At 35.6% G+C, this 136,045-nt stretch overlaps 2 protein-coding genes and 1 long non-coding RNA gene across 4 annotated transcripts; all 3 read right to left on the bottom strand.

Moving 5' to 3' along the window:
* Positions 1-4,886: 4,886 nt before the first annotated feature.
* LOC135154773 (uncharacterized) lies at positions 4,887-20,161 on the bottom strand. 2 transcript variants are annotated; one of them, XR_010294213.1, is made up of 5 exons: positions 19,923-20,161; positions 11,670-11,799; positions 10,768-11,018; positions 10,345-10,516; positions 4,887-7,104 (listed from the first exon to the last, which is right to left on the bottom strand). It is a non-coding gene; the product is annotated as an uncharacterized LOC135154773 (long non-coding RNA). The 2 variants fall into 2 exon arrangements; XR_010294214.1 differs by having other exon boundaries at positions 19,908-20,142.
* Positions 20,162-25,019: 4,858 nt separating this feature from the next.
* On the bottom strand, positions 25,020-102,749 carry LOC129264449 (bestrophin-1-like). Its single transcript, XM_064102603.1, has 9 exons — positions 101,583-102,749; positions 54,572-54,819; positions 49,412-49,617; positions 43,503-43,657; positions 35,049-35,126; positions 33,013-33,165; positions 32,533-32,613; positions 29,158-29,309; positions 25,020-28,339 (listed from the first exon to the last, which is right to left on the bottom strand). Exons 1-9 carry the CDS (start codon positions 101,856-101,858, stop codon positions 27,457-27,459), a joined length of 2,232 nt encoding a protein of 743 aa, XP_063958673.1. The 5' UTR covers positions 101,859-102,749; the 3' UTR covers positions 25,020-27,456.
* A 3,119-nt stretch (positions 102,750-105,868) lies between these two features.
* Positions 105,869-128,300, bottom strand: LOC129264446 (WD repeat-containing protein 74-like). Its single transcript, XM_064102602.1, has 9 exons — positions 128,197-128,300; positions 127,115-127,312; positions 125,647-125,790; positions 123,710-123,811; positions 121,915-122,015; positions 119,351-119,406; positions 116,287-116,429; positions 108,814-108,870; positions 105,869-107,403 (listed from the first exon to the last, which is right to left on the bottom strand). Exons 2-9 carry the CDS (start codon positions 127,259-127,261, stop codon positions 107,188-107,190), a joined length of 966 nt encoding a protein of 321 aa, XP_063958672.1. The 5' UTR covers positions 127,262-127,312; positions 128,197-128,300; the 3' UTR covers positions 105,869-107,187.
* Between the last annotated feature and the right edge of the window lie 7,745 nt (positions 128,301-136,045).

The following is a 136,045-nucleotide window of genomic DNA, read 5'->3' as shown; positions in this document are numbered from 1 at the left end:
ATTGTGGAAATGCACCCCTTAGCAAGTATTTGCATGTGAAACCCTACACTTAACAAGTATTGGAAATAAGACGATACTCTTGGCAAGTTTTCCCTGAATTGAACCCCTAAACAAGTATGTGATATTTTAATTGTCTCGGACGTCGGTTTTACCTTTACCTACATGTACATGTACATCATTGGGTTGAGTACGGCCACACCTCGTGCAATCGGGCTCTAAACACGTAGTGTTGACTGTTGGGGCAAAAAGTACATCCCTTATAAAAACATTTTAAGTCTTTTTTATACCCTCGCAAATTTAACCCTAAACAGCTTTCCTAGCGAAATAGATACCTTTTTTTCATTATTTTAGTGTTTTTGACACCCTTATTACGTTACGTATGTAACGTGCCCTATATTGAAAAAGACATCCTTTTTACCTTTTTTTTTGTTGTGCATGGTATCCACTCATCAATGTAAGTGCCCCCCCCCCCCCCCTATATCCAGCATGGAACAAATTTGGGAAATTTTTTGGGTGCTGTCTGTCAGATTTGACATTGCATGTTTTGGTAGATTCTTCCAACTTCCAACAATCTGTGACCCTTTGGCTAAAGAAGTGGTTTCCTTCATCCAGTCCGGAACAAGTTTAGGCAATTTTATTTGGTGCTGTCTGTGAGAGTTGTCATTGGTTCTTGATGACCATTCGGCTGAAGAAATGGTTTCTTATATTCATGGAAAGATTTTTTTTTTGAAATTTTTTTGAGTGCCGTCTCTGAAATTTGACATTTTGCTTCACTACTATGGTTCATGCATTGTATTGTACTGATTGTTGGGGGATTATAAACCAGTGTGGGATGTGAAGTGTACTCCCTCAGGACAAGCCTATGTTGAGGTCCTAACTTATTAGATCTATCTTTCATTGTCGGTGCCTCGCCTGATCTCTCAGAGTTCATGGTTATGTGATGGATACAGTATGCAAACAAACAATTGGTTCTTGTATGATGGTGAATAAATAAATTAGCTTGACAGGAAAACAAATTATTTTCCTTGTTGGTTTCTATTTTGATCAGAATGCAGTGTTCACCCATATTCTTAGAAATTTTGATTGTATCATGTGCACAAAAAGGTATATATATTTGCAAAATCGTAATATATTCCATTTGCTCTTTTGAAATGAAAAGCTCCCCCCCCCAAAAAAAAAAATCTAGCCAATGATTTTTTTTTAATGTAATATAAATTTTAATTAATAAAACTATATATGATGATTAGTAATAATACTCAAAAATATTAATTTGAAAATAAGAACATTGTAGTGTCAGTCATGGATAGTGAATGTTAGGATGTGAAATAATCGAAAATGGGCAAATACAGGGAGCGTTTCATGACAAGTTTTGTTAAAATCGAGTGATCATCACTAACGTGCTCTGTTCAAGGATTTGGTGGTGAAAATCACCGACCAAAATCTTCATGAAATGCTTCCCTGGATGGATAGAATAGGGAGGTACGGGAAGAGAGCACAATCAGTGGATTAACTGCTATTCGTGTAGAAGGGGTAGAGGGGAGGGGGAGATGGTTGTAAGGAAGGGAGCAGATTAAAGGAAATGATGTGGTTTTGTTCAAGGATGAATGAAGACTACAAAGGAGATTAATATATTTTTATTCTTATGGCAGGAAGAGAGAAGGGGAGTAGCTGGGGAAAGAGGAAGGGAGGGGGTAAAAGGAAATTTCTCTTTGAGGCAAAATTTAGATGAATGTGAGTAAATAAGTTCCCCCTAAAATGTAACTGTTGTCCCCAGCAACATAATCACCTGGAAAGTTGATGCATTGTCTTTCATACTCTTGGCTACACAAAAGATCATTGAAATCATTAATAAAGCACTCTCATTGTGGCAAGTTTTGTATACCATGCACAGCAGTATCGAGAGCCCGTCTCTGTACACTGAAAAATAGGTCTCAATGTAGTGATGTCACATATTGTGGGATTTTGTCAAGGAGACCCCAGCTCAGACTAGGCTGCTTGTCATTTTGTGAGGGGTGGGGTTTGCCCCATTGAATCAAGAGGTCATGGTATGGTATCTTGTATACTTGAATGAATCTTCTTGGCTGCTGGTCATTTTTTTTTGTTCACTTTTCTTTGAATAAATTTGATAATCCCTTGAAAAATTGCTTTTCAGTTTTGCTTATTTGTGTACATCCAGTATTCTGTGAAACTTGGCATACCCCCCTTTTTTTCCACTGACCCCCTGACCACCCCTTCTTTATCCATGAATACCCCCTTTTTATATTCATTGATACCCCCTTTTCATATCCATTGTTACCCCCTGACCAATCCTTTTATCAATTTGGACCTCCCGAGTGCCCTTTTTATGTATTAATCTATTTTATTATTCAATGGGAAGTTCACCCTTACGAAAACATTGTAAAAAGAGCAGAAAAAATGACAAATATTGGTGAAGGTTTAAAGAAATCCATTAAAGATTAAGACAGTTTTTCAAGTTTTTGATTTGTGATGTCATAAACAAGCAGCTGCTAATGGTTCGTGATGACTTATTTTTTAGGAATAATTTGTGAATTTAAATACTGAAGGTACAATAAAAACAATTTTCTGAAAAAATGTTTCATTTATTTTTTACCATATGATATGTAGGAAAGCTGCTCGCATACAATGTCACAAATCAAATAATTAAAATTCTTATAGCTCGTTTTATTCTTTGGATTTTCCTCAAACCTTTACCAATTTTTTTTAATTCTTTACAATAAACTCTTTGTCAGGGTGAACTGAGAGAATCCATCTTATCAAAAAGAATAAATTCATCAAACTCGGTTATGGAATCATACATGGAAGTTTGAAGTCTTGTACTCCTCAAATTGGCAAACATAATGGCTGATTTCCTGGACATTGCTCCATTTGTGTTATACACAAATTTTACATATTTCACATCATCTCCTTCTGACCTGTCATACTTGGTGTGAATTATACTTTTCCATGACATATGTTATGCTCAGGAGGATGCAGTTTGAAAGATAATGGGGAAATACAGTTGTCCAAAAATCTGTGATTTTGAAGCATGGTGGCCAATTTGAGGATTCCCAAAGAAAATATAACAAGACTTTTAAAACATTCATAACCAATTTTGATGAAAATAATTGTTTTAAATTGTTCCTCTTGTTTTACTCTTTCCAATAGGATTGCTTCTCTTCTTGAGTTCTCATGGTTTCCTTTAAGATTTGAAAGCTAAAATAATAGCAACGGTTCAACTTAAACCAGAGTTCAGAATGGGTAAATGACCCTGGCGTAGAGAGGGGGGGGGGGGGTACCTGATCATCAGAAGTTCCATGACCCAGAAAAGAAGTGGAAGGGGAAATTGTTGAAATCTGATTTCCTGAAATTTTTGGATATAATAATACGCAACATACAGTATGTAGGTGTTGGATAAAATTAGCACGGCTACCTTGACTGGGCGCTCAAGCATTCAGGGAATAATTTCCTACCGGGTACCCATTTACTACACCTGGGTAGAGAGTGGCAAATGTAGATAAAAGGCCTTGCCAAAGGACACGGTGGGATTTGAGACCCAGATTTGTGGTTCAAAGTAAGGAGATTAATCAACTGAGCCACAATATCTCTAATATTTGCCCATATGCCATAATATTCAGAAAATTATATCAAATTTCACAATTTCTTTTCCAACTTCTTTTTCTAATGATCGTGGAATTTAAATGTTTTACTAGTGCATGGTGTGGATATGACTATGTGATTGGCGAGAGGGATGCAAGAGAGTTTACAGTGTCTGTTAGTGGGGTGGGACGGCTATAGGGAGATAACGGAGCAAAAAATAGTGTATGTTAAAAATCTTTGTAGTAAAATAATATGGGAAGGGTAAAGTGGTTATTATGAAAGATGGGTTTAAGAATGGAAAGGAATCCTTACTGTTAACAGGATTGTGTAGAAATTAGTTGTACAGATGGATGCTGAAGAGAGTGGCCTATGAGAAAGGCAGGTTTCAATGACAGAGTGATAGGGATGATGACAAATGGAGAATAAAGATAGAGGAATGGAGAGAGATGCTTACCAGAAGGAATATGATCCTGAATACAGAGCATTTTCTGTTACAAATACAGAATAATCATAATATTTTGTGCTATTCTTTTACACATTTTAAAAATAACAATATTTTAACACTTTTGTACAGTACCGGTATATACATTTATATGAATTCTTAATCAAATCTGAGATTTGGGACTGTTAAAAGAATCAAAGCATTTTCAATGCTGTCAAAACAAAAATATAATTTTAAAGATATATATGTTATAATTTAAAATGAAAATCACATGTATAATGATAAAAAAAGAAAAACATAGTGGATAATTCTAAATACAATCTCAAAGCACATTCAATTACAAGTTATTGTAGGGCAATATATACTAGTTGAATACATATGGCACTTTATCAATAAATCATTATCATTATTAATTGGAAACCTATATTCATGTAAATAACAAATAGCAAAAGAGTTTTCACAGAAAGTCACTTATATGTTTCTATCTTGTCCTAACTCTGAACTTTTTTTTATATATGAATAGATAACAACCAAACTCATGTTTGGAACACTTTAGCGATACCCTGAATACAACTAAACATAACAGTCAATGTGAATAAATCACATATTTATATACTTGGCTCCAGAATCTAGATTTTTTTTTAAGTCTAAGATTAACTGAACAAGGATAGGAAGATGGTGTTTGTAACTAATTATCAAAGAGAAAATGACAAATTATTGAACGTGTAGTTAAAGATGAGCAAGATGATGATGAATGGAAAGTAACAACATGGGATATAGAAAACTGAGAGGAGTTTGACAAGGAGAATATTTAGACAATAAACAACAAATAAATACACCCGAGAAAAAATCAGACAGTGTCATTTATTTAACAAAAAGTCCAGTCAAAAGTTTGGATCAGCTTTATGAAACGGACCCCAGCCATGTCATAAATAGAGAATCTGAATACCGTGCAACTCTTAAAAGTCCACCCCAACCAGAAGTTGGTTTGAATTAAAAGAGAAAGTCAAATCAAAGTGTAACGTTGAAAATTTCATTCAAAACGGATCTAAAATGAGAAAGGTATGAAATTGTAAGTTTTTATTAATTTCACACGAGAGTTATATTGCAAATCCTGGTTGGGATACGAATGAGGGAATCGATGACATCATACAATCACTATTTCTTTTGTATGTTAATATTTGAAATATGAAATATCTTCATTTTATCTTCAATATAAAGTGAAACACAGTGAGATTCCTCGCTTATTGTATTATTCATACAATTCAAATCAACTCTTTATTGGGATGGACTTTCACAGTAGTATTTAGTCTTTAAAACAGCCATATGGTCTAGGGTGGTTTCATGAAACATCAAATTTGCTCTGAGCCAATCAGATGCAATGATTTCAGTAACTTTTAATACGCAGTCATAAAAAAAATCACTGGCTATTTGTTTCAGGAATGTTTATGAAAAGTAGACCAGCAATAAAGATGGTCCAAGTGAGCAGCAGCATATTTTGAATATTAACAATCTTCATTTTGTTTTATTTTGACTGGACTTAAAAATACATCATGAAAATATAAACATTTTAATTTACGAAGGCAAATTGGTGGAATTTAAATATTCTGAACACACACAAAATAATTGGTATTTAAAAAAAATATTTTTGTAGAATAATGCACATTGAGAAAGAGAATTCAACTTCAAAAACACTGTAACCTATATGGCAGCCATAAGGGGCTGGGGGATTAAGAGAATAAGATGTGCTACGTCATGAGCTGGGTGTATTACTATGTCAGTCCATGAATTGTCTTCTGTTAGGCATACTTGAAGTCCCAGTTGGATATTAACACTAAGAATAGTACTCAAACCGATTGTTCTCGAGGCTTGGAGCAGTGAAAGAGCTTTTTTTTTTGTATACAAGTACAACATTTAGATTTCAAAATCAATTTGCAACCAGTGTCAAAGAGAAAATAAATCATAAAGAGTAATATTCAGGAGTGACACTATGGTAATTTTTTTTTTTTTTTGGGGGGGTATGATTTAAAAGATGATGTCATGCTTCTTTTTTCTCTCTTGGATAATTCATAGCGTGCCACCAATGGATATTATTGTACCATCTGTATAACAGATTAATTATTTCACACCCGCTTCTGAAAGATTTTTTAAAGTCATAAAATTGAAATTCATGCATTTTATATGGGCCATATATAAACATGTATATGACGTCACAAATTAAAAAAAAATTCAAATAACTTTTTTAATCTTTGAAGGATTTTCCTTTTTCTTTAATATGATATATGCGTTGGTCTTACACCCCCAACCAAAATGTCAAGCAACACCCCAAAATGTGATATACTTTCAAGCCCTCACTATTAAAAGTCTATAAAATCAATCATTAATGAGTTTATTCAAATAGCTTGAGAAAATCAAACAAATATAACACTGACAATATTATCAAAATTGGAGGTAAATTTTTTGACATTTCGAGGTACAGTTAAATCTCTCATAGTGGCCACCTATCTTCATGTATAATAAAAAACCTGACTTAAGTGGCAACAAAAATTGTCTCTGATTAGAAAGGAATTTGTGATATAACCTGTCTGTAAGACCACCTGACTTTAGTGGCCACCTTTCTCCTGCTCCTCTTGGGTGGACTTAATAGAAGATTTGACAGTATTGCTTTGGGGTGTTGCAAGAAATTACTGACAATAAATCAATTGCAAAGTTCAGATGCATATTGACAATCGATAGATCAATTTTAAGTAAAGCAAATCAATTTTGTTGATACAAGGAGGAAACCATCAATCAATTGCAAAATTGCAATGAAATGCGTGTCAAATGATTTTGGGACCTGAAAATGACTTGCAATCAATTGGAAGTTTCTTGCAACACCCTTTTACAAAATAGATATATGCCTCCTTCATCATTTCTGTATCCATCGCTAATCTGGCTGCCTGGGTGTGTGATGAGTTCCATGGTAATCGATGTGGTCGTCGTTGTCATACTCAACCGCCATAAATTTATTTCCCATTATAGTGGCATCGAAGGTTGGGTTGATATTTGAGGGAAGACATCAGAATCTGGGGCACCAGGGGAAGAAGACAGAGAAATGGCTCTTAGGAAAATGATCAGTATATCATGACATGTCATTACATTATCTTTTATGTACTACTACACTATGTCAAAACAAACATTTTGTATATTGCTAGAAGAGTTAGGGCTTTTTTCTGTAGCAATCTTGTTGAGATGGAGAGAAGTAAAACAAAAAAAACAAAAAAAATATTTGATAATATACCCCATCCCCTGGCGTGCACCCTCCTCCAAATTAGAATAAATGAATAGAGACCTTAATATAATTTCATAAGATGTGGCAGTATGACGACTTTGGCAATTGTGTTTTATTCTTGTGAAGAATATTTATCAAACATTATTTCCCATGTTTAATGTAATTCAGGAACAGGATAATAACATATTCCGGGGAAAGGGGGGGCACTTGGATTACAAAATGATACCTATGCGCCACACCAAAGACAAAAATAGGGGGCTCTTGAACTAAACCTTGGTATTAAAATGGTGGTCTCCTGACTACCCTAGGATCAACAATTGCTAATAATGCAATGCTCTGGAACTGACCGCATCAGATAATGAGGGTCTTTGGAACTAATTACCTTTAGATAATAGCAGCCAATACATATCTCTACTTAGCAGCCGTGTGAAGTGCATGCGCATCATGTTATTCTTAATATCCATTCTTTCGATCGAGCTAGTGCTACCTAGCTTCGAGCTATTAATGCGCTAGGTTCGGAGCGCGGCACGGGGAGCTTCAGCGGCCCGACCCAACGCCTATCAAGCTCACCATGCCGACCGGCTGAGTAGTTCATGATGGAATGAACCAGGAACCACAAATTTGAGGTTCTCCAAAATGGAAAAAAATAGCTATTTCTATGACTTTCTAAATTGGTGATGCTTTGGAACAGAAATTCAGGTTGAAAATGGGGGTCTCGACATGTGGCACATACCTATCATATATCCCAGGACAAATTCCAATTGAAACCTCTTGAATTTTCAATTGGTTTCATTTTGGATTCAATTGGTATCAATGGGTTTCAACTGGTCCCATTAGAATTCAATGTGGAGACCAATTGAAGACCCGACACCCATTGAATTTTCAATTGGTTTCAATCTGGATTCAATTGGTATCAGTGGGTTTCAAAAGGTCCAATGGGTCCAATTAGATACCAATTGAGGTCTTTTTGTAGGGTCAACTGGTCTCAATTGGGACAACTGGTTATCCTAACTTCCTAGGTACCACCCGCAAGCATATTCCTTCTTTTTCTTATTTTATTGTTGGGAGGGAGCAAGGCCTGCATCTCTTTGCTACCAATTCACTGGCATTGGAATACAAATTTGTTATCAATAATACTGTTCAATATAATGAGCCCGATTTATTTAATCATGTTACTGGCCTGGTTTCTTTATGTCATGAACCAGGCCAATAACTATGTATTCATGGGTTATATCTTGGGCCCCCCATGGACCGATTCCCATCAAACAAGGGTTCTCTGCTTTTATCATGCCCAGCTGAAGTATGGTATTAAAAAAACTGAAATGCAAAAAAAAATAATAATTTGTGACGGCATAATTTCCGTATTCTATTAAGAATTTATTTTCATTATTAAAGAGATTCATGATTCTCTATTTCATTGGTACAATTGGTACATTCTATGAAATTTTAAACTGTTTGACTTCCTTAACAATGTCAACTAATATTGAGAGCTTTATCAACAATAACATAAAAAAGTAATTACAAGTTTTAGTATTACAATTGCTTAAGAGAATACAATTGCCGACACAGATGATATATCCTCAAGAAATTATAATGAAAACAAAGACATCTATATTGAAGAGAATAAAATAAATCCTTATTAATATAGGGTGTTTTAACAATGCATTCAAATGCATATTTTGATGTCTGCATGATTTGCATGTGCAGTATGAGATGAATCTGATGAATATCTAGTAGGCTACTGTAAAATTCTTGCTGTTCTATATACAGTGTGTATCAAAAAAAAGTTTACACTTTGAAAAAGCCCTAGGAATTAAAGAATATACAACATGTGGGTAATTTTTTCACATATAATCTTTGGTTTGGGTCTCTTCTATCCAATGAAAGTAAAAGTTTTGACAGAATGTTACACTTGAGTGAGCACTGTCCATTTTTGTAAAGCTCGCAGAAATCTGGTTGCGCAGAAATGCTCGTTTGTACGATGTGTCAAGGGGAAAGGGCGAAATCAAACTTACCCTGCGAAACATTTCTCATACATTTCCCTTGCACTTTTAGTAAATTGTGAAATAAAACGGATACATTTAAGCATTTTCTAACAATTTTGCCACCAAAATTGAAATTTCAACACTTAGTAAACACAACCTTTACCTTTTTGTGCCAGCTGGATCTGAGGACATAACTGAATCTGAACAAAAGTTTATATCAGACAGTTTTTATCATTTAAAGTGGGTTTACATTTCATTTTTCATTTAATACTTGTTTGTCCACACTTTTCCCAAGCTTGACAATGATTAACAAAATGAAAATCAAGCCTAAGCCATTTTATGTAAATCACAGCTCAGTGTAAAGCAAATATCGTCACGATGGCCTCGGTGTGTGGGGGAGTGGGGTGGGGTGCAATGCACTCCTCGAAGTGGTTTGGGCAAGGAAACAAGTTAAAAAAGGTAAAAGATATCTTCAAATCAATTTTACTAGCTAAATTCCACGTGTTCTTCATGATTAAGGTCAACTTTTATTTGCATACCTATTTCAAAGTTCTGCGCAAATAATTTTTCACTATTCAAAAGTAAGTGGTGCTCACTCAAGCGGAAATATTTTTCGACAGTTATATCATCATTTGCTTAAATGGATCTGTACCAATGTTAAAATGTGGAAAAATCTTCAGGATATTACAAATGTGTAATTTTACAGGATTTTTTCTAAGTGTAAACTTTTTTTTGATACGCACTGTATAGTACCTTATTAAATATTCTTCTGCGCATGTGCAAATTATACGAGCACAACAATGCAAAAGCAATGCACAATGATACTCAATAACCTCAATTTAGGTCAGTCATAATTTCTAAGATCAAATCTTATAAAGTGAGGCCATATTAACTTGTGATAAGTGACATGGTTTGTTCAATAACTTTTTTCAGGGGGAGGGGTGGATAAATAATAGTAGTTTTATTGGATGGTTTTATTTCATGGAATACCATAAATAGGGCCAGGTATTCCATTCTGAGCCATCCAATAAAAGAAAATGATTACGTACCTTGATAAGAATTAGGTCATCTGTTACTGTTATATGCAATTCCTTAACCTTTCTATCCAAGAGTTGACAAGCTCCACATGGTATGAGCTGCATGGTGGGGGTATTATAGTATGCAACAAGGACAGCAGCCACTAACACGTTGCCAACAACAACAGCAATCTCTGTTGAATTCCTATGAAAATAAAAATCAATGCAGTGTGAATTCCCTTTTGAAAGAAAGAATTGAATGCATGAAACAGCAGTCTTACATGCATGTTAATGTCAATATTTGTCATCTGTAAAATTTACAATGGTTTACATGAAAATAATTTTTGTATGCTGTGTATATATGTTTGTTTTGTGTTTATTACAGACTTGGTGAAAAGCAGTCTTTTGGACTGATCTGAGTTGTCTGTGAATGATAAAATTAATCAATCAGTTTACCAGAGCTCTCTCTTCAATCTTGCAGCTGACTGTCCTATGTTCTGGGCAAGTGCTTCTTCCTCATTCACACCGTGGTCATAGGAGGCTTCCAGTTCTGCTGCAAGACTTTCCAGCACAATCTCCTCTAGGACAGCATTGTGGGAGAGTACTTCTTCAAAGACTAACTGGGGTGCAACATTGGCCAGCTTCTCCTGCTTCTCTGCTTTAAGACGGACATGGAAGCTGCCAATTTTGACTCCTCTTCAGCCAGTCTGTAAAGACAAGCAATGAATCTAGGAAAACGGAAAATCCATTTTGATTCTTTATTTTACACATGGAAATTCCTTTGATTTTCCTTTGTGAAACAGAATTCATGTTTCTGCTGTGTACATTTTGACTATGACAAAATCGATTTCAGACCAGGGTTTTAATGGAATTAGTGAATAAGAACAGAAAAGAACATTTTTTTTAAACAGAGAATCACTGTCCCAACAAATTGCAATATATACACAACAATGAATTGCCTTTGATGGACAGATAAATAACAAAAAAATTGGTTAGCCATGCTAGTGATGGTACAAACTATTTGTTTATGATACATTCTGTGAAAACTATGCTAAAGAAAACACCTGATCCATCAATAAATTTGATAAAAGGGACAATTTAAGTCAATGCAATATTACGGTAATCTAAAAGTTGTACATATGTGACATAACACATAATGCTCACAATGTCAATGGAAAATCTCCATATCAATAGTGATCTCAACACCAGAAGAACAAGTGATGTGCTTCTTTGATATCAACTTTTTAATCATTAAAAAATAATGATTTTACTGGTTTTTACAGAAAATTTTACTGTTGTTTCTTAGTGCTTTGTTCCCTTTTATGTAGCTATTCAAGAGTATATCTTTGTGAGCTTACCCTTCAGCAGTTTACTCCTTCCATGACTCTTGTCAATAAAGATTCCTGGCCCTTCTGATTATCACTACCTCCATGTAGATGAAGGCCAAGACCAGATGCATTACTCACTATGTTGTAAAGAACATCTCTCCTGAAATCAATCAAAATATTTCATTAAGTCTTTGATTAAAACATTTCTCATGCATAATTGTCGTCACTTTCATAATCTGCAGTTCTGCACCTTAGCCAAGTTCAGGGTGCAAAACTATTTGAGCTAAATGAGATACACTAATTTTCTGTGTCTTAATTAATGGGAGTGGATTGATACCCTGATAATCCCCATGTCAAGATCATCAGTGTGGCTTGACACCAGACAAGAGGGCCTTGGGGCCAGCAGCCTTTATAATCACCTTCACAAGCCAAAAAGGTTCATGAGAAAAAAAGGAAGGAGCGATCAACATCATGGCAGTGCTTCATCATGCCACCAAATCATATAAGAACATGTGCTGGGCACCATAACTTATCCCCAAAGCATTGAAAACAAGAAAAAAACAGACTGAGAAAAATCTTGACTGACCCAGACAAGACTGATTCTTGGAACATGAAACAAATGAGGACTAAATAATGAAGAGGATTGGACACCCTAAACCGTGCCCCACAAAGACCCAAAGAAAAGGTTCCTTTGGAAGTGCATCAAAGAGACATTGTATGATGTAATATGCCCTATACATGTCCATAGTACAAGAATTGAATATAAATTGTGGAAATAAAACTTACTCCTCAAAAATGGATATTAAGCAAAGACCAGGGAACCCCATGAAGAGGTCAAACAACTGAAGAAATGACGGGTGAGGATGGAGAAACTGTGAGGGAGGCTGAGACACAAGAAGTAATCAGCAGTCTCCTACACTTTCAAAACCAGAGGAACTACAGACAACAAAAAAAGCATACCAGTAAAACACAAAATTCCCTCAATGACAGGAATAAACAACCAGGGCTCAAGCCCCAAAACTCTTGATAGATTGCAATATTAGCAAAGGTAGAGCCAGGAAGGAGGCCATAAGATCGGACAGCCAAAGATTCCTTTCATGGTACTGGCATATCCCCAATACAATATTCATCACACTCCAATGATGAACTTCACAGTGGTGTAGTGGCAATTGAGAAAAAGAATAAAGCTTCTGTGCAAGAAGAGTACAATTGGCTTATTAAGATAGTGACAAAATCTTGTTTGCTTTTTTACATGAGAGATAGAAAAGAGGATACAATTAAATGACACAAGACAAAGAGAAGATAACATATTGTCATATTGATTGTTATATTACATTTCATTGTATAATTGTTATTGTTGCTAAAAATCATGATTGTAATTTTTCCATCAATCTTTGTGTCGTGCTTTGGATTTGTAAATAAAATCCTCGATTAGGAGGGTAAAAAACAAAGATAGTGACAAATACTCTATAGAAGAAATCCATAGACTAATGGGTACCATGGTCTGCCTACCATGCTAACACCCAGAATGCAGTGATTCCACCTGCCGCCATTAATTCACTCTTGCCTCTAGTCGTTGATAGCGCACATTCGGTGGCGACGATAAGACATTCAATGACCATAGTCAAGGCTGCAAGTCAACCCTGGACAAGTACCTGTACTTGGTGCTGATCAGCGACTCCAAGCCCTTGGACAAGGAATTCCTCCTGTCGCAAATAATGCACTCTTGCCTCTATTTGTGGACAGCGTACACTCAGTGGCGATGGCCTCTATTTGTGGACAGCGCACACTCAGTGGCGACGATAAGACATTCAATGACCATGTATTCAAGGCTGCGATTTAGCAGCTCAACCCTGGAAAAGTCAAGTAACTGTACTTGCTGCTGATCCGCCATGCTTTAGTGGACCTGGCCAGCCACACGATAAAGATCACTTTGTGATCAGGTTAAACAGTCTGCACATTGAGATGGCAGTGTTAAAAGTAAATCAACAGCAACTTAGAAGATACTCTATAGAAGAAATCCATAGATGAATGGGTACCATGGTCTGCCTACCATGCCAACATCCAGAAGGCAGTGATTCCACCTGCTTCCATAATCACTCTTGCCTCTATGTGTGGACAGCGTACACTCAGTGGCAATGGCCTCTATTTGTGGACAGCGCACACTCAGTGGCGAAGATAAGACATTCAATGAACACAGTCAAGGCTGCAATTCAGCAGCTCAACCCTGGACAAGTCAAGTAACTGTGCTTGGTGCTGATCAGTGACTCTTCTCCCTTGCCACAGAAATTCAGTGGACCTGGTTAGCCACACATGGAGAGGATCACTTTGTGATCATGTTCGGAGGTCTGCACATAGAGATGGCAGTGTTAACGGTAAATTGGAAATAAGAGCAACTTAAAAATTATTACTATAAATCATGATTGAGTCATGTCTTTATTATTATCATATATATGTACAGTAAATCAAAACAAGTAATTGTCAACCCAATATAAAGTAAAATGGTAAATTTAGTGTTGTTTTCTAATTCCATTGAATATATTTTGTTCCCTTTCTTATTTTGCATTTTGGTTGTAAATGGGCTGCTGGTTTGAAAATAATGATTTGGGTAAAATGAAAATAAGAACAGCCACTATTCAATAAACTATATGTTCAGAAGAATCTACATTATTCATGGTTTGATGTCAGCTTACACCATATGCTGCCCAAGATGCTGGCAGACATACAGTATTCCTTTTTAGAAAAGAAATGTAGATAACGAAATATGATATACCGTACATGTAAGGTTAATGTGTATTATCAGTTTGTTATTGTCTTACTAATTTCCATGAGCTACATGTATGATTCATTTTACATGTATTACTTTGGATAAAAACTTTGGTTGTTTCGTCTTTACATGTTACAGAAAAACATAAAAATTAGGCATTTTATCAGGAAACGGCTGGAAGTGAGCCGAGCAAGTAAATGGGCAGTAAATTATATTAAAACCGATTGGCCCTTAAGTCGTTTGGGTCAGTATTATTGGGAAAGTCATAGCCAAACATATATATGCAAAATGTATCGGTTAAAAAGCCACTCATGCCATCTACATTGTACTTTCTTAATGTAGTTTGTGACATTTTTGTCAATGAAAACTGTATCTCTGGTATTAATGGCGTTGATTTTAAATTTAAATAACATACCTCCCCCAGCTGTGAAGTAACACATGTTGCCATAGGCACTAGCTGCTCTATATGTACACAATAATAATAATGAACAAATAATGAAACTTTCTTATAGAGCGATATATCAGAAGTGCTCTAGAGTATCAGTAATGCATTGGCTTTAGCAGTGCAGCTGTTACGCACACTTCTTTCAAGGAATAAATTTCTACCAGGTACCCATTCACCTCACCTGTGTTGAATGCAGCAAAATGTTGGTAAATTTCTTGCTGAAGGACAACACACCATGGCTTGGAATAGAACCCATGTCCCTCTAATTGAAAGATGAGAGTCGTAACCACTAGACCACAATGTCCCCACAAGCAGGCACGCACGTACACACACTACGTTCATATCTACTGCTGATAACAAACCTTTTCTTTACAAAGTAGGTTTCACAGATGATTTCAATTAAGAAAGTTTTTCAAATATGTAATATTTCATCATGAGCTACCCTTTTAATGTTTTGGGGGTCTGATTGTACTATATATTTTTGTTTGTAGGTGGTGTTGCACTAGTTCAAGCTTTTTTAAGTAATGGGTTGTTGTGATCTGATGATTTAGCCCCTATCAGAGGAGATATTGCTTTTTGCTCATCCGTTTGCCTGAAATCCCAGCTGGAGTCATCTTAGGCTTTTATAAGAAAAATAAAATTAAGCTGGTGTGCAGGTTTGGTAAGAAATAGCATGCATTTTTGCACAGTGTACTAGCCCTTAATAAACCATGCACAAGTACAGTACTTGACCTTTTCAGGGTTAGGTTGTTAAATGTGAAAATTTATCTCAAATGAACAAAAGCTAGAGTTGGTGCAACACCATTTCTTTAACAAATATTTCCCTGATCCACCAAACAACTATTTTGTTTAGCCTGAGCTAGTGCAGCACCGCCTTTAGTATTCTACTCATGAGAAAAATGGAAATGCCTGCATATTCTCACATAAATGTGTTAAAATCATGAAATCCAGGACAAAACAGCATCCTGTGCAGTAACATACTATTACTGGGCAAAGGCCAAAATGGTGAACTTACTGTCCCTTAAAATCCAGGATGTCTTGTCATCAGGATGTGGACAGCTTACTCTAGGCCAAATTTTTTTTTCTTTTTTTTTCCGGAACTACTTTTCGAAATCTTCTGCCTAAAGATGATTCATTGGATAAGCTTTACCATTGCAGTGAATGGGGACATTCTGGGGCTCTTTTTCCATTTTCAGGTCTCTTTTGAGCATTTCGGGGGCAAAATTGCCCCTAGTCCCTGTGAAAGCTTTTCGCTTATGTACCGGTATACAAATAGACATTTTGTGAAAATCTGCGATAGCACCGTCTATTGCATTGACTATGGCAATTACCGGTATACAAATGTACATGTAATAATAATATAGGGTATTTATATTGCGCACATATCCACCTTGTTAGGTGCTCAAGGCGCTCCTATATTACCCGGCTAAGCTAGACGTTCATAGCGCACACAGCTTTTTAAGGAATTACTTCCTACCGGTACCCATTTACCTCACCTGGGTTGAGTGCAGCACACTGTGGATCAGTTATCATGTATGATGTAGACCAAAATTTATAATTATTATAATTTGTTTCAATCATAAATGAGATAGCTACATGTCGCATAGTCAGCTACTGTACTGTGCAAACCGTGGACACAAACTCTGGCAGCACATGACACTGCACTGTAAGCAGAGCTATCATAGACAAAAACAAGCTAAATTTGACTGGAAAACTCCTGAAGAAAAAAAAATCATCAAATATGACATCAACAAATCTCCTGAAACATAAATCAAGAAGTTTTTATTCCAAAATACATATCAACAAATTCTTCTAAAACATAAATCAAGTCCTTATATCAAGATAATGCTCATTATCATTTTTTTTTTTTTTTACGGTTTATTACAACAAGGGTATCTATAGCAGCTAAAAAGTCGAATTGCATAACCCTTTACAATCATTTACATAAATATACATTCAACATCAAATAAAAAAAGCTCAATTTACAAGAATTCTACATCATAACAAACATTAAAACACATAGGAAGGCTGTTTATCATGTTGATGTTGGGGATGCATACATGTATTAAATTATGACATGCATCCCAATCATGATAGATCTTGATACCTAGGCTAAAGAATTCTTGATTTATGATTCAGGAGAATTTGTTGATGTTATGTCATATTCTTTGTGATAGTTTTATTTATCTCATAAGTTATTAGTCACAGGTATTGAAAAACACAAATTATGCAATTCCAAAATAACAAAAGTAAGAATAATCCCAATGTTGATTGCCAGATCATGTACAACTGATACCGTAATTGGAATGAATCAAAGAGGAAATGAGGGTAGAAGGTAAAGCTGTCAGGAACATGGGAACTGTGTTTAGGATCCGATATAAAATTAAATAAGAGGTGAATGGTTAGGAGACAAGTACAGCAAGGAAAGAATGAGATAAAGTGGGAAAGACATGGGAATGACAGGGTTACTCAAAACATCCAGATCTGTTTTAAGTTGTAGTTAAATTTCCACATGACATGCTTTATTGTCAAATTTCAACAAGAAAATTTATTTGTATTACAAAACAAATTATCAAATAAACAATACAGTGCAGAGATTAGATAACTAGAAGGAAAAAAATAGTTGAAGAATAACGTACAAGGAGAAGAAAAAGTAGGAGAAAATAAGAAGGGGGAGTGAAGAGGAAGGAGCAGAAGAGGAGCAGCTTGAAGTATAAGAAGCAAAAGCATATGAAGCAGAAGAACAATAAGACGAAGAATGAGGAGAAGAAACAGAGGCAGAAGTAGTAGAAGAAGCACAACAAGAAGAAGCACAAGAGACAGAAGAAGCAGTAGAAGAAAAAGAGGAAGGAGCAGAAGCAGAACTAAAAGCAGAAGTAGAAGCAGAAGAATAATAAATAATACAACACCAAAGAAGAAGAAAAAAAATACTAAATCACTAAAGAGAAGGAGGAGCAGAAGAAGAAACAAGAAGCAGAAGAAAAAGAAGAAGCAGAAGAATGATAAGACACCAAAGAAGGAGAAGTAGTAGTATTAGAAGAAGTAGAAGAAAAAAAGAAGTAGTAGAAGAAGAAACAAGAAGCAGAAATAAAAAAGCAGAAAAAGAAGAAGTAGAAGAAGAAACAAAAGATGCAGAAGAAGAAAAAAACAGAAGCAGAAGATTCATAAGAAAAAGGAGGGGGAGGAAGAGAAAAAACAAAAAAGCAGATGTAGAAGAAAAAGAAGATGCACAAGAAACAGAAGCAGGACGATGAAGACGGGAAAACAGAAGAAAAAGAGGAAGAAGAGAAGGAGAAGAAAAGGGATGCAGGAAATAAAAGACTAAATCACTAAGAGAAAAAAAATGGGTGAAAATGGAAAGAGGGTGTTGTTGTTAAGGGGAAAAGGCAAACGCAAATCACATGCATAAATTATGGGATAGACAAGTCTACCGGGCAAGTCTTTAAGAGAAGGAAGGTAGGTATAGAGTAGCTGAATGGGAAAGCTTCTGTCTCTGGCACTGCAAGCTAAAGTGCAATCGTGGTTGAAACGAACGCAGGTCGCAGACACAGAGTCAGAGACAAAAATCAATTTTTTAAAGACTAAAGAGTGATATCATTCAACGTTCTTACATTTAGAGTTATATCTAACGAGTAACGTTAGATCTAACTTATATAAGAATAAAAATAGGCCTGACGTGTTAGAATCTAGATCAAACGTACGCGACAACCAGATGCTGGTGATTGTACGTCAACAGATAGTACAGAAACGTTACTTGTTAGACCGGCCTAAATAATTTTGTTTGTACAAATCACCTTTTTCATACTCATAGTCATACTAGACATACTACACATAGACACCAATGATTGAAAGATTGGTGTTGGGCTGAAGTTCTTCTTCTTCTCTTCTTCAAGCTACACTGCCTCCTTCAATCCTGAAGATTCTTGCAGTATTGTAGTACCGGGGACCGGCAGGTGCAATACACCGGGTGAACACCCTACTCTTTGACGAATAGTGTATTGGTTTTAACGTGCATAGGTTGTGACTCTCCTATACACGGGACCAACATTTGCGTCCTTTCCGATGGACGGAGTGTTTTCCAACTGCATTCACACCCACACTGAACACAGCGGTGAGGCACGTTAACACACAACGCTAGCATCAGTTTTTTTTGTTAGACGTCTTCCGGCATGCTGCGGGACTCGAACCCACGCACGTTGAGATCTACGATCTTATCCGGAACAGGCGCTCTAACCGACTGAGCTACACTGCCTCCCTTGAGTCACTTGACTCCTGTCTAGTTTCATTGACCATGCTTTCGGAACATTTCTCCAAAATCCAGCTCTTCTGCAACTTCCATCACTGCAATGCTCTAGCTTGCAAAGTGAGGCTATAATTTATAACGAATGTAATTTTCAAGCCTGGTATTTCCGGTCACCTGACGAAGATGCAACTCCCTCAGACTTAACCCAGAGAGCTCCAGCCCGCGTAGCGGGCTGGAGCCCAGACGCTCAGTGTGCAAACGGGCATTCAGGTGAGAGTACCGTGAAGTTTGGTCAAAATAATTTTGATAATACATAATTAAAACAGAAATTAAGCACTTACCACGATTGTATGGATGATAGTCTAACGAGTGGCAGTTTCCTGACATCGAGGCACAGACTGGAACCTCAAAAAACGATCAGTTCTGTCGCGGTGGCTCTCCTTCTTTCAAAATTCATAGCAAAATGGCCGTTCGAGAGGGTGTAGGGCGCATGCGCGAATTTGACAAAGTCTATATGCGCTAGTGCTATACTAGCCTCGGTCTCGATCGGCCATTTTGTGTTGAATTCTGAAAGAGAGCTACCGCGACAGAACTGATCGTTTTTTGAGGTTCCAGTCTGTGCCTCGATGTCAGGAAACTGCCACTCGTTAGACTATCATCCATACAATCGTGGTAAGTGCTTAATTTCTGTTTTAATTATGTATTATCAAAATTATTTTGACCAAACTTCACGGTACTCTCACCTGAATGCCCGTTTGCACACTGAGCGTCTGGGCTCCAGCCCGCTACGCGGGCTGGAGCTCTCTGGGTTACCTCAGACTCAGTCACCCTCACTGCCTCAGCCTCAGGAATCTTCGCTTGCTAATAATTCTTCATATTTGCCATCACGAATTGCACAACAAACAGCCACTTTCACTTCTGACACAATAAAATATGCTCGGAACTGTAATAATCAAATAATACTTCACATAAACATGATGAACGCGGTCAGGATGGGTGTTTATTAAAATCAGCGCCCTTCTTTTTTAAATCTATTTTAGTGTCACACGATACCAACAGGTGGCGCTGTTGACTTTTTCAGTTTTAGTTTCAGTTTACTGGTGCCAGAAAGGCCTAATAACGAACGACAGTAAATAGCAAGTTAAAGAAAAAAAAAATCAAATAGATTCTAATGAATTAACTTTAATATTCAAACTGATAAGATGAACATTTGAAGCGGAACTGGGGGGGGGGGCTTCAACCCCTACTCTTTTCCACAACCTTGTACAAAAAAAATTATAAATAACCATCTGATTGTGATTTTTTTTTTGCACGGATCAGCCCCCCCCCCCCCCACTTTCAAAACCGTTCCGTTAGCTGTACTGAATGGTGGGGGAACGGGTAGGGAACGGATTGGCGTGTTGACTTTTATGTTACCCGATAGATGAGATGATAATTATGCTTCCCTTTGATATAGAATACATTCCTTTGTATTTTAATCAGAATTACTTTTGTCAAAATCATTGAAACAAAACACGTTACAGAAATCAATCTCAAAAGAAACCATATTCTATCCCTATGAATATATAAATAAATTCTATTGTACTTAAATCGGTATTATTCCTTTTGCAAAAGCTTTTCCTTTAGCTGCTTGTTTGGCTGCTGTAGTCACATATATGTTTAATAGGGGTTATTATTTAATTATTTTTCATATTCATGTCCTGTCAAAATACAACAAGAAAGTATCAGAATTTATGTAATCCCGTTTCTCGGAAATAAAAAAAATAGGTCATAATCTTTGGGGGTATTGTGAACAATGATTCAATGAACACATAAAGATCTGAAAATATAATGATTCTTAATCACTGATTGCATATCTGATCACAATTTGCAACCAGCATGGGTAAATTGTGAAAAACGAGGGCTATATATTTTTTTTCATTCTTATGATATAAAATTCATTAGATAACCATGCAGGTTCATTATCATTACTTGAGTATTTCTTTGGGACACTTTAATAGACACGAGGAAGCCAACAATGCCATTCGATTTTTTTTTGTCAATAAATCCACATAGAAACAGAGATAACTGAATATCCGTACCAAAAATAACAGAGGTCTTGTGTTAGTTATAGATAATATAACACACACACACACACATATATATATATATATATATATATATATATATATATATATATATATATATATATATTTATATATATATATATATATATATATATAAATATATATGTATATATATATATTTATATATACAGAGATAACTAAATATGACCATTCCGAAAATATCAGAGGTCTTGTGTCAGTTAAATAAAATAATATATTTATTTTTTAACGGGAATATGTCATGCAAGTGAAGACTTTTTTGTCAAATTTCTCCCTTACAAAAATGCCCCCCCCCTGGAAAAATCCTGGATCCGCCCCTGATGTATTAAATAGCCTACAATAATAATATAACATATAAAATATATAAAAAAATATATAAAAATTCATAAATAATGATACAATTCTGAATTATCTGTATGGCACATGGGTAAAGGTTTTATATATCATGCACTGTAAAAATATTGAGTAAAATTTTTACCACGACGAGGGTAATAATGACTGTGTCCAACCACTTCGGGGCAGTATTTTACCCAATGCGGGAAGCATACCGTCCAGTAAGGTAAAATGAGCAGCAATAGCTTTAGAATGGGCAACATTTTCATCACACTGGATAAATAAAAATGCCCAAAAGAAATGCCCAATGTTGGTTGGACACATGATTACCCCCATGAAACACTTTTGCCCAATATTTTTTAGAGTGTATTGTAAATTAAGGACTCAATTAAAAATAAAAAGAAATAAGAGACATCGATAATTTGAATATAATAAAGGAGGTTATTTTTTATTTGTATCGTTGTAGTACATTGTGCAAGTATTATTTTGTTTCAATGCATCTTACAAGGATTTTTTTCTTCATCATTTCGAGAGATAATGAAGACGATTACATCACACAAGGATAACGATCACGATGAGCTATGTTTTATTTATTTCATACACAACAATGCAAGTCTTACAGCGTATTGTTAAACCACACTCGGAGTCATCGTACCCCTATAGAGTACCGAAGCAATGACGTCAGTTGCCATGGTGTCAGGGCGGCCTGGTTCTAAACAAATGAACCCGTCGAATAAAAGCGTGTGTTTCCCATAGGACAAAATGTCTGCTATTGAAATTTGATCGCTTGCAACCTATTTTTCAGACGTACCAAAGTCATACAAATGTGTACAGACAATCGTCAGTTGCGACTCTGTTTAGAAACAGCCCCCAATGACACCATGGCAACTGACGTCACACTTCGGTACTATAGGTTTGAAGTGACAAACATTTTTTTCAAAGGTTGCGTTGACAGGACGGTTTTCTATACATAAATATATAATTTTCATTTTTATTACATGGACAATATTATGCATATCGTGAAATATCAGCTGTAAAGTTGCTATACTGTAGAATATTGTTTAGAACTTTAGAATATAAAGGTTTATTACTTCCACTTATGAAGAAAACTTATTTGACTGAACTTATCCAACATTATCTTCAGCAATACCTGAAACCAAATTGTTTTTGTATTCTTATGATGAAAGTCAAGTTTAACTCTAGACTACAAGTATTTTAATCCACCTTCTATCGGAATGCTAGTAGGCCTATCTTCACTCTTCAAAACAGATCTACTGGACCAAACTAATTGACATTTATTGTGTCATTCTTATCATCATTATTAAAAAAAATTCTTCCAACTTCATTGAATAATAATAATAACATATTTTACAGCCATTCACGACAGGGTTGAAATATTTGGTATTTGATGAATAAGATGGACACTATACTACCCCAGGTCTAGATTAATCTTTCGCTATCATTATACCACACAATTGCCTTCAATAAAGAATAATAGTACTCTCATCATAAATCTTCATGATCATCCACAGCATCAGTATGCTATTAATTCGAGCCTAATAAAAATTACACTTGGACTACAAATATTTCATAAATTGAAAAATATATACACTCTAAAAAATGCGAGTCAATTTGATCCGGAAACTGGGTCTGTTGGTACACATCCTTTCCGGGTCATGAATTAACCGGGATATGGCCCGATGTATTTTAGAGTCGGATCTTTTCTGTGTCACAATGGAACTGGTGTTTTCCTTTTTTTATCGGAACGGGGTGTGGCACCAACGGACCCGATGCTCTTGAGTCAATATGCCTGAATTATGTCTTTATTTTCATTTCCGATATTTAGAAAGGAATGATGATATAGGGAGGTATTTGTTTAGCGCACGTATTCAACTTGATAGGTGCTCGAGGCGATCCTATAATTTATTACCCCGGCTAAGCTCGGCTACCGATTCCGGTGCTCACAGCTTTTTTTTTTTTTTTTATAGGAATTACTTCCTGCCTGTAGGCCTACCCATTTACCTCACCTGCGTCGAGTGCAGGTTGGAATCAGTTGATAAAGATTAAAGTGATACTATAACACTTTAAAAACGTTACATGTTAAGCAACCCTGTTTAAACCCTTCACTCTAACAACTATTGCTTAAACTTTTAAACAATTGTTTAAACTTTTTAAAACAACTTGTTTAAAACTTTAAACAATAGTTGTTAGAGTGAAGGGTTTAAACAGGGTTGCTTAACATGTAACGTTTTTAAAGTGTAGGAACGGAGTCCGACTCATAATTCGGATCAGTAAACTAAACATTCACATTTACAAAGACCCCCAACTAAAGGGTTTTGTAACCTTCTTGCACATAATCAATTCCAAACGTCTCTCTTCTACACATCAACCATAGTGGTAAAATATAACACACACATCAGGGGTATGATATTGGAGAATTAAAACAAAATCTAACAATATTTCAGTGATGATTTAAAACCCTTTAAATTCATTACTCTAATCCATATACACAAATACATGACTTGAAAAGACTGCTTAACATTAATTCAAACGTATACAATTTTGTAGCAATGATTTAGAACATCTGAATTGTTGATGACAAATCAGATAAGTTCGAGACAAAACTATAACAGGTAATACAATTTCTCTCCTTGAAAAATAAAATATTATTATTGACAACCTGATATGTTCTTAAATAAATGTATTAATTAATTCTCACAATTTTCATCAAATCGCTGTTGAAGTTCGAATATTTTAAACACAGACACTCGAAATTAAAAGAGAGGAGCATTGAGTTGGATGCTGAAATACTATTGCATAGAGATAAAGTGGTTTGTAATGATACCCAATAACGTTGACATTTGATTCATTGTCATAGCAACAATATCATACTCATCTCCATTTTGAATTGCTTAATTTAATTCTGTATCCACGATAACTTCCTTACTTTTATAAGAAATTGATTCACTGCATGAGAGGGAAGATTATTATCCATCTTTCATATTTTCATACATCTCCGACGGTTTATATATTACATAATCATACTCAAACAAATGAGTTATTTCTTTGAAAAAGTAGTCGAAATTTGGAAGAATTGTAAATGAAAACATAATTGTAACATATTATATTGTTTTTGTGTCTTCATTTATTTGTAAGTCACACAGTGGGTATATATATCGCTTTTTGCATGACAATCTCATACTTCTTACAAACAATACGGTCAACGTTCTTTTTCTTATGCAGCTTCATTTCTTTGGAACAATCCCCCCCAACGAATTCGCAACGCTAACTGTTTAAAGTTATGCTTAAAACTCATCTTTTTAAATCTTAAATTGATCATTACATGTTTATTGGCCCATTTGATAGTATTTCTTTATTCATGATCTGGGGAGAAAAAGTCGTAAATTGTAAAATTAGTTTTGATACATTTTGTTGTGCAAAGTATTTCTATTTCTATTTCCTTTATACTTCATATTTCCTTTCTCTTAACCGCTTAGAGGCAATTTGTGAATTTTCGGTATATAAAATTGTTATTATTATTATGATAATCTAAACTGGAGGGCATCATAAATCCTATATTGTAAAGCTGTATGATCAAACTATATTCAGAAGATTTCGAAAACTGTATATTTGCAATAATCATGGGTTGAGTGGGGTATATTCATCGTCATTATATTGATACATAATATATGTCCTTTTGAATATAGAATATACGATAGCAAATTTATTGTTTGAATTTCTTTTTATGACGATGCATTGTTACACGAGACAAGTATACATTACTTATTTTATTAGAGAATAAAATATTAGATATGAAAGATTCTGCGGTACTTTTTTCTCCATGTTTATATGCGAGAAAGGTTCTATATATTGATACCCACTCTATTCTATAGAATAATGGCAACACGTGAAGGAAGAATAGACGGTTGTTTGCTCATTCTGTCAATCAATAAAATTCAATCAGTAAATGTTCGACATAGATTATTTTTGACATGTTCGATGCTATCATATTGCAGAAAGCACAGAGCAAATGCAGGCGACAACGGATTTGAGGCTTGGGATTTGTTTGCATGGTTTAAGCAAGGCCTACACCAACATTCATCTTCTGATTATGATTAACATATTCACTTACCTGCATGGCCGCACATACACATGATTTATTTTATTTTATTATTTTTTTTTAGTGGAGGGGAGGAGGGACCAGAGTATGTAAAATATGCAAAAAAAATTGATGTGAACGCGGGAAAGTTAAGGGATTGAGTTTACGATCATGAATATTTTTTTGTGGGGGGATACGTAGCATATTAAAAAAAGGAAGAAAGCAAGAGAATAAAGCGACCGAGCTTTTGCAAAGGCCTATGTAGTGTTATAAAGAAATGAGTTTGGTGCATTCTTTCCGTGCATTTTCTGAGAAAATTAGGAATAGTACTAGATGACGTTTTTAAACAAGTAAAGATTGGGTTGTATATCAATATATAGAATACTTTATGTCATTTAATTTGAATAGATTTTGTACAAAGATAAATCTGTAAAGCTGACTGCCAGCATGGATTGTTATGCTCTATTATCGATGTTATTATCACATACAGGCATTTTATTAATGAAATATTGATATTGAAAATTCACATCACAAGCCACTGCTCAAAAAACTATTCCAAAGTTTTAGCATTTTGTACTACATATTTTTTTATTTTTTCACAATAATTTACGCAATCTACACCAGTACCCGTTATTGTACATAATCCAAGTAACTGTTTGTACTATACTACATACGTTGCCACAGTTAGATTTTAAGATTTATTATCCTCCTAAATATGTCTTCATTTCATTTCTTGCTTTAGCATGCATGTGTTTATTTCAATGGGAGGGATTCGAATATATGTATTGTTACCAGGTATATTTTTAGAAAATAAATATAGGCCTATCAGCGCTGGACGGTCAAGAATGATGTATTATCACATTGAATGACAATACGAGAAAGATCGTTGCAATTCGAAATCAATTATAATAAAAATGCACGAGTGTCATCAACACAATGAATACTAACACGTGATAAATGACATCAAACTTAATGAGATACTTCAAATTGCTAGGTCTAGACAAATAATGGCAAAGTTAAAATCATAACATAATCATCGCACCTTAAATCATTTTGCACCGTATACAACAAGACAAAAATAATAATAATGCAAATCAATTCTATAAAATATCAATTTGATTGAACAATGTGCACATCGCATAACTAGTCTGATATCTCCTTGTCAATACTTCTTTCTTCTGGCTATATACTCATTTCAAGTGATGCCAACTTTTCATCACTTCGAATTTCTAAGTGGCTGTGTTGACGCCCTCTACGTTCACTAGCGCCCAATGTAGGGCCAATTTCCCTTCTCGTTTGCGATCCCGTCCAAATGCAGGCAAATAACGATTTTTGTTTCGCGGTGCTGTTTTTCATAAAAATTTCGTAAGAAAAAAACAAATGGAAGAAAATGTACATTTTGACATGAAAGATCGAGTCAGACCTGCACAAAAATGGAACAATTGGTTGAATTATAGCCGTAAGTTTTCATAATAAATTGATGAAACATTTTGACGTTAATTTTTGTAATGATGTAACGACCACGACCAAGGGATGACTATAAACAGTTATTGAGTATATAGAGTTTGCAATATTTGAATATTGTGTATATCAAGCCTGCAGAGTATACATGTTTATATTTTATCGCTTCGTGCTTTTTAATTTTAATACCATAATTTTTTTTTTTACATTATACCCTTTTCCCCATTTTGTGTGTCCTCAAATGAATGATGATCTTCCAGAAATCGTTTATACTTCTTTTGAGAGCTGCCTTCTTTCTTTCCTCACACACTTGTATGTAATATTAAATCAGAATATAGTCCCTAGTCACGCGACGCACACGTTGTCAAATGATGGACTCGTTGAGAGCATTGATGTCGACATCTCTCGCATCGATCACGCCGTCGTCATCCCGATCACGACATTCCTTGACGTCGTCCGGTACTTGACGACCTTCATTACTCCCGGTGCCTTGGTAATCATCATAATGATACCCATTGTGGTAGTTACTATTTCGTTCATGTGTTGCATGATAGTTGCCTCCTCTCTCTTGACTACTGGATCGGTGGTAGTTCCCACCGCTGCCACCATTTCCGGTACCACTACCTTTACCCCTGTCACCACCACTGTTTTTACCGCCGCCGCCACTACCGCTGCCAGCACTACTACCAGCCCTTTCATGTCCCGAGCTATAGTTCCCTTCTTTTTCAAGAGACTGAGTGTTTCTATGATGTCTCGAGGGGTGCTGTCGGTCACTCGCCAATCGCTTTCGCTCCTCTGTTGATTTACTGAGTCTGCGATGTACTTCCGGTTCACTAGTGTACTTGTTGCCATGGTTACTGCCGCGCGTCGCCGATGACTGCCCCCGTCGGGTGACGGATTCATAGTCGGCTTGAGGTATTTGTGGTGTGTTGGGAATGGATGCATAGTGGTCATACTGCGAGTCCTCCTGACTCATTGTCCTGTGTACCACTCTAGGAGTGGAGCCTTCGTTTCTACTGCTACTTCTACTTCGTTTTTCTTCCAAGCCGTGGTTGTTGCTCGAAGACGCGTGGTTGTTTCCACCGCCGCTTTTGCTCACTTTGCTCAAACTTCCGTTATTAGTCCCGCCGCCCTTGCCCGTGGTTTCTCCTCGCTTCTTGGACGAGAGACGACTGGTGATGCACTCGTCATCCTCAGTGAAGACCTTGTTTGGCATATTGGTAAACGCCATCTCTTGACGTGATAATCTAAGGAAGATATGAAATAACCGCCGATTAGTCTTACACATTATTTCTGGGGAGCGTTTCATTCAAATTTTTGTCCGACAAGTTATCGGATCTGACGAATTTAGTTGATCTTTATTGGCTGAGAACACTGTTACTATTGTAACTGTTGGAAAAAATGGACTTCTCGAATAAAACATTCGACGCTCCCCAGGCATCGTTTTTGTTGATGCAGACGATTATCACAGGCAAAGCAGTTATAATGAGCAACAATACCGATATCGTAGATTTCTAGTAATATACACTCATATTGCTAAAGAGTCAAATTTGGAGTAAACCCTGTTTAGAGGCAAGTAACTCGCAAGGTAGTCACTTTGACTCAAACAAAATTGACTCGGAATGAAGTGATTTTCAGCTGCCATATTCCTAGTCACTTTAAATTATAAACTGAGTCACTTGACTGGGAATAAAGATGACCCCAAGCTGGCATCATTCCGAATCAAATTTGACTCTGAAGAAATAAAAGTGTATGACTGATGATTCAGTAATAATTATGAGACTGTGATATAGATAGAAACTATTCTAGTCAAGCAAATCTGAACAAATGAAATAAAAAGAATCATAGAATATAAAAAAAGGAAGGAAAACAGATCTCCGTTTAAATGGAATTTCTACAAAAGATCTCGCAATGCCAATTAAGCAGATAGTATGATGTTTAACTGTCGAAAAACATTAATTGGTAGACTTACAGCAGGAGAAAAAAAATCCCCCCCCCCCCACTCTGGCTGACATTTTTCTCATCGAGAGACAATTCTTTTTTGGGAACTATTGTATATACTCACTTGACTTTACTAGCTGAACCTAACCATGGCTTCCCTTTCTTCTTTACTGCAGCATTTGTATAAGGTATATCGGGGTGCCGTGTTGAGAAGTGACGATCTCGAACTATAGGAAGGCTCACCTCGTATAGCTCGTCAACAACCATGAAACTTGTCTGTAAACAGAGAGAAAATGTTGAAAATTCACACTTATATTACATCTGACATATTCAGAGATATTCCAGAGGCATCTTGGCATTTAATACATGATTGTACATGTATGTGTTTTTAGAAAGATTTTTTTCGTATTCGAATACGCTCCTCTGAATACCAGTCGTTGATTATATCCACAAAAGATTACATCAATGCTGCATCACACTGCATGACGTTAACTTGATATAATGTTAAGCATCGTGCTTTAGCATGACAGTTTTTTTTTTAAGGAAAATAATCTTTGTCTATCGCAATACTGTTTACTATTTGGTTTTTAATTATCATTTTGTTTATCATTTTGAGTCATAAATTTGCAAATAATCATGAGTATCACAAAAAAGAGACAAGAATTAACAGATTTTGTTCACACCTAACACCATTCTTTGTGAGCAAACACGTTTTTTTTTTTCTGTGTGAACGGCAACACACATAATCCCACTTGGGTTGTTGTTTTTCCATAGACCTTATTGCATTAGGTCTCATCTTAGAGGAATGCACTGTTTGGTAACCTTGAAGCTTGAGTGTTCTTACATCGAGAAGGCGACAATCCTTCCCAAATCCCCCTCCCAAGCTAATAAAGCACATCTGGGATAGCCGTAAGAAAGCCTGCCCTCTCTTTATGTACAAGAGATATAGCTTTGCCTCCTAAATTACAATACAGGCGCTGCGAGCTCATCACAACGACCGCACCGCCAAAATCTGCGAAGGATTTTCCCGCATTACTGGGGTATAAACCTATTCATCACCAATGACGTCGTGATACGTAACGTTGACGAGAGTGCATGCAGTCAAAGAGTACGTCACATAAACATAATTAAAATCCATTTTTTAATGTCCATTCCATGTATGCATGACTTGGATGGAGCTAAAGAACTGCAATAATTTATTTTTTGTCATGTTTTGATTCAGTGAAACACCTCATGGCTGTCGCCATTTGCATTGTTTTGCTTATATACCAAAACGGAGGGCTTAAAAGGGAATCGAACTGTCCAACATTGTATATTGACACTAATTTACCGTGTAATAAATGGGTAGTCTTGATATATATATATATATATTTATATATATATATATGTATAAATACATGTATATATATATATATATATATATATATAAACATGTATATACATAATATACACACACACACACACACAAATATATGTATATATATATATATGTGTGTGTGTGTGTTGTATATATATATATATATATATATATATATATATGTATACCTTTTTAGATAACTACTAATAATACAGAGGAAGAATTAGCCTATAAGTTTATTGTATAGAGAAAATAGAAAATAGAATGTCTTTGAGAGGAAGGTATCTGTTTTGTTACTTGGTATACCAAAACTATTGACAGAATGTAATGAGTATAGTGAATAAGTGTGTTATAATTTAAGAGGGCCTATAATACAACTACACTGCATAAACTGTTACTCTGTGGGCAACACCGGTGTGTTGGCTCGGTTGGTTGGAAGTTCATAATTTCATATTTTTCTTGCATGTGTTTCATTAACATGTAAACATGTGACTTTTGCTGGTAAATTAATCTAATAAAATGAAAAATCATATCAAATATAAAAAAACCTATTGTGCGTGTGTAGGAGATTTTTTTTAATAAGGTAAAATTACATTTCCAATTTTCGCCTATTAAAATCTATTGGACATGACTGCTATCATATTTTATATTTTCGTCATTACATAAAGATAGTACATCTGCAATGATGCGGTCCTCAATATTTCTTTCCTGTCTGTCACTTAAATCACATCACATCATATCATATTGTGTAATGCTATCATAATGATTATAGAAATGGACTTGCTTGTCACTTTATATTCTGCTCGCTCCGATGATGATGACCATTAGTTAGGATCGAATAAACATTACGAGACAGAAATAAATTTTCAATCTGAATTAGAGTGATGTAACAACAATATTTACGCATGGAAGGAGTGATGGGATATATATACAGTATATACTAATATATATACATGTATATATACATGTATATATATATATATATATATATATATATATATATATATATATATATATATATATAAAAGAGTTGCCAAAGCTGTTGTACATGTATAACTTTACACATATATGTATATATGTATAGTGAAAGATATGAAAATGAGAGAATAATAGATGCGTAGCTTCACTCAAGGTCCCTCAGAGCTGTCATCCATTGTTGGAAATTTGCCTGCCGGTTAATTGAACTCGGTCTAGCCTAACTGCTGGCCCGCCTCTGTGGTTTAGTGGTTAAGGCATTGGCGTTCAGAGCCAGGGACCCGGGTTCGATTCCCGGCGGAGGCATTTTTTCAACCTTTGAATAAGAATCGATGACAGCTCTGAGGCACCTTGAGTGAAACTTCGCATCTATTATTCTCGAATTTTCAATTTCTTTCACTGTTTATTATTTACAAGAGAGTTGCCACAAGTTGTTTGCATTTATCTAATTTCTTATATATATGAAGCAGAAGCTTCAAGCCTCAACACCAAAGTAAACCAAAGCAAGTGTATATGCCTGTTCGTTGTATTATTCTAATGAAGCAGCAAACCTTGAGGTACAATCATGGGCGGAAATCCCAGGGGGGAAGTGTCCCCCCTACTCAAAATAGTAGGGGGGACACACTATCAAATGTACCCCCTACTATTTGTGGCCTTTTATGATGTTAAGCAATACATCATTCAAAATCGAAATAAAACATGTATTTTAGGACGAGATGATCTTACTTTTGGGATGATAACTTTTTTTTTTTTGCTTGTCAAATTGATTTTCGTCGAAATGACCTTAAATGTGGGGTGATAACCTTTTTATTTTGCTTGTCAAATTTATTTTCGTTGAAATGACCTTAAATTTTGGGTGATAACCCTTTTTTATGCTTGTCAAATTTTCCAGCCCCTTGTCCCCCCTACCTTTTGGGAGAGATTTCCGCCCCTGGGTACAATTAATATGAAAATACAGCATACAGGCCTATATATAAAAACTGGTTTGCGAATGAGTGAAGATAAATCGAGGCATGCGTGAGGCAGGACAACTTAAAAAATCAAAAGACTCACAATTAGTTATTAATACGTTTATGATATTCTCAGTGACCAAAGTTCAATTTTACAAAGTTGATAGAATATGTGATTTCTGATTGAATGCTCTTTTGATGAATGATTCAATCTTACCTCAATATTTCTATCAACAATCCAGTTCATGTCGAAATCATCATCATCTTCGCCGAAAGGGTTCATGAGGTTTTCTGCCACCTGCAGGGAGTATAGAGATAATAATAATAATAATAATGATAATGATAATAATATTAATAATAATAATAATAATAATAGTAATAGTAGTATTAGTAGAAGTAGTAGTAATAGTAGTGGTGGTGGTAGTAGTAGTAGTAGTAGTAGTAGTAGTAGTAGTAGCAGTAGTAGCAGTAGTAATAATAGTAATAATAATAATAACAATAATGACAAAAATGATAATGATAATAATTATAATAATGCACAACATTTATAGACTGAACATTTTTTTAGATGAAGGTGTTATATCTACCGAATGTAAAATTTGATCTTTAGGGAATCGGCAGGGCAGTTTCACGGAAAGTCGGTGTCCACGACGATCCTACCCGACCCGATGGAATGGAACAAGCCAACAATACTCACCTTTAACCATCCAACATAGAAGACAAATTCTAAGACGGTGAACCCAGGTACATAAACATCTATGGTATGACCGTCATAACCCATCTTAGGATCTAAGTACTGGCGACCAAATAGACAGGCGAGGAAGTAACTATATGTTGCTATGGTAACAACCTGTGTATAAACAAAATACGTAAGAAAAGGGGTGTATCTTATAATCACAACTACAAAGAGATGCTGTTTTTACTACATTGATATTTATAACTTATTTTATACACGTATTTTGGAATTTATAAAGTGAATCCTAATGGTCCTTAGTCACCATATTATTTCTAATTATGAGAGAGGGACTCCACTTATTCCTTTAATATTTTGCCGACCATCTAGTAATTTGGTTTAGGATAATGGCGTTTTATCAACAACCTGCATGTGCGATTTCTGTTATTAATGTAATTTGCTTAATGCATGCACCACGGTCGTATTGGCTCATGAAAGTAAAAAAAAGGACTACAGTACATTTTCATTAAAAATTCGAGGGAAATTTATCAAAATAGACAATTTCAAAAAGAAGAGTGGATCATGATAGAGAATATGTTACAAGATATATTGATAATATGTATTCCCTATTCAAGCCTAGGACTCGTCTCATAAAGGACTTATTACAAAGCCGATATGATAACAACCATGGTAACATGGCTCAGTAGTTTCCATGGTGATGTATCACAATCATGATAATGGCAATGATACTATGGTAATTGATCTAATATTAAATGGTCCGTCGGGGATAATATTGTTTTAAACTGCATTTTATTTATCTTGATAATGAGGACCAACTTGCAAAAATAGATACTCTTTGTATGTAACAAAAAATTAGAATGGAAGATTTTACCTCGATATTGTTTTTTTTTTTGCAGTTTCAAAACATATTCTTAAAACAAAATACCTAAAATTATATGTACATGTACACTGAATTGAAATCAAATTGTTTTTCTTTGCAGAATATCCTTTTCTTTTTTTTTTCTTTATAAATGATGTCAAACACACCGCGAAAACAGCATGATGTCCATCGCACCATAAAATAATAGTCTTTGTTTACGCCTCATAGTTAACGATTTTTCATCATTGAGTAAGTCTCTTTGTAAAACGTGATATTAGAATATTCAAAGTGTAAAATGTGTTTATGAAACTAGGTGGCTATAATGCTTAAAATCCATTAAGTCAATATCTTCCAAGCTATAGAATATCAAAACATGTAATAAAAACTGTTTCTATAGCAATGAATTGCTATATTTTTATATTACGTACATTAGATTCGTGGTTAGGTGAATAGAACCTAATATATTTTTAACATTATAGTTTTATCATACAAGATGGAATTCTTTAGAGACGTGTGTTTTAACCTACGTATTGAGGAGAAGATAAATACGGAGAGAGGAGATTTTCTCGTTTCATAATCATCTGATGCTTCTTGTTATTTATTTTTTAAATCTAGGTGGATTGTATAATGATTTGTTCGTTTTGTTAATAACTTCATTTCCCTTATAAATTATTTGTGGGCTTAAAATAAATTCAAATGATTTTCATAACTTTTATAAAAATTACAGAATACGCTTGTTATTCGTGCAGAGAAAAAAAAGAAGTTGATTAAAGTAGATACGAAGAGATCTCAGGTTGCTTATCATATTGGTATTAAAAGGTGGCGAAAACGTTCATAAAACCATAAGTGTCGAAGGGAAAGAAAAAAATTCTTACCCATTCTTGCTATGAATGTATAATTATGAAGATATCATCGATACTTCATGGTCTGTTTTACCCAAAAAAAAAAATATATAGTAACTAGTAACTACCATGGTAACAGGCAGGGCTCAGCAGCCAATAACAATCAAGGTTTCCATGGTAGTCAAAATAAAGTTGCCTCATTTGTAAGTCTTAATGGCACAGACCCAGTTTAAATTAAATAATTATTTTCCAATTAGAACAGATGGATGAATTTGAACCATGGATATATTTCAAATGGAAGACGTTGTTGAAAAGGACAGATTATTTCACCTTCTTACCTGAGTATAAACTAGTGGGACTACAATCCAGTCGTAGCCATAGAGCTCAAAACATTTATTTTGGAAGTTGTTCAGCTCCTGCAAAAGATAAACGAGAGTAAAAATGATTTTAGTTGATATTGCACGATAATTTTTTTAAACTCGTGCATGCGTTGGTATCAATAATGCATAAACCATTTTCATTTATTTGATGTAAGATAAAAGAGCGATGTAGATAAAAAAATATCTTGATCAAAGACTATGCCGTGAATCGAACCCCGGACTATTATGGTGTATTTCGGCGCCTTAAGGCGACCGCACACCTTACGATTGGTCTGCGACCCGATTTCAGAATAAAATGTAGTAGAATTTGATGCTAATATCGAGACTTGGAATATCTTACTATGTAATGTTCTAAATCATCTTACGAATACCTATGTTCAAATCTGTGACTAAGCTATCATCCTTCTTAGAATAAAAGCGAATTTAATATATAGTCGTAATGACGTCATAGCAGTCGTACGATTGGCTACGATTTGAAACTAATTTGGCCTTTACTCCAAAATAAAGGCTTGCAATCTTTCAAAATGGTTATATTAGCATTCTTTCAATCAATTTTAACCTCAAATAAAATGATATGTTCCATTCACATTTTCAGAAAATGAGCAAAATGCGATTTGTTCCAAAATCGGATCGCGGACAGTCGTAAGGTGTGCGGTGGCCTCTAGACCACTCGGCCACGGCGCCTCGCCAAATGCGATAAAGCGACAGTCGCACCGATCAAATACCAACCCAAGATCGAAATAAGCGATTATGATATATCGAATGGCTTATCATCGGTCGGTCTCGTTGGTGTGACTGTTGCTTTATAAGAAACTAACGCTACAGTAGTCAGCCACACCAAGGGAATGGACCCCAGACCGATCAAAGCTCATACGATATATCAAATGGCATATCATCGGTCGGTTTGGAGTCGGTTTCTTTGGTGCGACTGTAGCTTAATTAATTCAAAAGTATTTTAGAGAAATGTTGGAAAACCTTCTGAATAGAACATGATGATTCACGTCTGAGTCACATCCATGTTTCTCAGATGAACATTAGCATCATCCTGGATCGCATCCAGGGGCTCATGGCCAATAATGTTCTAAACATTATCTTTTTTATGTGGCACCGATGGGAATGGATTACTTTAGGGGGATTTGGTTCGTTTCATCAATGAAATGTGTCAAGTATGTCAATGAATAAGTCATCTGGTTGGAGCCGTCACGATCATGACGTGTTTCAATTTCAAGGATGAACCGTAAGTGCCGAGGTAGAGTGACTGATTTGTATCGACTGGTTTACGAAAATGGCATATTCAGACATAACGAGAATATGCCTTTTCACCGAATATGTTGAAAAAGACATCTGAAAAAAGTCCATGGATTGACATGAGAAACGATGGATAATACAAGCCAATGAGTCAATACATAGACCTCATTTAAAATCATTATCCAAATTATCGTCTTTAATCATGAAATCATGAAAAATAAATATGGGAAACTAATTCTGATTGGCTAAAATGCATTGACACATTGACTTTTATTACTTTTTTATGAAAAAGATATTATATCCAAAACTATTATTAACACAATCACCATTAACATGTCGATAGCCGGAAGATCCAGGAGGCAGATTTTCTCATAATGTATTTTCTTTCATCAAGATGTTTGTCCGCGTCAATTGAAAACTTTCGGCTTAGCCTATTCTTAAGTTTAAACTTAAGGAGACCACGTCATGGCTTGGAATCGAACCCACGTCCCTCAGATTGAAAAGACGAGAGTCATAACCAGCCTCGCGGGAAGACCCCTACTACTGCATATCTTGGTGATGTACAGTGGTTTGATTTCCCTTTCTCATTGCTTCCCCTTCACTATACTTTTTTTTTTCACCCCCCCCCTTCAATCTCACCCTCTCTCGTTCCCTATTCTCATTTCTCCTCTTCTTTTATTTAAGACCATCCCCGTTATCTCGATTCTACCGTTTTGTCATTTTCCAATTTGGACGTGCCCTACTTTCCTTCCACCCACATCAACGTCTCATCAAATGAATACAAATAGGATACAGATTCATATTTCAAAGCGTCAAAAAGACTTACAAGAGAACGAGCAATAAATCAAGACGTGTGATGGCTTAGAAAGCCTCTAACAACAAGGACGTTTGCAGCAGTTTCGCATATCTACGCTTTAAGAACAGTTTCAAGGAGCGTGAAATTGTTATAAACTCTATCATCTTTCAAATGGGAACGAAGATTCCTTTTACTGACTTTTGAAGACGTATTTTGGTGAATTTATATGTAATGAGAGAGAGGAAACTGCAGTAAGCTGCTGTGCATTGCCGGAAGAACCAAAATAAATGGCAGCTTTATACTTGCGACGCAACTTACGTGAAGCGGTTCAGAACAAAAAAACAAAAAAAAAGTATAATGTGTCAATAATTGCAGAAAAGATAGACAGGTTCATTAATAAATAAATAATGAAAATAATAAAAGAAATACATAACTGTCTTCGAGACATTTAAAAACTTACTAAGCAAAACAAATATTATCTGCTGATATATCTGCTGAATAATTATTCTAGCCATTTCTCGCTATCCAGAGTTATGTTGCTTCTTCAAGCGAATGAAGTGAGCGACCGACAAGTTGAGCCTAAAGGGTTCGCCGACAAGAAACATTTAATCATATTTCACAGTGCAATCTCCTATTTATCCCCTTCCCTCTTTTTATGCATGCTAATATTTCAATTAACTTTTATTAATTGCATTTATATTCATTTATTTTTCTATTTCTATTCATTTATTTATCTATCTATTTATTTATTTATTTATCAATTTTTCCCCTTTTTTTGGGGGGGGGGGGGGTGGGAGAGGAGCACGTGCCAACCGTTACACCAGTGATTATATATCCTCAAAATAAATAGGTTACAAATAAACGCGTCAATTTTAATCGATTCATTGGATGTTTCGGGGGGGGGGTGTTTATCAGTGTGAAACCTTCTGCAAGCATGCAACAAAAATCTTTAAATGGTTCCCGCGTGGGAGGGGCGCCTCCGGCGAAATAGTGGCAGATAGAGGGATAAAATGTGCCCATGGTGACCTCGGACGTGCCCCTGATGGAAACACTCCAATCTATTTCATGTTTTCTAAATGGTGAGAATCGCCCTTCGCCTAATTGCATCTCAGTTGTCGATATCCGAGCCAAATCGAACCAATTACAGATGCGATAGGAAACTCTTGCTCTAGGTGCTCTTGGCTTGCTGAGGATAGGGTACATAGAGGTGTCATAACTTAGGGGAAATATTTGTGTATTTTGCTCATGTCACCTAAAAGATGACATCATTTTTTTCAATTTTTCTTCTTTTGATGGCCATTCATTTTTCTCACAAACTTTGTTTTAAAAAAAATATATGACTAAAATAAATAAGCAATTGTAATGATGGAAAGTTATTAAGCGAAAGCTGAAAAAAATATTTACAAAGTATTTTGATAGTTGCTATTTTATTTCTTTCAGTGGATCTGCCATTTCTTACACCAATCTTGTTCATATCCCACCAATATTGCTATTCATGGATTTGGTAATATGTCCCCCCCCCCCTCCAAAAAAAAAAAAAAATAGATAAAAAGGCGAGGATTCCGAACTTTTAATTTTAAAACAGTGAGGAACTTTAGCATCCAAGTAATCCTTAACAACACAAATAAAATGCAGGAAGCAGGAAACATACATGCAGTTAAAACTGAAACCTGTTAAGATACAGCGACAAGAAGACCGGGAGAAGAAAAAGTAGTCGAGAATGATTGCAACATGGGCTCATCGGAGTATTAAAATAAGGTGGGGGCGTACGACGACCTAAAAATAACGTAATGTTTTTCTCAATTGCCTTACAGGGATTATATAGTTGCACGACATATACTTTTTTTAGTCTCCCTTTTTCCCTTTCCCCTCATTTGCTTGTTTTCTACCCCCTCCCCCTTCTCCACTACTTGAAAAATAATGGGGGCGTCGCCCCTCCCGCCCCTTGCAGTGCCGCTCCTGGGTTTGATGAGGGAAAGGAACGTGAGACATCTCGGTACAGAAACGAGTCCCGGAGAGAGGGGCTACGGAGGGAAATGACGCTCAAAGTGAGACAAAAAGCACCGGGTTAGATTTCGGGAAATGAGATTACCAAAAAGGGAATCTCATTTGCACGGCCACGGTGATTTCCATCGGCTATTCTCTGCCCACGTTGGATCAATGACAGTATGAGGGGAAAAGGGAGAGATGGATTGTGTGCGGTTGTGTGGGTGAGTATTGTGTAAGAGAGAGAGAGAGAGAGAGAGAGGTGGGGTGTAACTAGACGACAAGCCATATAATCATAACATGGTTATCTTTAAAGCAAAATACAAAAATGAACTTAAAGCTGTCAGAAATATTATATCCGACATTTCTGATTGACCTGCTTTGTATGTAGGCATATAATGTTTAAATAAAAAATAAATGTTTCAGGCATGGAATATCAAATAACGAAGGAAAGTGAAGTAAATAAGCCAAATCATTTTTTAATCCTCTAATATTATTAATAATTCTAAATATGGGCCTAGCAAAGTTGTGTTTCAATAATCCATCTATCATTATTTAAATCACTGTGTCTCAGTGTATTACTTCGGTCTTCATGAAAACTCCTCTTATTGTCAAGGAGCTCAAATCGAGGCCGGAAATTACCTCTTATCAACTACCAGCCCTCCGGTTGAACGTTGCGTACATTTATTGATTTGTGTATAATGGGTATAAGAAAAACCCAAGTCCAGAGGTTCAATTCGAGTAAATTAAGAAAAAATAAACGATTTATTTTGTTAGTTCAATGATGATTTCTTGTCAATTTTTCATTCATTCCTGGTACTTCGAGGTGGAAGTGTATGATATGAATTAAACACTAGATGGGCCTATGTATAAGCAACAATATCCCATATTCAACTCAATTTAGCCAAGACATGAACTTTGGTGTTCTTGGATTGTTTATGTAGTCATTCGTTTTTTTGCTATTTGCATCATGATGACAGCGTGGCATGATTTATGATTTAGAATTTCCTGTCATTTACCGTAGCATGAACCTTAATTTTTTTTGTCAATATATGGAACAACTGTGCTGAAAAAGAATCGTAATTATGACATGAGCTTGAGTATATATTACGTATAAACTTGAAATCAAATCTATCAAGCCTTTGGCGACAGGTACTGTGTTAATACACAGTTAAAAAAAATACACCGACTCTATACATGTATAACATAGTGAGATAAAATAAGCAGGGGTGGTGCCAAGTTTTCTTTTTTTTTACGAGGGGGTGCAACCTAAGGCTAACGCCTTTTTACTCAATAAATAGGGGAGTTACACACAGTAAAAACGCTGTTTAAGATTTTATACAACACTGTTTACTATATGAACCTTACAGTATTTGTTTAATCGTTTAAACAATCATGTTTAATTTATTGAAAATTAGGTATTGAAAATTAAATTTTGTTGCTTAAGATTTAAACACTTGTTTAAACTGTTTAAACAATTACTGTAAGGTTCATATAGTAAACAGCGTTGTATAATTTTCTTTACTGTGCACCTTCAAGTATTCGCCTTTAGATACACTTCTATCTTCATTCTGACCAATCCTTTATCCCTTTTTTCCCAATTTACGTTTTGAGAATTCATTGTAGTGCCCGCTCCTAAATACAACTAAGATCTACGATGTTCAATTCTAACTTCTTTTTACACTTTTCCTCATAGACTCACAGTTTATTCATTGATTGTAACTGTTATATACATGTATAACATGATCAAGAATTGTTCACGTGTTCATAATTATGACCAACTGCAAATGGTGAACTTGACAAATGACGACACCAATGTCCATTTTCCCCATTTCATTCTTTTGAGCATTTAATTTTATCTTATACCATTTAAGCTTTCTGGTATATACCATGTAACTGGTATTGCCATTCCGATCCAAATGGATCCTTTCCATCAGAAATCTCTGGAGAATAAAATGCCGATGTCCACTCTTGATTAAATCAGATGACAGGCGAAGAAAGGTTTACATGCTCTTATATACCATGCTGCTATCAGGAAAATATGTCTTCTTATAACGTTGTATCTATTTTTGGCATTCTCGTTGGGTTTGAAGTAAGTAAAAGAGGAATTGGCCTGTTGCAGCCTTGACTTCTTGTAAGTACGGTAATATAAAGTTAAGATACAATATAAGGGCATGTAATACGAATGAAAATGTGAAAGGAGAATATAAATATTTTGCAGGAAAATAAAGAGAAGATGAAATAAGCCGAGAAGACGGATAACTATATTAATATTTAAAAGAACAAAATGTTCTAATGCGTCACTACACTTCATGAGAGAGGATTACAACATACAGGAAAGTATATTAACCATAACAAAATTACCCCTTGTAAATCCTTTCTATTGTTTTTTCACTGATGATTGGGAAATTCTTTTGGGCGTATTTACACTGTAAAAACTGTGGTGTTAAAACTAACACCAGTGGGTGTTAATAGAGGACCACACCCTCTGGTGTTAAAATTACACCCTAAAGATTGAATATAACACCAAAGAGTGTACATGTAACAACCAAAGGTGTTACAATAACACCTATAGGTGCTAAACTAACACTGTCAATTTAACACCGGTGTAAAATCACTGGTGTGGTCCTCTATGTACACCGGTTAACACCGCAGTTTTTGCTGTGTACGTCGTGTCGTGTCCTTGACCCCATCCCAACCTTGAAATAGTATAATTTTATTTTATACGGCTACGAAATAGAATATAATTAAAATATGAGAGCAGGTCATGTCACTGAGAGAAAACGAAGAAAAGGGAAGAAGATAAACACGAGATAAATTCTGGTGTTGGTAAAAGAAAAAAAAAACAAATGGGTTAAGATAATATGCATATAATAGAAAGTATAGGCCTATCGGCCAGTAACTACGGACACATCTCAGTGGACTACAAGGCCATTCAGTAATAATAACACAAAGGTCACTGGTATTCTTTCGACCATGCATCTCATACGGAAATGGAGAACATCTTGGAAGAGGGAGAGGCTTTTTTGGCTTGTTATGATTGGCGGAAATTACGAACGATGAGTGACTTCTTCAACTAGGGGCGATTCATTTGGTCAGGATGACCCGAGTGTATCGCTGGTCTGACTTTGAAAGGTTGGCCATTCGATCGATCTTTGTCATTAGTAAGGTCCATTAAAGTGCTTGGGTAAATAGACGGATTGATTCATCATCCAACTTGCGACTTATTCCTAAATACTGGGATTGTCCGTTACTCCTCTAGAATTAAGTGATGCTAAATGGCTGCAGGCACACCAACAGAAACGATTCCCATCCGACCAATGGTTTGACATTGCTAATAACGTTAGAGATTATATCGGCCTGATATCGGTTTCGTCGGTGAGGCTGAAGCGGTAAAGAGGTAAGAAGGTAATGTGAAGAAATAGCGACTAACTCCATTAAGCCAATTGCACTTAGCCTACATACAGCAATGGTTAATACAGTTTACACAAAATACGGAAAGCCTTCTAGCATCCTAAGGTGTATGCTAATAAGGTGATTTATATATATCAGAAGTGCCAAAGAGTTTAGCTTCCTGACATGCTTTGGTAATTTTTATACTTCACAGGGAGCTAATTAAAGGAGAATGAAACCCTTGAAACCAGCTGAATCCATATCAAAGAGAAAAATCAAAGAAACATATTGTTGAAAGTTTGAGGAAGATTGAATGAATAATAAGAAAGTTATGAGCATTTGAATATTGAGATCACTAATGCCATGTAGTTCCTCCCATTGGCAATGCGACCAAGATCTGTGATGTCACACACGTACAACTCCCCCATAACTTAAGTACTTATTTCACTTATATTCTCACTTTTAAAGAGTCTATCACAAGGTGAGGTGTTCTCCCTTATGAGAAGACAAGTACAGAGGTTTCACAACATTATATCATTGATGAATCGTTTGTCATATGATTAGAATGAGCAAAAAGAGATGTTTTGGGGTATATTTTCAGTGTCCAAAAGGGAAGAGTTGTTCATCTGTGACATCATAGATCTTGGTCGCATTGCCAATGGGAGGATCTCCATAGCATTAGTGATCTCGACATTCAAATGCTCATAACTCTTCTATTGCTAGTCCTATTTTACTCAAACTTTTGTTGATCTTATTCTTTGATTTTTATGCTTTCGCAAAAGCTAACTTGCTCCAAGAGTTTCATTCTCCTTTAAGGACTAAAACATCCATACCGCCGCCGCCGCCACCACCATCACCATCACCATCAGCAGCATTATACCTACTATACCCAGCTACTATACCACTACCACCTAGAACACCACCAACAACAACTCTGTGCTAGCACAAACTCATTCATGAATACCCCAAACAAAACTGTTCATACTTACATCTATGACCGTTTTCATGGCCGGATCACTGACAATACGGGCTTGTTTGCGACACATTCTGCATAGATTGACAAACCAGGCACAAGGTACCCAGTATTTAGGATTTTCTGTCCCCAGGTTCTTGAATATATCCTTCTCATCATCAGTCATTAAACCTAACGAATAGAAAAAAAAAAACCGACAGTATTTAAAGACGAATATGATTATGAATAGCAGCCAACCGAAGTCAACTGGGTACAATTACGGATACGTCTGGTGCCATTTCCTATTATTTTGTATCCTTAAATGACCTCGTTCTATAGTAGAATCTGACTAGAAAATAGTCAAATATGACTAAAACAACATTTAAACCCAGCCATTCTTTTCTGTTATTTTAGTGCATGGTAGAAACGTATCCATCAACTTGTGCAATATGCCACATGCCAATTATGTATGGCTTATTACGAATATGATGCTGACCATCATTCAAATAAGGGTACATCTTCCAAAATGATCAATCATTCTATTTTCGATGAAGTATTATGTAGTTTTCGTTCAAACGAATCGCGTTTGTTACATTTACGGACGTCGGGATTCACTGGGATAAAACACTCGAATTACATGCCATTCAATAAGCTGTGTTAAGTGTATCTGACAATAGCATGTGTAATATACCGTTTGGCATGATTTTAACAGGGCAATAGTAAAAACTGTTGCCCTGCTGAAAATAATCGGTATATAACACGATTAATGACTGCTCTTTTATTCGGGCAATAGTAAAAATATATTGCGTCAATCAGAGGTAAATATTTGTATAGTAAAACCTCGTTACTTAAGGATGAAATGGCATACAATTGTACAAGGACTATATAGGGTTAAGCAATATGATCATTTTCATATATCATATTCAATCTAGAACAGCATATTGAAAGTTGATGTTTCTATTATTGCACATGAATACACCTCATCAATTGAACTTCATGTTCAATATCAATAAAACACACGCCACAAAGAGGTTTTCTTCGTTCCACGAGAAGGGTGAACGTAATCAATAGAATGTGCTTGTATGGGAGGACTTCCCTTGGAAGGCACCCTCAAGCGCACGTAAGATGTAATTTATGATACACGGACGCATATCCTCACTTGATAAATTTCGCATTCCCTTTGGTAGAGCCATTGCTTTTAACTGCTCCATTGCCAATTTGCCGTTGGTGAGATTCTTGTTGTAAGACGATTATCTGATCACTCTAAATTCCAAGGATTTAAGATCCATCCAGATCTGTGAAATCTTTGAAGATTTAGAATTTGATCCTTAAGATTTATTTAAATCCAATATTCGGTCGGACACTATTCACAGCCGATCTGGATTTATCTTAAATCTTTGAAATTCAGAGTGTGGGGTTGTCGTTATACCTATCTTGATGTCTTTATTAGGCCGAATCTGGCAGTACACAATGTTGGCATGTCAATTGTGAATTAGCGAAATGTATCTTATCTTGCCCCAACCTTTCAAAGCCACTTTCAAGCGCATCGGTACTTGTTGGATAATATGGATGGATTTTAACTAGGACTTTATTCAATAAGAAAACTATATGAGTAGGCTTGAGGGTTAAAAATTGGGAATATAACCAGGTATCAGGACAACTACCTCCTGGACAATCACCCCCCGGACAACTACCCCCCGGACAATTACCCCCCGAGGACAATTACCCCCTGGACAATTACCCCCGGACAATTACCCCCCGGACAACTACCCCCCGGACAACTACCCCCCGGACAATTACCCCCCGGACAACTACCCCCCGGACAATTACCCCCCGGACAACTACCCCCCCGGACAACTACCCCCCGGACAATTACCCCCCGGACAACTACCCCCCGGACAATTACCCCCCGGACAACTACCCCCCTGGACAATTACCCCCTAGACAAAGGGAGTGCACAGAGTCATACGTCGGCCGTACGTTTGACGTAAGAAGTACTCAAGGCATTCTCGAGTATCTTGGATTCAAACATACGCCGTAAGAAAGCTGTAAAATTGAGCTCCATCCATAGGCGGATCCAGGGGGCGAGGGGCCCGCCCCCCCCCCCCCCTATCGGCAGAGCAAAAAAATGAAGAAAAAAAGGGGGAAAGAAAGAAAAAAAGAAAAAGAAGGGGAAAGAAAGGAGGAAAAATAAGAGTTAAAATAAGAGGGAGACGAGTGAAAAAAAAAGGTCAGGGGATGACTTGGAAAATGATTAAAAAATATATTTCATGTCACTATATTAATTTTTTCGCTCGCGCTTCGGGCTCGCATAGCCTGTTCGATGAGATACACATCTTGCTAAATAGGCTGATATGTAGCTTAAAATGTCAAGTTTTGAAGTCGATATTACAAAGCATATTTCAGCTCGGACATTATTCATAATTTTGTTTGATTTACAAACTGATTTTTAAGTGCTCTGTTTAATGTCCGTTTTATGGTGTGAATATAACTTGCAGCTTGCGCTATGCGCTCGCATTATTTGATTTGCTAAATTATATAACAAACTACTTAAAACCCCCCTTTTATGACAGTTTACCAAAAATTTCGTCTCACGATTTGCGCTCGCATTTTTGTTAAAAATATATCAACTCACAAATCCTATTCATGATTACAAAAGTGCTTAAAATATCCAGTTTTCAGGCCTCAGTGTCAACACATTTTACTCACTCATTTAGGCTTATTACATTAATAAATATGATAATAAAATTTTCATGAATTCTTAATGACTAAATTGTCCCTTTTCAGAAAAGAATATCGACAATATCACAGTTTCATATGTTTCATATCGCGCTCAGGAAGAGGAATAAGAAAGTTGTCATCATTTTCATATGATGACTAAATGTCCTTAGTCCTAGAATGTCCAGGTCCTAGGTCAAAATAATAATGAAGATATCAGCTCGCGCTTCACACTCGCATCATTTATTAAGTGCTTTCCACACCCACTTCACAATTTCCATACACAATGCTTTAGATAGTGCTCAAATTCACCATTTTCATACCGGAATATCAAGTATTTTCCGCTCGCGCTTCGCGCTCGCATTGCTTTTTCGATGAGATTAATATCTTGCTCAATAAAGGCTGATATGGAGCTTAAAATATCAAGTTTCGAAGTCAATAAACAAAACATATTTCATCTCGGATATCGAGCTTTCATTATTTTTTAATTTACAAATTGATTTTTCAAGTGCTCTGTAAAATGTCCGTTTTATGGTCTAAATATTAATATTTCAGCTCACGGTGCTCGGTCGCATTATTTGATTTGCATAGGCCTACTTCTTTATAAATTCTTACAAACCGTCCTTAAAATGCACCTTAAACGAATTGTATAATATCATGATTGCCAATTTGTATAGAAAAAACACTGTATTTGATTATGTCATATTGTTTACAATTTAGTAAATTTGGTACTTAATTTCCTTCTTTAATGTTTAATTGCTTTCACCCAAGAATAATACACACAAAAACACCTTGTAATTTGCAAGGTGTTCTTGTGTGTATTATCTTTGCATAAAGTTTTTTAGCTAACTGTATTAAGTTATAAAGCCACATCTTAATCTGGAATGTGCACCAATTGTTTCATAATTCTTAGCTTCTTGTTAGTTGAACTGTTAAAAAAAACAGATTTATAGGTCTACTTGACAATGTTAGTGTTCATAGTTGAGTTATCGACTTTCAATTTTTCTACCTATAAAGGTGTTTTTTAACGTTTTATCTATTTGCCTGATTTCTTACCTGAAATTAAACCCAAAATAAATATTAAAAAAAATCAGATCAGTTGGAATCAGGGATATCCAGCATATGTGATTATTATGACTAATCGTGTTCAATTGTTCTATGAAAACTTAGAATGAGGGCCAGTTTACAAATTTTCTGATGTATATATGCATAGCCAAACGGGAGGTTTCGGGTGCAAGCCCCCCCCCCCCCCATTTTTCATGATGAAGATGGCGCCGCTAAACAAAAACAAAAAGGGAAAAAAGAAGAAAGTGAGAGAACAGGAGAAAGAGCAATATAAAAGAGAAAGAAAAAGTTATTAACGTAAGATAAAGTAGAAAATATTTCGGAAACCTGTGCCACCGACCAAAACTTACAATGGGTCCCGCCTTATTCTAACATTGATGCTGGAGAGAAGGGGGGATTTTCTGAAGGTAATTGTCCGGGGAGTAGTTGTCCGGGGGGTAATTGGCCGGGGGGTAATTGTCCGGGGGGTAATTGTCCGGGGGGTAATTGTCCTCGGGGGGTAGTTGTCCTCGGGGGGTAATTGTCCGGGGGTAATTGTCCGGGGGGTGATTGTCCAGGGGGTAGTTGTCCTAGAACCATATAACCAAACGTTTTATTTACAGTATAAGAATATTTTTTACTCTTAAAACATAGAAAGGGGGAAATGGGAGTCAATTCACTAACTTCATATCAGCAGTAGATTGTATATTTGTGTGTATGCTTATCGGCTCCAATGCAAGATCTTGTATATGGCTTTGTCTCACTTGAAAAAAAAAACACCTTTATTTACAATTACGAGTACTCGAAAATTCTTCTTCACTATGATTGTGTCAGATAAAGATATTAATCAAAGTGGGAAACTCATGGGCTTGATATCAGAAGTAGATCGCAAGTTAGTGTATGACGGATATCATGAGAATATTATCTTTAAAGACAACATAATGTTGCTGGCTATGTCAAAGAGAGTTCTTTTATACTATATCATAATTGTGCCTTATAATAATTTTGAAAAAAGTATGGGGGTATGTTAAACAGAACGTGGGTTTGATATCAGTAGTAGATACATGTAGTAACATAGTGCATTTCTATCGGACCTTGAATAAAAGAAATTTATTAAGCTATTAACCTTTGTTTGCTGTATGAAAAATCTCCTTAACGCAACGACATGCTTGTCAACCGATGTGAATAAATTTCATTATAAAATGTGGATTCGGCTTGGGTGCTGCTTTCATAGTCATTTATTTCTAACTTGGGTTCTACAAGTATATCAAACACAGTTTTTTACCCTCTGGCATAGCAACTTGTGCCCGGAAGTAGTTCGGAGGCAGGCATGAGTGTTGGTGTTTCAAAACCAATTCTTCCTATATGGTTTTGAGAGAACTTCTGACTCAATGCCCTTCAGCATACGTCTTGTCTTCCCGGTTTTCACATAAACATTTGAGTTTGTTATTGGTACAAGGTTTGTTTCTTAGTGTACCCTTAAAGGAGGAAAAATACTGTGTTCAAATGGGAGTGCTAACTTTCACTAGGATTTATAGTTTTGTCATCTACATTACTTTATCCGACACCCCTACACTTTTTTATTCTCAATGCAACAACTATCAAGTCTAAAGTAAAATGGATTATTTTAATTTGGTGTTGATGCTGGCGTGAAAGTCGTGAATCAGGCTGCCAAACTGAGCCCTTGAAAAATATGTTTGTTACTTGACTGACGTCAATCTCAACACCAGCCTCAATTCCAGTTACGGACGTTGGTTTTGCGAATATCGCCTCAACGCCTGACTTGACCCCCTACCCCCTTTAGCTTTTTATACACTCTGAAATGATTGGTTAAACTAATCAAAGTGTTGATGAATATTTGCCCGACTGACAATCCAGACAATTTCATCCAATTTATAGATTTTTGTCCACCAGAATTTTATTTACCTTTTTCATCGGTCAACTGGACACATATTCACCAACACGGGAGCGTTTCACCATCATTTTTGTCCGACAAGTTGTCGGGTCTGACAACTTTCTTTGATTATGATTGGCTTAGTGGCAATGTTACCATAGTAACTGTGGGATAAAACAGTACTTGTCGGATAAAACAACTGACAAGTCCTTTCATGAAACACTCCCCTGATGGTTGCCTTGACCAATCGTATTAAGAGTGTACATTTTTCTCTATACATGACGTCATACCTGCCTCCACAAGATGAGCAAGAGTTGGGAACCTTTTTTTAACCCGCTTGCTACCGGACCTGTATACAAGTATAGCTGCGAGGTTGACGTAACGGGCTAATGTTCTCCTTATTATCCTCCCTTCTTCGTCGTTCCCAAGGACGTGGGCGGAGACGTTATACACCACCCGGTCGGGCCATGGTATTGATTTGAACTGCATCCACCATCTGGAAATTTAAGACAAAAATTATGAATAATATATAGGCCTATACTTTTAAAAATGTGATATAAAGGTGCCCAGATATTTGCTCCTCTGATAATAATTGCTCTCGTAAAAAAATATAATGAAGATTTATCTTAAGAAACAGGGTTAGTGTTTAAAGGGATTTTTGTTCCAGTCGCGCGTAAAGTCGTGCGTACTTGACGAAGAGCTCAATGGAACACACATACACATATACGCACACACACCAGGGGTAGAGTGAGGACATGCACTAGGGTGAGTGTAGGTGTTAGGTGTCACAAGAGTGATGGTATCACTTGCAATCAAAATGAAATATTGAACACAATTCCTTGACAATTTTATTATCTACACTTACACCAAATACTATTGTACACAACAAGGGAGTTAACGAATCATACGAATGGAATTACGGATACAGTAATTTGAGAGAAAACATTGTTACATTCTGTAAAACGCCTATAAAGCGCATGTAGGTAGATTGAAAAATTCTGGCTATAAATGAGTGTTGTTCATATGGTATTATTTGGACTTTATCATCCATAAACTTGGGCATATATTTGGTTTCAGTTATAACTGAAAGGATTGTTTATATCTTTGCTTATTTTTCAAGTGATGCCTGTCAAAGCTATTTGACCCCGATGTATATCAATTTGGTCAACATATGCCAAGCAGTGTTGACAATCATTGGTGGCTTGACCAAACAACGACTAGATGACGAAGTTAAACACAGTGTTGCTGAAAATCGTATTTCTACTGACTCTATCCAATACTCAGTCACACCAACGAAACCAACTCCAAACCGACCGATAGTAAGTCATTCGAAATAACTTAAAGAGTTGATCGGTCGAGAATCGATTTTGTTGATGTGACGGTAGCATCGAACATCAGGGTCCTGTAAAACAAATGTTCGCGATTAATACTGTACGATGGATTTTTACGATTACTAATACGTTTTAGTCAATGCAATCAATCATTAAAAATATATTCTACAATGATTGCTAAGCTTTGTGTTACGGGCCCCAGAATAGATCAAGGGGCAGATGTAGCCCTTTTCCAAGGAGCGGGTTTGACCGCGAAATTTGACAAGCAGGAAATAAAAGTTCACTATAAAATGAAGGTAATTAGGGGTTGGCTCTAATATGTAGGTGATTACTTTTTTTTTACTTGGTAGCCCGGGGGGGGGGGGTAAACCCCAATCCCGTAGATCCGCCACTGAGATCATTATAAGGCATGTGGCATACACGTAGTCCCATCAACTGACTTTTTGATGGCGAAATTTATGCACAGTCGCATATTGCAAAGTACTGGGTCTCCAATATGACATCAGACAACATCTTAGGATGACGTAAAGACGACGAGTGAAGCGGTTGTTCAATTCCTTCTACTCCACCTAGAGAGGTCAGATCGAGCAGTCGTCTGAAAGCTTCTCCTGCTGTTCGACATAATGTGAAATGTAAATACCCCAGTCCATCACGGAGTCCCCCTCTCCATGCGAAGCGTGATGGCTGCATCTACTGACGGCACGGAATTACTTTACTTAAAAGTTTATAGTTGAGTTCCGGGTCTAGCATGTTGTTGCGGAGGAGAATATGCCCGAAAGCAGTTGGAAGAAGGTGATAATGTAACGCATACGAACTGGTGTGTGTTGCGAGGTTTGGTGTCGTTAAGGTGATATGGAATTAACAGCCATGCTGACTTGCAATAAACACACGGTGTGGGATTACACGAACCGTATGGGAATCGTTTTGGTGTCCTATTGTTTATTTTTAGCTCTATCTTGTCTCGTTCATCAAATTAGAGCACATTAAAGGGGAATCCAGCCTTGGCCATAAAACGTTGTGTTGGGAAGGAGAAAAATAAATAAAACAGAATGGTGAAAATTTGAAAGAAATCGGACAAGCAATAAGAAAGTTATAGCTGCTTTAAAATTGGGATCACTAATAGTATGTAGATTTCAAATTGGCAACTGGGTAAGTAAATTATGACAAGAGGCAAGGACAACTTTCCCACAGGCCATGTACTTTATTATCAGGGATTTGTGGTTTTCTCCTAAGTACCCATTCCCCTGGGGCAGTAATCAAAATATAACCCAGGTAGTATATTGTTTAATGTCCTCATGAAAGAAAAATATAATTTGAAATAAAAATTTTTGGAAAAATTACATTTTAGCCATAATATAAAGTGGAGTACATGGAAGAGTAGTCCTTGCCTTACATCACTATGACATCCCATATGCGGCCAATTTGAAGTCTCCATGAGTATAGTGATTACCATTATTTACAACTTTTAAAAATTCATGACTTTCTTGTTGTGTGTCTAATATTGCTCAAACTTTCACATATCAACTTGTCTGATTTTTCATATCCTTATAAAAACAAGTTTTTATTTGGGTTGGATTCCCCTTTAAGAGACATCTCCTACAATTCTTCAATGGCCAGTATATTCAAGAATACATTCCTCGTTTCAATGTAGCAGGGGTTCATCCAATTTTAAAACTTATTTAGGAATAATGTACTACTTCAACTGCAACCAACAGTTCTAAACATGTCTCTGAGAAAGACATGCCAACGAGCAAGCACATATTTCAGACCTTAAAAAAAACCGACGAAAATTATTCTCTGGCCAGTCAAAATAGTCCGAAATATAGTAAAGGACCCATATAGAGACCAAGTGATAATTTGGAGAAAAAAAATTATTATCCTGTTATTCAGCGAATCTGAAAACTGATAGACCTTATTGTAGTTCAAAAATAGTTGGCAAACTTGTTGACATAGCTATCAATTGGTCCTTCATTGTCCCCAGCGTTAAGAAGTTACTCATGAGAGGACCCCCCCCCCAAAAAAAAAAATAAATAAATAAAATATAAACCAACAAAGGAGGAATAAAATCTTATGAAATGAAATATTCTTTAGAAATATATTAAATTCTATTCTAATTGTTTATGGGAGCTCATTCAAGAGGGTGGAAGGGTGGACTTCAAACGATTACAACCATTGTACCAAATGTTTATTGTGCAAAAAATAACGAGAGAGCATTTTTCACAATTAACCTAAATGTCAGACGTTTCATCTTACACCAACATAAACATATGGTTCTGCGTTGATATAATTCATGTTCACCTAACAACAGCTGCAGTAGCAAGGTTTGACAAAAAGACGTAAATACCAACTAGAATTTCGTCAAAGACCACAATAAAAACCCGAGAATAAAAGACGAAAAAAAACCCAGATGCATAGTGCACAACATAATGTGCACTCACTTAAACCTAACCTTCATGTTCGTATTAATTGCAGACTCCAGCGTATATCTGAAATATTATAGTATTTGTGCAATGTAATACGATTCGCTATTAGATATTAAACTTATTTCCTTCTATTAGCAACAAACAACATGTAGTGCACAGCGCGGAAGGTTTTTTGTGTAGGCGAGTGTGATCATGCCGTGATAATGCAGCTGTACTTGACGGTTGACACAGTTTTAACTCGTTGACACACTGCTATCCATATTGTTCTTGAGGCAGTTACAACTAATTTCTTTATAAAATAGAAACAACATGAAAGTAGGTAAAGGGCAGAAGGGATGGGGGTGTACGGATATTATTTACTGATATATAATAGAGGATCTATTGAAATTCGTATAAATAAAGAGTTAGAGGGAATGTCATTTCAATGGGTACCAAAATACCACTGGAAGACCTGCAATTAACATTGTGCCTCACGCCATCATGGTCATCATCCAATCATTCTGCATCGTGAAAGAATTAACTTCTCAAAAGAAAAACCAAGGGCAACATGAGTACATTCAGAAAATATATGAAATCAGTCATGCATTAATTTATAAAGATTCCTTTTTAAGAATATCCACTTTAAAATTAGAATTTGAAATCAAGGAGATGAGACGAACACGGGAGGCGAACGTGTTAATCCTACGATTATTCTCTCATTTTTTATATCCGTTACCCGTTTTGAAATCTACAACTCATCGACTTGTAGCCAGATACAAGTCATATAGACTTGTAGCCAGAGATAAAGATTCGCCTTAGTTTGAATTAAAAAAAAGAGAAAATGTTAAAATTAATTTCTTGCCCATTCTGGGATTCAATTTCATAACCTTGCCATTTTATGCACAAGGATAATCACATTGCGCCATGTTAACGAGTTACTCATGGGATGTAGCCACTTATTCTGATAGAATGCGGATTAGTGGGTGTAGCCTTTGATTGAATAAACCCCATTCCGACGCCCCAAGGAAAATCTCGTATGGAACAAAAAAAATAACACGTGGGAGGGATTATCCAGAATAAGAACGCTTGGATATATCAAAATTATGAATTGTCTACGAACATGCAGTTATTGGTACAATTATATACTGAGGAAGCGTCATGGTGTAGCGGTTCTGACTCGGCAGAGTATCCTTTGGCAAGGCATTAATCTACACTCTGCCACTCTCCACCCAGGTGTTAAATGGATACCCGGTAGGATGCAAAAGCCTACATAGTATGCCTCGCAATTGAGTCTTGGAAGCCTTGTTTGGATGCTCCACAGGGAGTGATTAAAATATATACATTGTGTTCGAGCATGCCAGGATCCGATGACCGGGGTAATAATATATCTGGGCAATTCCATAAATATGTACGTCCGACCCCCCCCCCCCACCTATATGTGGGGCCTTCATGAAATTTTCTGTCTCTGATTTCTTGTTCTTTTGAGAGTCTGTAATGTTCTCAAGGGACCATGACTGGTCAGTTTATGAAGTGAAGCATGACTTGAGAAAAATGGGGGTCGGACGTACAAAAAGGTTGGTTATTTTATGGAACCCATCTGCAAAACGCTTAGAGACGTCGTTCCAAAGTATTAAGAGCAATATAAAAGCGGATTATTATTATTATTAATTTAGGAAAGGTAACAGTTTATAAAGCAAATGTTATATTTCTCACTTACCTATCAAAGACAACGGTAACATAGAAACCCAGGACGAAACTTATAGGGAACACTTTGGTATAATCGTAAGCGTAAATGGCCAGCTTTTCGAAGTTCTCCTTGACTATACTGGATCCTTCGAACGCGAAGCGGTAGATAAGACTGACTATGGTGTAGAATAAAATGAATACTATCATCTCTCGCCACAGGAGTTTGTACACACTGGCCCGCCATCTTAGAAGAAGCCCTGCGAGTCCACCAAGCTTAATCTGAAAATGGAAACAGAGATGGGCAATATTAAGCAGAGTTGGTCAATGAGGTTTGTTCCACTCTTACCCCCCAAACCCAGTAGGTTCCTCATTGAAATTAAGACCAAACAACAAATCTCTTTGGGTAATTTCAAAATATTATTCTTCTTCTCTACGGTGCCAGTTCTTTCAAAATGTCCTCTGTTGAGTATCGGAAGAACTTGTCTGATATTGTTAGGCAGACACTGCTTTAAAATCCATTTCTGTTTCTGTATCCAACCCTTTTGAAGACATTCCTTTTTGTAAAATGATTTAACTAATGAAACATAATAGTAGTCCAATACAGGTAGAGATGTTGATTAATATTGGATAAAGACTTGTTTTTATTTATCCTGATATGTTAATTTTCAGATTCTTTAAACAACCGTATAAGGTTCCAATCGCGAGAAGAAAAGGATGCAATCAACATCATTTTTCTAAGAGTTGTATTAACAACCCCTTTCTCCATGTTTTCATAGTACTAATATATATGATGGTGGTAATGGTAGTATGGATGGCGTTTTTGCATATAAACAGCGGCGAAAGATTTCTTGATACTTTGTCAGGGTTAGTTGTGAAGGTGGCGATGTTGCACGTCTCTGAGGACAAAGGTACTGGTGTTCAGTTAATGATTCAGGGGGCCGTTTCATAAAGCTGTTCGTAAGTTAAGAACGACTGGTGATCCTTTATCGTGGTAAATGATACTCGCCAATAAATGTTCATTGGTGATTATTTTGCGCGTAAGAAAGGTTCGCCAGTCGTTCTTAACTTACGAACAGCTTTATGAAACACCCATCAGGTCACTATTTAGAAAGTTGTTTCCATGTTGACGGTTCTATCATTGCTAGGGATCAAGTATAGGGACAGAGACCCTTCTGCTCTTTGTTAAAACAAAATCCCGGGTCAGTATGTGTCACGTCACATCCCGTTTCGGGTCAGTAATGACACGCAAATCCAAAGTAAGGTCCGTTGTGATAGATTTTGATGTGACAGTATTGCGATTGACCAGAAATAGTCGCTAATAAGGACCTAATGTCAAGCGATTTATATGACCCGTAACGGAATGGCGCCAGAAGCCCGTTTTTGTGCGTGTTAGTATACCCAAAATACAGGTTTAATGCTACTTATCTACTTCTTTGAAGAAGTTCATTATTTTCATTGCTAACTCAAAGCGTAAGACGGGGGGATCTTTAATGGTAGCCATCGAATAGATAACGATATTGTAATCAATATACAATCGACTACCATTGTCTCGAAATGTAAAGTTCATTTGCAACTCGATATCATTTTCATAATTTTTGACAAAAAGTGGTAAATTTATTAAAAATTTGGGCAATAGGGCATATTCAAAATTAAAAATCCTAGAAAGCATAGACCTATGCAGCATTACTTAAAGCATTCCCAGAGTGTGATCATGTAAATCTGTCAACTTTATCCGTGCTCCTAAATCCTTAGCAAGCTACAAAGCAATTTATGTTGTTTACCTAACCCATCCATAACTTCAAGATGGCGTGTGAGAGCGGAGTGCGCTATATCATCACGATAAGAAAGTATAGCTGAGAACCCCGTTTATTACCCAGGAAAGTATATTAAACAATGACGTCACGATAAGTAAAGCTATGAAAGCAATATTTCACCCTCAATTCGGCTGCGACACCCGTGTAAGGAAACCCCTAAGGGCGCAAGGGTGCATTGGATCGGCGAGGGTGCAACAAAAATAGTATTTTTAGATGTTAAGACGCTCTGTAAACCTGACACTCATCCATTTTAGAATAACACGTGGGTTGGGTCATGTGATTGACGGAAACGTCAAAAATAACTCAGTTCACGTGGTAACCTGAATCTTGAGAGGAATGTGCGACCTCGATACTGGATTTCAAAAATAATAAGCATGCTTAAAGATATTATACCTTACCTGTACCTTATAAAACGAAACCAAATCGTATATGTATACATCTATGGGTGAAAGACACTATTATAGTAATATATCTTGAATATTTATGGGCACTTTCTCCGAAATGCTTTAATATCTTTGTCAAATTATTCAGGGATTTAATCTACATGTAGGCCTCTGTAGGTAAGCTTTTAACACACTGCGAACTGACGACCTAAAATACATTTTATCTATTCCATTCGACCCTCTCGCTTTCTTGAGGACTTCTTTCCGCTTTATTTATCTTAACCATTGCGGAAAGTTTAAATTATAAGAAGTGACTCTTGAGTTTCGAGGAATAATTTTCTTGTTATATAGCTCCTGTGTTACATTCATATTTTCATACAGACAGAGCACCTGGCTCTTTCATTATTGGTATAGGTATCCATTTCACAATCGACGCTTGGAGATGCTATTCATGATTCAAGAATAACATATTTGCCATGCAAAGATATGACAACATTATGTGATCTGATCATGTCAATGTCATTGCCACATGGTTTAGAAATCATTGTTCATCCTTGGATGTCGATGAAAGTGATGTTAGAACGCAATAGATGGTATAGTGTTCTTGGAATCTGTCGGGAGTCTGAAATAATTGAATCTGATAACTGCATCTTGACGGGTTCTCATGTAACATCAGGTCATGTCTCGCTGCCAGAGATTGAAAGATGTTCGACTTCCAATGTGCCATATGGCAGACAGACAGATACGGTAGTTGAAATAAAGGATTGTATGTTGAACATAGTCTACAGATATGAGCATTGATTAAAGATTATTAGACTTGTCGAGAAAATATGATAAAGGCATCACAAGAAGATGGATTTACATGTTTTTTTCTCTTTGCATGTAAAGCCTCTGCGAATGTGATGAATTTCAATTGACAAGAAAACTTGAAACTTGTTACTTTTTTGTAGAGCACATCCTCAAGATCAAAGCAAGTCGGGACGTTCCTTCACCCGAAACTTCATCAATGTTTTCCCAAAGTATTTTATCAGTTGCTACTTTTCAGACTCATACCATAATTTAAGATAGCAAAAGAGGGAAATAATTCGCAATTTGTCTTGAAATGAACAAAGATGTTATAACAAGGATATAAATGGCGCTGCTTTTGTATTACTGATTGACTAACTTCAACCTTCTTGCATGTAAACTATAAAATCACACCAACTTAAAACATACTATGCATATTTTATTCAACAATCATAAATGTAAGCTGTAAAAGTACACTGCAATCAAGACATGCTTTAGCAGCATACAGGTCAGCGCACTATCTGAGATAATTTTTGCGTGGTTTTTACAGCACTAATAAATGACAGCCTTGTCCCACTTCTTACAAGTCTTGGCATACCAACTGTATATCTTAATATACCCAGCTCCAATCCCAGCTGCTCTTCATAATCCACTTACATTACAGCTACGATACTAGAATAATCAACGCTCTATTTTGATAGCACTTCATTATAAAAACCGAGGCCGGTGACCCCCATCTTTCAAAGTGATTTACTTTTAGAATAAAAAATAAACAACCCAAAATGTTAACAGGTAAGAATATTTCACTGGATCATAGCCAAGTCCTTACTTTGCGAATGACTACAAGTCATATTCCCTTGTCGGCTAGTATACAGATTTCATTAAGATTGTGTCAATTTCGATAAACTGGTATATTATATATTTTTCAATGAAAAAGAATATTGGCCTTTTTATCGAATGTGTTTTTGAAACGCCGACAATATATCGCCCATTTTATCTTGTTCTATGCAATTATAGACAGCTTGATGACATGATGCAATGTTTGTTACAAAACATGAAATGTTGCAGTTGAAAAGTTGTTAAATTTTAGCCATGTGCCACTGCTTTAGTATAATGGTAATAGGGAAAATCTAATTCATCTTTTACACATGGCCATTCCCCCCCCCCCTTCATCGCCCGTTCCAAGTGTTGTCATGAGTAGACTGAAGGCATCATCTAAATTTTCGTTCAAAATTGTCGTTTTTCTGTGAACTTAATGATGGGTAGAGTACATGCTACCTGACATCGTGATACAGGATAATTAATGTTAATTGTAGACCCACTTATATATATGCTTCTAAATAAATGAGTTTTAATTACTGTGTTCTGCAGACATAGTGCTTAAAGAAAATGATAGAAATAACCATAAACCGGAAATGTGTGAATTCATATCGAATCAAACAAAATAATGAGCAAAGGAGATAAACACAACGGTTCACCAACACAACACCTAGAGTGTAGGCATATTTGACGGAAAGTGGCGCCAGGGGTGTAGGCCGTATTAAAGCCAAATTTTGAACACATTTAATAGCTCTCAAGGCTTTGGTTCTTTTCGGTTTCCATGAGTGCTTTATCGTGGCTGCATTACACTGATGGGAAAGAAGTCCCCTGACTCTCAATTTATCCTCTTTATCAGCCTAGCCTTGCACAGGCCCGACCCTGATGCCGTCTCACCCGTATTTTACACTCTAGATAAAACAGCACATCCCTCGGACAAAATTGAAAGTATATAGGCCTACCAGTACAATGTAGGGAATAACCAGCCCGAATATAAAGACAAAATGGAAACCCGAATGCCTTTCAGGGATGAACACATTACCCCCTCAGTCGTAAATTCATTTCCCGGCGGGACCTGCGCATTATCTTGAGGCCTGATGCTTCACCAAAGCCCTCCTTTATGAGAGCTGTCCTCGGCTGGCGTAACATTCATTAGCATGAAATGCCATTCCCGCCAAATATGTGAGATAGGCCTATGTTTATCGTCTGCTCGTTTCGATAGACAAACCAGGTTCAAGAGCATTGACAGGTAAGGTCAGCCATAGGAGGTTGATCGTAGAATAGAGAAGAGAGGGGGTATGGAGAAGCAGAGAGAGAGAGAGAAAGAGATAGAGGAGGGAGGAAAGATGGGGAGGGGGGGAGAAGAGAGGGATAAGGGAGAATATATATGGAGAGAGAAGAGAGAGGAAGTGAGTGTTTGGGTGGGTGTGCGTGTGGGTTTGTGTATGATTAGAAAGATGGAGACAGAGATGGGCAAGTTAGAGAAAGGAAGAGATGAAATAAGAGAGAGAGAGAGAGTGTGTGTGTGTGTGTGTGTACGTTGTATGTCCGTGCGGTGAAGATAGACACACATGTCAGAGAGGGAAGAGGAGCAAGTTAATAGAAAAGGAAGTGAAATTTAAAAGTGTTTGACGATGTTGGAAGTAGTCAAAAGCATCATTTCCCCCAACTTGGCATATCAGGTACACTTGATATGCCAAGTTGATATGTCGACTTGATAGACCCAACATAGTGTTGGGTCTATGGTACAAAATTATCTGAGAAAAAACAAATGAACTTAAATCTACCTTCATCAAAGCAGCCTTATCAAGGACTAAACACACACCTGATGCCACTCAGTGGAGTGACCCGTAATGATCGTTTGGAAAACCGTACTAATGAGAGCCCTTGAAGATCATCAATACTGATAAAATATTGAATAAAGATCAAACCATAGTCATTGGTTATCTGTATCAAAATTGATAGCGGTCCGTTGCATAAAAGTTAAAATTATAACTTTGCCATCCAATGGTAACTATAATAATAATAATTAAATATCTATATAGCGCCTATCAAAATTTATCTAAGCGCTTTACATCACGAAACCTAACTACTTAACTTAATAAAATAAACTCACTTATCAACTTAACTACCTTCCATAACTAAACATCAAACGTAACTACCTTACATATCTAAAATACCAACTTAACTATGGACATATTAACTGTAAAAATCATACTATTTACAGAAGAGATATGTCTTAAGAGCTCGTTTAAAGGAGTTCCAGAGTGTTGGAGCCACAACTGAAAAAGGCTCTGTCGCCATGGATGTGGGAGGTTGCCTTGGGAACAACTAAAAGATTCTTGTTGGATGACCGAAGTGATTGGAAGGGTTGGTAGGTGTTGATCATGCTCGCGATGTATGAAGGGGACTTTCCTTGGATGCTCTTGAATGTTATGACGGGGATTTTGAAGAGGATACGCTTCTCTACCATAGTAACGTTACTCAACAGCCAATCAAAGTCAAAGATTTCATGGAAGTTACCATTGAATGGCAAAATTTATATAATAGTAACTTTTATGCAACGGGTCCCATAAATCTCCCTATTATTCATAGATCGTGATACATAAACATTTTAATGCCATTGCTGTGATGGAGGAATATTTACCATTTTCATTTTCCCTGACCAATCTTACACCTCGAACGCACTCTCCCAAGCACTTAATGCACTAAAACACAAGGCACTGTAAAAGTACACCAAAAAAATGTACATTTTTATACCGGGATCTTTTTTAAATTATTTTGATTACTCGCCTTGGAACCCAAACAATAGTAATAAAACACTGGGTGCATAGTTATATAGGTCAGACACATTCATCAATTAAAAGGAAACATAATCTTGGTAACAATACCACTGTATTAGCCAAACCACCTGCTCCCAATGAGTTAACACTCGATTGGTTTCAAAATTCATTTTAACAAGTCACGTAATGCATTACACTTGAGGTCATATTAAAAGGGGGTTAGACGGTATAAGAAAATAGTATTCAGTCGTTGTGTATGGAAATAATACTGGATTGTGAGCACATTCAGGCAAATACGATTAGTTAATATTGAATTAATATGCTTGCAAATTGTAATGGCGGAAGGGATTGGGGCAAAGTGCCCACTGATAGAATTTTGATTTTTTTTTTGTTCGGCTCTTCGGAAAATGTCTGCCCCTCTATAGCTGACAATGTTCTTTGTAGGTACGCGACTTGGCCTATATCACAATGTTCGGGAAATAGTTTCAGTAATCATGAAATGAGGGAGAATTTCCTTCAGCGACTTTTTTTTTAAACTGCAATCACCGGTTACAGGTTAACTAATCTACGCAAAAAATTGTTGAGATAAATGTTCACACATTACAAAGAGAAAATGAATTCACGCTTTTTGCTGGCTTACGTATAATCATGAACAGTTTCTATGTTGAATTTTTAATGAAAAACAAAAAAAAATATTCTAAAATCATTAAAAATGTAAAATGTCATCAATAGACCATCACATGGCCAGGTCTGAAGAGAGTCAAATTTGGTCAATAATTCATGGTTTCATGCATACCCCAAGCAGGGGATAAAATACGAGACATATTTTCAATTGGTTACCTTTTTGGAGAAGGGGGCCCCATTCAGCTTACATTTAGGCCCCAGGATGGTTGTTGAATACATTTACAATTGTCGCAACTGCGAGGGGCTCAAATACACCTACTGCATGGTGTTTATGCATTTTAACTCTCTCCGGCGCAACCTTTCGAACAATTTCATGACTTTTATCGCCTCATGACTATAATTAAAAGGTCAATGAATTATGTTATCATAAATATAACCATGTAGTTCTGATCACAGTACGCCTCTAGAGATATTCCATTTAACAATGGTATAACGTGAACAATAAATTCATTATCAACAATCTGTTCTTAAAACATTGAATTTCTTTGACATCAGTAAATGATAAATAAATAAAATTCGCTTTGAAAAAAATTACGGTTTAGATAGGTAAATATTAACGTCATCATCTTGAAACACCCTGTCCTCTATATAGCAAGAGAGAGCTCCAATAACTGGCGATATAACCATCGCAAGGTGTAATACTACCCACCGTATACGACTTAAGTGCCAGTGAAATACACCTGCTCTCCGCAGCACCTCACGCCAACTAATGAAGGCAGGTTAATATTGGAAAATGATTCTTCTATATGACCTGCTGTGTAAATACAAAACCTGTTGCTAGTCATCTGCTCACGGCAAAGACTTATTATAAGCCACTGGGAGAAACATAATTGGATGAATTCGATTTAAAACAAATATTCATAATACGCAAAGACCGAGAGCCAAATTTATGTTTTTACCATTCGTTAGTCACAAGAGCAAATTTGCCATTTTTATAATAATATTATGCTATGAATTCATATAATTATCCCTGTAAAAACACACATTTCATGATTTGGTTAGGTTGCTTAATTTATATTCTCAAGCATGGGCATAGGCGTGTACACGCGTGTGTGTACATTAATATAGAGGGATCTTGTTTTCATGTTTTTTATTATAGTCTTATAGTTTTATACCAAGTTTACGATAACCACATGAGCATACACATCCAAAGCCTAGTGTAATATGCATGCACACTCTCACAAACACGCCCCTCATACCCCACGCACAATCCATATGTAATACCTCACACATACACAAACACACACACCCACAACACATATAATGCAGACCTAATGTCCTATGCACACCCACTTCCACACAAACATCCAGGCTCGGTGTCCTATACACATCCTCATACACCCACACCCCACACATCCCAGGCCTGATGTTGTATGAATAATCTCACACACCCTCACACATCCTGCACACACACACCCCCACACACACACACACACCATTCAGGCCTAATTTCTTATGCACACCCACACGGCTAGGAACGCATGACCCGATAGCATATACACAAACAACACTCAAAACATAATACATTAGATTTTTTTACTTGACTTCATTGGAAAAAATATATTTGCTATATTCATTTTCACATAGCGTTTGAATTTACCCGAACTCTAAATGCTACACCCACGATCACATACCTGATATCAAAATCACCTTTATTTGCCCATACCGGGCATAGGCCTTAGCCTTAATTATTACTGGGCGCCATGTACCGTACGAACTTGCAATATTATTATGATAATGACCATGAGGTTTAATTTGGATGAATTGATCATTCGCACGTTCGCTTATCAATAGGAGAAGTGAAACAATTAGATGTTAATATTGATGTAACCTTGAATAATACCAGAATTTATTGTGCGGTCTAAAGATTATGTCTGTAGGCATTCGAATATTTTGGGCGTTGTTGACAATGTGCAACAGCAAGTCATGTTTACTATTCAAACGTTCCAATTATTATGCTCTACTTAATTTCTATGGAGGACATTTAACCTACCACAGTTTTTTGTCTGCTGTAAATATAAAGATCTTTTGAACATGTATTCTTCCAAAATTTTCCCATAACCCTTTGAACATGCCATTATCTGAAATACCTATATCGCAGAGTATTGAAATGAAATCGCATTGATTTAAAACAACATTTTTGTGATCCGAATCTCATATTTCTCGAAAGGTGAATAGAATTTCTTTACATTATTCCATCAGAGGCTTTTGAACTTTAAAGAAACTATAGGCGCTCATCATTGATGTAATCTGGTTATGATTCTGTTATGAGAATACTTGAGATAGCTTGATGATAAACATTAATGATATCCATCGAATACTTTACATGAAACCATGGCGTAAATTCTGCTGGTAGTCTCAGGTTATTTTTACCCTGGAAACATTTTTTTATAAAAATATCGCAAGAATATGTAATACATAAAACATCTATTTATGCTGGTATATTTTTCAATGCGAGAATAAAATAGCTAGCAATCAGTAGGCCTACGGCTATTTTCCTGACAGTTTCTATCTCAGCCAATATATAAATGCATCGCAACGAATGAATATAAGTATCTAAATTTAATATAGGCCTACTAGTATTCAGTTTAGTTGTTTGTTAATGTTCTGGTCTATTTTTTTCATCACTGCACACTATGACAAAGCATAGGAAAAAATATTAAGTTGATCGATTTGTGTTTATAAGTATGTTACACAATAAGTGCCATGAATTAATTTTGAAAGATTAATTTTATCGATCATTTATTGCAGTTCTATTCATCATCTATCATAACAGACGGCGGTTGCTCATAAAACTTTGTCCCACAAAACAGCTAACATTTATTATCATCAGAACTCTTACATGCCTGTTGATGCCGATAAGCCGCCATTTTGAATATTTGTATAAAAGATAAGTAGATCGATTTTTGTTTGTAAGTATCTTATATAATAAATAATAAATTATCTGAAAGATTAATGTTATTGATACGCTCTGTGATGTTCACATGAATATATTGTATTTTTATTCATCATTTATCATTACATATGCGTATAGATGCATGCCGATTAGCAACCATTTTGAATACCCTTCAAGTTCGTTCCTTGACAGACGCCAAGCATGTTAATAATTGAATCTATAATGAGTTATGAGCGAACGATCATATTCAATTTAGCGCTGCGTAAAGACATGATCAATGTATGCGATGACAATAGTCGAACATGACCATTATCCACTCTGTGTAATACATCCACCCCGTCACTCTTTGGTGTATTTGGCTGACACAAAAATTGGTGAGGATTTCTAATGACAGATAAATTGATTTAGCTTCAATGGTTTAGAGTATACTGCTGACTTCCCTTTCCTAATATACCATTTTTTGCTGATACTATTTCATTTTATTATTATCCTCCTTCCTCAATAAAACTTCTGAATTATCAAAAAGATTTGGAAAATTTGCAAAGCGAAGAAACTGATAAAACACAACACTGACACGTGTCGGCATTATTTATTCACTTTCATCCATTAACTATTGCATAAAAACATTTTTTCTTGTGGTTAGTTCATTAGTATGTTCATTTGCCATAAATTATCGGATGTTCTTGGTGTACATGTACATTCAGACATGTTGAATAAAAGAAGACAAATCGAGCTTGTTTAGCCAAAAGCTTTTATTTTTTTAAAATAGGCAGACAAACATGAGAAAAGGTTAATATAATGACAAGTATTCATTCATCCACAGCCCTGAATTTAAGTCTTTCATTTCTATAGAACAATTTACCAATTAATGTTATATTGTTCGGAGTCCACAGAGAATGAAAGTGTGTACGAGGGTGAGGATGTGTGTCATGTAAGACCTGTTTTCTGAAATTCTGATGATTTTTTTTAAAGATGATATGAGGGTGTGCGTGTGTGTTTATGTATATGTGAAGGTGTGTGTTTATATGTATGTAAGGATGTGGGTAAGGTAAAGAGTGTGGGTAAAAGAAAAAAATGGTGAGAAAAGGAAAGAAACATACACACACAACCAGCACATAAACGCACTCACATAATAATTACTGGGTAATATTTAGACTATATAATCCTAGCATTGCAAATATGATGGAAAATTAGCTTCTTGAATACCCATCTCCCAGTCAAGTATAATTTATCAAGAGAGAAGACGTTTCAATGCAGTATTGTTCATCGGGCGTGATATCATTCAACGCCCATTTGCGAAATGAAAATTTATTGCATGAGTGACAAACTAAGCTTCGTTGCATGAGGATGGTAATGATCTTACTTGCATGTACCTGGTAATTATCAATGGGATATCACACTGGCTTCATACATTCCTTGTCAATATATATAAGTGATTTGCTAATGAGAAAATGTGGTAATATTCATAATCTTTGCCAAGGGTATCCACATTCAGTCCTTCCTGAAGACTGATTTCTGAAATTGCATTGGTATAATCCGATTCTAACTCAATATCAAAGCCCAAAAGGGGATTTCAAAATCCAGTTATGCCCTCTTTCAAACATTTACCTACCCAGGGTGTGGTGGGAGTGTTACACTTATAGGCAAACCCAGAATTGGGATCAACATTATAGGCCTAAAACTCAATTTAGTACCATCATCCTTGTTTATTTGTTTTGTTACACGAACGCGTTGCTTTTGGATAAATGAAAATTCAGTTTAGATTTTGACTTCTGATTCTCGTTTCATTAATTCAGATGTCACAGTAAATAGAGAGAAAGGGAGAGAAAGGGTCAGACAAATGGAGAGACAATGAGTGCGAGAGGGAGAGAGTGGAGGGGGAGAGAGAGAAGGGGGGGGGGGGGAAAGCGAATGCAATTAACAAACAAGACACTTAATCAAGAGAGGTTATTTAAGTTTCTATCAAAAGCCGACCATGAAAGGGCCGGTCTAATGTGTTTCTCAGGAGGACAACAGTTCCAAGATTAGACAGAAGGAATGCAATTGGTCACAGGGTTACACTTAATCAAAGCTTGATTGATATACTCTCTTTCTTAATAGATGATCGGGACTAATTATAATGACACGACCAAATATTTATTCTGATGCTTTTATCTGCGTTTTGGATTAAAGAGTAAACATTGGTACACAGAAATAAAGTAAGGTGGTCTATATGAAATATTTATTATGTCCCAAAACGTCACTTTGTAATAATGCTAGAAGATTCGTCATGCAGACTCTCTTTCCAGATACAGGAATTGACATTGGACATGAATAAAATCTTTTCGTTGTGACACACGAAATGCTTGAAGTTTAACCAGTTATTCGGTGTAGGCCTACATTACTCAAACGAATGTTATAAGGGTTATTCTTCACACAAGCATTGTCTTATTACTATCATCTAAAACAAACAAGATGAAAAGGCTCAGGAGAAAATATTTGTCTTGCCTTGGATTTTCTTTTTAATACTTGGGTGCTTTCGAAGTGACATTTACAACCGTGTGTAGAAGAGTGAAAGGTTGGCCTACAGAGTCGCAAGACAAACGTCGTCACATTTGAACTATACCACAGTATGCCTATGCTATAGACTGTATAATTTGCACACTATCCTATCAGACTGTACATCCTTCTACCCCACCTAAGCTTATTTTATCCACATGGAAGAACAGCTCGAAAATGACTTTAAAGTCAAGTCACGAACGGGTTACTTTTGTTTCCACGTATAAGAGTCTTGAGAAGGTTAAGACATGTTTCTTTACAGAGATGTCAATTAGATACGTGTTCTGGAAGTTAACAAGACATGTCTTCGTGTAAACACCACTAATGCACTAATCCCAAAATGATATATGGTGGCTTGTGTCAGTTACACCAACGAAATCGACTCCAAACCGACCGATGATATTCCATTTGTAATTATGTCAGTCTAGAGTCCGTTTCGTAGGTGTGACTGCGTGGCTGAAGCATTAACATTTGCGAAGTTTTGGCGACCATGTCTCTTCCACCAACCCACACTTCACCTTCTTCCATGGACCTCTTTCACGACGCTATGCTTTTACAGCTAGAGACCAATTTGAAACAGATCTGATTAACAAGGATGACCGATTTTCCGAATGAACGCGCGTGATAATTCTGGTGATGCTAATCTATCCATATGTCGAAGAAGGCCTATCTTGAGGCACCGTTCTGTCGCCTAGTTTAAGTGTGCTGTTTCATGTCTTACAATAAATTCGACAACTGGCTTTCACGGTAACGCAGAAACTGTGCGCTGTGGGCACGGAGAATGTCTGCACTAAAGATCCGTGATAAGGCCTTTGACATTTTACGACGACTGTGATTCATTTCAAGTTCTATATTACGGGATGTTAATGCCACTGATACATAAGTACATTAGACTGATTCGTACATTACTTTTAATGAGGATTGTACGATTTTAAAATTTCTAGGACAGATGTTTATTGGTAGCTTCCTGTCTTCAGATGGGGGCTTGGGGCAGTTGCCCCCCAAAGATAAATAATGTTCCTCGACTGAGAAATAGAAAAGTCACTGGTTAATTAATAAGACTAAAGGGAAATGGTAATAAGAAATAATTATCTGGATATTATGTCACAATTAACCTTTTTTTTACAATTAGATTTTTATTTTAAGAAAGGTACATATTTCTTGCTCGCTTCGGGGTTTTGCGAAATTTCTTGCGCGGTAATTATCAGAATTTCCATCACGCATCCGAAATGTAGGCTAAGGGACTATTGAGTCATGGCGCGATAAACATCTCCACTTATATTAATGAAATCGCATAATCATGGTAATACACCTCGTTACTCTCAATAAATTACATCTTTGGTCTATTTTCACACGTTCTGCAAACAAACACATGACATTAGTATATTTATATAACACCTCTTTCCAAAAATAATTGTAACTTGTCCACACGGCAGAATTAACATTGTCCTGGATTCGTTTCGCAAAACTTGTTATAATATTAAAAATTGCAATACCAGTTTAAAGCTATTGAAATCATTCGACACGATTTTATAGAAAGTGTGCATCTTGTTACTATAAAAAGTTTTTATAAAGTTGGTGAGTGTTTCATAAAGCTGTTCGTAAGTTAAGAGCGACTTTAAGAACGAATGGTGAACCCTTCTTACGCGCTAGATAATCCCCAATGAACATTTAATGGTGAATATTTTTATCACATGAAATGATCACCAGTCGTTGTTTAAGTCACTCTTAACTAACGAACAACTTTATGAAACACCCACCATGACCCTGTCTGGACATCTATGATGTAAGATCATGCCCCGTTGGCTTTCTGCATTGTAATGTTGCTTATGTTATATTGATGTAGCGATGTTTGACGCACCATGTCTCAACAAGTTCTAATGCACTAGTCACACCAACAAAGCCGATTCCAGACCGATCAAAGCTATAATTTTATTACCAATGGCATATTATCGGTCGATTTGGAGTCGGTATCGTTGGTGTGAATGTATCATTAGACTCAACAAGCCTGGCCGTAATACGTCATCTAGGGGCATCCTTTCTCTCCGAATACACGTCATAGTCCATTATGATCTGTGTTGAGGCATGGTATTCACATCTTAGAAAGACACACACATCATAACCGACAGGACATGAACATGAATGTCAAAAAATGTCAGCTGAGCAGATGGCAAAAGATTTGTTCTTATTCTCGTCTTGGGTATTATGTTTATTCTTTTTCATGTATATTAATACACCTAACAATAATGAAAGATGACTATTACAAATCTAGAGCTGTATAAATACACTGGCAATTTTGGAATGGTGGTTGCCTTGTACTAAAAATAATATTCAATAAATGCAGAATATATTTCTAATTTGAATGATGCTGTTGCGTCGTCTTTTTCAAAACTTTTAATGACTGCAGTCGCAATCCAATTCTCCCCTATCTCTTTCATCCTCTCTGTTTTTCTTTTTGTCTCTCCTACCCACAAAAGAATTGGCTGTCGCTTTCAATATCCGAATATTAAATTAATACAAGATTTATTTATTTCCGTTTTATTTCAACAGGGTAGCCCTTTCAATTACAAAACTGCTCTACCAAGGGGCCCTGCACAATAAAAAACAAATAACATATAAGCAACAGTAACAATCACACAACCACAATGAGTAAACTTCCATGATTGGTAATTTCTCGAAGTAGCATGTTTCTTTGTAGGAATACTGGGAATTCGTTTTCGATTATGGAATAATTTTATCTACAACTTTATCTTTTTTCATTCGCACACTCTAGATAATTCATTACGGACTGACGACGGACGATCCCGAATAGAGAATAGCATTTGATTAGAAATCAGTCTATTTCTTAGTTTATTCTCGATTTCTCCCCAACAAAAATCGCATGGATTGTTGTACAATCAAACATAAAAAGAGAATATCAAACCTTCAAATCCAAGAACTCACCCTATCATCTCTATAGGGTGTTGGAGGGAGGAGGGGGCTTTATGCAATGTTTTAGCCCAAATCTAAAAAGGGGCCTCCGACCGAATAATACCCATAATCCTTCGCGATGGTTGGACGCAAATGCATGAGCAATGTGAGATTCTTTCGCGGTGGGTATCAGAGCGGCGTGACGTGAATACAGTGGTTGTATCAATATTTGAAGAAGATGATGGGGAAACCAAACAAAATGGATTCTCCATACGGGAGCTAGCACACATGATGAGTTACATGTAAGTTGGTGGTAGGGTCATCCCTTCAGGAGATCAATGTCATTACACAAATTCCAAGCGCATTGCAAGGATAAAATATTTTTTGTGTTTAAAATAGTAAAACAATAGGAAACTAATTCAAATTCATTCTGTAGAGTTTTGTAGCCCCCCCCCCCTCAACTTAACAAACCAAAAAATTGATTAAGACTAATATTTTGATATGACTATCCATTTTGATGAATCGAAAACGGGCTGAATAATTTTGCATGATTTAAACCAGCTATAAAATATATGAGTGTTGTGTGTATGCCCCTATTTCAGTTTAAAAAATGTATGTATACGAAAAACATGACAAGATGATCCCAGGTTGTATGCCTATATCACGCATGTCTATAAAAATGATACGCATCTAGCATGCATATAGTATCATAAATAACTTTTAAAAGACCGATGAGACCACGCATTGGACATTTTCGGTCTCTTTATTACCCATTCTCAGAAGGTTTCACCTTTATTATGGCCATTACGGATGCTTTAATCTTGACATTGGCCTCCCTGTACTGAACATTGGAATACACAGAGGCCCTGGTCTACCCCTTTTCGTGGCCCACTCCCTTATTGGATTTGGGGACCCCTTCAAATATTGACTCTCTCGGACTGCCAACGTCATTGCATGGTGGAGAACCAAATTTCAATACTCCAAGATGCTTTGATTTCAGGGGCACAGCACAGCATCTGGGTAGTTGAAACTGCATCTCCCCGGTGGAGGGTTGTGGGGCGACCGGGAGTCATTAATTCCACCATGTCTTACCAAAGTAACGTCTCGGGAGAACATTCTATGAATAGACCAGACTTCGTGTTGGGGTTGATGACTGAGGAAATAAGTTGTATGCAGCATTCTAAACTACTTAATTTTTTCATACCATTTCTTCCCATAAAGATGCTCTCAAGGAATACATCCTATATTTTGATAATGGTTTTTATAGAAAAAAAAAAATGTAGATAACACGTTACTTTGGAATTCATTTCACTGATTTAAAATAGTCTCGTAGTAACACGCAACTGAAAAGTTTTTACCACATTCTAACCTCATCTAAAACTTAATTATAATATAAATTATAGGATAATAAGTATAGTAATAGTTATGAAATGAGATACCTGGAAATTAATTTTTAACACCACCAACAAAGAATTTTTTTTTTTGTATTACGATTAAAGATTAGCATGAATAGGAGGCGGGGTGGATTTAAAATTCAAGATTTTAAAATAACATATTGCCGTGTCAAAACATAAAATCAGCTTTCAGATGTAACAGATATTGCAGGTAATACATTATCTGCACAGCCCTGCGGAAAAACAGTATGCTGGTTGAGATAGGCCCCGTGCTTAAATAAATGAAATAAAATTAAATGAAAATACACAAAAAATTGAGATAAAAAACTAATACAAAATATTTCCACCAACAAAAGAACATCTGCATATTATATTATGCCTAGTTCAAAATCAAGTAGCTGGCAACCTCAGTCGTAAAGAATGTTCGAAACTAGTGTACTGATAAAAACATTCTCATTGAATAAAATGTCAGTATTTTAAAAAAAACTAGTACATAAAACATATATTATTGTGTGACAACCGGGCTACACCTAAAAATTACTTGTATAGGCCACTTGATAAAATTCAGTGTCAACCAAGAATTACTGTTATCATTGACCCAATTCATTGAATTCGAACGCAGAAAATTCAAACAAGTGGCCTTTGTTGAAGAAGGAAAACAGACTGGCAGTTCCATACCTTTCATTCAACGAAACCAAGAGCCCGTCGTAAAAAAAGAATTAATAATGCGATTGAAAAGAAAGTTTAAACGCCTGACGCAAGTTCCAAATGCGCGCATTTGATTTGCTGAAAACCAAGTTGCGTTTGAATTTCAGTTTAATTGTAACTCTTTCTGCAAAGGCACCACTACGAATGAAAAGAACTTTTCCAGAAACATTATCATCAACACCACATTATGCAATCAGACTATAACATTGATGCATACCCGACATATCATCGGATACCACGTGTAGGATTATATTCACTTGCAGATGACACCCAGACGGGATGCAACCCGGGTGTCTTACACAGTGCAGTCAAGCTGAAGCGCTGGAAATCAATACAAAATGGCGCCACTAACCGGCACTTTGGTAAGGAATCCTGGGACTTAAAACACGAATAAGTAGGTCTAAAGAGGAATATTATACTACATACTAGTGTAATCCTAATAAGTAGCACTGGGGTACACATATAGGAAAACGACGCCAGTACATTCTCTCACACATTGTTATCATAATCCATTCGGCATAGTCCCCAAATATAAAGTATGAAGAGCAAATATTAGATATAAGATAAGGAGAGTCACATGAATGCTTAAAAAGGATAAAGATTAACTAAATGACTATAACCAGGAGGTATCCTTTCATTCCGATCCAAAACTCAACAATTTTTCTTTATATCAACATTTTTAAGGAAGGCGGAATCATAAGTAAAGAAAGTATCTTATACAGTTTTCAAGATAGAAGATGAGTAAATTGACGAATAGTAATTAACAGAAGTATCAAATATCCGGAAAAACAGGCTTAATAACGTAGTTAATTGAAATGGGCTGGATTACAGTTACTTCAGATACACGGGAAAAAAACTTTAAAAAGCTATTTGATAGCGCGGTTCCCGAATATTATAAAGTATCTAGTGCATATATATTAGCATCAGTTTCAATTACAAATGGATTAAAAAACAAACGATTTTATTTTTATAATTAATTTTTCTCCATTTTGCCAAATTCCTCAGAAGTTCTCACTATATAATATTCCTGATATTCTTAGTACATCAATGAAAACCAGATGGTGTGATTGACAGATACCAGCACGACTCCTTTTTCTTGAAATCAATTTTTCTCTCCGATGACATCCTCCGATATCTTCCTTTCAATGATGACTACAAGGACAAATCTTCACCATCTCATTAAGAATTAAATCTTGGCATGCACCATCAACCGTGAGATAAACTGTTTCGATGAGTTCGGTCAGAGACATCTACCTCAAAGGTCGTGGCGCTACGGGGGACATGGGTGACCGCCTCAATGTTTCCGGTTTTTTTTGGGGGGGAAGAAGGAAATAGGATCAAAGGCAACCAAAAAAGGAAGAAAATTGAAAATTAAGAAAGATAAGTTTAGAGAAAGATGCTTTTAGTTGTATACGACTATGCTACCTCTGTTATCAAATGAATAAAAAATTACGTCTCCTTTAGGTCGTATCCCCCCCCCCAAAAAAAAAAAAATGAATAAATAAATAAAGAAAAACAAATTTAATTTAATTTAATTCAATTAAGTTTTGGCAAAGCATCTTTCTACCCCTGACTAGAACGTTTTAAGAGATATGTAAAAGGACCATTTTCAAATCGCAGTATCCAATAAAAGCTAGGTTAATATCATCATAATCATAGTTAACAAAAATTCTTATGAGTTTGTGATTATTGTTTGTAAGATATTATTTTGTGTGTGTGCTATATGATTTGCATAGTATCAGCTTCGGCATTAATAAAAAAAAAAAACACAGAGTATTCTTAGAAAGATTGTGATTCTCTATTATTCCGTCTGATGTAATATTTCAAAGAACATTGGCTAGCAATATTCCATAATTTTAAGTTAATTCTTTACATATCTTCATAGTAGCGCAATATACTGGCATTCGTATAATATTTGCTCAGATAAAGTCGAATCAAGTCTCTATCTTGGCCAAATTTACTTAACAATGTTAAATTGTTGCTTATACAAGAGCCCATATGGTGTGTTATTTGTTTCCTGGATTTTCAACATCTAGACGTCCCCGAAATAAAATCAAAAAGCAACAAAAGGTATCATTGGACAAAAAAGAAAATCATTTCGTTTTTCTTGATTAACTAAAAATCAGCTGCCGTGGACCCGTGTCTTTCTAATGTTCCCTGTACATTCAATAGAAAAATTGATTTACAGACATCAAATCTATACATCAGTCCACACCTATATTGTTGTCCGTAAATAAAACAGCCAAATACTGCCTTAGGATGTCGCCATTTTGTTTTCTGACGTGTTAATTTAATTGTACAGACATCTAGTGCGTTGGGACCGTGATAATTGATAAATTCAGTCGTGTTTTGATTGCAGGCATCGTCATGTGAAAATCACTACAGTTTTTGTGTGTTTCATTGCTGTGTCCTCTGTATTTATCTAACCCGAGGGTAAAACGGTTTTCATACCAAGTGACCCTATATTCCAGAGATCAATCATCTAAAATTTGAAAAAGAAATTAAGTTCTCACTTTTTTACAATTTGGCGAATCGTCTCATTGAAAATGAACGGAAATCTAATAATTTTCGATCTTTTAAAGCAATGTAAATGATACTAGAATATTTTGTGCTTTAATTGATCAAGGTGATCTATTTCGTGCACAGAAAAAAAAATCGAGGGCATCGTAAACATACTGGCTATATGGTGCTCTGTAACTTTAATGTGCACAAGAAAGTTAATCAGTCGGTTTTTATTGTATAAGTATACTTCACCTCTAATGATAATTATAAAAACCAAATGAAATATTTCTAGCCCTTTTAGACATTATTCAATATAGATACATGGGTGATTCATTTCATTGATATAAATGCACAAAAAATCATTTCGGTATTCTGATCCATGAAACTCTTGCAATCTAAATTTGAAAAATGGTACGGTAATACTACCACAAAAATAATTATTCTAAGAATAAATAACATATTTTACGAATTCGCATCCCTTATGTTAAGTTATAACATCAATGATTTTTTGTGTGTTCAACTTTGCCCCGAATAATATCAGAAATAATATACATCCTTGTCCATTGTGAAGACAGCATGTCATAGGGTAGTGACGTCATAAGGTTTTCTACAAGGCAGACGGTCGCATTTTTACATAATGTGGTGCATACATTTTAGGCGGGGAAGATGATGATAATTCCTGCAGGACTATATGAACGACGCTGCAATGTTTATCCAGATGTGCTGCTCTCGGCCGAGTTATGCATCAATTTCATAAGAGGTAGTTATAGATAACAGAAAAACACAGGTAGCATTAATAACACACCAAGAACTACCATATCTGGAAATTTAATACCTCTATAGTCGGGATATGATTATCACGAGCAGAAACTAATACCTATACATTTTCATCGCTATTCATGGCTATGTTTGTAATAAAACAATATGATATCATACTAACCTTTTGAAATACATAATCATATATGTATGATGCAACTAAGCGGACAAAGGACTTTTTTGATAGATATCGTTGTGAGTAGATACTTTATTTTGTATTTTTTTGTACATGGATATCTTCTTAACCATTATGGCCCTTCATTTGTACTTATTTAAGACTATTCAAAAAATAATATTGTTACTCCCTATTTGTATTCAAATCCACGATTATCTTATTAACGATAGTAGTATACACAGTACTATATGATCGTGAGCACATATCAACGATAAAAATGGGTAAGGAACTATCTGAGATATACATCTTTCTTTCTATATTGTGACTTCCAACATATAAGTATTGAGCTGTTAATTAACTATCAATCAAAATAGCAATTAAAGTGTTGTTTGATTGATTCAGGTTCACTGCGATCTATGATTATTTTTGTCGTATATAAAAATCCTTGAATATGAGAAGCTCAGAAGCTATTTTCAGATATACACATTGAAATCCTACCGTGACCATCATGGAATCCATTTTTTCTGTTACTACCGGGAAAGAAATATAGCTACATCGATAGTAATCTTCCTCTGAAATACATTTACTTTGTCTCCATTTTCCCCTACTCTATTTCACTTACTGCGAGGATTTGGCCTAGTTCATGCATTGATCTCAATGTTTACATAAGTCTTCATCTACCATGCATCCAAGAGATTGTCCTGAAAGAGACGTTACCACTGCCAATATTTCATTATCAATCTATTTTTGTCTTGCCATAGAAATGACAGAATCTTAAATCGTGAAAATTATCTTGAGCATAATTATGGTCATGTCAACTGGAAAAACGTACGCGAGGACAATTTTTTAAAGTGAATGGTGCTTAAAGTAGATTCGTGTGAATTAAATAGAGAGATTGAGTATGTGAGCTGTGGATGAAGAGAAGGAGAGTGACAGAGACGGGGAGAGAATTTGAGAGAGGGAGAGAATTAGAGAGAGAGAGAGATACAAATACTCCTCTCATTATTTAACACAAGCCCGGTATCTATATTCGAAAACACCAGAAAAAATAATGTTGAAACAACACCGGTTTACAATAAAACCGATGTTGTTTGAACGTATTTGGTATTGTTTGAACACTTATCTGCAGGTGTTAGCCCAAAGCCAAGCTGGTGCTATTTCAACACTACCCTAATGTGTCGTGTATAGATACCGGGCTAATGTTAACTTAACAACTGCGCGGCGCCTTTGCAATGAATTAAGAGAGAGAGGGGGATGTGGAATGAAGGAAGCGACGACGCCATTTTTACTGCATGGTGCAAGTAATGAGCATGCTCTATAACTTTTTGAACGTAGGAACGGTCCTTCTGGAAACGTAGGTGGGCTGAGTTGTTGACGGTTGTGTGATGATTGATCAATATCCTGTGTCACGAGTCAGTCAATCAAGAAAGAGAAAGATTGGCAGATAAGATGATGTATGATGGAAGTACAAAATGGGACAAGGGTTAACGAACTCTTAAACTCTTGGCGTATGATTTGACGTACACAATTATTTTAGGCTTAAGCGCGGAATACGTTATATCATTTCCAGATAGAACGCAGCTGATAGCACCATTACGGATAACTACATCAGGATGACAATCAAAATGCTTAGCATGAGCTCAGTATAGAAATTTTATATTTTTGAAGATACCGCATGGTCTCAATCAGCTTCTAGCGCTAACAAGTTTAACCATATGGAAATCATTTATGAATCTTACATTTTGAAGGATGGTTATAGTCCATATGTCATTAAGTTTTAATCTAACATTTTCTTTAGGACTTTTTTTGGTGATTAAAATGATCTCCAGGCCAAATGATAATGCTAATCGAATATTACTCTAAAGAAAAGCAGTGGTATAAAGCAGCTCTTATTCAAGTTTGACCTGATTTGGTGGACTGCATACCCACGCGTGTGCTGAAGCTTTAAGATCTGACGCTACAGTCACACATACGAAACCAACTCCAAATCGACCTGTAATATGCCATTGAAGACAACATAGTACCTTTGATCGGTCTGGGGTCGGATTTGCCGGTGTGACGGTGGTATTATGCTTCATGGGTTTGATATGAGTGCTGCATGGTTGGAAGAGAGATCGATGCTATCAGGTCATGTAAGACAGGTTGGTAGGAAAGACAGAGAGAGATAGACACCCAGAGAAGGGCAGGGATAACTGATGGAGGAAGAGAAGGGGTGAATACGGGGAGAGATGTAGATGTGTATTGAGGGTACAGACTGAGAAAGAGAGAGAAAAGGGGAGGGGAAGAGACAGATAGAGAGAGAGGGAGGGGGGTCACAGACCGAATGGGGAGAGAAGAGAGAGAGAGCCGATAGTTTCAAGTTTTTAAGTTTCAAAATCTATTGATCAAAATCCACACATATTGGATCATTCTAAATTTTACAAACAAACAAACACTAATGTGATACAAACAAACATTTATATATGTCGTCTTCTGGCCACGACATGGAGAATAAATTATGATGATAAAAATCAGAGAAAGGCGAAAAACAGGTTAGCGTTTAATAAGAATTGGGGTGCAAGAGAACGAAAAAGCGCAACGATGAGGAAGAGGGGAAAAAGAATACGATGAAGAAAATGAAGAAAAGAATAATAAGAAGAATAACAATAATAACGATAACAATGATAATAATAATAATGGAAAGAAGAAGAAGAAAAAGAACAACAACAACAATAAGAACAAGTGGAAGAAGGAGGAGGAAGACGAAAATAAGAAACAAATATGAAAAATAAAAAAGTACAGTAACTGGAGCATAAATATTAAGTAAAATTACCGTGGCTGACAATGCAAAATATACGTGCAGTATTAAAAATAAAAACTAATGTATCTAATTAAATAATGGTTGCATAATGTTTACGTGTATAAACACAACAAAGTCGATATGGATATAAGGAGAATCATACTATAACCAAATAAAAATGAGAAACAAGCTGCATTCATTGGCAGGTGGTTTGAAAGAGAGAGAGAGAGAGCGTCTGAAACCGAGACGTCTTAAAGGGATCGATAAATAGGAAAACCTTGGTCAGCCACTGACCGCTAGGAATACTATAACCACTTTTGAAAATTCACCAAAAGATCGATCGCGTGGGAGGAATTGCTCCAGAGGATTATTCCTAACGGTTATTGTACTAATACGGACTTACAACTGGCCGAGTTCTCTTGTTAGCATATTCTGGTTGTACATTAGTGTGAACATTTTTACTAAAAGAAATTATTTATGCATGACTGGAACTAAACAAATCATGAACATGATGAAGGGAAAGTTATGATGGTATGTGAGTGATTTTATTAACCAATGTGATATATATTTATTATACGAAATGATTTATGCATGCATCCTGGAACTGGAGAAGCACGAGTATACCCGGAAGGAAAAGTGATTCTGGCTTTTACTTTTGAGTGATTTTGTAACCAAATGCAGCAGGAGCTGGGGAAAGCAAATCTAATCCTCAATCTGCTGCATTATTATGATCATGTATATATTCATTAAGCGATGAATAAACGTAGCAGGGCGAACTTGATGTCTTCTTTTTCTCGTATGTATTTTTATTTTTACATTTTGAAACCCGTCCCTAAAACGTGATAGAGGCCTATACGGCCGTTAAGGGCTATATTCATATTATTATGGGTAAGACCGTTTGCTAGTATCTTCAGAGTTTTTTTCATTTTGTAATCGCCACACCTAGCTTTGGCTTATGATACATGTGACTTGGTAGAGTAAAACCATTTGATTGCAATTCATTTCCTCAATCTCGAAACGCACTTTGCATATTATGCAAGGATATAGTGTTTTTAAACTTTGTACACTCTAAAAAATGAAAGGGTGGAAAGTGGTAAATCACTTTTAATAACAAGGGTGAAAAATGCTGTCACCCCTCAGCCCTTTTCCACCTTTTTCGCCTTGTGTTTTTTTTAGAACTAATTAAGAATAGTTAGAGAAGAGGGGGTCGCTGCTAACCTGCATGGGGGCCGTTTCATAAAGCTGTTCGTACGTTTGGCATGCCTTTTCGCAAGACTGGTTACCCTTTCTTGTGCTAAAAGATACTATTTTTAAGGAGGCAAACAGTAGAAGCGTCTGAATATTCAATATGCATATAGAAATAAATGATTATGTAAATACGCTACAATCAAATAAATAATTTTACCGATATAATGCATAAATTGAAAGAAATATTTAATAATATAATAAAAATAATAATAAAATAATAATAATATAGGGTATTTATATTGCGCACATATCCACCTTGTTAGGTGCTCAAGGTGCTCCTATATTACCCGGCGAAGCTAGGTGTTGATAGCGCACACAGCTTTTTAAGGAATTACTTCCTACCGGTACCCATTTACCTCACCTGGGTTGAGTGCAGCACATTGTGGATCAGTTTCTTGCCGAAGGAAATTACGCCATGGCTGGGATTCGAACCCACGACCCTCTGTTTCAAAGTCCGAAGACTAATCCACTGGGCCACAACGCTCCATAATATTGATACTTTCTATAATATTGACGTGCACAAATATAATAGCTTTAATTAAAATATTTCATTTTTCATTTTCTTTAGAAATTAAGTAGATTAATTAAATAGGGAGTTAGAAGAAATAGAAGATGAGTTGGTAAGTGGGATAGCTAGATACTAAATAGATAGATAGATGAATAGGTAGATAGATAGATAGATAAATAGATGATAGGCAGATAGAGAGAGGGGGTGGGAAAGAGAGGATATCAAGTAGAGAGAGAGCTATCAGTATAAAGAGGGGTGACGAAAATGGTTCGATAGGATTCAGGAAACGATAAAAAAAACGAAGTTCAACACCCCAAGGGCCTTAGCCTAATAACTACTACAGTACAAGAGGAGGCATGAAAATATAAGTATATTACTATAAGCCCAATTGTACGATAATACATATTAAATTATTATGAAAAAAATAGAAACAGAATCAAGAAAGTTACAATTAGGTGGCGTATTTCGATTAATAGAGTACTATTAATCAGCTTAAGTCATATTGGCCAAGCACATCGCCAAGAATGAAATCTATCGGCTGTGTAATATCCCCTGGGATGTATTTCTACAAGAACCCTGAAAGCCACTTCAAAAATGTCTTCATCTACAATGTAAATAGGATGATGTCGATAAGACGTACTTGGCTCTGCACTGCCCAGCGGCCTTCAAAGCCAGTGTACTTTATCCTCCCTCGCTCCCATATTTTTTTTCTCCAGTCAGTCCGTTGCTTTAAATATGGAAGCGTGCTAAGAGCTCGTATCCCTGGATTTAAGTAACATTTAGATGATACCAGAGCTTTATGTGCAAAGTGTGATGACCTGACAGGGAAAATGAAGCCGATTTATCAAAACATGACAAGATTGTGGTTTACCTCTTACCATTCTGAGCTAAAAACTTGCGACTTTCCATCTACTTGATGCTTTTCATCAAGTTGATTCTCATTTTGTTTGTTGTTTTAGGAATATGTTCATATCTTCTTAAGATAACGAATCTTCAACATATTCTATTTGGGGCTGTTTTGACAAGCTGTCTGCAAAAGTATAACATTTAGTTGCACGATAGCTCGAAATTGTTATATTCTTATTTTGAATTACTTTCCAGCTGACGCTTTTAATCAAGATATGTTCATATCTTCTGAAGATAGTGAAGTTTGAACATTTGGGCTGTTTCGACAAGCATTCTGCAAATGGCACAAATTATTGGCTTCACATCAGCTAAAATTTGTAGTTTCTTAATTTGAATTACTTTCCAATATTGATGATGTTCATAATATTCATTATCAGCATTTTTCAAAAATATATTTATATATTCTTGCGACAGCGAAGTTTTACACATGTCAGTGACCGATAATATACAATCCGCAATAGTACATGTTATGTCAGAGCTTTAATTGGTCTGGAGTAACACAAAGCATAAGCCCATAACTATTAATATTCCAATAGATTGCAAAGGCATAATCGGGTATAAAATTAATAAACACGACCCCCCCCCCCCCCCGTGAATCCTTCAAATGTTATAAAGCATGGCAGAAATATTGTGAAGACATGAAAGTAACATTTTTTTTAAGTCTGTGTAAGTAGGCCTACGCGTATTCTTAGCATGACATGCAGTGTCCCATGCAGAGCTTCCAATTCCAAGAAGAAAACTATGCTCAGAAATCATAATGACAAGAAACATACCAATTCGGCATTTTTGTAGAAAAAAATGATATCCCGTTTTTCGAAATACATGATCTTCGATCACGTCATTTCGTATTAGGTTCATGTATGCTCTGTGATAAATCAGTATCAGGGAATGAGATATCTGATTATCAATCATGTTTGTGCATTTGTTTCCGTTCTGCAATCGATCAAAAGGGATGAGTAAAACCTATACGTATACCCTGTTTATATCGCTCAAGTTTGCCATTTATGATTAATATCTATTTCAGTACAGTACTTATGAAAATGATAGACCTTCTGTTTGTTCAAAAGATCTACTTCGGCCCTTTCCCCACTTTGAGCCTAGTATAATGCGTGTATCCTTCTTCCTTTTGGAAGAACAATAGACATTCTTTATGCATTTCAGGACACTTTGACAGTTCACACTTCTCCGTCGGGATAGAGTATAATAGTCTTTACCACGTCAACCCGAGACGTGTTGTGGGTACCTCTTCATTCTGGGGATACTTTTTATGAAATTAGCTCACAAGCTATACTGAAATCCTTAAATCTGATTGGCTCAGGACCAATTCGTCAGTGAAAATCACTGACTTCGTGTTCCATGAAACACTCTCCTCTCAGACCAAGGGAATATTAAGGGGAGATCTTCCCTAATGTATGGTTAATCATTCGCTCTTGCGTCATACCGTTTCATGACGGCTACCACCGTGCATCGCCCTTCAAATATTTTTGACAGAACATGGAAGCATTTTATGAATTAAATAGTTATTGATTTTCACTTACCATTGATATAAGCTATCAAAATCCTTGCTTCTAATTGGCTCAGAGCAAATTTGTCAGTAAAATGACTGACTGGATTTCTCCTAAAACGCTCCTCAATGCCTACTAATTTATGACGTTGTATACTAGGCTGTAATCCATGATCAAGCGCGAAAGATCTGCTACTGGAGTAGTGGATGTAAAGCTGTCGGTCTTATTAGTCGCGTAGTACCAAGCACCTTAATTTAGCATTCAGGTAAAACGACAGTAATTATTGCATTACAAAATTATGCAGTCATTGCAATCGCAAATCTCAATCATTCAACTTAATCCATCGTTTTATTTTGATTTTGGTTTATCAAAGATCTACCCATTAGTTAAAATAAACAGTTTCCCGATACCCTCCTTGTGGCGATTCTCTACTTGATACACAGGTTTTCATCTTTCATTTTTTGAAAAGCTGTAACACATTATGCAACTTGGGGAGCAAAATTCAATTAGAATAGGGACGTGCACCAAAGAAGAGAGTAGCACACTGTCTTCAGGCAAGAATCCTCACCAGTGCAACATTTTCATAAAACAAATAGTGATTTCCACTGGCAATTGTTATAAGCTACTGAAGCCCTTGTATCTGATTCGCTTCATGAAACACTCCCTTGTGAAAACCACACACTGTAAAAACTGTGGTGTTAAGACTGACACCAGTTGGTGTTAAGAGAGGACCACACCCTGAGGTGTTAGAATTACACCCTAGAGATTGAAAATAACACCAGAGTGTCAATGTAACAACCAAAGGTGTTGTAATAACACCTATAGGTGTTAAACTAACACCGTCAATTCAACACCGGAGTAAAATAACTGGTGTTGTCTTCTATGTACACCGTTTAACGCCACAGTTTTTGCTGTGCAGAGATAAAACATTGCAATCACGCATCAAAGAAGCAACATAATTTGAATGTTGGGTAGAAATACTACGTCTAAATACCACCTTATAAGGTTCAGTCCCACCTTGAAATCGACTCCAGCCGATCAAAGCTATAACGTTATTACCAATGGATGAATGTCGGTCGGTTTGGAGTTCGTTTCGTTGGTGTGACTGTTGCGTTACTTAAGAAAAGACATTAGTGCCTATATTGGCTCATAGTATGCGTCATTAAGGGGTAGAGAAAGAAGGGTCCATGCGCATCGGGATATTATTGTATGCATATACGTCACATTAAGTTCCGAGCGAACGAGAGAGAGAGATAGGGAGGGCATAGAGATATGGGAGAGAGGGCTTAGAGATGGGAGAGGGCAAGAGAGGGGGAATAAGAAGACGAAGAGAGTGTATAGGAATAGAAGGGGCATTTATTATTCAAAGAGAGAAAAAGTAAAATAGAGGCCGTAGGTAGAGAGAAAAGGGAAGAGAGAGACCGACTGATAGAAAGTGAATGAGTGTGTGAAAGGAAGACCGCAGTTGAGGGGAGACGATTGCATAATGGTTGTCTACAAAGTTGGAGAATAACTTAAAGCAGAAGAAAATAATTTAGTTCACATCTAAAAATCTGATAAAACCCTGTGAATGAAATTATCAACAGAATTTCCATTTATATATATCAAACATTTTCTTACCCCATATAAGCAATTTAATCGCATTGTGTCAAAAGAAGAAATCGATTTTGTTTGACGGTCTTCGAATATATGCAATAACCAGAATCGGAAATTGATTTCCTCTCCCCATGTTTGACTGTGGTGTAGTAAGTCATAAATTGGAAAACGGGGATACCTAACTATTCATCCAACACCGAAGAGGGTGACAAGCTTGGAAATGTTAGATGTTAAAAAATAATCTATTTTGAATAGAAATTACGAATTAAAGAAATGGAGATGAACTGTATTGAAAACCCCTCATTCTAAAAACAAATCAGTAAAAATGACTAGTTAATAGGATCGGCTGAGTGCAACTGTTATTCTAGTCGTATTTGACTATTTTCTAGTCGTTTTGTTTACTAACAGAGTTATTTCTGAATAGACTATATGTCAGAAATGTGATAACCAGTTATTGTCATATCTGTTGCACCCAGCTGACTACTGGTCTAGTCAATTTGACTGATTTGTTTGAAGAGTGTTATTTTTGTATAATAATAATAATAAAAGCTGTATTTATAAAGCGCCTTTTGCCTGAGGATACAAAGCGCTGCTATTATTACCCCGGCTTTAGCTCGAGCTGCCATCATCGGCGCTCAGTATACATGCAAGGAATTAATCCTGCCGGGTACCCATTCACCTCACCTGGGTCGAGTGCAGTACAGTGCGGATAAATTTCTTGCTGAAGGAAACACGCCATGGTTAGGATTCGAACCCATGACCCTCTGTTTGAAAGGCGAGAGTCAGAACCACTAAACCACGACGCGCTTGAATCGTGCGAATTAACTTGGTTACGAAATTATTTGGTCTTGATAGGTGCTACAGTCACACTAACGAAACCGACTCCAAACCGACCGATGGTATGTCATTGGTCATAATGTAATGGCTTTGATCGGTCTGGAGTCGGGTTTTCTTGATGTGACTGTGACTATACTTTGGATGAGTTAGTTGGACAGTCTACTATAATCATGATCATCTGGGGCCCGAAACACAAAGTTTAGCAATGATCGTAGAACATTATTCTACTGTTGATTGTATTGACTACAATGTACAATCAATCGTGAAAATCAAGCGTACGATCAATCGCTAACCTTTGTGTTACGGGACCCTGGAGATAGTTAAGGAGATCAAGGAATCTATATACCTAGAAATTGAATACTTTATTTAGTTGAATACTGGTTTTTAGTTAGTCTTTAGGACTACATAAACCAATTAGCTAACCGAATTATTAAAACTAACAGAAATATCTTCATAAGAATATGCCAACCTGTAGACTGGCCGAAAGAAATGTAAAACAGTTCTCATTGTACACAACAGATTCTACATGTTTATCTAGTTTTCTTAGTTAACAAGTTCAAGACGAATTACTTAAAGCTTGTCATCAAATGATAGTCAATCGTCTCCCTGAATGTATTGTATATACGTCATCCAATTTTGATTGTTGGCCTTCATCTCGCAATACAGATTAGTTCAGTATGATTAAAGACAATCTTTCAATAGATTTTATAGTAATTTTGATTCTTGCAACACCTTCAAAGGCTATTCTTGTTGTGTTTCCTCGGGATCCTTAGAGGAGCTAAGTGTGAACCAGTCTTCCATTCTACCATGGCCAGCAGGAGTTGGTGAAGCAAAGGGGTTTATAGAGTACCAGTGGCCACGAACGTGCCTGGTTGACATGCCATATACTGGTACACAGGAAAGATGAACAGCTGCAGTAAACAATATAACCAACGGCGCCCACGCATAACAGTGATGCCCCAAAAATGCATAATTCCTCCATCATAATGATATTACGTTCTGCCACCGACGAGCCTCTCTCTTCCACCAAATAGCATCATCCATATATTAGCCTTTTTCAGAAGACCTTATACCAAGATAGAGAAGATATACTTTTTTTGAATAGGTGTGTCAGTTTCAAAATACTGGAATTATTTGACTCTTACAATTAGACGGTCTTCATCATTTTTTTTACTACATTTAGAAAAACAATTAAAACACATAATGTCTAACAAAATAGATAAAAGAAATGGGTCGAATTCGGCCTAAATTCTTTTATCTTTGTCGGTTTACTTTCTGCAAAATTAACCATAACTCCAAATTAATTTTATTTTGTTTTGTAAAGATTTCGAAAATCATATATAATTTGTTGAAATTCTTTTATTTTCTATTATTTTTGACAATTTTTTTAATTGCCTGACAGACCTTGAACTATCCTGAAATTATTGTTGGGTCTGACCATTAAATTCACACTTAATGTAATATTGATGAAGATCAGTCTGACTTCAACAAAGAAGACATCGTTTATTTTTGTTACACCATCAGCGTAATGAATGGGCATTTTAATGGCACCCTATAAATATTTTGACAGTGAATTGGACGATTCCATTAGGAGTAAATACCCCAGACCCTTGAGCTCAACAGATTAGAAACTCAAAATATGCCAAGGTGCACACACCTTGCGGTAAGCTTCGCGACATTTCTCCCTCCCCGCGCCAATAGGCAATTTTCTGCTTGAGCGATCATCGCAAATTCAATATCTCCATGCGATTAGATTTGACGCGCTTAGCTGGGTCCAATTCGGTGTTATGACCTAATCTGGGATAATAAGCGGAATCTAAGTCATCACCTTGATGCGAGTGATCATTTTCACGTCAGATTTGGTGCTTCTCAAATGATCGATGATTCGGCCTCTGGAAGACAAGACTGGTTTAAAGGTAAAGGGTGTCGACCAATTCCTACTTTTAAAAAGAACTTTATTGCAAAATAGATTAAGAGGACTATTTGTTTGGCGTATCAATATATATTTGGGCATTGTAGCTATAATTACACCTCTAGGTTAAATAGTTGTAGCAAGTTTAGTGATTAAAATGTAGGGAATCGGTCTTACACAATCATGAGAAGATAAAAATGACCTGCTTCTCGTTTGTTTATGTTAAAGTTAACATGGATACGAATTGGAATTTGAATTACGAAACATTTTCAACTCTATTGCCCATGTATACTGCAGCGGCAGCTTCCTTAATATGAATTCGTTAGTGTTTCAAATCTCCTTAGAATTTTGTAGAGTAAATCATCACTCATTACGACTTAAGAAGCTCGCGAACAACACTGACATATTGAATCATTCACCAGAATAACTCCTAAAAGCAGTCGAGGAATTGTAATTCGATTTCAATCTCTCTTGTTTCTTTGAATATCAAACAAACACCCGCGCCGACATATCTATAACCAACGCACAATGATAATGGACAGTGCGGAGAAAACTCACCCGAAGGGGTTTCAATGGAAATAACTATTTTCAAAATAGGATCTGTGTTTCTCACAGGAGAACCCGGCAGACAGTTGGAAATCCCAACACAATATAATTTCTGCTACTGTAATATATCACCCGCAAGGGGCCCAGTGTGCCAAATCAATTTGTTCTTGTCTTGACAGCTTCATTGTGGCACCAGTATGATACATTTCGAGCAGGCCAGCATGGTTTATATTCTCTTGGTCTAACAAGCACTTGGTCTTTTTCTCAGGTTGTCTGATACTACATGGGCTAAACCCTGTAGCCCGTATTCTGAACTCGGTTAGACCGTGGTCTAACTCTCCGCTAAACTTGTGGGAAGCCAAACATGTCAAAATTTGTTCACATGGTATTTTTGTCTATGTTTACTGTGCTCTTTCCTAATTCCAAGACAGCTAAGAATGATTTGAGAGTCAAATGAGCTGAAACGAAGAACCTATACACAGTTAAACAAAATTATACAACGCTGTTTACTATATGAATCTTACAGTAATTGTTTAAACAGTTTAAACAAGTGTTTAAATCTTAAGCAACAAAGTTTAATTTTCAATATCTAATCTTCAATAAATTAAACATGATTGTTTAAACGGTTAAACAAATACTGTAAGGTTCATAATTATAGTAAACAGCGTTGTATAATATCTTAAACAGTGTTTTTACTGTGTATAGTTAAAGATTTATGCAACTATTGGCTGTCCATAGTTAAACCACAACTTTATACTAGAGTTTACATTAAACCCGACTTCAGAATACGGGCCTTTTGGTCTACTAGCAGTTTGGTCTAAATGTCGTTCGGTCGACTCTAACCTACACTTGGACTAATAACCACTTACTTTCGTTTTGATTTAGTCTAATGTTCAGTTGGTCTAATGTCATTTCGTCTCCTTATTAGTGTTACAGTATGTTGTCAAAGAAAAATTGGTACATAAACAGTTCAGTAAACCCTAAATTTGTTAGACCAAGTAGACATTAGATGAAATGAGTACTATAACCTAATTGTAAATAAGACAAGATGATTTCATCAAAGTGCAATTAGCCCAAACTACCAACAGTAAACGAACTCATGTGGAATGAGACCAAACGGAAAAATAGAAGAAGCGAGTGAAGACCAATCGATAATTTACCCCATAGACTAATCAGGATGAAAATGACAGTGAATTTTCTTCTATACCAAGGAGAAAACATAGGTAGTAGTGAGGAACTTTCAAAACAGATCGACTTCCAAACTCCTGTATCGTGTGTGTGTGTGTGTATATATATAAATATATATATATATATATATATATATATATATATATATATATATATATATATATATGAAGCTTTTATTTATTAATAAGATACACTGACACGCCCTTTAAATGGAAACAACACAACCATTCATAACAAATTAACAATATCGCAAACTGCCTTGTTCTTTCTTTAAAAATGTTTTAACTTGATTTTTGACAATACGAGACTTCCGGTGCCCAGAACAAATTTCAACTCGAGAGATAAGAGTTTTTTGTTGTTGCTGGACCTCAGTTCTGGAATAAGCTCTCTCTTTGTCAGAATCTGTTTCATTGAATTTTTAAAATGCCCACACAACAGAGTATCTTGAAAAGACCGCTTAAAGGCCAAAAATTAGCAAGGTGTTACAGCAGTCACCAAGGTCAATGAAACTTGATGTTTCTGTTGAATGACTCCAAAAACCTATGAGAGACCACTAAAAGACCAAAAGCATTAATCGAGCGAGATATCCATGGGACCTAGATTCTGCCAGATGGTCTGAAAGACTGATCGAGACCACTGAAAGAACCCTGAAACACTGACTAATACTTCAGTACTTGCTGTCTTGCTGAACTTATACTAGTCTTACATCGATCTTTAAATGGTCTATCAACACTCTTTTTTCGATCTCTATGCTATTACATGACCCTCACTTACATTTCAATCTTCCTTCAAGGATCCCGCATGAGTCTTTGAGTGATCTCCGCTAAAATGTGTTTGACTGTCAAAAGATCATGGAAAGACTAATAAGACATTCGATATTTCCCCGAGATACTGCTGTAAGACTGCTGAAAGACCACTTAAATGCAATTTTTCTGTAAGACCGCTGAAAGACTATTTCGAATCATTTCAAATAGGTGTGGAGATTAATAGTGACCAAGAAGACCACTACAAGACTAATCAGCAATTTTGAAAGACCTCGACGATCATTGAAAGTTTATTGAAAGACAATCAGAAGATCAAGTAAGTTTTATAGTCTTTCGGGGATTTTTTCATAGCGGTCTTACTTTCTGTGGAAAAGGGCTTTTACTTAATATGCTGATTTGAACTTTGTAAATCGCAAAGAAACTGTTGATATTCGTAAGAGTGTTGTATATATGAGTCAAATTATGGAACAAAATGGAAATTGATATGGAAATAGCAGCTCTTGCTGTAAATTTTATTTTATTTGTAGATTCTACATTTATAAATATAATCGGTTCATAGCTTATTTTTCCCATGCATAAATATATTTTAAAGGTTTTAAAGATAAACGTAATATCAGGGTCGACTCTTGAAAAAAAAAAAATAGGTAGTTATTGAAGCCGTACGTATATTTTCAATAATTTTATTGAAACCGTTAAATTACAATGATAAAAAAAAATATATATATATTTTATTATATCATGTACATACACAAATATAATGATGCTTTTGAAATGCAGATTAAAATGCAAAAAACAAGTTTTCGTTTAGAAGTAATGATAATGATACTGATACTCGCCTTGATAAGTCTTTACGCGCTGTATGCAATGCAGCATAATTACCCTGGTTTGAGTACTTTCTGAAATGTTAATTCTAATCAATTTAATATTGTGATCCTCCATGCTACAAAAGGCCAAGTCAGTGTCAGTTTACCCTTTAAGACAAGGCACTGGTAGACCTTGGTCTCTCGCGTGTAACGTATGCGTGTCAAGCGTCAATGTCAATTAACTGATGACTCCGAAATATACCATCAGTATAGTAGTATGCATAATTATACTAGAACACTCAGTGTATGTGAAAAGCACTTTGTCATTGTAAGTCCTTTGTCGAAATGCCCTCGGTCCATAGTTGCCACGTCTTCCTAGCAATATGCTTTTTAGAATAATTTTATCACGCTCTTGGAATCTAGCACAATTTTGCGAAACCTTGCATATTTACATGAGTATTTACTCTAATCTTAGGACTTGAAAATCATATTTCTGAAATTTACCAATGTAATTTAAGCGATTTAGTATGATTTAGAAGGGAGGGGGGGGGGGGGCTTGTCAACATAGAGAAGATCTTCCCCCGGGTCAGAGAATTTGGTGAAGTATGGGTACCTGGAAATTGATTTTATTTTTTCTCATTGAATCATAATTTGGACTAGATGTTACAATATATCGATTTTAATTGTCGCAACACTAATGTCAAAAAATCAAAATAAATATTAATCAGGGTACAAAATCGTTAAAAATTTCTTGTATCGATCAAAATTTGCATCAAATTGGAAGTGAATCGTGGCCTTTGAGAAAAGTTATAAGGGATTGTTGTTTAACTGTGTAGCACTTCTACAACTGATAACTTATAATTATCAACAAATATTATTGAAATGAATGAGCACGTACCTATTTATTTTTTGTTAGGGGTTAGATATTTAAAAAAAAAATCGGCATTCATATACCGACTTTGGCGATGCCTGTTAGGATAAGATTTCCTCATAGCTCATAAAAAGACCATCTATTTTTTTTCTGTCCACGCAAGTGTGTTAGATAGGCATCATCTCAGTTCTCTTAAGTGAAGACAAAATTAACAGGTCTTTACGTCACTGATCAGTATCACTTACTCGGTAGACGGCCTTAAGGGGAGACACACAAGAAAACAAAACAACTATGCTATACCCGTGGACCGGATCAGATCAAAGTGAATTTGGAAAATGCTTAAAAGAAGGGCCTAAAGCGTGAGTTGTGTGTGAGTTAGTGTTGAGAGGGATGCTTATGTATCGCAGATGTGTTTTGTCCGGAAGAAGGGAATGCATGTTGGATGTGGTGTCATAATGGGAATCCCGTTTTACCATGGGAACTAGACCGTACGATTTCACCTCAATGTGAACATTTTTACGTACTTACACTTTCATTAGTTCGGCGGGCCAGTGCATTACAAATTAACTTGCGCAAGTGATTGGCGTTGTGAAGGGAACACATTAGACATTAGATGTGTGTGTGTGTGTGTGAGGGTGTGTGTGTGTGAGTGAGAGAGACAGTGCGTGATTGTGGGTTGGGTGGGGATAAGTGATAAATGCGTTTCCGATTAAAACATGTGTTTTATGTTTCGCGTGTGTCCCCCCCCCCCCCGAAAAAAAAGGTGTATTACTAAGCGACCTAAGGAGGCCTAAATCTTAATTTGAAACAATTTTCAAAATAATACTGTAATCAAGAATATACTATACTACAGCATATATCTTCGTTAGATATGAACACAGTATAATTTTAATTAAATTGATTGTTTTTATTTGTAGGTGCTATGAATGAGACAACGCGTAGATGCACAAGCTTGAGTCGATGAAACAATCATAAATATTTCAAAACGTGAAATCATATAATTAATTTATCCATTCACCCATCAATTAATTGTTCATCTGTTTATTTACTTGATCATTTATTTTCATGTAATTTTTAATCTATTTACCTATTCAATCATTTTGTTTGATTCAAATAAACTTTCATTTTCTTCCATTTTCACAAATCATAGTTTTTCAATGTAAATAATACAAAAATAATTTGCCATAAAAGAGTATAAATATAACAGATTTATTAAGAAGGTGTAATTCCCTAAAAGCAAAAACGTGTTGCGGGATCCGCCTGTACAAATACAATACGACAAAGAAAGAAAGAAAGAAGGGATAGGAAAGGACTGAGAGATGTAAAAGAAGGGAAGACACAGATATTTATTCTCATAAACAAATCAAATGTTGGTTCCTACAAATAATGATTAATCGGGACCGTTTAAAAATAGTATGAATTTGCCACCACAAAACCTAGAAATGCGATTTGATAATACTAAATAAGTTAGCAATTGATTTGCATATTGCATAATATAAATAATTTGTACAAAGTAAGCCTAGATCTACATATTGCATGAATTCACACATTGACTTATTTGGATCAGTTATAAAAAAATGATTTTGACTTCATGATAAATGCGAATCAACATCAAATAGCAGTCATAATTGCTTTCCTGATTCTGTTGTCTACATAAGATGTGAAGACAGTGGTTTGCTTTTAATGGAGGTAAACTCTTTCGAATAGGCTTCGTTTAGATTTTTGAAACAAATTTGATTTAAAAACACAGGAAAGAGTATAATGTGTGCAGCTCTTAGAGGCCTCGTTCCCATGTACTAAGCCCCATATTCTTAATATAGGAATATTAATAGTATTATTATAGACTTAGTTCGGGAGTGGTGAAGCTCTCCATGCTACGTATTATGTTTTCCCGATTCAGGCCCATGTATGTAGACGTACTTAAAGATAAATCAGGATGTATATTTCTTTACCTTTCTAAATAAACCCGACATCATTCAGCAGTTTTATTGATAAATATTATTGCGCATGTTAGGTTTTAAGAAAGGTTATCATGGTTTTCCCACGTGGCTACACATACTACAAGTAAACTGAAGAAGAGAAAGTTAGGGTATATGAACTTTTTCAATGCATTTCCGACTGAAAAACGATGAATATATTATCCTTCTCTCGAGCTAAATATCTTGTTTTCCAATTAGCTTCTCTGCACTGGATAATAAAAACTATAACAATGATAAATCAAATTAATCTTATGATGCTTCTCTCTTTCTGTCTCTCTATGCTATCTTCTTTCCTCTGTTTATGTCTTCTCTCTGTTTTCCATAAAATATATACTCTCAGTCTTTTGCATGTGATATTCATATCTCTTTTATCTGACATGTCTCATTGTTTCTCTCTGTTTTTTTTTTTTTGGTTTATACCTCATGTGTCTCTCTATTAATGATTTGTCTCACCGCCCCCCCCCATTCGACCATACTATATTTTCTTTCTATGTCCCAATTCCTCGATTCTTTTTATGCATTCTATTCTAGACCCTCCCCCCTCACTATGCCTACTTACAGCACACTTGGTCAATAGCAAACATGTTTGCTGAATCCCTTACTACTATCCAATGAATCACGTGATCGCACAACGAAGGAATCTCACGCCGCCAGCCAGCTACGCAAAAGGGATGATGTGGAACGAGCGCTATCTGAGTTTTTGGCGGGAAACGCATTAGCGCGGAAACAACAACATTGCCCAATGCCTTGATGGATCAGAGCTGGAATATGAAATGGGCTTAAGGCTTATGGATCTAGGTCTTACTGAAGTAAAAGTGGAAACTGAGGACAGTATAATTCAGAACAGAATTATGTTTATCATGCCAAGTGGTCTTTAAGCTCACAACTAAAAAGCAATGTCATGCAAGATATAACAATGATTTTGTTTTAATCCGCTAACGTTTATTCAATGCATTAGATTATATAGCACTTATGTTCAACGTTTGGATGAACTTATACATTATGAATGTAATGTTTATTACGTTGAATGCACAATTCATCCAAATTTAATATACAATAAGCCTTACCAAAAACATATGCGCGTGGTCATTTTTTTTTCTGGGGGGGGGGGAGTATTAATGTTTTAACAATAGACTGGGCTATATAATATTCTGGAATTCTGCAAAATTCTTCTCCTTATAGTAAATGCCAGCATTAGGTATTGTCGAACATTTCCCACTTTTTCTTTCAGAATGTGGGCGTGTTACACATAGCACTGGCATTTCAGAACCATGATTTATCTGAAAGGATGCATGATTTATCCGAGAAAAGTCAGATATGCAAGAGTGAAATGTCACTGCGCTTTGCGGAAACCATGCTGAAATGGCCTATATCAATTGGCCTGAGGGACCGACATTTGCCTGATGTTCAAACAAGGTAGAGAATGGCTCATCAAGTCGTAATACATTTTTGTTGTTTCCCCCTGTTTTCGTTTCGAGTCCCTAACGATTTCGGAGAGACCCGTTGATGCACTTATTCATCGATATCACAATAAGGAAGTCTGATGGGAAAAGGGATTTGAGATCACCGTGAAACCTTCTGTAAATAGAAATGGAAGTAGAGAGAGAAATTGCATATTATTTTATATTAAAGCTCCATACCAAAGTTGTTCTGTAAATTGTTTTCTATAAGTCTGAGAGAAAATGTTCAAAGTCTTTCATGGTCAATCAAATTTTCAGTTTTGATAAAATAGATAAATGCGGAAATTATATCTCGAAGAGTCTTTCCAATATTGAAATTATTCACGTTCTCTACGAATTCCACAAACAAGGACAAACAAGAATAAATGCTGCTAAAGAATTTTCGTATACAGGGGATCGATCACGCAAATATAATAGACCAACCTTTCAGAATCAAATTATCAAATAGCCTATTTGTTGTACAAAAATTTAGTCAGAGAATTCAGTCTTGCCTTTACCTCTAAAAGAAGCATATCTGACAAAGATGGGGATGAGAGGATGGGAAAAGGGATGTTGAGGGGTATTTCATTTGCAATGTTTCTTGTGTATTTTTTTCATTATTGTATATCTCATGGGAAGAACACTTTCGTTATATAAAAAAAAATTATAAGTATTTTCAAGCTATTTCCCCATACTTTTCACTTTATTACGTGGATACACTTAATTCCTATTTTTCTGACATTGTGATATGAAAAACGAATACCTATGTTCGTAGGAGAGTGTCGCATGAACTGCTATTCACAAATGCCGTTTTTTAAGAACCCCATTGAAAAATAGACTTTTTTGTATGTTATGCGCCAGATACTGCAAAGTGACCTGGCTATGGGCGAAGGAAAAGGAGACTTGGCCATAACGTGAACGACATCTGTCAACAAGTAAGGCGTGCATTAGACATGGTCTGTGCATGGTACCCGCGTATACACTCTGACCTAATCAAATCATAAACATCAAAGCACACTCTTATTCATTGCGCATTTCCATATGCAGCTTCGGTAGATACAGAGTCAATGTCCTCAGAAGATCCGTTTGAGGACATGAGACTCACTCACCCCAGTTTGATTTTTAATGATAAGACTGGTTTATGAAGGCCTCTTCAGTTTCACATTTTCCCCTTTAGTACAGCCATGATAACATGTAAAGCAATAAAATCAACAGAACACGCTACAGAATATGCTTCTTGCAGTCGTTTCGTAGCCCTTCCAAAACACCTTTCAAAAGATCCCCTATGCACATGCTTAACCTATTCTCACTGATATCGTACACTTTACTTCCTTCACGTCAGATATGATACCAACTCTTAAAAATGTAACATTTTCCGGCGTTGAAGAGTATAAAGTAGTTTAAAGATGCCGAAAAATTACAATTTATTTGATTGGACTAGACGTAGGATGTTGTGTGTGTGGGTGAGGGTGTGTGTGGGGTGAGGGGGATGCGTGTGAAGCTGTTGAATTGCACTTCACAAACAATTGCGTGACAAAGGGTTACTTTTATACATTAATTATAAGTAGCACTATATAATGATTAAGAACCCCATTGAATTGGAATTGTGTTGTGATAAATCCATTATTGCAATTTAAAACCCTTTAAATACGGTATATGGAGTTTATACCAATAATCAAGATGAAAATGAAAGCTGCGGAATCTATGAGCTTATGAGTGGTAAATCAGAATTAAGAGGCTTGGAGGGCGATTTGTTAAAAGTTTATTACCAAGGTAATGGCTAACAATTATGCGAAGTTAATCATTTTGTAAAATGTGATATTTTCTTGGTACTCTCGAATGTTGAGGTATAACGCTTGAGTTTTCTGATTGCGCAATAGTGACCTAATTGAAAAATTAATCTTTATTAAGACAGAACTGACGAATCTACTATAAACCTATATGGCTGGTAGCCATGTGTTTTTAGCGACATCTAAATATTATAATCTTATAATCATGAACAGATGCGCGGCGGTGCTATGTGGGACAAGGGGATTCGCGCATGATTAATCAAGTGATGTAAAAAGAAGGGAAAGTGGAGGAGAGGAGGGAGAAAAGGAGAGTATGGAGAGGAAAGACTATAAAAATAGAGATCTTGATCGTGTAAGTCTATATTCGCCTATTTAAAAAAATGACGTCACAATTAACTCTTCTTGTCCCTGATCAAACTACTCTGGCGCCGCCCTGTCTTTTATTGCTAAAACAGCAGTCATTATGCCTCGGTGAACGTCAAGACTGCGGGAGTATGAGTGTAATACAAGCAGTTCTTAAGCACTATGATTCTGTGAATACTGGTCATCAGTGGTCATGGAACAATGCTCATACAAGGACATCATCATCATCAAAATAACAGGGCCATTTCAAGTAAATTGTATCTGCTTAGGTATCAGGAGATCCTCTTTTCTTTTTTTATTTTCTTTTTATTTTTGTATTACCGTTATTCAGCTGTATAGTGACACAACCTATTAAAAAGGAAATTATATATCATTAAAAAGAAATAAAAGGAGGTGAATTGAACTTGGACAGATTGAATCATCAGTAGGCCAACACTACGGTGTTCACTCTTACTTATGAAATACACATTTCAAATTTAGCTTAATAAACATTTAAGAAAAGAGATGCAGAACTATATGTGACCTGAAATAGTGAGCGTAAATTAAAACTTTGCATGAATGGAGTTTCATCAAAACAGGTAAGAATAATAAGAAAAAATAAATAAAATGCTGAATTCTATTTTGAAATGCCCTTGTCAAAAAACGGAGCACAATTCGGATAATGTGGATACAAAAAGAATGAGAAATAACATGCGAAGTTCTATTCTGAAATAATCCTCACCAAAATGGGGGTCGATGTCAAATGGAAAGGTTTCATCAAACAAGATTTTTTCCCTCTCCATAGTAAACAGGTCGATAAAGAGGGAATACATTTCACAGTTTGATTACACTTAGCAGACAGCCCCTAAGAATTGTGCTAATACGTGACCTGCCTTTTAATAGTTTGAAAAAAAGGTGATTAGGAAACAGGGTTTTTATTGAACCATAAAAACCTGTGACAATTTACTTTTGTATTTCATAACTTGCCATTATTTAAAAAAAAGTCTGTCTTTATAGCTTTAATGTCATTCTAAATGCGCTGTAATTTTTATCGCAATATATACACAGGAATATTTTGGGGGCAAAAAAAATAATAAAATATATAATGCTTAAAAAATACAAACAAGCAAGAAAGCGAAGTCAGTAAGCTAAATATTGAAGGCATTGTCGTATTTTTTATGAATGGAGTTAGAGAATCTTGTGTTAAAAGCATGGAAAATAGTGACTCTTATATACCTTTGCAGACGATATACAAACGGGCTAACGTGATAATGTGTAGTTATTCTGACGCTATAATATCAATGAATTGTTACACATACATATTTTTCATTGTGTATTGAATTCTAAAGCATTACATTTACTGTGCCGTTGTCAACAGGGCTATACCATATTCCTGTAGGATTCATGGCTATACAGCAACTACTTCATTTCATTTCAAACCCGCCATTGACAGCCTTATGTATATCGAGAAAAACATATATTTGCCATCCTTCAACAAATTCCTTCTCTATATCCTCCTTGTAGTAAATGATTTGTATGATTTATTATATAAGTATGACAGCACAAAATGAAATTCAATCAATCTTAAAAAATCAATCATACAATCAATGCCCGAACTTTATGATAAAGGGTCCATATAAAAATTGGTACACATCTTTATTGGCTGCTTATTAGATGCCTCCCCGTAAGCTGCGAGAGCCCCCTAACCCTCTCGTTAATCTCTTTTGGAAAAATGATTTAACACAACCATAAACTGCGAGTATTCCCTAGTCGATATGAGCAGTGATGATGGCGGTGGGTATGATGCGCCCTTTGAGAGGATCTGTTTCATGGTCATGAATTAACGCACCGAGCGGTTCTCTTTCACCCCCTATATGCGTGCCTATTTCATTATTTCTCTCACCATTAAAAATATGGCAGCTTCCCGGCATTGCTTCTTATACAACACATGTATAGATCCTTGACAGCTGATTGGATGAAAGCGTGTCACATGACATTCAGATGAATCAGCTATAGCACGCTAAGATATGCTAGCCGTGCTATAGTCGACTATTGCACGCTCGTGCTATAGTCGACTATAGCACGCTTAAGTAAATGAGCCAGCACTGCAAGATCCCTGGGCACACTGAACCCATTGATAGCCCCGTACACGTTAAGTGAATTAGCGGTATACGCGCGTAATCACGTTTTCGTATCTCTGACCGATGTACGTAGCACTGCGCATACACGTTGCTAAGCTGAACACAATGCGCGTACGTACGTTGCTAAGCAAATTATTCCCAGGGTACGGCTGCGTACCTTCTGGATTTCCTTCTGGGTTTTATGGAATTCGTTCACAAATTGGACTTCATGGATCGATGACTTTATGGATCTATGTTGACAGTACTGGAGTAAATCTACTGACGCTCAAAAGACAACATTGTAAGCAAAATAAGACCTAACGCGCGTTAGTCAGAGACTAGACATATAGATCTAGCCTATCTAGATCTAGTCTAAAGTGTAAGCTATCGGTGTTGTATAAAACAAATATTCAATGTTGTATTCGTGCGACGTTCCGAATATTACATTCGTTGCAAGTTGAAACAGTCTATTCAACTCCGCTTCGCGTCGTTGAATAGACTGTTTCAACTTGGACACTCATGCAATATTCGGAACGATCGCATAATATATCATGTTTCTTTTCTATGTTTTGAGTACAGTGATGAAGTATTCTGTATGTGACGAAAAAGAAACCTGTCATATTTTCTTTTTCCAGTGAGAGAGAGGGAACCAATGGATTGGGGGAGAGGTGAAAGAAAATAAATTCGGGGGCTCAATTGCCCCTTATAAACGAGGGCACGAAAGGGGGGGGGGAATAAATAATAATAAAGAGTTCCCATACAACTATTCAAATTCGAAATGACCATTGGTAAGTTAGGCTTGCCATTATGCCTTAAACCGAATAAAATTGGCAATTACTTACAACTTCATGATTTATTGTATTTCTTGTTCTGAAGTATTCTTGTCTTCATCAGATGATATCCCACGAATGAGAGAGAGAGAGAGAGAGGGGGGGGGGGGTAATAATAATAATATGGTCCATTAATATATAGCGCACCTTCTATAATTTCATATACTCTACTGCGCTCCTTGCTGAAGGAAAACACGTCATGGCTGGGATTCGAACTCACGTCCCTCTGATTGAAAGACGAGAGTCGTATCCACTAGACCATGACATCCCCACATTAAAGGTATGAAAAAAAAATGGACGTAATTGACATTTATAGAAATAAAACATAAAAATTATATCAAAGACATATATGAAGAGACAGAGGAAGTGGGTTGAAAATAAAAACAGAAATGAATTAGAGATTCCGGAGTGATTGACATTATTGAAACAGAAAATAAAAAGAATAAGATACATACAGTATAAAGAGAGAGAGAGAGAGAGAGAGGGGAGGAGATATGAGAGGGAGATAATAATGATAATAATAATAACAATAATAATAATAATAATAATAATGATTAAATTTTATAGCGCCTTTTCTTGAAAAGGTACAAAGTGCATTTCATACAAAGAATTTACAATGAAACAAAACATAACCGTAAAAGTGAATTAAAAATCAAAGATCATGGAAAGACCAATGCTGGCAAGCCATGATATATAAAACAGAAAGAGAGAGAGAGGGGGGGGGGGGAGAGAATGGGGAAAAAGTAAAGGTTGAGAGAGATGATACTAGAGAAAAGATAGATTACATCCTTGAAAAGACACGATCAGCAAATTAAATTGCGATGATAGAGCCCATGGGATCGCTGCGATCTTGCATCTTTCAAAGAAGAGGGGAATCTTCTTCTTTTTATTGCATTCTCGTACATACATTTTATTTTGTAGGTTACTTTGTTTACTTGAAGTCCCTTTTTATAAAATATTCAGAGCCAGAAATATACTGTGTAAAGATGTACCTATAAAAGCTATTATTTACATGGCGATTTGTTTTAAATATCTTCAATGAAAGTTAATGACTTTCATTGAACATACTTGAGAATATGATATTTTATTTAAAACTCAAAGAACGTCATTAACTTCTGTTCCAGATTCGATTTAAGTCTCCTTCTCTTTCATCATTAAAAACCACGGAAAATTAATTAATAACAAAATATCTTGAGCGACAATGTAATTGATTTAAAGACAAACACACATGCTAAAAACATCTGCTTGAAATCGAGACAAATAAACATTATTAGAACCATATCTAATGATATGAAATGAAGGACAGATGTTAGTTTCACGATGAAAGTTACAACAAAACCGAATATTTAAAAAAGTAGAACCCTTCAATACATTATGAGAAATTAAGTTTCATAGATTTTCAAAAGTGACATGTCAATGGTAAATTCTTAATGCATATTCACATAATGATTTTAAATCAGATAAAAATAAATAGTTACAAAAATATGACACTGAATCTTAATAATTACTATTGCGGAAAAACTTGTATTATAACAGTGGAAATATCGACGACGATAAAAAATTGAATAATGATGATAATACTATTTACTACTTTTTATACTACAACGACTACTACTACTACTACCGAGATGATAACAATAATGATAACAACAACAATAATAATAACCATAACAACAATGCTGCTGCTGATGGAGATGGAGATAGGCCCTGTTAAGATTTAACCTGAAAATTGTTTGAGTGATTTTCGAAATATAAATTGATATAATAATTTATAATAATTAGAAATAAGTAATCTAAACTAAGGTTAGAATTCAGTATTCAGTCTTATTCTTTCATTCATTCATCCATTCGTTCATTTATAATTACCGCGACAATTACAAAAGACTTAATACTTACTCATTATTAATAATCTAAATTAAAGATAATTCACTTACGTTACTGAAGATAGACTCCGACATTTTCACCGAACTGATTGAGGGTTCGGGTCTTAATCCTTGATGCTGGCTTTCCAAAGAAAAACTTTTCCTACACTTAACAATCTCTTCTGGAGGAAGAGGAGGGGGAGGTGGAGGAGGGCTGGGCGGAGAAGACATGATGGCAGAGAGAAAAACCCCAATGCGTATAGTCCGATAAATGTTCACAGGAATGGCGGGATGGGTAACATGGAGGGAGCGATCCAACACTTGGCGGTAGATGAGAGCATTCAGCATGGTCGTTACTACACGAAACACCCTTCATGGTGATGCTGGATTGAGGGAGGGGCCCCATCATGGAAACAAGGGGTACCTTTTTATCCAAGAAAACTTATTTGAATCTTACAGCGTATGCGTGCCAGACAACATGATGATGGTGTTCCGTTTTGGCGCACACCCGGAGTTGGAGGCCGTGGCGACGCGACAAGCAAATACAGAAGCTCATTCGAGAGAGAGGGTTAGAAAGAGATACCTACACCGTCTGCGACGAGCGCGGGCCGGCGATTCGATATGAAATTTTCGATGTGCTCGAGAAAGCAAGTGCTGGCGTCTTCCGTGTGTATAGCAACGACGTGTAGCCTCCCCCTTATAGATGTTTTACAGATGCAAAGCATTCCAGTCGTAAAGCCACCAACGTCATTCGTTTAACTCTGGGATGAGTTCAAAGCTGGTTGTCGCACAAAAAACATCATTACTTTTATACCGTCCATGCCCATTCGATGTAAACGACCTAATGAATTAATGCACGTTTGAAAAAATGACATTGTCCGACTCGTAAAATTCAATTTTATGCAACCCGTATATATCTATATAGCTTGACCTGACTCCGAACGAAAGCGATGGAATAATGCAGGTCTCATTGCTAGCTGGGTATTGAGGCTCTTTTTGGTATAACTGTAGTTTGGGTTGAATACCATGATCGTGTCAACATCCCTCAACATAATTACGTTGACATATAGCTGGTTCATAGCAAGGTTCCTCAAAGGATAGCTGGATATCGTCCTTTCAATTCTATTTTACTCGGTAAATGAAAGATTTAGGTTACACACGATGCACTGTCTTGGAAAGGGTTGGTTGGGAAAAAAAGAAAAAATATTCAGGTAACACCCACACTGTACCTTGTACATTATAGCAATTTTGGCACATTCGGTTTGGCGCCAGCTCCTTCAACAGACTCACCATTGTCAATTTTCAAAGCTGTATATAATAGTAGTATTTTTGTTTACCTTTTATTGTCTGATTAAGTATAATTTTCTATTTAAAAAAAATACCGATTACACATAACTTTATAATACCAGACCTATTCAGCACAATTTGGGAAAGATAGATTTGATGTTTCTGATCCTGAATTGTTCTTGTATTTATTTTGAGTACAAGAGGGTATTATGATAATTCGACAGACTAGTTTTAAAGCAGTACATGTTTTATTCTATTCCATTCCAATTTATTCTGCTCTCTTATATACCACTATATTATTCTACAGTGTAACAAGTATTACAAAATTCCAATGACACTACCTCTTTCACACACTTAATTCAGAAAAATTAAATCACAGCGTAATCAATGCAGTCCATGCCCCGTATATAATGATGCCAAAATTAGAATATGCCAAAGCCCATTATTTTTTCATTTAAGCAGCCACAAACTTGAATTTAAGGGAGATAACGTGTTACTGTATGTAGAGGAATAATGATTGATGGTTACTGATTTTATATGCAGGATTGCTCCACATTTCTTCATATGCATTTTCTGTCCAATATATATTTTGTTTTTCTAAGGACCCGGAGCGTGTAACTACATTCTTTGTTATTTCATAGTGTAAAGCGCTTTGTGCATTTATCATGTTTATGGAAAGGCGCTATAGCCTAATGCCAAAATGGTATTATGTGCTATTCTATGTATGTTATACTTTATAACAGATGGGAGACCACCTTGTAGGCCGTCATCATTAATGTGAAATGCATGTTAGTTATAACAAGAACTTTGGCCTGCTACAGATAGAGTAATGTTTATACCATACTAAAAATCGACGACATAATCACAAAATAGCCTCCGCCCTTCTGATTGGCTGAATTCATATTGCGTTTTATTTAAAGGTCAAGTCCACCCCAGCAAAATGTTGATTTGAATAAATAGAGAAAAATCAAACGAGCACAACACTGAAAATTTCATCAAAATCGGAAAGTTAAAGCATTTTAAATTTTCGCTTATTTTTCACAAAACAGTGATATGTACAAGTCAGTGACATGCAAATGAGTCAGTCGATGATGTCCATCACTCACTATTTCTTTTGTTTTTTATTGTTTGAAATATACAATATTTCATTTTTATAGGTTTGACCATATAGGGACCGACTTGACTGAACCATATAGTATTAAACAATGCTAATTCCACATGTATAGGGAGGAATTAATCACTGTTTCACTTGACAATGAGGAGAAAATTCGAATATTTCATATTTCATATAATAAAATACAAAAGAAATAGTGAGTGGATGACGTCATCAGTTTCCTCATTTGCATACCGACCTGGATGTACATATAACTGTTTTGTGAAGTTAAGCGAAACTTTAAAATGTCATAACTTTCTTATTTTACATCCGATTGTGATGAAATCAGTGTTATATGCTTGTTGGATTTTTCTCTTTTTATTCAATTAAATGTTTTGTTGGGGTGGATTTGTCCTTTAAGGAGTAGCGCTTGATTGCATCCCTTGCTGCAACGGGCCCCTTGCTGCATATGATATGCATATAAGATGCAGGCGAGATGCCAGACAAGGGTAATACCAGTTACCACAAAAAATGTGATCATGGATTACATTGCTAACTAACAGAATGAGGAAGAAAGAGAAAAAAATTCGGGAATAAAGAGAGATCGGGGGTAAGTAAAAAGTGTGTGGAGACCGTCAAGTGACAGAACATGAGACAGGCAGACATTGCAATTATTGATACCTCCCCCCCCCCCTCCACTGGAAAAAAAAAGTATTTGAAAATGGGTAATGAATATTTTTTTTTAGAATGGTTATACTTTGGTTACTTTCTTCTTTAGATATGAACGTGTTATTCTGTAGGGTGAATACCTGTGGAATAAAATCAATATAAAGACCTTATATGGAGGGAGATTGGAAGTAGATGGAAAGAGAGAGAGGGAAGAGAAAGGGTGGGAGTGATATGGAATGAGAGACAGAAAGAGAGAGGGGGTAGAGGGAGAGAGAACGGGGGAGGGGTCAATTTTCATAAGCAGTCTAATAGGGGGAACATTTTCAAATGCATTTCGATATATAGTCCAAGTACATTTACAATCCGAATTTCTTTCAGAATTTCGTAATAGTATGATATTCTTAAAATTCATCACAGCAGTTTGGGGTTGCACAATGTCTAGATTTGGAATCCTCCAATTTGCTTCACTTCATTCTATGTTGCTGTTGCACACATGTTTATGCTTTTTTTTTTGGGGGGGGGGGGTTACTTACAGGTTTATTTAACGTGGAGAAGGTTTATGGTTCACCATGTGTAAGGTTTATTTGTAATTCATAAAATGTCAAATGTTGTGTTTTCCTTGTATTTCTCATTCATATCAATACATCAACTGATGAACAAATAAATGAATAAATGAACGAATAAACAAGTAAATAAATAAATAAATAAATCAAATCAAATATGAAGGGTTGCTTTCAGGATTCATGGATGAAGTATAATACTGTGTGTTGATGTAAAAGTAGTGGACAGAAAACTTAGTATCAGGCACATACACACAGTCTTTTAATTTGACATTTGGGGATTCGCTCATACATCGTCAAGTGGGGACATGTGTTTGCAGTCTAGTACACTAAAAAAAAATTAATTTTAATCAAGGAGCTTGTTGGAAGCTCCTTGATTAAATTCACTAATCGTGCTCATGGTAATACATAGCGTGAGCATAATTTTCTAATCGTGGATGCTTCCTACCTCCTACTAACACAACTTGATCTTTTTACAAATCAGCCACTTACTATATGAAATGGTTTGTAATGAGATAAGGAATTTAATGGCATGTTGTTCAGGACCAGGGACGTCCCCGGTTGTAGAACATCCCTGATTGATTGGTAAAGTATAAGAAAATGTCCACAGAAGTAGGTCATTACAACCTCTCTCACACACCCACACACACTAACAGATAGACAGACAGATAGACACACCCTCACAAATAATCACCATTGCACTATCATTTACAACATTTACATGAAACAGACAGGTCACATTAAAAATGTACAGTCTTATTATTCTTTAATTATTAACATCAACAAAAGAGATTACATGAATTACAGAATTTCCAATGATTTTTGTCAATCTGAGAAAAGAACAAGAAATTTTATGTTCCTGTCTTCTTACAATATGCTTTAATACTTGATCTTTAAAAATTGTGATTGATAATGTTGGTGATGATTAATATTCATATCTCGAACAATTAATTAGTAAGAGAGCTGAAGGCATCCATCTATAAATTGATGCCCCAAAGGAATTACATAAGTGTTGGAAGTTCCATAGCCTAGAAGTGACAGTTCATAAAGGTCTATTTCCATTTATTTGCAGCCTGGTACATGAACCTTAATCTTTTTTCTAAAAAAGATGGCCAAATATTGTTAACCTGAAGTTTATTTGTATAAACTTGTCACCAAGATGTCAAAGTAAACATAATTGTTAAGTCTTTAAAAAGGGTTACTGGTTATAAAAAGTGAACTTTCTGAACAAATAACATAAATAAAATATAAACATATTGGTATTCTTAACCCAGTAGTGAAATACAGAATCCAGTTTTCTGTAATTTGTGGTCAAAAGTTCACATCAATTTGAGATATGGGTCCCGTAACACACAGGTTAGCAACTGATCATACGCTTGATTTTCACAATTAATTGTACATCGTAGCCAATACAATCAATTGTAATCAAAATGTTCTACGATGATCGCTAAGCTTTGTGTTACGGGTCCCGGGGTTGTTATCCCAGACCTGCCAACCTCTGGGAATGAAAAACTGTATTCTGTGATGAAAAAAACTGTATTTTTCCCAAAAAAAGTGTATTTCATAATAAAATGCTTGGCGCACTCGCTCATCGCGGCGCTCAAGCTGCATGCAAGCTAAAATGCGCACTGCTCTTGCAGATGAAAAAAAAAAACATTAAAACATGTGTATATCGTCACCCTGGTTTTAACAAAATGATTGAAAAAAAAACAAGTTACCTGAAATAACATTGATCTAATAACCATATTTGTGTACGTTTCATGAAATAGAGACATATAGAGATTATTTTTCTCAATAAATTACAATTTTTTTTTTTAAAAACAAAAAACGTATTTTCAAAGAAAAAACGTACTGCCATATTTTGGTTGCAAAAACGTACTAAATACGGCTAAAACGTACTGGTTGGCAGGTCTGTTATCCCCTACTGTGGCCAAGTCAATGTTCCTGATACGATCTTTGAAGAATGGAATGACATAATACTTTAATAATCAACAATCTGTCCATAAAGTAACCTCTTGCATGTTACATGGATAAAAAATCTTGCAGTTCTATTGAGATTCTCCGGTCGTCAGGCTTCCCCAGTTCTACTAGATCTCAGCTTTTTTCTTCCGGCTAGATTGTCCTTTTTCCCTGTTTCACTCGTTTCCTTGGTTTTCCTCCTCTTCTTCTTTTCACTCTTTGGGTTTGTGTCTGTAATCGTCTTCATATTCTGCCAAATTTCTTCACTCTCTTCCTCATCTTCAACAAGCTTCTTCTTCTTGCCAGCCTCCAGCATATCTTCATCCTAGACAAGTACAAATAAATCAAACACATTTCGATCAGGTACACATGATGACTGCAACCTTTCATGTGAATATGAACTCTTCAATATTGAGGTTGTGAAGCAAAAATGGAAAATTGCTGCCGAAAATTGCCACCCTCACATTAAAAAAACCCAAAACAAATAAAAACAAAAACAAATAAAACCAAAACAAAACAACTACAAAACCCAGATATTTTTTAATGAATACACAAAGAGTAAAATAATGAAAATTATGTTGTTGATAGCTAATGTTTATCTAATTTTCTAGGCCTACCAGCTTGTGACACATCTGATCAGTCCAAAATAATATCATTCACCTAAAATTTCCTGCAAACAATACCTTACTTACAGTACATTACACCAAACTTAAATATTATGGATATTACACTTGAATTTCTTTAATAACTTACATGAAGGAATTGACTGTTGTGGCAAACTATTTCATTGTAACATTAATTTCTCTTTTAACTTTACAAAGCAGGTAAAGTTATTCCTATCAATTAACCTTTTCCTACAATCAATACAGTCAAAGATCCATTATATTAGGTTAACCCTTGCATGTCAATTAATTTCTTCATACAGTCAACATCCAATCACTTCATAGTCTACATAACCAATATTCCATTCTAACAGCAAATTGCTTTAATCAATTGGATTATAACTAATGAAAAGACAATGGGCACAATACTCATTATCAAATCTGCTCTGTGAAATTAGATCAATGGATCTTGCATCTAAGGTCTCATTTGCATATTGTCTTCATTAAGCGATAGCTGAGCTGAATATCTGATTAGCATGTACAGTCGCAACTGAATTGACTAATGCCGTTTGAGGTCAACTACTTAACATCACTAATGGCAGAGATTCAAGTAAAGATATTACTACTTATATTCACATAAGTTTGCTAATTTTCTAGATTTTTTTAGAAATGCATACCCACAATCACATCATAACCCCCCCCCCCCATCTCTCTCGAATTATGCTAATATTCTCATCTTTGATGGACATAGTGCACTCTTTCATTATTCATAATTGCTTAATCCCTATTTCTATGATTTTTATTATAACTTGCATTTCTTCCTGTGATTTTTTTAAAAAACACACACTTTAATTTGACATAATCCTGTATTTTATAGTACTGATATCTTTCTTCAAACATCTCTTGAGAGGTGTAACTATTTAGTTTTTTTCTATTTAGAAAGTCTGCCATAAAACTTACTAAATTTCAATTAAATTGACACAAAAATGTAAATTGCCTGAAATAAGAAATGTCATTTATAAAAGACGGAGTGAAACATGACAATCAACTGAACTGATAACATTCAATGCATAAAAATCATAAAATATTTATATCAGTATTTAATAAACTACATAGATACAACATATAAATACCTGGGTGAAGTCTCTGGATGAAAATAGTAAACAATTCAGCTTGGATTTAAGATAAATCTGAAATGAGAAGAGAGAGACAATAAATAATTTTTGTATGTACTTTTATTCATTGAATGTTATTTCCAAAATAAAACAACCAAGTGCATGGCATAAATAGCAAAAATTATAAATAAATAAATCAGTGAGCGATCGAACTGAAAGAGCAACATTTTTTACCTTTGTAATACAAAATCTAATTTTATGATAGAAATACTAGTATTAAAATATACATAGGCCTATAATATTTCACTTAACAATTTCATTTAACAAATCCAAAACTAATAATAGCACACAAATCAATTAGACATTACGGTGCAGATTTAGGGAATAATTTATCACCTGACATTAAGTTATGCTCTACACTCTATTAATTCAAAGCTGTTCTGAAGAGAAATACACTGTTGAAATATTATGCCTAAAATCTCTGTGAGTTTTGTACCAACCGATAATACAATCCCCCCCCCCCCATTCCCGCACCTGCACTCTCGCATTCTTACTTTTATCAACATTATGATTATAACTTTCTCATTCTAAATTTGTCTTTCCCTATGTACATTTTTGGTAATATTCCTGTTATTTTGTGCAATAAAAGATAAGTCTCTTTTATTGCACTGTTTGTCTGGTTTTCTTTCCCCTTTCCTTTCCAGGCCTCCATCAATTTCAAGCTCTAAGCTCAGGATGGAAATCTCCCACATTTCAAAATGTATTATGTTGATATATGTATATATCTTTTTTTTCTGCTATTTGTTTTAACACTAAAAAAAGGAAGTTATCAGGTATAATAATTTTTTTCAATTTGAATGTTAGAATGTATGTATGCATGCTATTCATTATGTCATTTGCTTATTGTCATGTTATGCTGAGAAAAAATTATTACACTTGTATATACTTTTGTTATTGGAATGTGGAAATAAATAAATCAAATCAAAATCAAATCTTCTCCCCAACGGCTTACCAGCCAATTATGACACCCCATCTTTATTTCTCTCTCAATGTATTTCCCCCTCTCTTTCTTGCTTGTAAGAAAATGGAAGAGAAGCACCCAATCCCCCCCCCCAAAAAAAAAAAAAAAGAAGTTCACCACCAAGAAAATAGAGAAAAGGGAAGAAAAGGAAAGAAAAAAGGTAAATATATTGTCAAAATCTGTTACAAAATGAGCTTTACTTATATTAAAAGCATCAAATATTTTGCTTGGTCATTTCACTCGCTTGCAACTTCTTTTAATAGAAATTTTGGGTTATATGCCATTTTTGGCCCCTTAAAATATTTGGCTCCTCAAACTATTTGGCTCATCATGTTATTGACATAGCCCTTTTGAATAGGACAAAATAGAGTAAGATTGTTACCAAGTTTACCAAACCTTTTCAGAATATCATTTCAATAAAAACATACTTGATGGCCAAAGAAAATAAAAGAAAGAAAAATAAGCTAATCTGCATGTCAGACAATGTAAACTGTATTTGTTATCCTAATAGTAAGAAATCAACCTTGTTATCATTCTTTTGAGTTTGATATGTTCAAAGTATGACAAATATTGTCAAAATTGTAATCATATCTTTCAGTATTATTACTGTTATCATCATGTTCAAAATCACTATTATTGTTATTGTCATTATTACTATCATCATTGATATTGACATTAGTATTATTACTATTATTATACTTATTTTTATCATTAATATTTTTTTTTATTATCATTATTATTATCATTATTGTTTGGATATCTAAAGATGATTTTGTTTGAAATATTTGTCTTTGAATCTATGGACATGAAGGGGTAATTTTCAGAACTCTTCCCTTCATAATGGTTGTGTTTACACGAAGATATCATTCGATGTAAATCATGGAAGAACTGACAGCATAGCAAACCATTTGGCCATTATTTATTGGCAGTACAGGATATCAGTTAAGAGAAATGCTCTGAACATGTATAAACAGAGATTACATGTGCATACATAAATCGTTGAGTAAATTGGCAAGTGACTAGTCTGGTACTGAAGACACCTTCTAATTGAAAACTTTCAAAGTGTAAGGGTCCCTTTAATACCGGAGAGTTAAAATTAATCAAAATCTCTAGCAATCCTTGGTCTTATTGATTATCAAGGAATTCACATTAAAGCCTATAGATACAGCTTTGGTAAAAAAAAAAGCAGTAATGTGAATTATACATAACTCAAGTATCATCTAACAATTTTATATTTATTATTTTTCGATATATTTATTATTGTGGAGCATTGTGGCCCAGTGGATTAGTCTTCTGACTTTGAAACAGAGGGTTGTGGGTTCGAATCCCAGCCATGGCGTAATTTCCTTCAGCAAGAAATTTATCCACATTGTGCTGCACTAAATCCAGGTGAGGTGAATGGTACCCGGCAGGATTAATTCCTCGAATGCATGAGCTGAAAGGCAGCTCGAGCTAAAGCCAGGGTAATAATAACATCGCGCCTCGGAATAGAATGTTTCTAGATAGATCATGGTGCTATATAAATGCCTATTATTATTATTACAAAAGTATAGTAGTCATTAGATGCTTTTTCGGTCGTTGGAATTCAAAATTGGCAGTTTATACAGCCATTAGAGTTTGAATTTACATAAAGCACCCTCATTCTGCAATTTTCTGTGAATTTTTACAGATTTATTAATTGGTTTTTCCAAAACTACTGACAAAGATTATATTCTGAAATTTTCAGCCCATTCCATGCTTGAGAAGCTTGTTTATATACATGAAAAAGAGATGAATACAAAGATATTTTACTTTGATTGTGCACTCAATCAAAATGAATTTAATTTAACCAATGACACACACTTTTGGGGTTTATTTCCTTCACATGAAAATGTGCATGGAATTGATAAGGCTCAAGCAGACTTTAAGTGCGATGTAATACTTTCCAAATCATAAGCAACTTGAAATCAACTGATCTTAATCAGTTCATGTAAAGGCCACCGCACACCTTACGACTGTTCGCGATCCAATTTTGGAACAACTCGCATTTTGCTCATTTTCTAAACATGTGAATGAAACATATCATTTTATTTGAGGTTTAAATTTATTGAAAGATATAACCATTTTGAAAGATTGCAAGCCTTTATTTCGGAGTACAGCCAAATTAGTTTCAAATCGTAGCCAATCGTATGACTGCTATGACGTCATTACGACTAGATATTAAATTCGCTTTTATTCTAAGAAGGATGATAGTATACAGTGCGTATAAAAAAAAACGGGACAGATTTGAAGTCTATAAAAAAAAAAATTCAAATTATGATGTCTATATTTTGGTGTTAATAGGTGCTCTGAAGTCTTATCTTTCAAATGTCATTAAAAAATTTAGTTTCGTTCATGCTTGAGCAAACATGGAATGTTTTTGTATGGGATTAAAAAGGAGGCTTGCGCCAGAATGGCATAAAATGATAAAAATGATGATCGGACTTTTTGCTAATCAGCAGACTTCCTCTTAACCTTTTCATTATCTTTGCCACAATTTTCAAATTATGCGGTCAAAATTCATTTTCAAATCTATTTGTTTGCTTGAATTGTTCTGTTGTTTCTTTTTAATATGTTCTCTTTTAGCTTTGAATATTCCTTCTTCAAGCAAAAATTTTTTTTTTTCCACCGAAGTATGGGAGAGCTTGAACTTTTTTTAAAATCCTTTCATTGTGTGCTACAAAGGTATGGTGCCCTTTGAACAGTGTCATACAGATGGGCAGGGGTTTGGGGATGCCCCCCCCTCAATTAAAAAAAAAATAATGACCAAGAAAAAAAGTGGAAAGGAAATAGAAGGAAAGATAGAAAGTAAAATATGATATTATTTTCTGAGTATTATGTCAAGATCTATCACAAAATTTGATATTGTAATAAAAGAGTGGGAATTTTTTGTGCTCACTTCGCTTGCTCACATCATTATATTACATTTTTCCCGATCTGCCATACCTAGCTCCTTCAAAATTGACTCAATACACCATTGCCGTTGAAAGATCTGAATCCCTTCCTGTTTGCCCTGTCAAGCATAATAATTAAACTTGGTCAAGGAATCAATAACCCGTTGAAAAATGGATTCATGTCTTTTAAAGGTACCACAACATAATTTGTTTTACATAATAAAAGGATTTGAATAATTACAAGTTTTCCCAATTAATAATGCAAATCTTCTTGCTTGGGTTGACAAAAAGTCTTCTTTTCTTCCTTATGAGGGAAAATTCAAAGGTAAAAGAGATTTAATTGAAAAAAAAACAAAATAATTCAAGTAAATAAATAAATAAATTTGTAAATAAATTTGACAGCATAATTCAAAAAATTATGGCACAGATAATGAAAAGGTTAAGAGGAAGTCTGCTGATTAGCAAGAAGTCTGATCATCTATTACTCATATTCTGTCATTCTGGCGCAAGCCTCTTTTTGAACCCCTGACAAAAACGTCCCGTGTTCGCTCAAGCATGAACAAAATTTATTTTTTTAAATTGCATTTCAAAGATAAGATTTAAGAGCATCTATTAACATCAAAATATAGCTATTATAATTTGAAACAAATTTTGTATAGACTTTTCAAAACTGTCCCGTTTTTTTTTTTTATACGCACTGTAGTAACAGATTTGAACATAGGTATTCGTACGATGATTTAAAACATTACACTGTAAGATATCACAAGTCTCAATATTAGCATCACATTCTACTACATTTTATTCTGAAATTGGGTCGCAGACCAATTGTAAGGTGTGTGGTCACCTCAAATGATAATGCTCGAGTTTTGAATGTTTGCTGGAAAAAAAAAATCTGCATATAGGATTTGTGCATGAAATCATGCTTTTGATCAATTTTGGGTATGATATTGGAACTATGTCACAAATTTGGTCTCACAGACTGAGCAAGATTTTAAAGTAAATAGTCATGAAGTGTCACAGAGCAAACTTTTCATGTTATAAATTTATTGCACAAAATGCCGAGGGGGACGGAGGCATAATACCCTCTACCCACCCATAGACTGATAGGGTTAACACATGGCAATCTAATGATGACATTCATTCATAGCATTTACATGTACATGCACAGAAAAAGGGTCGATAGAAATTTACTAAATTCTGAAAGATATCTACAACTGGCATTTATATTTTAAATATTTTAAAGATTTTAAAAGTAATGCAATTATTAACTCTGAAGCTCACAATTATCACAACAGATGCAGTGACTTCCAACTGTTTATCCTTTTTTTTCAAGTTTGATTTGTTCATCTATGCTAATGGTACATTCATGGTGAATTCTGATTACTCTCTTCATAAATCTATTTCAAATATTTACATAACTGTCACCTTCACTTTTAGATCAATCCTCTCATTTCTCATTTCACTTCTGTCAAACCTTAGCATATTGCTTCATAAATATTTAAGGGCCATTTTGTAATCTTTCAATGACTGTCAAATAAATCATAAATTATGGAGGAGAAATTGTGATGGATTTTGCGCTATTGAGTTGATGAAATGGCACGCTGAAGTACACAATCGGGGCCCTGTAACATACAGATTAGTGATTGATTGTAGGGAAGAATTATATAATTGATTGCATTGATTATTGTGTATGATTAATCGCAGAAGTCCATCTTATGATCAATCACTAAGTTTTGTGTTATATGGCCCAGATACTGTGTTTATCACCAGAAGGCAACTGGCAATAACATTCATGTTTTTTATGATGGTTATTTATGATCATGAATGCCGAATCAGGACCCAAATATTGCAGAAAGGACTACCTTTGAACAAGAAAAAAAGAATTTCAAGAGCAGATGACAAATAGATCTCTGTTGACAACTGTTTGCATGTGGTGATATTTGCAATGTAATATTAACACACTTTGCTTTCTTGTATTTTATAAATTAGAATTTTAAAACTAAAGTTTGTTGTAAACTAGCAGTTCTAATTCAGACATTTCAATTTTCTAATGGTTCATGACTAGAAAATTTCTTCTTTCTGGAGCGGACGTGAAATAATTTGTCTGTTGATATACTGATGGTACAATAAAATCATTTTCAATTCTTTGATAAAATGGCATTTCGTTGATTTTTAAAAAAAATCAGGATGTCTGGGTAGCTGCTCACATTTGACATCACAAATTAAAAACCTAAAAAAAAATGAGCTTCAAAATTTTTGATTGATAATTATCAATCAAACCTTCACCACTATTTTTCATTAGTTTTTCATTCTTACAACAAACTTTATGTCAGGGTGAACTTCCCCTTTAAACATGTCAGCTCACCACTGACATTAAAGGATAAGACAATAAAAAAAAACCTCTGTATTTAACTTCCAGACTTCCTAAATGTTCATATAAAATGGACATAATTATTTTTAAAAAGATTTGTACATCTCATGTTTCATATAGCCATATCAGAATAAAACAAAATCAAAATTAAATTGACAAGTCAAACCAATAAAAATTGAACAGGGGCGGTATTCTGAGGTAATTTATCTTTAAAATATTTTATTTATCTCTTAAAATTAAATTGCTATTCTGAGATGACATTTTATCTCTCAGATAAAACTCAAAATTTTATCATGCATATAAAGTTTACCTTGCGTATCTATATTAAAATGATACGCAACAGAACAGTGCCTGCGTAGACATACCCATCGCGTATCTGGACATTGCAACGTGGATGATGTGCTCGCGCCCATTTTACTTTGAAGAAACCAATTAAATAAACTTAAAAGAGGGTAGGGGCTATTTTATCTCTGTGACGTTGATTTCATCAATATTTCTAGGTGAATTAACCCCAAATGTTGACATGAAAATGAGGAAAAATTTTTTTTATTGAGAATAACACCTTAACGTTATTCCTGTACAATCAGAAAGTATTTCATAAGACTTCTCTTTACTAATTTTCCCTTTGAAATGATGCTTGAAAAGATGTGATATAGACTTCGAAAAAAAGATGATAGTATTGTCATTTTTGTTTAAAAGAAATCTCTGTAAAGACGCGCAAGCGTGTTATAGTGCAAGCATATTTGAAGTCAATAAATTGACACAATCTCACTCCTTTGCCACACCTCCTGGCGGAATGGATTTCCATTGGTTGAGTGACAGGAGAGAGCTATAAAAGCGCGTTTCTAATTGGATATTGATTAAAAAATAGGTGTGTCTTACAGAGATAAAATGAAAATAAAATTGTTCTCAGAATACCAATTTGGAAAGATTTTAAGGGTATTTTATCTCACTGATTTTAACGGGGATAAAATATTTTATTTCATCCGAGATAAAAATGGATCTCAGAATACCACCCCAGGACAGCAACATAATTCAAGTTGATCCTATGCAGTTAATTTTTTCAAAACAAAGAGAACAGGAATGGAAATAGAAAGAGATAGAGAAATATAAAGAAAAGAGGGAAAGGGGGAGAGAAAATTAAAATAAAGGGATAGAAAGAGGGGTAGAAAGAGAGATAGACCTACCTTGCTTCTTAATGATCCATCGTGTATATCATGTACCCTGAGAAATCGATCCAAACCACAAGAAGCTACTAGGGGAAGGGTAGGGTGACACTGCATGTCTCGTATACTTCCTGCAAAACCTTTATACATCCGCCCTACTTGACCTGAAGAAAGAAAAGAATCATGAATCATCATCAGGTCATGATACAGTGTGTATGGAGTAAAAATTCACACTCTAAACTTTAAGAGCCCAATGAGACTATTTGAAGATCTCTATAATGAATAAAACCATTAAAGACAGCAAATTCTATTGACAATTTTTAAACAGCAGATCAAGCAAATTAACCAGCATTTCATGATATGATTAATACCTCTTTCTCCCTGTCATGCAATCCTTTACAAATGCCGTGATTGTCCTTTTGTAACTGATGGCAAAAATCTTTTAACCGTTCAATTTTTCTACAATCAATACAATTGCCACAACTGATTTCACATGACCTGATACGACCTGATACAATCACTACAATTAAGACCGCAATTTCAATTGTGGCGCATATCAAGAAAGAGGGAACTAGGTATAACTAAAACTAGAAATTTTACGTGTCCAAAGGACACAGATAACCCCGCGATCAGAAATTCATTCAATACGATTTAATTCAATATCGTGCAGAAACCAATATGCATATTAAAAATGAATAAATTCAGACCTTTGACCTAAAAACTCACCCTTTCCATAATAATCTCTGACAGAAGTTATGACAGTTGGGTCATTTGATGTGGATAATCCCTCACTTCATTGTGTCATATGGAAATGTGGTCTTGCTGTCTCATCAATTTTTCCAATACAGCTACTTGCAGCAGTGTCTTGAACTGGGATTGACTACTGTCACTACCTACTCGCATATATAATGAGCTGTGACCTTTAATCTTTGACATGCGGACTCCGAATTCGAACTTAGCCTGTATTTTTGTGTCATCTACCTACACACCCAAAATTTTTTCAATCTATTGAATATTTCATAAGTTATCATGCGGAAACCAACTTGCATATTTAATGAGCTGTGACCTTTGACCTGCGGACTCCGAATTCGAACTTAGCCTGTATTTTGGTATCATTTCCCTACACAAATTTTTTTTTTAATCCATGAAATATTTTTCGAGTTATTGCGCGGAAACCAAGTGGGAGGACGGATGGACAGGGGCAACGCTTAATGCCCCCTCCGGACTTCGTCTGCGGGGGCATAAAAATAAGAGTCACTGTCATTTTGATGATGGTACCCCCTTCTGATCTCAGCCGCCGTTCCCGCGATCTTGCCAAAATTAGGCACGCACATTCTTTACCACATAATCTACAAGCCAGTATAAAAAAAAATGCTGAAAATGATTATTTTTTTATTTATTATGAATAAAATATGCAAATTTATTTGTGAAAATCATTATTTGCATATTTAACATCCAATTTCACTTCAAATATTCTTTTTTTTTTTCCAGATGTCATCTTTGTAATCTAATTTAAAGTTTCCACAAAGAAAAATTGGGAAAGTTAATTGTTTCCTTATGCATTTCTTTGTTTTTTTCATCTTTTGTTTCTCATTGTTTTTTTTAATGGAAATTATTACAGACCATTTAACAACTAAATTAAACCCTGAATTAATAAAGCAGAACAATTAGAATAAACAAGTGGAATGCCTCTGGCCGTCTCACCTGCATCACGCGATTCAATATAGCAGCAGTGCTGATTTTGAAAACTACTATAACTCGCACAAGATGTTCAGTGATACTTGGTTACTCTTATTTCCACGTTTTATGAACTAGACCAATACACTTATAGAGATATGATGGCAATTCAACAAATACCCCCAACGTGGCCAAAGTTCTTTGACCTTACATGACCTTTGACCTTGATCATGTGACCTGAAACTCGCACAGGATGTTCAGTGATACTTGATTACTATTATGTCCAAGTTTTATGAACTAGACCAACACACTTTCAAATTTATGGCTGTAATTCAACAAATACCCCAATTTGGCCAAAGTTCATTGACCCTAAATGACCTTTGACCTTGATCATGTGACCTGAAACTTGCACAGGATGTTCAGTAATACTTGATTACTATTATGTCCAAGTTTCATGAATCAGATCCATAAACTTTCAAAGTTATGATGGTAATTCAACAGATACCCCCAATTCGGCCAAAGTTCATTGACCCTAAATGACCTTTGACCTTGGTCATGTGATGTGAAACTCATGCAGGATGTTCAGTGATACTTGATTAACCTTATGTATAAGTTTCATGAACTAGGTCCATATATTTTCTAAGTTATGATGACATTTCAAAAACTTAACCTTAGGTTAAGATTTTGATGTTGATTTCCCCAACATGGTCTAAGTTCATTGACCCTAAATGACCTTTGACCTTGGTCATGTGACATGAAACTCAGGCAGGATGTTCAGTAATACTTGATTAACCTTATGGCCAAGTTTCATGAACTAGGTCCATATACTTTCTAAGTTATGCTGTCATTTCAAAAACTTAACCTCAGGTTAAGATTTGGTGTTGACGCCGCCGCCGCCGCCGCCGTCGCCGTCGCCGCCGCCGTCGAAAAAGCGGCGCCTATAGTCTCACTCTGCTATGCAGGTGAGACAAAAACAATAACCCTATTATGAATTTCATCTCCCACAGACTTTGTATACAAAGTATAAAAATGAGCCATTTTCGGCATGACATTGTCTCGTAAAAAGTCATGTGGCGTCGCGATGCTATACCCGTATGTTGCGAATTTGGTCTCCAAAGTTGAGCGAGACTTCAAACAAAAAAGTCATAAAATCTCTTTACGTTTCGAAAATATTAATAAATAAAGTTTGTATACACAATGGTCATGTTATTACATATATCTTCAGGGGACTGTTTGATGAAAGTTGTCGGCACTGACAAGTTGTCTTTCTCCAACAGTTACCATAGGAACATTCAGAGGCCAGTGCTCCTCAGTCAATCAAAACCAAGGATTTTGTTGAAAATTTTAAACTCTACTTGTTGCTGATAACTTTCATAAAATGTCCCCTTTACAATAATGAGTACCATACCTTTTCTCAGATCTATTTCTGCCATCCGACCTTGTGTATTCCCAACCAGTACTGCACTGTCAATGAAAATTGGAGTAAAATATCATTTACATTAATTTTCTGTACAAAAAACAGCCAAGTTAGACTTTCATGAAGTAGTTTTGAGTTACAATGCAAGATTTTCTTATAATCAGGGGCCGTAACACAAGATCTTACTGTTGATTTTGGTTGCCAACAATGATCAATGTGGGGGCGTTTGAAGCTATTACGACTCATATATATATATTTTTTTACAAATATCATTCTAGATACCCATGGCTGTAATTGTTTTTGTTTGTGGGATAAAATTCCATTTTATGTATATTGTTGTTTGTAGAGTTTGATCATATGGGAAAAAAATTACACATTGGGGATGCTAATAAATTCCATCTAATGACATGAAGTATAAAAACTATCCTTATTATCAAGTACTACAGGTAAGCTTTGTGTTATATAGCCTAGATCTCTAAGTTCTTGTAAATCAGGGCTTGGTAACACAAAGGATTGTGATCAATCGCTGAATGTCAATGGCCAATCCAGATCATTGCTGCATGCGCATTTTGTTAAAAACACTGAACAGGGACCAATCAGGGCTGTTCTTTTAAAATTTGCAATCCATCATAAAATTTTTTGTTGCGGAACCCTTAAGTGAACCATGCATAGAACATATGCCAGATTGCTTCCTTTACACATTCACGATGATAGAGGGCGCTGTCCGTCCATAACCATACAGACATTGATAATAGAGAAAACTTGGTTCCTGTATTTGCCATACCAACTGCAAACCAATTGACCAAATTGATCTGGGCAAAGCTTAGCATTTATTTCAATTCAATTCATTCGTTTTCCTCTTTCAAAATTTATAATTACAGTTCAATTTATACATCATACAACAATTAAATCATTTTGTACAATTCAATAACAGCATAAAGTTGAAAGGGAAGGAGACCTACAAAAATGCTTTATTATATATATATAAATATCATTATATGCTATCAAACATACAAATCCAAATGTATGAACAAATCACTAAGCTTCCTGTTATGGGCCTCCGATCTAGTCCCTGTTACATATATATTGTGATCAAAACTTGACTGGAGACGTAAATGACATTTTCTCGAGACCAATCAAAGTACAGGATTTCAGTAGCTTATGAAAGGAGCTTTAACTTTCCATAGCTAACGAGATTCATTTAACTTGTGTACAAATATAAACAAGTGGAATGCCTCTGGCCGTCTCACCTGCATCACGCGATTCAATATAGCAGCAGTGCTGATTTTGAAAACTACTATAACTCGCACAAGATGTTCAGTGATACTTGGTTACTCTTACATGTATTTCCACGTTTTATGAACTAGACCAATACACTTATAGAGATATGATGGCAATTCAACAAATACCCCCAACGTGGCCAAAGTTCTTTGACCTTACATGACCTTTGACCTTGATCATGTGACCTGAAACTCGCACAGGATGTTCAGTGATACTTGATTACTATTATGTCCAAGTTTTATGAACTAGACCAACACACTTTCAAATTTATGGCTGTAATTCAACAAATACCCCAATTTGGCCAAAGTTCATTGACCCTAAATGACCTTTGACCTTGATCATGTGACCTGAAACTTGCACAGGATGTTCAGTAATACTTGATTACTATTATGTCCAAGTTTCATGAATCAGATCCATAAACTTTCAAAGTTATGATGGTAATTCAACAGATACCCCCAATTCGGCCAAAGTTCATTGACCCTAAATGACCTTTGACCTTGGTCATGTGACGTGAAACTCATGCAGGATGTTCAGTGATACTTGATTAACCTTATGTATAAGTTTCATGAACTAGGTCCATATATTTTCTAAGTTATGATGACATTTCAAAAACTTAACCTTAGGTTAAGATTTTGATGTTGATTCCCCCAACATGGTCTAAGTTCATTGACCCTAAATGACCTTTGACCTTGGTCATGTGACATGAAACTCAGGCAGGATGTTCAGTAATACTTGATTAACCTTATGGCCAAGTTTCATGAACTAGGTCCATATACTTTCTAAGTTAGGCTGTCATTTCAAAAACTTAACCTCAGGTTAAGATTTGGTGTTGACGCCGCCGTCGCCGCCGCCGCCGCCGCCGCCGCCGTCGCCGTCGGAAAAGCGGCGCCTATAGTCTCACTCTGCTATGCAGGTGAGACAAAAACGGGAGGAATCTATGACATTTTCTCTACACCAATCAAAGTACAGAATTTAAAGAGCTTATAATATGTGCATGTAACTTGAGGTGATGTAGCACAGTAGATAGTATCCTCTGGCAAGGCGTTTATCCACATTTGCCACTCTCCACCCATGCCATGTGTAGTAAATGGGTACCCGGTGGGAAGAAATTCCTTGAATGCTCAAGCATCCGATCCGGTTAGCCGTGCTAAAGCCTGGGTTATAGTATACACCGCATAGAAACATTGCATTAAGAACTATATAAATGTTGCATATTATTATTATTATTGATAACATGCTTCATGAAAGAGAGTCATCGAGTGAATTATACTCACTTATCACCAGGAACTAATGCCATTGAGACAAGAGGATATTCATCAAATGAAATATCAAGAACAGGTCTTCTCTGTGTTGCACTGGGATCATATAACCTCACCTACGTAAATAAGAAAAATCAGAAATTAGAAAGAGACATAGGCCTGTATTCTGATGTCGGGTTTAACTTAGATCATGGTCTAAATCTGTGCTAAAATCACGGAAAGCCAAAAATGTCAAACTTACATTGCATGTTTCTCAGGTTTACTGTTCTCTTTCCTAACTCATGAATGGTGAAGAGAGCTATCCTATTTATCCTTCCGAAACAGTTAAAAATGATTTGATAGAAAAATGAGCTGATACATTGAAATTATACTGTTAGAGATTTATGCCACTATTGGCTATCCATAGTTAAACCACAACTTTAAACCAGTTTTAAATTAACCCGATTTCAGAATACGGGCCATATTGTTTAAGAGAGAAAATATAAAGGATTCTATATTTTAGTAATTATATTTTCAATGAGAAATGCACTTTCATGATAAAGAGCACAGTTTACTTTTATATTTGTATGAGGAGCATGGTTTACATACTTCTGATTCTCACAAGTATAACATATGCACTCTTTTTGTTAGAAAACATTACAGTAAGAACTACTTTAAGCGTAATGTAAATTATACTCAAGTATTGCATTCCAATCTTACAAAATTAAAGTAGCTTTTGAAGCTCTTTTTCATTAAGTGATCTTTTAGATCTTTTATGAAAATTGAGATATTAGCTTTGAGGGTATTTAGCACCCACTTTCTGTGTTTTTCATTTATTAATTTTTTATAGACCACTTTGAACACTTATCTTACAAATTAAGTGATTGCACATCAGAAAGCTACAAAGATTACATCCTGAATCTGCAGTCCATTCCATGGTTAAGAAGTGGTTTCATACCAAAAACAAAATAACATGTAGTTTTATTCATTTTGGTCGGGTTAATGAAAAAAAATACCGAGAGAGGGTGCTAGATACCTCTAAAATCCATTTCAAATTCTCACAAAGACTCACCCATGGAAACAAAACCAAAGGCCACTTTAGTCTTGTAACAAAGTTTTACAAAGGCTTTTAAATTCAATACATATACAATGCGTCCCACAAATAAGGAAACCCGCTTTCAGAAAGAAGATTTCACATTTAAAACATGTTTTTACTATAAATTTTATACCCATGGAAAGAGTGGGATCTCATCTCATATTCGAAACCAACAGCTAAGCAAGTCATTCACGCATGGCAGATTACTAACAATAAATATTGAGGCATATCATAAACAATTTTACACAGAAACTGATGTGTGAATCCGAATCTACTCTCATTTTAGGGATCAGTGAGAGAATCTTAACAAAGATTACAAAAGAAATGCTAATGAGCCAATCGTCGATTAAGCACGGTCGTCGTATCTCGAACCAATCTAGTTCAATTTTTCTGCGCAACTTTGTTTTGACATTAAAATTTCAAACTCGTCTTGCTCATTAATGCGTGAAGTGTTCGTCTCATGTTAGGTATCAGAATAAAGAGGGATAATTGAATTATATGATTATGTAAATGAAATATTATAATTTATTTGCCTTTGGAGAAAAATACATGGGAATCCCGGTTTTCCTTTTTTTCTGGGACGCACTGTATAATGATATCACCCTCTTCCTCTCCACTTTCTTCTCTTTATTCTTTTTATTCTCCTTCTGCTTTGTCATCTTCTTGCCAATTTCTCTTGTACAGAATAAAAGAGATCCTTTAAATTAAATTCAAGAAAGTATGTTTAATACTGACCTGATGATGGCCTGTACAGGTTACAATCTTTGATGAATTAGCAAGAAACTGCATGTCATTCACACATACAGGAACTCTTAGGTCTAGGAAATCATTCCTCACCTAGTGATGCAAAACAATTAAATGCAAAATACAGACTATGAGTTTCTTGTTATATACAATGATGTGCTGATGGGATTGGGGTGGAAATATTAATCAACCAAAATTCACAAAGATTTGTATCGATTTTATAACATTCTTCATAAAAGCATAGATACAAGTCAATACATGCAAGTGTAGAAATGCTCAACATATAAATACATAGTTATAGAAATGAATATTCAAGGTATTGAAATACAACTTAACATAAAGCGCAAACAACAACAACAACAAAAACAATCAATGTTCAATGAGGGATGTACAAAATAGAGCAATTACCGGTAGCCTTGTTGATCAATGACCAACAAAGAAAAATATGATGGGAGTACGACAAACAGCAAGTAATATCAAATATACTGCTCATTTTCAAGATTCAAGATATATTTTTATTCAATTTAGCAGCCACGAAGGCTGAATTGCCGTTGAATTTACAATAAAAACATATAAATTGCACATAGACATGAATAAAATCTCAATTACAATAATAATCTTAATTCAATTTAACCATAATAATTCAAATATACAGTGATAATTCAAGTTTACAATAATAATGATTCTAATTTGCAGTACTAATTTCAATTAACCGTAATAATTTCAATGAACAATAATGATTCCAAAATTAGAGTAATGATAAGTTGAGTGTGTGTAAGGAAGCGGATATAAGAAGTGATGCTACATGTAATTATGAGTAGGCCTACTGGCAGGAGTTACAGAAAAATATACATGTACATATAATTGATGGAGCATTTACAAGTAGAACGTAAAGAAGAAAAACGGTCCTGCTGAACAAAAAAATCGAAAAGGTTCAACATAATGGAGATAAAGATATATGGAACGGGAGGGGGGGGGTTAACAAACATCTTTCAGCAAATTATTATTTAAGTTTCAAAATAAATGGGGTATTGTTTCAAAATAGGATAAAGGCATAATTTGTAAAATTGGCAATTGTTTCGTTTGTCTGGTGTTTGCAATATAAACGAATATATAATTACTTGAACCTACATAGGAAATTTATAATATTCAACATGGATATAAAAAGGGTAATTAATACATTATAAGATCAATTCATTTGGGGAAATACATAGCACATTTAAACTGCATGGAAACATTATACATGTATGTGTTACTCATCTATCATTTAAAAGCCTGATTAGATAGGGCATGGTACTTTTCTTGTATCGTTCTGTGCGGCACTTCGTCAGTCTATATTTCTCACTCTTTCGGAGGGCTCTAAATTCGGATTGTTTGGGGGGTAGCCGATGGGGAAAGAACTTTCAAGGGACAGTGCAAATTTCATACACAAAGTGACACGTCTGTCATACAAGGTTGTAAGGCCAGAAGATGAAAGTGCATTATCATATGAGTAATAATATTTGCCAAAAATGATACGCAATGCTCTTTTCTGGATAGATTCTATTTGTTTTGATTCATTTGCTGTTATGGACGAGTGCCACACAGGTGCACAGTACTCTAGTATGGGTCGTAGATAGCTAGCCGGTCTTTTCTAGAGAGGTTGAACTTTTTCAGACTACGAATCATGTACAGTTTTTTACTTGCTCTGGATACGATGTCAGTGATTATTTTGCATTATAACAAACCCCCATCTTGAATTTAAAGGAATGTGCCTTTTAAGTTTTAGTAATTAACACTATATTACTGGCTGACCTAATCAACCCTGAGTTTTCTGCTGGAATGTTTGGGCCGAATATGTTGTGTTACTGATTTCAAACAAGTCCTTAACCTGTCACAAAAAACAATGAATCTGTTAGTCTGTGGCCATAGAGAACCACCTTACTCACATTTTTTGCCTTGAATATTGGCTCAGCGGAATGTTCAAGATCCCATACTTTGAGGTCGTTCTCCTTTCCACCTGTTGCTATACACTGCCTCCTATGTGGATTCTGTCTCATCCTACTCAAGTTGGCACCAGCTTTAATTTCAGTCTTCAAGGAGGGGTGGTTGGAAAGAGAACGGGAAGGGTGAGAGATACAAGGGAGAGTGAATTGAGAAAAAAAGATAAAGAGAGAAAAGAGTGGGGCAGAAAGAGAGAGAGGGAGAGAGAGAGAAGTGGGGTGAAAATAGAGAGAAAGAAAGGGAGTGGGAATGACAAGAGTTGAAATTAAGCATTTATTTGCAAATTACCATAAGATCTTTGCACCAAGATATTTTTGGGCCATGAACCCGAATAATGAAGAATTACAAGGGAAAAATCACAGTGCTGTAACTTTATAATATTGGGCAACTTCATAAAGCATTATTAAAGGGAAATGAAAACTTTGGAACAAGTAGGCTTGTGTCGAAACAGAAAAATCAAAGAATAAGAACAAAGAAAGTTTGAGAAAAATCGGACAAATAATGAGAAAGTTATGAGCATTTGAATATTGCAATCACTACTGCTATGGAGATCCTCCTATTGGCAATGCGACAAGGATGTGTGATGTCACATGTGAACAACTTTCCCTTTGATGGACTATAAAATACCCTTATGGTGATACAAACTCTTTATCCATGATGTATTCTTAAAAAATCTGTATTACATGCCCTCCTATAGAAAAAACACATGATCTACTGATAGGTGTGATAAGAGGCAATTTAAGTGAAATGTATACTAAAGTAATAGGGAGAGTTGTTCACAAGTGACATCACACATCTTTGTCACATTGCCAATTTGAGGATCTCCATAGCATTAAGGATCGCAATATTCAAATGCTCATAACTTTCTCATTATTTGCCTGATTATTCTCAAACTTTTGCTGATCTGTTTCTTTGATTTTTCTGTTTTCACTCAAGCTATCTTGTTCCAAAGGTTTCTTCATTCTTTAAATGTTGAAAAAAAACAGAAATACAGGGAGCAAAGAAAAGTTTACAAGATTTAGGTTGGATAATAATATAATTCTACTGAGTATAAAAAATAACACTGTCAAGAACAGCAAGTATTAAGGTGGAAGAGAACAAGCCAAGTAGTAACAACATTAATATTAAATAGACATTAATGTAGCTTCATCTATTATCATCTGTTCCAAGTTTCATTAGCACAATTACCCTGGCTTTAGCTCAAGCTGCACTTGAGCGCTCGGTGAATTCAAGAAATTAATCCTGCCAAGTTCCAATTCACCTCACCTGGGTTAAGTGCAGCACAATGTGCGTAAATTTCTCGCTGAAGGAAAACTTACCATAGCTAACATTTGAACCCACGACCATATGATAGAAAGACAAGACAGAACCACAACCCCAAATACACATAGATGCAGAGCCAGATGTACTTACTGTATGTTCTGACTGTCCTTTCTGCCAAACTCTGACCAGTCCTGATTCTTGACATGTGATGAGTCTGTCCTCATCAAGGGAAGCTAACCCCTTGAAGAGGCCATCTTCGTCTGTATCACATTCTAGGAAGTCTTCATCATAGACCATCTTCTTTGGATCAAATACTCGTACGGTGCCATTCCTTAAACCAAGAAGAACCTGATATTGAATCGAATCAAGGAAATATGTTCACAAGTGTGGTTTTTCTTAGAGCTCTGTTCATTAGTTAACATGACTTTACCAGGGTGTAAATTCATTTGGCATTGATGCCCTTTTGATTCAAATCAATGTCTTAATCATTGGCCTTCAAGATTTATTTAGACATTATTTTTTTTCTTATTTTTGCTACAATATCAAAACGTGCCTTGTAGAAAAATGGCGTTGCCTGAAAATGTTGAACTTTAAGGCCTTGAACAACATTATTATTGTTAACATTAAATCACAGTGCAAATTACTTTATTTGTCATAGAATGCTCAAATGAAATCATATGAAATTTTGTCATACCTTTATTCAGACAAGAAAGGTTTTGGCTTACATTTTAGCACTTAACACTCCAGTTATTGGTAAAATCCTGCATAACTTTACGAACAGCTTTATAAAACATGCCTTGTACTGCAAATTACTGATGTGGGGGTCGCTCTTGTCAGTGTTCAAAGGACATACATGTAGATATCCATTGTTGTATAACTCCAAGTTATCATTATTAATGTTATTGTTGTTTACATTACAATTTTTATTGGTGATCTTTCTTGAGCTATTACAGATAATGCGTAAAATTTATGATCATATATGCACTCACACTTGTGCAAGGTTTGTTTACAGACAATCATATGTGATAGAAAGTTAATAAAACATGTAGGTCTAACTTAAAACACACACACACTCTGCAGTAAAAGTCTTTTTAATCACAGTAACACCTCTCAAAAATCAATCAATATTTACTTAAAAGTATACTTTAAAAGTAAGACTGAAATTACAAAAGATTAATTCAAGCATGAACAAATGGAATGAACTGAGAAGGCATGATATGAGTCTTTTATACCTGTCTTTCATCAGTTCCAGACCAGCATATCGATGTAATTTCTTTGTTCTTCTCTAAAGTTGTGAGGTCTGTGAAATTAGATGCTGCATTCTTTTTCAAATCTATTCCTGCAGTGAGACAAAGTAATGATAAAATTGAAATCAGTCAATGATTTATAGCTACAGACAAGTTTGTTATGATTATCTAAGCAGATGCTTATAAACTTTAGATAAAGGTAAAAGGACATGCACACAAGCTAACTGTTTTCTCAAAAATTGATTTTAAGTAACATTTTTTACATGGAGAAAATTCTCATTCTGATAATTGAAAATGAGTGATATAAGAGGACACTGCAAAGTACTAGATGATTTTTGAGTGAACTGCACATATTTGGGTCAAATCCACTCAAGGGTTCATTACCATCCTGCCTGTGGGGAATCTACAGGTAGGACTATGGTATGCCAATGCTGTACACAGCACACAATTAAAAAATCATTATACTATCACTTTTGAAAAGTGTCTTGTGGCATTTGATATCAATCCTCAGTAATTCCCTGAATTGCTGCAACGTCTGGTTAAGGACGTTCCACAGTTAAAATGCAGTCCATGTCTTTTTCACCAAATTTTGCAGAGAGTTACTTTGGTATCTATGTATTATGAAAATGCAAAATATAACATAGGTTCATGTGCTTATATTTTTTCTACGGGTCTTCAAAGTCATCGTATTTGAATGATATGCAATCTTGCGCAATCAAGAGAATTATGCCTCTCTTAGACCTCACAAATTCACCAAATGAGTTTAAATCATCTTTACTCAGTGAATACCGCATCAAACTTCATCAAATTCTCAAGATATATAATAAAGTGTATACCAAAGTAAGAGAAGGTCTTTTAATTGGTAAAACTATATCTATTGGCAGTCAACAGCGCCCTCATTTGGCAAGGATGGTGCAAAAACTCGGAAAAAAAACAAATCTTCAAAGACGTGAATCTACTCAAAAATTAAAAAAGTATTTTGTAAGATGCACTTTTTTCAAAATCCATGTCATTTTTATCAAATTCGGCTAAATTGTAGAGGAATGCATATCGAAGGTGTAGCGAAGTTAAAAATATAAGGTCCATGTGCACGTTTTTTAACTGTGAGTGTCCAAAGTGAGGCGAGTTGGCATGAAAATCGCCCAAAATGCGTCCAAAACGTGCAAAAGTCTAATAATGCCTTCTAAAATGCGAATGGTTCCGTAGTTTTGCCCCAAAACATTCAAAATCCATGTCATTTTAATCATACTCTCCAGATTTGTAGAATAATGTATTCTAAAGACATTAAAATCTTAAAAATATGGGGTCCATTTGCTCGTTTTTAAACTATGACTGTCCAAAGTGATGCGAGTTGGCTTGAAAATCGCCTAAAAAGCGCCGAAAATATGCAAAAGTCTCTTAATACCCTCTAAAATGCAAATGGTTCCATATTTCGCTCCCAAACATTCAAAATCCATGTCATTTTCATCATACTCTCTAGATTTGTAGAGGAATATATTCTAAAAGCATTAAAATATTAAAAATATGGGGTCCATGTGCTCGTTTTTAAACTATCAGTGTCCAAAGTGCTGCGAGTTGGCTTGAATATATTGAAATCCACCTAAAATGCGCCGAAAACGTGCAAAAGTCTAATATCGTCTAAAAGCGAATAGTTCCGTAGTTTTGCTCCCAAACATTAAAAATCCATGTCATTTTCATCATACTCACTAGATTTTCAGAGGAATATATTCTGATGACGTTAAAATATTAAAAACATGGGGTCCATGTGCTCATTTTTATGCTATCAGTGTCTAAACTGTTGCGAGTTGGCTTGAAACAGCCCAAAATGCGCCGTAAACAAGTAAGTCTGATATTAAAGTCTGATATTACTGTCTAAAATATGAATGGTTCCTTAGTCCTGCTCCCAAAAATTAATAATCCATGTCATTTTCATCATACTCTCTAGATTTTCAGAGGAATATGTTCTGATGACGTTAAAATATTAAAAACATGGGGTCCATGTGCTCGTTTTTATGCTATCAGTATCTGAACAGTTGCGAGTTGGCTTGAAACAGCCCAAAATGCGCCGAAAACAAGTAAATCTGATATTACCGTCCAAAATGTCTAAAACATGAATGGTTCCTTAGTCCTGCTCCCAAAAATTAATAATCCATGTCATTTTCATCATACTCTCTAGACTTATAGAGGAATATATTCTTAAGACGTTAAAATATTAAAAATATGGGGTCCATGTACTCGTTTTTAAACTATCAGTGTCCAAAGTGTTGCGAGTTGGCTTGAAACAATCTATAATGGGCCTAAAACGGGCAAAAGTCTAATAACATCCAAAATGTCCAAAATACGAATGGTTCCTTAGTCCTGCTCCCAAACATTCAAAATCCATATCAATTTCATCATACTCTCTAGATTTGTAGAGGAATATATTCTGAAGAAGTTAGGACATTTAAACTATGGGGTCTATGTGCTCGTTTTCAAATTATCAGTGTCCAAAATATTGCCAGTTGGCTTGAAACAGCCCAAAATGCGCCGAAAACAAGCAAAAGTCTGTTAATACCGTCTAAAATGCGAGTGGTTCCGTAGTCTTGCTCCCAAACATTGAAAATCCATGTCATTTTCACCATACTTTGCATATAGATACTTTAGCACCTGAATATTCCAAATATGCAAAAATTAATATGGGTCCATGTGCTTGATTTTTTGCTATAGAGCTTAAAATTAACCCAAAATAGATAATGTCCTTAAAAATTGCGCATCCAAAATAATATGGCATTTTTAGACCTCGCGAGATCGCAACATTGAGTTTAAAGCCCTACTACTCAGTCAAATCCATGAAAATGTCATTTAATTTTGCAATGTGATTAATAATTGTATCCGTAAGATGGAAAATCTATCTATATTGCTGTCAATTGTTTGCTCATTTAAGTCTAACAACACTTTCAGTTCTTAGAAATTGCGGGAAAGATACTCAACCTCAAAAAATTCAAATTTTAATAACAAACTTGAGAAGTAAAAGAAATGCTGCACTTTATTCAAAACCCATGTCATTTTCACCAAACTTTGCAAACTTTTAGAGGAAAGTATACTGTACCTAAGAGGTGCAAACATTAATAAATATGGGTTCATGTGTTTGTTTTCAAACTATCAGCACTCTTATTAGAACAAACTTGCTTCTTAAGACACCCGAAAACGCGCCAAAAGCAGTATCTATGTGAGGAAAAATTCCGAACCACTTTTCCATTTATTGATACTTAGGGTCATATTCATTATACTTTGCAGCACTACAGAGAAACTATTTTGAAATTGTAGAGGAATAAAAAAAATGGTCCATGGAATAATTCCAGTTTATTAGCTTCATAAAATAATACATCAAATCTGCAGTTAGTGCAGATAAGGAGAAAAATCAGCTCACATTACCTAATCACAAGTTCGTCCATTGTGACGTCAGCGCGCAGAGTGTAAAATATGCGCAGATCATGATGCGCACAAACATAACTGTGGAACGTCCTTAAAAGATCCAGCAAAAGAAAAGGGAGTTTAGCGCAGTCAAAGTCAGACTTGCAAACTTGGTCCGTACGGTGCGAATTTTAGCTGCCATTTTTCTCGGGCGACGATTTGAGATGCCCACACTAATAGTCTAGGAGATGGGGGGCTTTATTCAGAATTTTTGGTGGGGAAGGTTTGACAGGCTTATCAGGGGTAAAATTGTGTGCTGATTCCAAAAATGTCAGTCTTATTGACCGTACTCACGACATTTTAGCCATTTTGGCCAATTATTGACCAAAAATGACCAATTTGACCACTCTTTGGAAAATGGTCCCTTAACAGAATGCTTTTGTAACCACATCCAATTAAAAGGGTCTATCCTAAGCAAAAATGCACCCAGATTCCAAATAAAGTGGTTTCATTTTCCAAATCACACTAGAAGTGGTCATTTTGGCCATGTTTTGACCAAAAATGACAATTTTCATGATTTTTTTGTCCGAAATGTGTTACAAACATTGATCAGAACAAAGATTGGATGTCTTTAGAAATCCACATTTATTTTTAAAATGTGCGCTGGATCATAACAATCAACCTCATATAATTTATTCTGTCAGTTTTGACCTATGATGGTTATTTTGGGTACTTTAGACATAAACTGACCATTCGCGCAGTTATGCATTATAAACTGTTCAAATAGGCAGGAAATTGAGGTCTGAAGCATGTATTATCTTCTTCCCTTATTAAATGGTAATGCATTCAAAGGTGCTTCTTGTGTAGAATTTTATGCTGATTCCAAATATATCAGTCTTGATGACCCTTTTCAAAAGCTTATGGTCATTTTGGTCATTTATGTCCCTCAAAATGACCAATAATACAAGTTCAATTTATCCAAAAATACTTCGAATGTTTCCAGAATCGTTACAAGGGTGTGCTGTGACACCTAACTGTAACATTGATGTATTAATCCTTAAATTGAACAACTCAAATTCATTTTGACCTCATGTAACTTATTCCATCAGTTTTGACCTATGAAGGTCATTTTTGGTACTTTAGACATAACTGACCATTCGCGCAATTCTGCATAATAAACTGTGCAAATCGACAGGAAATTGAGGTCTTCAGCATGTATCTTCTAAATGGGATTGCATTTAAAGGTCTATCCTGTGTAGAATTTTATGCTGATTCCAAATATATCAGTCTCAATGACCCTATTTAAAAGCTTGTGGTCATTTCGGTCATTTATGTCCCTCAAAATGACCAATAATACAAGTTCAATTTATCCAAAAATACTTCGAATGTTTCCAGAATCTTTACAAGGGTGTGCTGTGACACTTAACATTGGTGTATTAATCCTTAAATTGAACATCTCAAAATTATTTTGACCTCATGTAACTTATTCCATCGGTTTTGACCTATGAAGGTCATTTTTGATACTTCAGACATAACTGACCATTCGCGCAATTCTGCATAATAAACCCGCAAATCGACAGGAATTTGAGGTCTTCAGCATGTATCTTCTAAATGGGATTGCATTTAAAGGTCTATCCTGTGTAGAATTTTATGCTGATTCCAAATATATCACTCTTAATGACCCTATTCAAAAGATTATGGTCATTTCAGCCACTTATGGCCCTCAAAATGACCAATAACATCAGTTCAGTTTATCAAAATATATGTCGATTGTTACCAGAATCGTTACAAGGGTGTGCTGTGACACCAAGCATTGGTTTATTATATCTTTAAATTGAACATCATGAGAGTATTTTGACCTCATGTAACTTATTCCAACAGTTTTGACCTATGAGGGCCATTTTGGGCACTTTAGACATAACTAACCAGTAGCGCGGTTTTACATTCATGTACTGTGCAGATACGTAAGAACTTAGGTCTCCAGCATGTTTTATCTTCTTCCCTTATAAAATGGGAATGCATTCAAAGGTCCATTTTGTGTAGAATTTTATGCTGATTCCAAACGTATCACTGTAAATGACCCTATTTAACAGCTTATGGTAATTTTGGCCACTAATGGCCCTCAAAATGACCAATAACATCAGTTTAATTTATCCAAAAATACTTCGAATGTTACCAGAATCGTTACAAGGGTGTGCTGTGAGGTCAAAATACTCAGCTTTTGAGATGTTCAATTTAAAGAATTAATACACCAATATTTGGAGTCACAGCCTGTGACACCAAATATTGGTGTATTAATTCTTTAAATTGAACATCTCAAAAGCTGAGTATTTTGACCTCATGTAACTTATCCCATCAGTTTTGACCTATGAGGGTCATTTTGAGTACTTTAGACATTACTGACCATTCGCGCAGTTTTGCATAATAAACTGTTCAAATAGGCAGGAATTTGAGGTCTTCAGTGTGTATTATTTTCCTCCCTTATAAGATGGGAATGCGTGTAGAATTTTATGGTTATCAAAAATAAATCAGTCTTATTGACCCTATTTAAAATCTTTTGGTCATTTTGGCCTCTTTTTGGCCCCAAAATGACTAATAACATAAATAATCCAATAATACTTCAAATGTTACCAGAATCATTACAAGGGTATGCTGTGACACATAACACTGGTGTATGAATCCTTGAAATTGAGCATACCCAAAGTATTTTTACTACCTTGGTCATTTTGTCAACCTTGACCCCCGGGCTTGACCCCTGCCCAATGTGTGTGTTAATTCACCCTATAGCGAACATGCATGAGGATAGATTCAGGATTGCGTTAATATTAGCATCAGTTCTTGTTAAATGGAGAAATGGAGAAAGTTTGAAAGCTTTTGGGTGAAAATCAATACAATGATTTCATATAGTCCAGTGTTATTGGCCTACCTATTGGACCCTGTGGTCCTTTTGACCACTTTTTCCTCAGTGACCACTAATGCTTGATGATAAAAAAAATGCTTAAATGTTGGTCAGTGTCATTATCAGCATGAACTACCAATAATCGGTGAAGAGTGGTGATAAATGTGATGAAATCCTTTACATCGAGTATTCATAACGTTGTTTGACCATGCACTGTGGTCATTTTCATGATTTTAGCCACCTTGACCACAATGTAGCTATAAATGGAAACTTCACATATATGGGGAGGCAAATTCAGCGGAATGAGACATTTTAGCATAATTCAATGTTAGGACATATTTCTAAACTTTATGAAGTAGATTAATTCCTTTATGAGCTAGTGCTCATTTTGGTCAATTTTGGTCCCAACAATGACCAATAACATTTGAATGTATCAAATCGGATTCAAATGTTGTTGTCGCTCTTTATTGATAATAAGATGTATTATAATCAATCATAATAATTGACAAAATACTTATTGATTTCAATATAACATTACCATTAGTAAATAACCTCAGTGCGTGGTCAAACAAACTTATGTATACTCGATGTAAAGGATTTCATCACATTTATCAACACTCTTCACCGATTATTGGTAGTTCATGCTGATAATGACACTGACCAACATTTAAGCATTTTTTTCATCAAAGTATGAGTGGTCATTGGTCACTGAGTAAAAAGTGGTCAAAAGGACCACAGGGTCCAATAGTTAGGCCAATAACACTGGACTATATGAAATCAATGTATTGATTTTCACCCAAAAGCTTTCAAACTTTCCCCATTTAACAATAACTGATGCTAATATTAACGCAATCCTGAATCTATCCTCATCATGTTCGCTATAGGGTGAATTAACATACACATTGGGCAGGGGTCAAGCCCGGGGCTAAGGTGGACAAAATGACCAAGGTAGTAAAAATACTTTGGGGATGCTCAATTTCAAGGGTTCATACACCAGTGTTATGTGTCACAGCATACCCTTGTAATGATTCTGGTAACATTTGAAGTATTATTGGATTATTTATGTTATTAGTCATTTTGGGGCCAAAAAGAAGCCAAGATAACCAAAAGATTTTAAATACGGTCAATGAGACTGATTTATTTTTAATAACCATAAAATTCTACACAAGATAGACCTTAAATGCATTCCCATATTATAAGGGAAGAAAATAATACACACTAAAGACCTCAAATTCCTGCCTATTTGAACAGTTTATTATGCAAAACTGCGCGAATGGTCAGTAATGTCTAAAGTCCTCAAAATGACCCTCATAGTTCAAAACTGATGGGATAAGTTACATGAGGTCAAAATACTCAGCTTTTGAGATGCTCAATTTAAAGAATTAATACACCAATATTTGGTGTCACAGCACACCCTTGTAACGATTCTGGTAACATTCGAAGTATTTTTTGATAAATTAAACTGATGTTATTGGTCATTTTGAGGACCATAAGTGGCCAAAATCACCATAAGCTGTTAAATAGGGTCATTTACAGTGATAC

Source organism: Lytechinus pictus, chromosome 7 (genome assembly GCF_037042905.1).
Source record: "Lytechinus pictus isolate F3 Inbred chromosome 7, Lp3.0, whole genome shotgun sequence".
NCBI classification, from domain to species: Eukaryota; Metazoa; Echinodermata; class Echinoidea; order Temnopleuroida; family Toxopneustidae; genus Lytechinus; species Lytechinus pictus.
This window is presented reverse-complemented; position numbering and strand designations above follow the sequence as displayed.

What these genes read in the sequence shown, in the direction of transcription:
- LOC129264449 (XM_064102603.1), bottom strand. Translation starts at nt 101,858, where the DNA reads ATGCTGAATGCTCTCATCTACCGCCAAGTGTTGGATCGCTCCCTCCAT. An exon ending in GTTACCGTTGTCTTTGATAG is followed by an intron (nt 49,618 to 54,571) that starts GTAAGTGAGAAA and finishes TTAAATTTCCAG; the next exon opens with ATGGTGGATGCAGTTCAAAT. An exon ending in GGTTCAGCTAGTAAAGTCAA is followed by an intron (nt 28,340 to 29,157) that starts GTGAGTATATAC and finishes TATCTTCCTTAG; the next exon opens with ATTATCACGTCAAGAGATGG.
- LOC129264446 (XM_064102602.1), bottom strand. Translation starts at nt 127,261, where the DNA reads ATGGTCTATGATGAAGACTTCCTAGAATGTGATACAGACGAAGATGGC. An exon ending in CAATATTCAAGGCAAAAAAT is followed by an intron (nt 123,812 to 125,646) that starts GTGAGTAAGGTG and finishes TTGCATCACTAG; the next exon opens with GTGAGGAATGATTTCCTAGA. An exon ending in CCTGTACAGGCCATCATCAG is followed by an intron (nt 122,016 to 123,709) that starts GTCAGTATTAAA and finishes TTATTTACGTAG; the next exon opens with GTGAGGTTATATGATCCCAG.